Here is a 144,179-nt window from a genome sequence, read left to right on the forward strand (position 1 = left end):
ATAAGATCTATAAGGAAAGGAGCCAGTCTGGGGAACAAAGGGAATGATAAGACCAGGAAATGCCAACGGGTTCAGTAGATTCTGTTGGTGTTTTTACAGGGCCTGGGAAGGGCTGAATTTCTCCCACTTTATCTCATTCATGTTGACAGTCTAGTGGTCAGCCCCTTGGAAAGTGCTCTAACTTGAAAACAAGGTCTTTGCATATATAATGAAGCTGAGGTCCTATACGAGGCGGGTCGTGCCTTTACACAAATGGGGAAATTTGAATGCAGACATGATCATGCACATTGGAGGACATTGTGTGTGGATGGGGGCAGAGACCAGATGGAACCAAAGAACTGCTGGAAGCAAGAGCAGGAACTGCCGGAAGCAAGAACACATTGTCAGTGATCCTCCCCCCCACCCCCACCCCCACCCCTGGCAACTGTCAAGTCCCTGACCTTAGTTTGGGACCTCTGGCCACTAAAACTGTGGGAATAATTTCATTTTCCTGAACCATATGATGTATGATGCATGACACTTTCCTACCACAGCCCTTCCTACCAAACACAGTGTCCAGGTCTCCTGCTGGAGCTGTCTAGTTCTTTGCTATGCAGACCACTGCCAGAGAGAAGCAGGAGGGTCAACGGGAGAGCCAGTTGTCTACAACAGTATGGTGGGTGTTTGCCATTTCTATCTATTGGAGAACCCTGCTCTCAAGGTCGCAATGCCCCTTGACCGGATGGTTCTCTGACCTCAGTACAAAATGGAGGACTCCCATTCTCTGGAGGGTTCCCTTTTCTCTGCCTGACCTTGCCTGGAGAGTATCCCTGAGTACAGACGCCAGGCCTTATCTGAAGAATGACCTTGTGTAGAGCTGTTTAGCTCAGCTCACAAGTCCCGGTCTGGCTTCCCACTCACCCGCATGATAGTTAGGTACTGTATTGTGACCACCTACACCCCTAAAAGCCCTTGTACACTCTAATCCTGGAACAATCAAGTGCTGTTTGGCTGCAGTGGAAGTCCATTGGCCACACTCACAGCCATCTAAACCCTGCTCACTGCCTCCACTCCCTTTGTCCTCTCGGGCCAGTGGCCAGTGACCCCCAGGGAGAAGGGAGACCCACACTGTCCAACTGTTATCTCCTCTTTTGGAGAGAGACTTCTCTGCTACTTAATGTTGTGTTGGTGGGACCGAGACTTGTGGTTCCATCTTCCCCCAAGTGTGGATGGAATCTAGCCTCGGTAATGTTGCATTGGGTCCAAATTCTTACAGATCTTTGAGGAATTTCATGGCTCACTCCAGGCAGTATTCCTCAATAGGAGGCAATATTTTTTCCATTTGCCTCTGAGAGTTTGAGTTAGCACTCCACCAAAGGGATATAGTGTAAACAAAACCATGATATCAGATAATACAGCATATGTGGAATGGGAGCTGAGAGGAGAACAGAGCATGGGGACCCAGAGGACAAGAAAGGTGGCACCCTGGTACCCTGCAGAAGGCAAGGGAGAAGAGTGGCCTGTGACTCTGCAAGGGAACAGAGAACAAGAAAAGGGTGACATGAACACTCCAATTTTAGTTAAGCAGGGAGTGGAAACGAGGCCATTAGATCTGCTATCTGGGCGGCTATGTTAATGATACATGACTCTATCACCATTACCCCAGGACAGAGCAGCTCAAAACCTCACATGTCTGTAATTCTCACAGACATTGGGGGTCAGGCATCAGAAGCAGCTCCGGCTGAGGCCTCTCACGGGGGAGGGTGTGGGCGTGGTCCAGCTGTCACTCAAGTTAGGGTGCATTTCTAATAAGTCTAGTGGAGGAGACTTCAGTTCTCCCTCTGTGTGCTCCTTGGGAGAACTATTCAAGTCCTAACTCCATGCAAGTAAGCCAAGAAAGAGATGCAGTGTACTCTAACATAAGTAAAGATGGGAGGTGAGAACCCATCATGTGCGCCAAGCCGCACATGAAGAAGTGGGTCCCAGTGGGTCCCCACTTCCCTAGAAGTGGGTCACTAAGTATGTCCGACTCCCCGTGGGAATGTAAACCATCTCCTTAAAGAAGTATTAACATTTACAGAGATATATTCAGAACCGGCTCAAAATCTTGGGTAGTTTCTGCCAGAGCCGTGATAGAGGATGAAGTGAGGCACGCCCCCCTTTCTAGAACCGTGCCTTTGAAGAAAACGGGGAGGAAGAATAGAGACAGTTTTAAAATCTCCCATGACTTTCACTTGTTAACACAGGGCCTACACTGTATAGATTTACAGTTAGCTAACCGCTAACAGGTAGGAGACAGCGGGCCTAAAGGTGTTGAACTAGCCCTGCACATTCCTGCGGACACGGGAAGGGGTCAGACTACCTGATTCGCATTGTATCGACCGTAGAGGAGAGGGCTGCATTCACTGCGATTCCCTTGTGATCTAGGGCTCACTGTTGGGTGGGGTCTGCCACCAAGACGGCCCTGTTACCTACGAGGGGCTGCTGAGCAAACAGAGCCCTTTATAAGTGGAGCTGTGCATGGGGACCTCAATGGAAGAGGAATAAAGATTCACATGTGAGAGAGGGGAAGGGCTGTCGGGAGCGGGGCTGATGAAGATGAAGAGGCGCTAGGACCTGCACTTTGGTTCCACTATAAACGGGAGGAGTGGGCTTTACTTTACCAATTTTGAAACTGAAGAAACGAGCGTGCGTGTAAAATGCTGGCCAATTATAGATCTCTTCAGGAAAATTAATAATAAAGCCTAAGGGAAATATTTTAGGTAGTGGTGTGAGGGTGTCGGCTCAGTCCACCTTCTGGGAGCTGAGTCACTTCCCAACTCCGCTATCTGATGGTTTCACAAGGGTAGGCTGAACCTGACCATGGCAACCGTGTTTGCCATAGGAAAAAGCAACCCGCTTTAGTAGTTTTGCCGTATGGAGATAGCTTTATTTCTAAACACATTTAGCAGTGGACTAGTTGTTCCCGTGCAGATGTGGGGTGAAGTGTCCGTTAAAGCTATCTCTCACTGATGAGACAGTGGACGTCCAGATGCCGGGGAGTGGCACAGAGGGGATGGGCCGGAGTTCCAATGACCAGATAGTGAGTTCCTCTTCTGTAGATTCTAGGGGTATAATTTCCTCTTTCCTCCTGTCTTGTCTAATTGCCCCATATGCAGGCTAAGGTTGTGGTATGAGACTCGTGGGAGGGCTGAGGAAGGAGCTATTCAGGGAGAGAGCAAAAAAATCCAGTGTATTTTATACATTTATATTTCTAGACTTTGCCGATTTTTTTCCTTTTTCTTTGTTGCTTTGCCTATTTAAATTTTACAAGTGCTAAGACGATATTATCAGAACCAAGAGACCTTTATAACTACACTCAACTGTAAGGTTCCCTCACTTCTACCCCACCCATGGCGATCTTCATCCTGAATCCCATGATTTCAGCTCCTTGATTTCTTTTTTTTTATTGCAATTATTCCTAAAACATATGTCAGTTTTAATTGCAGCTGCCTGTGATATTACAGAAAGAGGGCTGGTAATGCTTTCCAGCTTTTTGTGTACTGAACTCTTGGTTTTGATCCAACCGCTTGACTCGTTCATTTCCCCTGCTGTCAAAATGTTTTTACCAAAGGTGTTTTGTACGTTTTAGTCACAACTTCTTTAAATGTTTAAAACAAAAATATAGAGCCAGGCATAGAAGTCCATATTCCTCTTTCCAGAGCTCACTGAAAGATAGGCCCGGCATGAAGACACACCCCCAGTCTGAGCCACACAGCTAATACTGTCTCAAAATAAAACTTCAATTTAATCTAGTCAGACAAAGGATACCAGGTTTATCTGCAGATTGCTAAAAGACAGTTTATATAGTACTTGTGTAGGGAGTAAGTTCCTTATCCTGTATCATCTTTATAGGTTTGTTTTTTTTTTCAGCGTCGGTACCTTAATGCACTTTCTCCTCTCTGACTTCTAATTCAGAAGTCAAACTTTACTTACCAAACATAGTTTGAAGGGCAATAAAACATTCTTCATGAAAGGCATAGAGTTTACATAGTAAGGTTAGCAAAGATTCCTTCAAGTTTCCACTTTGTAAATCTTTGCAAAGCATTATCTTAGAGCAACTGAACATTCAGTAATTTGTCTTTTATTTACAGAAGTCCCCCAAGCTCCAACCAAACCTAAGGTGGTAAATGGTTCTGGCTTTGGAAATTCCTCAAGTGTTGTAACCTTTTGATTTGTCAGGTACCATTTGTCTTTTGCTAAGGTAGCACAGGGATGTTCATCCTCATTTGGAATTCAAGCCAGCATTTGGCAAGGTTTATACAAACCATTGCTGAAGAAACAGTGTCTGGTAACTATGGCTGTGATGAGACTCTCTGGAAGAACTTTCTGGGGCCAAGGACTTTCCCCAACCCACTTAGTCTTGGCCAGAAGTCCTCATTACCTTCGCCAGGAAAGGCCTGTCCCTTCCCGGGGGTGAGGTGGGGGATTGGGGTGGGGAGGAACAGGTGAGACAGCAGAACCTGCCTTTAAAAAGGTGTAGAAGTTATTGAGAAAGACACTCTGCACGCACGAAGGCACGCAGGTGAACAGGCAGGTACAGACATGCATTCATGACTCTCAGCTGTGTTTTCAGCCTGCAGTCTGGAGCTTTGATCACTGCTCAGAGGACAGGCTCACTGTGATGCCCCCTGGAAGCCACTTCCATCTCTCTGTGACCTAGTGTTGGAACACATCCTGTGAGAGAGCGTTGAGGAAGAACAGAGAGACCAAGACGCTAAAAGGGGGGTGGGAGTGGTTTGGAGTTCTCTGCAATTTTGCTTTGGAGGCTTTGAGGCCAGCTTAGACAACCAGGTCAGAGGATACCCATGCTTTCATCTGGGACTGAAATGGCTGAAGCTGACCACAAATCACCATTGAGACCAGAGCAGACTAAGGCCCACAGCAAACTGGTTATGGTCTGATCAGGCCACTGCCTCTCAAGCAGACCATGTCTCCTTGTTCTCTGGGTTTATTTCCCTTTGGCTCTCTAATGTTCAGTAGTGTTTCCCCAAAGTTCCCCCAGCTTTAGCTTATCAAAGCAAAGCATAATGGTGTCCTGGGTCATTGATAGTGACAAGGGGACACAGAATGAACTAGGTTTACAGGTTCTGTGGGCCTCACCTGCCTGTGAGTGTTCTGGGCTCTGATTTTATTAGGGGTGAAGTTAGTCTACCTCCCATCTCCCAGCAAGCACTAGCTTTCACACCTCAGTGGTACAAGGGCCACCCAGAACATTCAGCTCAAGGAAATAGTGAGCAATAGTTTCTTTGTCCTCAAAGGTTTTGAGAGGAACTCCCATTTTAAAAATAGGTAGACACATGAAGGAGTGGAGTACAGCATACATGTGAATAGAACATACATGTGAACAGAACATACATGTGAATACAGTATACATATGAATACAGTATACATGTGAATACAGTATACATGTGAATGCTAAATGCCATGCAGAGCTAAAAGTAAATTTCTAGTTGGACATAAATTGTGCCTGTTATCCCAGCATTCAAGAGGATAAAGGAGGAGGATTAATAGTTTGAGGCCGCCGGGCGGTGGTGGCGCACGTCTTTAATCACAGCACTTGGGAGACAGGCAGGTGGATTTCTGAGTTCAAGGCCAGCCTGGTCTACAAAGTGAGTTCCAGGACAGCCAGGGCTACACAGAGAAACCCTGTCTCGAAAAAACAAACAAACAAAAACCAACACCCCCCCCCCCAAAAAAAAAAGAGTTTGAGACCAAATTCTGTCTACAAGAAATGCAGAGACAGGGATGGAACAGAGATTGAGGGAATAGCCAACCAATAACTGGTCTAACTTGAGACCTATTCCATGAGCAAGCACCAATCCCTGACACTATTAATGATACTCTGTCATGCTTGCAGACAGAAGCCCAGTATAACTGTCCTCTGAGAGGCTCCACCCAGCAGCTGACCAAAACAGATGCAGAGACCCACAGCTAAACATTGGACAGAGCTTGGGGGAAGGATTGAGGGCCCGGAATGGGGATAGGAAATCCACAGAAAGACCAACAGAGATAACTAACCCTCACCCTTGGGGATCTCAGAAACTTAACCATCAACCACAGAGCATTCATGGGCTGGACCTAGACCCCCTGCAGATGTGCAGCTCAATCTCCAAGTGGGTCATCAACAACTGGAAATGGGTCTATCCCTAAAGCTGTTGCCTGTCTGTAGAATACAGTCCTCTAGGCTTCCTTGTCTGGTCACAGGGGGAGAGGATGTGCCTAACTCTGCAGAGACTTGATGTGCCAGGGTTGGGGATACAGAGGGGGCCCCTCACACTCTCAGAGGAGAAGGGGATGAGGGTTGGGGGGACCATGTGAGGGGGTCATGTGGGGGTAGCGATCGGGATGTAAAGTGAATAAAAATTAAAGTTTGAGGCCAGCCTAGGCTACAGAGTGTCTCAGTAAACAAAACAAGCCCACCAATGACAAACATAAAATTTCAGTGACTTTCTGGCCCCTGAAGGCAGCTCTGGGGACCACTCAGTCTTTCTTAGAATAACTCATTGTTCCTTCTCTTCTTTGCAGAGGGTTTCAATAGAAGAAGAGTTAGAGGAAGTTCAAAGGCTTTTGCAAAACCAAATGAGGTTATTAGGTAGTGAGAACTGTGGAGAAGGAAGCTTGGACATCCAGCAGTGCTTGGATTGCTGGGGACAGCTGGCCTACAGACTCTGAGAACAGATGTTTCGCCTCAGAGCAAGGCAGGGATTTCAATGAGTAATTATACTCCAGGTTTCCCCCAGGACAGCAAGTAAGCCTGGAGTTACTGAGCAGAGACATTCATTTCTATCCCAGTTTCTTCCTCTTACTACTCAATGTGACTCGCTAGAGACTCGATCCTGGGGAGGCAGAGTCACACAGCTAAGCGCCAGCCTAAAACCAGGATTCAGGCCTCCTTATTCTCAGTGTCCTGATTGGCTGTAGCAAGCGAAGCTCGCTTTTTTATCCTATTTCCAGGCTTTGGGATAAACACATTCTTAGGTTTGTTTATATGTTTTACTTTCTCTAGGTTAAAATAAACCCTTTGAGACTAAATGTTTATTCTGAGTGCTATTGGGCAACATTTCACGCATATATAAAATGGGATCATTCATTCATTCATTCATTCAATAAGTACTGATAGGAACTACCAGATCTTGTGGATGGAAACATGGGATGCATTACTCCTTACTCTGGAGAGGAGGGAATGGAATGGAAGCAGAATCCAGCAAAGAAAACTGTGAGTGTGCAGGGTAGCCCTGTACAGTGCCTGTTAGAAAGTGCAAAAGGAATAATCCAGATAAAGTAAGGATGTACATGGGTTGCCTGGGGTGGCCCAGGGTGGCCCGGGGTGGCCTGGGATGGCCTGGGGTGGCCCAGGGTGGCATTAGGGCACAGTAGGGACACACTGACAGATTGGAACACACTTTGGATAATAAAGTTCACACTGTCAGATTTCTTCAAAAGTTTCTTTTTAGACGTATTTATTTAAATTTACCTGTGTGAGTGTTTTGCTTGCATGCATATATGTGTGCATCACATGTGTGCCTAGTGCCCACGGAGGCTGGAAAAAAGTTATTTTCAGAAACAGTGCTGCTTTATCAGAATAAGGGAGTTTCAGCTTCTTGTTACTCAAGGACTCTGGAAGAGAAACAGGGGTTGAGTCTATAAACTTAGCTTTGTTCAGACAGCTAGCCACCCAAGAAGACAGAGACCCGCCAGCAGGCTAAATACAGGGAGGGGAAGCAGAGGCAGGCAGACATGGGAGAGGTTAGTCTTGACTGTCAGGTCTTGCCTCTGACGGCGTTGGTACCTCTCTTCTCATTTCTCCTGAGCGTTCCCCTAATCATTGCCTCTCTCTAGCAGCTAGGTTTGCATACTCCCAAAGCCACCGAGCTCTGCAGTCCTTCCGTGGCGTCAACTGGTCTAGGGAACTATCCCAGAACAAACAAACCGTTATTACCACGTCCATGTTGAGCTATTTACAGTGTGTCCATGCAGATTATTTTTTCCAACATGATGCACAAATGTGCCCTTGAAATATGAATGTGGAACTGCGGGTCCACCTCTCCCACCCTCAGGCCACCTGCAGATATGATTATGTTATGGATGTCGAGGTCACGTTGAATTATGAGGATGGTCCCTGGGTGAAACGACAGCATCTTTATAAAAGAGATAGATGATGATGGAAGGGCCTTGTGAGGGTGGAGGAGAGGGGATGATGTCAGCCAGATGGTGTAGGCCCAGAAATGTTGACAGCCATTAGATGCGGAGGAGACAGAGATGTGGAGGGATCTCTTCTAGTGTCTCTGTATAGGGCATTATAGTGCCTCTAGCAGTTGATTTTAAACTCCTGGTGCCCAGATCTATGAGAAAATAAGCTTTTCTTTGGTTAAACCATGAAATATGTGATAATTTATTCACTCCCCAGGAAATTGATATACAACCTGTCCTGCCCCGTCCACCCCTTGGTCTCTACACTTCTTTGTTTGCACCTGGAAGATTTTTTAAAGCGTAGGAAGTATGACATTAACAGAGCAGAGGGCTTAGGATTCAGTGAGTGCGACCCGGGCTGACTCTCTTGTCTTTGACTCAGGCTCCTAAGAGTCACAGAGAAACTAGGAAGATTCTACAAAGTGCAGCCACAGTGATCCTTCATGTATCAGCTAGTCCATTCCCTAGGGACAGATGTTGCGAATCCTAGTGGATAGAAAGCTGTGTGACTCTATCTTGAGCAGTCAGCTTCTCAAGCATCTTTAACAGTCACCTTTGGACACCCTTTCTATAACCCCATCCTCCACCACACTTCATCCTTCTTTTCTTATCAGTTCTGGGGATTGGCTCCAGAGCTTTGTGTATGCCAGACAAATGCTCAACTGCCGAGCTACTTTCTCTGTCCTTGTTTTTTATTTTTTTTAATCAGCCTGGGATGGTAGTACATGCCTGTACCACGCTAACTTTTAGAAGTTTGGTCTTGAGCTCACTCTGTAGCCTAGGCTAGTCTTAAACGAATTTTTAAAATGATTCATTTACTTTACATGCACATGGGGCATGCCTGGAGCCAAGGTGAGCAGAAGAAGGCACTGGGTGTCCTGGAACTTCGTGGATGGGTGTGAGCCACATGTGGGTGTTAGGAAATGAACCTGGGTCCTCTGCAAGAACAGCAAGTTATCTTTACCACTGAGAGAACTCTCCAGGCCTCTGACATTAAACTCTTGTTCCTCAGGTCTCAGCCTCTCCAGAGCTGGGTTAGAAGGCATGAACGATTCCTAGCTGGACACCAGATCTTATCCTTGCTTCATCCCATTAGTCTGCTATGGACAGAAAGGTAGAGGACAGTTTCATACTGCAGCTTTGTGCTGCTTGCTGGCACCCATCAGTATTAGGGGGTAGGCTAGCTTCTCCTATCTTTATATGTTGTAGGACCAAAAACTTGTTTAAAAAAAAATCACATTTGGGGCTAGAGAGATGGCTCAGTGGTTAAGAGCACTGAATGCTCTTCCAGAGGTCCTGAGTTCAATTCCCAGCAACCACATGGTGGCTCACAACCATCTGTAATGGGATCTGTTGCACTCTTCTGGTGTGTCTGAAGGCAGCTACAGTGTACTCATATAAATAAAATAAATATTTTTTAAAAATCACATATGAATTAGGTAGGTGATGTATAATCTCAGCAAATTAGTAGGCTGAGACAGGAGGATTTCATGTATTCAAGCCAGTTTGGGCAACATAATCAGATCCGGTCTCAATATAAAAATTATAGATACATTGTAACTATTCCTACATGTAAACATATACACAACTACATAAAAACCATGCTGGCTAGAAACTCATGTAGCAGTACAAATGAGAGCACTCATTATTTCTAGATTCCTGGGTTGTAATTGTTTTCTTCATCTTCCAAGATGTAAACTGAAGCAGTTTCTGACTCATTTTTCTATTAAATAAAGTCCTAGGTTTGCCTTTAAGGTTTTATTCCTAGAACTAGTTCTGAGTACAAATGTTAACATGAGCTTCTGGACAATTGACTGGGTGCTTCCTCCAGGCTTGTGCTGAATTTATGGAAGCTGTGTTTGTTATTTATTTTTTCTCTTCTCTTCTCTTTTCCTTTCTGCCTTTTGGCTGGGTGTCATGTAGTCAAGGCCATCCTCAAATGTACTGTGTAGTCGAGGCTAGCCACGCGCTCCTGACCTCCCTGCCTCTGCTTCCTGAGGGCTGCAACTATTGCCATGGCTTCCTCTTCTCTTTTCACCAGACACACAGACACCAGACACACAGACACTAGGCTGTCACAGCAAAGAAGAGTAACAGGGACACTATTGTCTTCTGAGAATTTTAGGGATCTCCCTCAGCCTGCCTTCATCTTGGCCATGCAGCTGCTTCCTCTGATAAGGACATTCTTGTGGGGACTTATGAAAATTCAGTGTAAAACATCGATTCCTATCACACTTTCTAAACGTCCACTTAAAACACAGAACATCCAATCATTCCCAAGGAAAACCAGTTCTGTCCAATCACATTGCTAATTCACAAAGGGCATCAACTGTTTAAAATGGGCAAAGGTGTAGGCATCCAGTGGCTGTTTCCAAAAGCTGGTTCTCAGGGGAGTTTGAATCCGTATCTTACTCAGCTGTGTGAACTTGAACCACTTAAATGTAGATAAATGTGCAGATAAATTTGGTTTTGCATAAATTTAGAGCATTTGCAAAAAAAAAGAAAGAAAGAAAGAAAGAAAAAGAAAGGAAAAGAAACCTCTAACAGCATGTTCCACTCTAATTCCTTATTCAGTACTCACATATTTCCCTTTGAAGGTTAGAAAAGAAGGGATTTTAGCCACACACTGTAGCCAAATGTGTTGCATGTTTCCGTGTAGAGAGCACACACTTCTTGTTATGATGATGTTAATGATTCTTCTCATGTACTACATTTTATAACTTTTAGTCCTAATGAGAGAGAGAGAGAGAGAACCCTAAAATTAATCGTTCAAAGTCACAGAACCGGAGTGGCTAATCAGACTTGGAAGTGGGGCTAATGGCACTATAATCAGATTGATTGGCTGTTAAACATCTGGAGTGAAAGCCACATCATGCATTACTCAGGGAGAATCTGTGCAGAACTCCTCTTGAATCTGCCCCTGGCCTCTTATTTCAAGACGTAGCTCAAGGCCTGTTACCTTAACTTCAAAGTACAGCTCCAAGATATCTACCAGCTGACAACTTTTAGTTCATTTTAGTTTTGTTAAAACAAACAAACAAACAAACAAAACAAACCCCCAGCTTTTTCAAGTAAGACACAAAAGGAAGGGGGTGCTGACCACTCTTTACTGGGAAGATAAAGCTTATTATTTCTTTTGTTTGTTTATGTGAATGGATGACCCACAAGACTGATAGGATGCTGACTTGGGGGTTAAGTACCTTGCTGATTTGGATAGTTTGTTTATGTTTCAGGCTGTTTATGGCTAAAATGTTCCATGCACAGGCTGTGACAGGGGACAGAAAAAGTTTGGGCACCAGCTTTTCACAAAGGGTCAATTCCTCGAACATCCTTGCACTGAGAAAGGCTGAGCGCAAGTTGGTAGGCATCTGGACTATAAGGTTTTATGTAGGACAGAGCCTAAGTTTCTTCCTGTCATCCTTGCAGTGAGAAAGGGTGGCTGAGTGCAAGTTCGAGCAGGGCTTCTAGGTTTTATGTAATGCAGTGTATAAATCACTGACAGAAAGGGAAACTCCATGAAGTTATACCAGAGACCACTTGGACATAGAATGCTCCATTCCACTCTCTAACTCCACCTTGCCCTGCCAGGCTCATGTGTTTGAACAGTTAGACCACAGCCAGGAGTGCTGTTGTGGAAGGCTGTGGGATCTTGAGGTTAGGGGTTGGGGCACCGGTGGGTGTGGGTTGTGGAGGTAGAAGGCTGGGGAATGTTGCAGCCCAGCCATTTTCTGAGAACCCCAAAGACCCCTGAGCCCCTGGAAAGTGTGGTCAGTGCCATCTAGGTGATGACCAAGTGCTCACTGCCTCTGTCTTTGTACCAAACCAGGTTGTTGAAGTAGCAGGTGGTAACCTCAGGTTCAAGTTTTAAAAGGATATCAAGGAGGAAGAACGAGAAGCTGGACTTTATAAAAGTAAAATATTTCTGCTCTGAAAAGAGACCCTGTCAAATGAATAAGAAGACAAGAGAAAACACCCTGTGAGTTTGTGATGGAGGTCTGTATCCCAGGCACACCCAAACCTCTTAATCCTAAACAGCGAGGAAACAGTGAGAGACTAAAACTGGAGGGAAGATCTTGACGGACACTTGATAGGTGACTGGCAAATGAAAAGATGTGCAGAGTCTGAGCATGAGATTGCATGTCTGTAAGAGCAGAACTTGGGGACCAGAGGCAGGATTATAGCGAGTTTGAGTTCACAAGGTCATCCTGGTCCACACAGCAAGTTCAAGTTTAACCAGGGCTGCAATGTAAAACTCAGCCTGAGAAGAGGAGGGGGAGGGAGAGGAGGAGGAGGAGGAGGAGGAGGAGGAGGAGGAGGAGGAGGAGAAGGAGAAGGAGAAGGAGAAGGAGAAGGAGAAGGAGAAGGAGAAGGAGAAGGAGAAGGAGAAGGAGAAGAAGAAGAAGAAGAAGAAGAAGAAGAAGAAGAAGAAGAAGAAGAAGAAGAAGAAGAAGAAGAAGAAGAAGAAGAAGAAGAAGAAGAAGAAGAAGAAGAAAGAAGGAGGGAAGAAAGGAAGGAGGAGGAGGAAAAAATAGATAAAAAGAAAGAAAGTTGGGTGTGGTGGCGTATGCCTTTAATTCCAGCACTTGGGAGGGAGAGGCAGGTGGATTTCTGTGAATTCCAAGCCAGCCTGCTCTACATAGCGAGTTCCAGGACAGCCAGGGCTATATAGTGATATATAGTGAAACCATGTCAAAATGTAAACCACAGACACCATCACATGCTGGCAAAGGTATGCGGGAGCAGGAATTCATATTCAGGGCCAATAGGAATGCAGACCAGCACAGCCACTTTAAAAGACACCTTAGCACGTTCTTTCTTTCTTTTTTAAAGATTTATTTATTTATTATATGTAGGTATACTGCATCAGATCTCATTACAGATGGTTGTGAGGCACCATGTGGTTGCTGGGATTTGAACTCAATACCTTCAGAAGAGCAGTCAGTGATCTTTGCTGAGCCATCTCTCCAGCCCTAGCACTTTTTAAAAGAGTAAACATTATCTTACTTGTTTACCTGAAAGAATCAAAAACCCAGTCCTAGACCTTTACAGCAGCTTCATTCATAGTTGCTGAGTTGGAAATAGCAGAGTGTCTTTCCGCAGGTGAACTGATAAATAAACTGTGGTACATTAGACAGTGGGTGCTGAATAAAACACTAACGGGAAACAGGTTGTCACCCACCAACTGACAGTCTCATTACCAAGTCTAAGAGACCAATTTGAGAAGGTTACACGAATTCCAACAGTGTGACACTCCAGTAAAGACTATAAATGGAAATAGTAAAACAAAACAGAACAACAACAACAAAAAAGGATGGTTGTCAGGGGTTATGTGAGAGGCAGGGAAGAAGAAATAGGAAGAGAATAAGAGACTTATTAGGAGAGTGAAGCTATCCTGTACAGTGTTGCAATGCTGCAGAGCTACCATTATAGATCTGGCAAACAGAACAGGGTGTGACCCTGACGGTAAACTACTAGGAACATTGGTACCGATTTGGTAATGATGTGTCACTGTAAGCTCATCAGTTGAAGGATACTGGAAATGATGGAGGTGGAGCATATTCAAGGGTCAGGTAGAGTATGCGTCAGACAAACACAAGGAAACAAGAGAATTGGGAGGTCAGGGATTGGGTAAGGGACCCATTTTAGGTATTGGGTTTTAGGATTTGAGGTTAAAGCTGTGGAGGCAGTAGGAAGGAAGGAGGGATAAGCTCAGATAAGAAGTAAGACTGTCAAGGCAGCATAAGCATAGGAAAGCTTATCCAGGGTGTAAAATTCGGATTCTGAAGACACCCAAAGATGTTCAAATTGTGACAGCTGATGTTACTTAATTGGAGCCCTGGAGAAAGGGGTGGTTAAATTTTAGGTGGTGAAACCATTTCTTTCTGTCTGCCACCTTTTCAACATGTAGAAAAAAAAAAACTGGAAGAAAGGCACATTTCAATCCAGAATTTTCGAAAGAGGTTTGAAAATAATATCAGTGCACATTGGCTGGGCGATGGGGCCTGGAAGGATATTGGGGTCTTACGGAGAGATTTATTCTGTAATGTGCCCTCTGCAGTTATGGGAGGACAACGTACGCTCACACTGTGGAAAAGGCTGTTCCAGATGCACAGGGGACTAGGTGGCTGGAGTAGATGCGGTCCCTAAGGTTCTAGGCCCCAGCACTCCAGAACTGACACTGTTCAAAGTGTGGTATGGCCTCCTTGTGTATGTGTGTGTGTGTGTGTGTGTGTATGTGGGGTATGTGTATGTGATGGATTGGTTGGTGTATGGTGTATGTGATGGATTGGTTGGTGTGTGGTGTCTGTGGTGGATTGGTTGGTGTGGTGTGTGTGTGTGTGTGTGTGTGTATGTGGGGTATGTGTATGTTATGGATTGGTTGGTGTGTGTGTGTGTGTGTGTGTGTGTATGTATGTATGTGGGGTATGTGTATGTGATGGATTGGTGTGGTGTGTGTGTGTGTATGTATGTGGGGTATGTGTATGTGATGGATTGGTTGGTGTATGGTGTCTGTGGTGGATTGGTTGGTGTGGTGTGTGTGTGTGTGTGTGTGTGTGTGTGTGTGTGTGTAACTTACCATGTAACTCTGACTGTCCTATAACTCACCATGTGGACCAGGCTACCTGTCTCTGCCACCTTAATACTGGGGTATATATGTGTGTGTGTGTGGCTTTACAATTTTATTAGGAACGGACTAACAACTCAGTAGGAATAAAGGGGACACAGCACAGAAAGCTGAAGAGGCTGGGAGAAGAAATACAAATGATTTAAAAGCACAGAGATAGTGACCAAATGTGTGAGTAATTAAATAAACAAATTGGAACTCAACAATAACATTTTCACCTGTTTGATTCCAAAGGTTATAGACTTTTTTGGTTTTGTTTTGTTTTGTTTTGTTTTGTTTTGTTTTGTTTTGTTTTGTTTTGTTTTGTTTTGTTTTTCGAGACAGGGTTTCTCTGTGTAGTCCTGGCTGACCTGGAACTCACTCTGTAGACCAGGCTGGCCTTGAATTCAGAAATCCGCCTGCCTCTGCCTCCCAAGTGCTGGGATTAAAGGCTTTTGCCACCACAGCCCGACTGGTTATAGACTTTTAATCCTTATTTCTCTTTTATTTTTGGTGCATCAGGGCCTATTGAACACTCAAGGGTCTCATGATCCACGTCTGAAGTACATCTCTGTCCATTCAGAGATGTCAACACCGGTATAAGAACACACACTCTAGAATACAGGACCTCAGCATCAAACAGTCCACACAGCATGGTTTGTGGCTTGCAGAGAATGGAGAGATTACCCAGGTGTTCTTCAGTGGGGGAAGTAATTAAGTGTGCTGTTCTATGGATTAGAAACGTTTTAGAACCTTACTCGGATGTAATAGAAACGGATGACAGCAGCAGGCATTGCTCTCAGAAGGCCTTGTAGGGACACAGCTGTCTTGGGAAGAAATCCCAGGAAGACAGAAAGTCTGCCTCTGGGGTAGCAAGGACAGATCTTTCCACCTTGTGCTCAGAATCCCTGTGCTGATGATTTCCAATGTGGTGGTATAAGGAGCTGGGGTCTTGGGGAATGTGATTCCTAATCATGACCTCATGAGGACTTTCAACTCAACTTACTATACTCTCTGAACGCACCCCGAGGTCATTAGCCTTTATTCATTTTCTTCAAAGTGTTCATAACTTTGAAGTTCCGAACATTTGTTCTCTGGTTTGGTTTATTTTATTGCTTTAGTTGAGTGTGGGTCTCACAGAACAAAACCTTATTAGTCTGTTTACCCCTCCTGGCGTTATCCGATGCATGTGTGTTTAACTGAAACAAAGACTAAAAAGAATCGTCCCACTTTATAAAAATTAATATTAATAACAGAGAATGTAAGGATATAATAGGGAAAAGAAGTGTGGAAAATCTGGACCAAGTTGTCGACAGCAGTTGCCTGTAAGGAGGGAGCGTGTGACATCTTGTGTTCTGTTGTTTACATTTCTCTAGTATTTGAATTTCAAATAATGAACGTTTGATGTTTTCTTTTTATATTTATTTTAATAAGGAATACAGCTAGTGGTGGGGAGAAGAGTGTGACTCTGTGACAGAGCTTTCGCCTAGTTTGAGCCCCAGGTTTGCTCTCTAGCACCACAAACCACTACAGCAAACAGCACTGACTTTAACTCTAAGAGGTGGGTGGGGCTTGAGGACCCAGCTAAGTACAAGCCCTGGGCTTGCATCACCTGCCCACCCATTGTCCAGGCTGTCAGCTACTAGCCACATGTGACTGTTCAGCCAGGGAACTGTGACCACTGCAGCCAAGAGATCAACTCTTAAGTTATACTTAAATAATTTTATAATTAAAAATGAATATTTAAATGTTTGATTCAGTTACTGGAATAGTTTTGAGCATGTTTTGAACCTAGGAATGAGAATCTACTTTTTCCAGTATAAGACTCAAAACATCTGTGTTTAGATCAAGTTTTTAACAAAAAAATATCACATCCAAACTTGATATTCTAGAAAAACAAAATTAAATATTTGTTAAGGAAAAATCATTATTGATGTTTTTATTAACTATGTTTTGTAGTATTTTGGATGTATAATACTAAGTTAATTTATGAAATGATAAACTTTGTCTATTTGTGAAAATGTAGCTAGCTACTAGAAAAACTTTAAATTGAACAAATGATTCAAATTTCATTCCTGTTGGATCATTAATTTGAGGAGACTGGAGGAGGCAAAAGGCTTGAGGAAGTGGGAGCAGCGGGGGGGATGGGGAAGGGTTTGATTGGCTCATAGAATCTGCTCTAACTTGGGGTTGATCCACTAGAAAGAAGAACTGTATGTGCGAATGGCAAGGGTCAGTTTTCCTAAGCTATGGCCTCCCCAGCCATCCTCTGTTTCTGCATGTCTCTGGCTGCAAGTCCAGCCAGTCTCTGTTTCATATACACAAACCATACACAAAGACATCATACACACAAACTATATACATAGACATCATCCATACACACTTATACCATACACATAAACACACACCATACACAGACATCATATACATACACACCATACACATAGACACACACATCATATACACACATATCATACACACACATCATACACATTGACACACGCATATACACATACACACATACACCATACACAACACACAACATACACAGGCACACACATCATACACATAGACACACACACCATATACATAGACACACACTTGTGTCACTGTTCTACCTGGCTGCTGCCACCTGAGTCGGGGACACTCACCACTCTACTCTGACAGCCTCAGTTTCTCCATGTTTCATCCAGGCAGCCTGCACTCAGGTGTTTTTATATAGAATGTTCTAGAAGCAAGAGGAACCAGGACTCCTTCCTGAGAAGTGGCTGCCAGAGGCATTGTGCTGGCCTGTACCAGGAGTGTTGCTCTTTGACGGAGCCATGGAGCAAGGGTCTCTTCACAACAGTCACTTGGCTCCAATGCCCCTTAAAGCTCTTACAAATTATTGCAGGCATTAGAGAGCTTTAGTGTACATGGACTATACTTATTGATATCTACTATTCAAAATCAAAATGAGACAACAACAGAACAAGGAAAGCAAGCACACTCCAGCATTCATAAGCACTGTGAGAGCATCGTGTGCAAAACTGCAGTGCATACCAATGAGAAATGAAAAGTCAAACAAGGCTGGGAGGCAGCCCAGCTGGAAATGTGCTCGCTGTGCAAGCATGAGCATCCGAGGCTGTGGCCCTGCGCCTATGTGAAACACGTGAATGCAGCACTGTGTGCCTACACACAGTTCAGACTAGCTGAATAGCCGAGTTCCTGATTAGTGAGAAACTGGAGACAGGGCTGAGAGATGGCTCAGCAATTAAGAACACTTGCTGTGCTTTTAAAAGAAGACCCAGGTTCAATTCCCAGCCTCACATGATAACTCACAACCATCTTTAACTCCAGTTCCAGGAGATCTGATGTTCTCTTCTGGCCTCTGCTGGGACTAGGCACACACTTGGTGTATAGACATGCATGTGGGTAGACCACTCACATACTTAAAGTGAAATTAAAATTAAAAATAAAGTGATAAGCAATATAAGAAGACACCTGATGTTGCACACACACACACACACAGACATCATACAGATACACCATACACAAAGACTTCATAGACACACACACAAACACCATACATATAGATATCATACACACACCATATGTATAGACATCATACTCATACACCACACACACACACACACACACACACACACACACACACACACACACACACATGGGCTCTTGACACCACCCAGAGTGCTGTCTTTGAAACAGCCTAGTGGAAGGTTGAAGCTCAACGTCTCCTCCCCACACACACCACACCCCTGCCCCCACCTGCCTCTACCTGGGCTGCCAAGCCAGCGGGAGCTCAGAAGAATGCAGTCTCACCAGGCGCCTCTTTTCTTTGCCCTGAGGGAAGGCATGTGACTCCTGACTGGGGCCCCAAAGCTCCATTCCCGGTCCTCAGGCGGTGCTAATGTGTTTGTGGGAACTGCTTCGGAGAAGATGAGGCTCTTTGGAAATGGAATTTGGAGTGAGATCCTTTTAAAAGGCTCAGTTTCATAGAGCCAAGGGAAGGCCTTCCCGAGGGTTCGCAGGCCTCACAGGCCTCACAGGGGACGGACACTGGGAGCCCAGCACATTCCTGCACCTCTTCTCTGTTTCTGACTGAATCTTCCTCTTGGTACTTGGCATGCAGTAGGGGACTCACAGCATTCTGATCTGGGTTTTATGGATGAGGCAACCGAGGCTCAGAGAACTCTGCTCACAAACCGTGTCAACACAGCAGGAAACTGTGCAAGAACGCTCACTTCTGCCTCCTCTTCGGCGGCCACAGTTGAAACAGTTTGCAGTAACCACCCAGGAGCCCACAGCTAAAGGGCTCCTTTAACTTTCACTTCCAAAAACAGACAAACAAGCAAACAGCCCAAACCTAGATGGGCAGTGGTGGCATGTGCTTTTAATCCCAGCACTCTGGAGGCAAAGGCAAGCATATCTCTGTTAGTTCAAGGCCAGCCTGGTCCACAGAGCTAGCTCTAGGACAGCCAGGACTATACAGAGAAAACATGTCTCGATATAATAGTAAGATAAAATAAAAATAACCTTTACTTCTAACATTTTAGGAGATCTGACAGAAAAATTTGGTGGGCTAGAAACTGGGACGCATGACTTTTTTTTTTAGTTGTAAAAAATATTTACATTTATCTACTTGTTTATTGTGTATGTATGTGTGTGTGGTGTCTGTGTTGTGATGTGTATAGTGTATGTGTGTGTATAGTGTGTGTGTGTGTGTGTGTGTGTGTGTGTGTATGTGTGTATACTCCCCAGAGTGCTCAAGCACAGGTGTACTCACATGCGGGTTGATGCCACAGTATGCCTGTGAAAGTCACAGGGACAGCTTGCAGGACTAGGCTTTCTTCCTGCCCATGGGAGTTCCAGGGATGAAGCTCAGATCACCAGGCTTGTCTGCAAGCTCCTTTGTCCACTGGGCCACCTCACCAGTTGCCTTTATTTGAATTCTTTATGAAGGTTTACAATGCAAAATTAATCTAACCCACGTTCCCATTTCCATGATTCCTTAGAAGTGAATACTGTGTGTAGGTCAGAGCCGTGACCCAGGACATAAGCCCATACATAATCTTTCTGTGTCTCTGACTCTGTGTGTGTCTCTAACTTGCAAATCGTTGACTCTTTCAAGTTTCCTTAGTAAAAATGTTTGGACTAGTTTTTTCTCTTCTTTTCCGTTTAACCTCACACCCTCCCCTCCAACCTCCCCCCAAAACTCCCTGAAATGATTGCAGATTCCCCCCTAGACTCCATGCTAAGCAGGGGTGATGGTGTCTCCTCCTCCATCGTCTTTCCTGGTAGATCATTGCAATGGTTTTCTTCTCAATGCCATGGCAAAATACTTGCTAACAAAGCAACTCCAGGGAGCTGAGGTTTGTTTTACCTCGTGGTGAGGGATGGAGCCCCTCATGGCAGGCAGACCTGGTGGCAGGATCCTGCTGGTCAGTGACAGAGATAGCAGTGTTGGTTCACATTCTCCTTTTCTGTTTTATTCGGTTTAGGGCTCCTGACCCTGGAATGGGCTGTCCTTATTCAGGGTGGGTTGAAATCTCTGCTATACTCTCTGGAAATAGCCACAACCAAAGATGTATCCCACTAATGCCTTAAACATGTCTTAATCTGATCAAGATGACACACAAGCATCTGTCTATGGCTGTGATCAACCTGCTGGGTTCTTCTTCTTGTAGAGCTAAAACCTGCTACTCTCCTGGCAAAAGATGGGAGCGGCTGGATACAGAACATTTTGGAGGAGGGAACAGGCTAGGAGTAGGATGTTTGGGTTCCCCTTGAGAGTCAAAGCACAATGGAGAAACAAGACTTCTAGAGAGATGGAAGGGACCAAGGCCAGCCTGAGAGTGAAGTGAGGACTTAGGAGACTGTTTAGGCTGCCTCGGCAAGGCCTCTTCTCTTTCAAGTCAATGGGTAGGTGGTACTTGTTAATGGCCTTAATGATCAGCCCTCTTGAACTCATTCAGGGCTCACTGTCCTCAGGGAATCAGCTCGAGCACAGCACAGTTACAGGCACCTGTCAAGCAACAGACTCTGCCTCACCAGTGTGTCCTCTGGGCCTCGGTTTCCTTTCTTGGAAAACCAAGCCTTAATGATCTATGTGGTCATGCTGCTTCATCAAATGATAAACATGTCCCAGGAAGCTCTTAATGGCTGGGAGCCTGCTGCAAACTTATTCTCTTAAAACAAGGGTGTTATGGGCACTTCTATCTCAGGAGCCATTAGGAAAGTTTCAACAGGAGCCTTGTACTGAAAAGTTAAAACTTTCAGCTGTGTCTCCTATGGAGCTATGGATGCAACTTCATTTTTTTTTTTTTTCTGTCTTGAACCAAAGTTATTATCACATTCTTCCCTGATTGTTAGAGCAACCCAAGAGATGTTGGCTGGTGTGTATACATGTGTGTGCATATGTGTGTATGTGAGAGAGAAAGCCACCACCTGTGTGAGTATGTATGTGTGTGCAAGAGACAGCCACTCACTTATGTCCGTGTATGTGTGTGTGTGTGCATGAGAGAGCTGCTCGTGTGTGTGTGTGTGTGTGTGCGAGCGCACGCGCACGCGCGCGCGTGCACATGTGTGGAGGATAGAAGCTTGAGTTGGTATCTTCATCACTTTCTAAGTTACTTTTTTGAGGCAGTGTCTCTCATTAAACCTATTATAAGTCCCCTTTTTTGGCTAGGTGCTGAGGTCACAGTGCCAATGCCCCTGACCTTTTCTGAGGCTGCTAGGGCTCTCAATTCCTGATTGTGCTGCAAGCGCTTACCCACTAGACCACTCTCCAGTCCTGACAAGGACAGCTTTGTGTCCTTGTCATAATTGTTTCTTGACAGACCTGGATGGTGCTGTCATGTGGATGGTGCTGTCATGCGATCCTTCCCTTCATGTTTGGTTCCCACAGTACATACATGAACAAGATTATTTCTCTGCGAAAATACTTCAGGGTCCTTTTCTCAAGTCGTCCCCCCCGCCCCCCCAGGGCTTCAGCTCAGTCCTTTGATATTCAAATGATCTCCTTTGAAGCCCCTATCAGCATCACTCTGGGTATTCATTCTCTCCTAGCTATTAACAGGGTACCTTTCCTAGAGTCTCTTTGCTTCTGATTTTGGTAGTTGACTTCACATAAAATACAAGTGCCTTGTATTTTGCATTTTTATACATACACTGATGCAAAACAGCTAAAGAAAAGAACATAAGGTTCTGTTTGTTTACAGGGTCTACGTGTAGTCCCTGCCTCTTGAATGTTGGGATTAGTCCTTCACCATAGAGCCCAGCTTAATTTTTTTCTAATAGACTGTAACTTGTTATGACTTCAGGGTTGCTGACTAGCATAAATAGACAGAAGGATGGCTGAGGAAGGGCTGACACAAGAAAGCAGTCTCTGCAGTGAATCTTTTCCTGTCCTGATACCTGTTTTCTCTGTGCATTCTCTTAATGGAACTGTGTTCCTAGCTGGGAGGAAAACCAACCTAGGCGCTTAGATGAGGAGAGGAAGACACCTCTTACCTTAACTTGCTAGTCATCATCTCAGGTGTGCAGAGCAAAATATCCAGAGACTCTTTGGCCTTTGTAGGTCAGGGTCCCACGTTTGGTTAGTAGTGATGTGTTAGAATGGCGGGTCAAGTCTCAACAGCACACTAGGCCAAGGCAGTTCCACGTGGAAAAGGTTTTATTGGAAGGGAGAGACAAGGTAGTAGCAGAAAGAGAAGAGGAGGGGAGAGAAGGAGGGAGGGGCGTTCTCCTTATTTATATGGAAAATGAGGTAACACAGGTAAAGGTGGGAGGTGAGCCAAGTGAATGCTTGGAATATGGTGCCTGTTATGTTGGCAACCGGTCTGCAGGTCACAGGTCGCACTGTCACCTATGTGATGTCATAGGTCTGGAATGTCCTGATGCCAACAAGTAGTGTGCGATGAGATGTGGAAGAGGTCAGAGGTCACTTACCATGTTGCTAACGGAAGCCATAGTTCAGATGGGAAAGTGTTAGCTTTCCAGGGACTCCACATATAAAACCAGGTATTGTGGCATGCCCTTGTAATCTCAGCACTGAGAGGTGGAGACAGGAGGAGGCCAGGAGCTCACTAGCAAGCCAGCCTAGCCTAAAACAGTGAGGCCCAGGTCCCAGTGAGAGACCCTGTCTCAAAACCAGTGTGCACTGCCAAGAGTTGCATCCAAACTTGACTGTGGCTTCCATATGCATGTACATAAGTGCACCCCTCAGCAGATGCATGCACACACACACACACACACACACACACACACACACACACACAGAGAGAGAGAGAGAGAGAGAGAAAGAGAGAGAGCACAAGAGAGAGCACATTTCCAATCTAAGAGAAAATAAAAAGAAACCAGTATTAATAGAATATTCTGGTAGCCACTGCTTAGTCACTTGGGCAGTTAGATGGTCAAATGGAATTTAGTGGGCGCTGGGAATACACATAACCTGGACGTTCTGGTGATTTCTGCTTCCCGGTGCTGTCCAGTGTTGTGGAAATGTAGGTGTAAGACCAGGGGAATAAGGAAACATGTTTCTTCCTGTTATAGTTTTGCTTTAGAAGTCAGGCAAGTCCAGGTCAATTCCGGCTCAGAAATCACGTGTGCTATCAGCATTTACTAAATCTGTATGGATGTCATTTCCTTAGCAAAATAAACCTAATACAGGAACTGCCGCCGGTTGGAAAGCTCTGAGCACTGTGCTTGCCAGAGGCTTCTGCCTGAAATAGGGATGACACAGCTCTCTCCCAGGAAAGTGTTGCTATAGTGAAGCAAGCCTAGAACTGGCAGGGCACCTAACCCTGGGGGTCAGCCTGGTGTCACTTGAGCCTGAGGAGTAATTTGCACAAGCCAAAGAAGCTGGAGAGGTTTGGGAGGTGGGAGTGGGGAGGGGTGGTAACTCCAGGAGAGCCCTGGGAGGGGGGAGGGGGGGATGGTAATTCCAGGAGAGTCATGGGAGGAGGGGGTGGGGAATGGTAACTCCAGGAGAGCCCTGGGAGGGGGGACGGGGGGCGATGGTAACTCCAGGAGAGTCATGGGAGGAGGGGGCGGGGAATGGTAACTCCAGGAGAGTCATGGGAGGTGGGAGTTGGGGGTGTAACGCCAGGATTCGGGGCTCTGTGCTTCCTGTGTGTTTGCAGGAATGTGATTGTTTCTCCAGTAATCCTCCCAGGGCCACTGATTATCTTCAAGGCTAATCAGAAGACACCAGGAAATAAAGTTTTCTGTGTGTGCTTAACCTTTGACAAACTCTTTTAAATCCTTTTGTTTGCCAGAAATTTGTATCAATTCAAATCTGTTCACGTTTCCAGTTTCGGTCTTCTCTGTTTCACTGGAGCCTGCTGCCTGGGAGGGAGCCTGAAGCAGGGATGGGAAGGGGTAGGGAGGGGTGGGGAAGGAGAAGGCTGCTTCCAGTAGTCTCTGAGTCAATGGGATGTTCCTTTCGCCATCTCATTTCAAATATTTCTCTTTTTTTCATATTGACATAAAGAATTAGGTTTGGGGGGAATGGAAAGATGAAGTGATTCAGAAGAGGAGGAGAAAGAACGCCGAACAGGTCACAGTTTAAAATGTCTGCAGTGACTTCAGCAGCGTGAAGGGTTGATGAATGATGGGAACACTGGTTGCTCTCCTAACATAAACTCAGGTGGATAGTATTCTTGTGACTCACGTTCACTTGTAATCCTGTCTTAAATGAAAGGAGCACGGGCGAAGGTGTCAGATTTCATCTGGACTTTTCAGAGGGATAGGCGTGATACCTACCAGTCCAGGCTCTGTCAATCTCGGATTCTGGGGCATTGAGTCACATCTGTGTAAGCTTTAGTGTCATAGCTGGTAATGCAGAATTAACAATGACATCTTCATCAGTCAAGCACAGGTGAGTGCGGCTGCAATGCTTCCTCCCACTGATGCGTTATGGGTGATCGGTATTTTCTAGTTTATCATTATTTCAAGAGGTAGGCACTTTCTCAGGGTCACATGGAAAGTCAAGCTAGCCAGGACTTACACATAGCATGGTGTACCCCCAAATCTCCCTCTCCCTCTTGTTTGGGATATGCGGTGGACTTCAAAGGTGGGAATGATATGTGCCATGAACGATTGCTGCTCAGCCAGGTTGCTAGCCGAGCCGTTATCTTGGCTAATCTAGAACAGCCTCTTTGGAAATGTAAGCAGTAGAAAAGATATTCAAGTGGTATACACTACCAAGCAGTTTGTAGAAAGTGCCCTTTGCTCGTGGTTCATTGGAAAGACAAATCTTTCTTTTACACTACTATACTTTGCATAACCTATAACCGGGTAAGCTGGGCTGAGGATGCCCAACAGCACCTAGGAGGAAGGAGCACGGTCCTTTAAGTTCAGGAGAGAAGACCAGCCCTCTTCCTCCATGCCCCACCCCCATCCTTACTGTCCAAACCCTGTGACTGAGGGCCAAGACCTGTGCTTTCACTCAGGCTCTTACACTTTTTTTTTAAAAAAAGATTTATTTATTATTATAATCTAAGTACACTGTAGCTGTCTTCAGACACACCAGAAGAGGGTGTCAGATCTCATTACGGATGGTTGTGAGCCACCATGTGGTTGTCGGGATTTGAACTCAGGACCTTCGGAAGAGCAGTCAGTGATCGTAACCGCTGAGCCATCTCTCCAGCCCCCAGCTCTTACACTTCTAAACCCACTCAGCCAACCTTGCTTTTGTCCCGGTTGCGCTTGAGTCTTGCTTTTAAAACTTCAGCATGCACGCAAAACCTCCAGGGATCTGTTTCGGGTATAGGCTCTGATTCAGTAGGACTGGGTGGTGTGGCCATTCGAGGTTCTGCACGTCAATCATGCTCCTGGGCGGTGCCAACGCAGCCGGTCCTCAGACCACACCTTGATTACAAAATAAGCTTAGAACTCAAGGATCCTGACGCTTTCTTGTTCTAAAAGAGGTTTAAAAATCAAAAGCAAATCAGACAAACAAACAAACAAACAACAACAACAACAACAAAAAACCCCCAATAAATTAGTAACCTTGGCCAGCCGCGAACTAATAGTTTTTTGAAATGGTCTGTTATTAACGCCCACTCCCACCCCAACCCTGTTGTTTAGATAATGTATTTAGAGGCAACGACCAGGCCAGGATTCTCCAGCCTGTGTTTTATTTCTAAATGTGCTTGTGTTAGCTTCAGCCTAGTGCTTCACTCATAGGTCTCTTAGAGAGCAGTGCCTCTAATCTAATATTTCCAAAATAATGAGCAACTGCTGGCTGATGAGAACTAAGGTCGGCATAACGCTGTAAGATGAAGAGCTGGCCCTCTGTCTTGTGTCTCCCTGGGAGCTTCAGCGGTGCCAAGTGGAGGGAAGTTTGGCTCATAGGACCAAGGTTTCTCCGACTGTAATCTTCATAGCAGATCTGAGCCGCAGTCGGTCCGCTTTGGTCAGTCACAGTAGAGTCCCCTTGGAGGACGGACATGGGGAAGTTCAGTCGCCTTGAAGATAATGCCCTTTCCCTGCCTTCCCTTCCACTCCAGCTGTGAACAGTTGAAAAGACAACCAGGAAACAGCAGAGCCTCACGGAGTAAGGTGAAGTGTGGCTTTATGCACAGTTTCCAGGTAGCAGTTTTGACTGAGTCATAAAGCTGTCAGCTGTTTTCCCTACAGGGTTCTGAAGAGGCTTGTGGTGTGGTCTGTGATGCGATTCCACAGGAATGGGGAAGGGAGACTGTGAGAGGAGATAGCCCTTTGGTCTCCACACCCTTGGCATGAAGCAGATTGCCATGACAACCACTTGACTTTGGAGACCTGTCCACCAAGGACGCATCCATCTATATGTCATGAGCACCCAGACAGGCAGCTACAGGGACAAAACAACTCCAAAGCAATTTCCCATCGCCAAGCCCTGCCCTTTGAGTAAAACATTTATGTGTGAAGCTCTCTCCCTCATCCTTACCTGCCTGCTCCCACTTCTGCTTAGCCTTCCTCCCTTACACACATTGTGCCTGGAAGCCTCTGCCCCCTTAGAATATTCTAGAAGAAAATATACTCGAATTATTGATCCCCTTGTCCACTTAAAAACCTATAATAGTTTGGACTTGCCTTCAAGATCAAGGTCTAGCTAGATACTTCTGTCCACTCCAGGAAGCCATGTCACCTGCTGTTCTGGGGCATCAGTCTTGTTTCCCAACTTTCCACAGTGGGAGCTCACTTGGCCGGCTTTCCCACACTCTTCTAGCTGTTCTTGATATGTTTTCTCAAAGGAACTCACCCTTTCCAATGCCCTCCATGGCTGTCCTTAAACTATCAATTAAATAATTTTTTTGCTGTCTGTCCTCCTCAAAAGACTCGAATTGACTCAGTCATAGGCTAGGGGGCTGAACAGCAGAAACCATTTGTGCTGGGCAGTTCTATGTCAGTGGAGAGAGACACAAGCTAGAAAGGAGGGAAGAGGTTCAACTGAGAAAATGCTTCCCAAGAGCAGGCTGTAGGCTGATGGAGGATGGCCCAGCCCATTGTGGGTCATGCCATCCCTGGGCTGGGGGCCTTGGCTTCTTTAAGAGAGCAGGGCGAGCAAGCCATGATGAGCAGGCCCGTAAGCAGCATCCCTCCATGGCCTCTGTATCAGCTTCTGCCTCCAGGTCCCTGCCCACACAGCTTCTGGTGAGGAACTGTTCTATGGAACTGGGAGTGAAACCAACCCTTTCCTCCCCAGCTTACTTTTGGTCATGGTGTTTCAGCACAGCCATAGTGACTCTGACTAGGACACAGTCTTACAGGTCTACAGGCTGAAGGTCTAAGATCAAGGTGTGAAGACGTAGGTCTCTGTCCTGGCTCTGCCTCTCTGTGTATCCTCACATGATCTCTCCGCATGTACAGGGCCTGGAGTTTCTTCCTGTGTCCATATTTCTTCTCATAAGGTCACATTGTTAGGGTACATCCTTGTGGCCCCATTTTAGCTTATATGGTCCTCTCAAAGGTCTTTTTTAACTCTTCAAAGATCCTCTGTCCAAACCCTGCCAGTGTCTGAGGTGTGGGGGTTACGCCTTCAGCATATGAACTTTGAGGGACATGACTTAACCACAGTGGGTGCAGTTCTCTTGCTAGTGTTCCTGCCAGGGGGCACATGGGAGTCAGCAGAGAGTTGTTTGTGGCCCAGTGAAGTTGTTTCTCTCTGAGGTTTCCTACCACTCACCCACAAGCCATTTGAGGCCTATGCCCATCTCTGCCTGACAGGCTGCCCATGCCCCCACTGAATTTTTTTCTCTTCACACATGCATAGTTCACATTGCCAGTTCTTATAAAGCCATTAGGGTTGCCTCCTTGACAAGACTGGCTAGCTCATGGGGGTGGGCACCTCCCACAAACCAGAAACAACTCCCCTTCCCCAAACCAATGGTGGGTGATTTCTTCATCTGGAATAATCCGAAACCACTATTGCCTCTTGTCGTTTACCAAAGTCTCCATTTAGGAGATCCTTGAAGGACGCCCAGTCAGAGGTAGGAAACATCCCTCCTCCCTGATCACCTGCCTCTAGTTTAGAACTGGGATAGGGAAAACGTCATGCAATTAGGGCTCCTGATGAATAAAGCATGTCTATTTCATCCTGAAAACAATGACTGCCAAGATGGAAACCATCCAGGCCTCAGCCTTTTCCACGTGGTAGCTTGAAGACATCTCACTCCCTGAAGCATCACAGATCCATGTGGACACTGCTCTGCTTCCAGTTGTTATCTTTCACCGAGCTGGGGAGAATGTCTCCTGAGATTTAGCGTTAAGAGTAGTTGTGCAGTTGAACACATTCCCGGGTAAGTTAATTATTGACCTCGAGTGTGAATCACTCATGGCCTTTAGAAGTGGTATCTGAATACTTCCTCTGGCAGCAAATGTTATCCTGGCCTATTTATGGAACGGAGGCTGGGGTCAGGGACAGTATAAAGAATTAAGATACTTCCTTCCCCCTTCTGAACACTAACTGCCCCTTTAAATACTGCCTTTCTTTCTTGGCTACCTGCTCAGAGCACCTCACTTAACTAGAAGGCTCTTGAACACCATGCCATTTTCTACACGGCCATGGGAAGACACCAGATAACTTCTCTTTTGTCATGAATGGAATACTGAGGACCAGCCATCTTACTGGTGTGTCCCATTCGGTTTCAGCCCTGACAGTAGGAAAGTAACGTTTTAACATTCCGAGTAAGTCTTCTCATTATACCCCGAGATCTGGCTAAAAAGCAAAGGCTTTCAGCTGATCTGAGGCGTTTCTGAGGGTTTGTGGTTAACCAAGGCCACATACCCAGTAAGCAACAAGATGGGATTTAATGGAAGTGACATCTGGTGGGGGCTGGACTACTGTTGTATCTGGTATCAGCTCAGCTGGGCCTGCCTACTTTTACATGAGAGGAGAGAGGCCCAGTCAGGTCTCACTGGCTAAGGGGTTCAGGTTCAATGCCTGTGAAAACAGACACCAAAATAATCCAAGCTTCATTCCAGCGGCGTTAGGGCAGCTAATCCCCATTCCTTTGAAGGGACAGAAAGCACAGGTGGAGGCCAGCAAGTGCTGGAAGGACCAGGCCTCTGCTTTGTTTGATCTGAGTCCTGTAGTTTTTCTCGGAATGCCAAAGCCAGTTAAAGGTGTGTCAGTCCTTTATAGAAGAAGAAAAGGAGCTTTTTGGTTCTGCTTTTTTGAGACTGTGTCTGAGTCTGTTGCCCAGGTGGGTCTTGAACTCAGAGAATGCTCCCACCACCTCAGAGTCCCAAGCTTCAATCACCTTGATGGGCTTATTTTCTGGCTTGTTTCCTGTGGTGAATGAGGACCTATCAGGGTGTAGTCGACTGCTTTCCTGATACTGTACGGCAAGCTTTTATAATTATCAATAAACTTACAAAGTCGTCATTATAACAAGAATGTAAATTCATACAAATTGTTTCTCCATCCTAAAAAAAAATTAATGACAGCAAACTTTTTTACTGTTTTTTTTTTTTTTTTTAGTTTGTGTGCAAAACAGTAGGTATTAATTATCATGGCGTCTGCCCCCAGATAGATATCGTTGTACTTGGCCCATATCCATTCCCTGTCATCATGTCTCTGATCCTTCCTCATTCCTCTGGCTGCTCCTGTGTTTATTAAGACAGGGTCTCACTCTATTGCCGAGGTTAACCTGGAATGGATGATCATCCTGCTTCAGTGCTTCGCGCCGGGATTGCAGGCATGCTGGCAGGAGACATGCATGAGGTAAACAAGCGAATATTTCCATGGTTGAAAACTGGTGTGATTTACCAAAGCCAGCGGCAAATCTTTCTAAACTTGTGTAGTCAACGGTCTGGTTTGCAGTCCGGGCCAGTGGAGCAGAGCATGCCCAGAGGCAACTGCTCCCCCCTCCCGACCAGTCCCCAAACCAGACTGGCTGGTAATAAATACAGTTGCCTCTTTTTCTTAAGTTAGTAGCAGCTCCTCCGTGTAGGGTGGGAGGACCCCAAAGGAGATCTCCCGGGAATTTCAGTGAGCCCTTGGTGCCTTTAAGCCTCCCTGGAGACCATACTATAAGCAGTGGCATTTGGCTGCCAGTCTCTGTACAGAAGCGTCTAAGAGCCCGAGATTTCAACGTGAGGCTTGGCAGGCAGGCAGGCAGGTGCGCTCAAAGCCTGGCAACCGCTGTCTTTCTCCCCAGTTCCACTTTCTGCCGTTTGAGTCAAACTCATCCCTTTCCCACCGCGTATTCCTGCACGTCGGCACTTTGAGCCAGCTGCTTTTTCTATATGCTTTTATTTAATAATCATGGAAACCTAGCTTTATAATCTCCAACTTCCAGAAAAGAGGAAACTGAAGCGCCGAGCACATTGGTGACTTACACATATGGAGTTAATAGAAAAATCAGCAATGTGGGTAGTCTGTGACTGTTTCTTTAGTAAAAATAATAATAATAATAATAATAATAATAATAAACAGAAAACTTAACTCGGCCCCAGTGAAGATGCTTAGAGTAGCAGGTAACCAGGGAATGCTGCAGTGTCATAAGGATTCACACAATACCATTCTAGAGATATGTTTGGTATGACCATTATTTTCTCTCTGTTCACTCATAAGGGTATCACAAAGTTAAAAGCCTTGTCTGGTCAGTTGTGGTGCGTATCGGGAGGAGCTGATAACTAAAATCTAGTTCCCTAATTGTTTCTTGATTGGGTCAATAAAGATGGCAGAAGCCAATCACCAGAAGAAGGATAAGGCGGGATTTCCGGGATCGACAGGAAGAGAAGGGGACAGACGGGGAGAGGTTTGGGGATTTGGACCAGGCAGTGGAGCAGATAGGGAGGACAGACTTGTAGGTCTCGGGGACCAATAGTTTGTAGCCTCCGCAGGTGGAGGATGGGGCAGGATATTCTTAACCCAGCAGTTGTGTTATCTGACTGGTTTTAAAATATTAAGGCTGTCTGGTGTTTTTCACCAGAGACTTTTCTCCCACCGAGACTCAGGTGGGAGAAGAAAGCAGGACTCAGGGTTGGTCAATGGGTGGAACGCAAGCAGTAGCTCCAAGTGTTCTCAGGAGGGTGTTGGGTAATTTAGCAGAGCCAGCTGGAGGAATGGGCAGGATGGCATGATGTCCGAGCTAAGTTGTGAGGGGCCGCGGCACCAGGCAAGGAGACCAGGCAAGGAGCAAGCGTGCTTTTTAAAATTACGTGCAACAGTGGTGGCACACGCCTTTCATCCCAGCACTCAGGAGACAGAGGCAGGTGGATTTCTGACTTCCAGGACTACCTGGTCCTCAGAGCCAGTTCCAGGACAGATAAAGTTACATAGATAAACCTTATCTCCAAAAAAAGAAAAAAGAAAGGAGGAAGAGGAGGAGGAGAAGTCTGATTGGAGGCCCAGAGCAAAGATGTGGCAACTGCTTTGGAAGAAGCTAGGTGGGAAGGAAGAAAGGGGAGGGAGGAGAGGGTGTCTTCCTACAAATCTGCATCTTGCCTTCACTGGTTCACAGAAGATCATGTGGGCTTTAAGGGCTTTACAGAACAAATTTACAGGGCTTCCCAAATGTCCCCCAAGGAGTTCTCCTTCAGACCGCTAGCCTCCTAACACTCATTCTCTCCATGTTTTCGGTCATCTAACAACATCCAGGGGCTCTAATGCCTAGTCCCCACCAAACCTCTCTTGGGAAGTTCCCTGGAGACCAGTGCTTCCTTTCTCGGGGGTCCTGCCCCATCATGGCTGCCAGCTAAGTCTAAGGACAATTCCACCATGGAGGGAGTATACAAAAATGAAAATTTAGGGCTCAGTGGAGGTAAAGGTCCTTGCCATACAAGCCTGGTGACCTGAGTTTCATTCCTACGTAGTGGATGAAGAACCAGCTCCTCTAAAAGTTGTCCTCTGATATATACACACACATACATGCACACATACCCATGTCCACACATATACACATGCACACACATAAATATATAAACACAAGTATACACACACAAACATACATGCACACATACAACACACATATAAGACATATACATACATACACATGTATACACAAAATAATAAAATAAAATTTAAAAAATCTAAACAATTTTATTTACAGGCACAAATTTTATTTACTCTAAGGCACTTATTTATTTATTTAATAATGTGCTTAAAAGGAAGTTTTAGGGCCACACCTTTGATCCCAGTTCTCAGGAGGCAGTGGCCAGGGGATTCCTTGTCAGTTTGGCCTACAAAGTAAGTTCCAAGACAGACAGAGCTACATAATAGAGACTCTGTCTTTTAAAAAGAGAGGACGTTTTAAACGTGGCCTTAAAGATATTGGAGTAGTAGCACGGCCCTGAGAGCTGGCATAGTGCCCAAGATTTAGGAGGTAGATTACATGATGTTTTCCCATGCGAGGCTTTTATCTGCGAGGGAAGTTCTTTTATATGAGTCTCTTGCAGATGATCTAATGTGAAGTCTTCATTATTTACACCTACTTCACATTGCTAAAGTGAAGAAATGCACTTGTATAAATTATTAATAATTTATGAGTTTATTCCTATTTGTTAATTTTATTCAGGTTTTCTTTTTGCTGAATTTTGACTTAAAAGCTTGTGCTATTTAGCATGTTTATTCTCATCAACCAACAAAAGACGCTTGAAATGTGGGGGTCTGGGGAGTGTGTGGCCTCGGATTTATTTGTGCCTTAGAGTGAGACTTCCTGTTTCCCACTGTGGGTATGTACCAAGTTCCATTATCCTTACCAAATGGAGGGCATTCACTGTGCTAATGCCTTTAGTCATCTCTCTTTTCTTAGATAACCCAAATAATGCCAGAATGATCAGCCCAGTTGCCTCCCCTCTCCTCCTCCCAAGGAAGAAGTACTTTTAGTCCTTTATGAATCACGAGGATCAGTGACTAGAACAGAGAAAGTAAAAGGCAGAAAACACAGATGGAACTCAGCTTAGGAAAAAGTGGAGGGGGAGGAGAAGTCTAGGATAGACCGAGCAGAGCTATCTCAGCACACACACCCACACACACACACACACACACACACACACACACACACAGCAGGTAGAAGTGAAGACAAATGTGTATCGGGTGCCATGCACTATATGTTGGCCTTCTGGTCCTGTTGTCAATAGATCACCATTATGTAGCTCAAGCTGGCCTTGAACTCATGACTCCCCTACCTTAGCCTCCCCAGTGCCAGAATTATAAGTACATGACACCACACTCAGCTCCAAAAGAGAAATCGAGCCCGAAGGACTATGCCAAAGCCAGGCAAGGTACAGAAGGACTGAGGCTCATGTACAACTGTGTGTGGACAGCCATGGAATGCAGGGGGTATTTGAAGGCAGGGATCCGAGTCAAGGCCTCCAAATCAAGAACTTGGAGTTTGGGAGATAGGAGTGGAAAAAGTTGTGTAAAGGGAAGGAAAATGCCTAAGCAAAAGCCATACTGTGGGGCTGGGGCATTTCCAGGGAGTATTGACATGTGGGACAGTGCCTGGGCAGGAAGGGGGGTCCCCATCCTGAACATTTGTGGTTTCAACCGATGAGCTTGTTGTCTGAATGGAAGAGGGCTGGAGAGGGCATGAGTCCCTTTCTGAATGTGCATGACTGTTGCCATCATTCTCTGACATCTGACACCTGTGACAGCTTCCTCATCTTTCCCATGTGGAGTGAATGTCAGTGGCTCTCCAGAGAACGCTGGGGCCTCTAAAACCATAGGGAGACTGAAGCGTCCAGCTTCTCAGACTGAAGAGCTGCTCTCTCTGCCTCTCTAGATGTAGATGGCCATTCTTGAACTACCGAGTTCTGTTATGCAAAGCAAGCCAATAAATCCCTCCTTGTAATGCATACTTATGTTCTGTTGGTTCTGCTCCTTTAGAAAGTCCTGGCGTATACAGTGTATATCGTCTTGTAGCTAGAGGATAGTGTATAGAGTAGAGATATCTGAGGAAAACAACAATTGGTCAAATCAGCGCATAAGTAAGCATTTGTATGTTTGTAAAGATTCTTACTGCCAGGCATGGTGGCTCACGCCTTTGATCCCAGCACTCAGGAGGCAGAGGCGGATTTCTGAGTTCGAGGCCAGCCTGGTCTACAAAGTGAGTTCCAGGATAGCCAGGGCTACACAGAGAAACCTTGTTGTACTGGCTGGTTTTGTGTGTCAACTTGACACAGCTGGAGTTATCACAGAGAAAGGAGCTTCAGTTGAGGAAATGCCTCCATGAGATCCAACTGTAAGGCATTTTCTCAATTAGTGATCAAGGGGGAAAGGCCCCTTGTGGGTGGGACCATCTCTGGGCTGGTAGTCTTGGTTCTATAAGAGAGCAAGCTGAGCAAGCCAGAGGAGGCAAGCCAGTAAAGAACATCCCTCCGTGGCCTCTGCATCAGCTCCTGCTTTCTGACCTGCTTGAGTTCCAGTCCTGACATCCTTTGGTGATGAACAGCAGTGTGGAAGTGTAAGCCAAATAAACCCTTTCCTCCCCAACTTGCTTCTTGGTCATGATGTTTGTGCAGGAATAGAAACCCTGACTAAGACACTTGTCTTGAAAAAAACCAAAAAAAAAAAAAAAAATTCTTACTGAAGAACACACAGGATACTTGAACTTCAGAACTGTTAAATAGTGTTTGCTTTCTAAATTAGAAAAATCTGTATTTCCGTGTACCATCTCAAAGCGTTTTTACAAATTGCTCATCTTCTACTAGTCAGTCAACACACAGTTAAAACTTGATCTCCTTTTCAATCAACAAATGCCAGGTTCAGATGGTTATAGCTCTTCTGAAATGCAATCAATAAACATGTAATTTCATATTACCCAGAATTCAGTAAGATGCAGAACCTCTGTGAGGGACACCGAATCCAGGATGTGGGCATTTTGCCTGGGCTCTTGTGAAAGCTGATGGCTCTCGATAGAGCTCCTTGCCCCTGTGATGTTGAATGTTGAGTCTGAAGTCCTCTGGGTCAGCCAGCTGGAAAGTTGAGAAGGGGGCTTGAGTGTGGACAAAAACAAGAGAAGACCAACCGGTGAGCTCACTGGGAATACATGGCTGACCTAAGTGTCTCCCTCATCAACCCTGACCTCAGTTCTGCAGTGGCCACAGGAGATGCTGGAGTCTATTGATAGGGAGCTTCTCTTACACTTGGTCCAGGCTTCAGAGATCACTGGAGGAACTGTGGTAGGTGCTGGGGAAGCTATGCAACTGGGTGCTGCCCCACACCACTAGGCCAGCCCACCAGGCCGGCAAGTGTTCACTGGCTGCTGCATGTCCGTATTCTCACACCTTCTCCACACAGGCTGCTGTCATGCGGGCATCTGCACACTTCCTCCCGAGCATGGAGAGCATAGCTACTTTTTCAATCTCACCAGGTCTGATGGAAATACATCTTGTGGCCAAACCCTGACCTGGAAGTATCCAGAGAAGTCAGTCCTTGAAAACATAGTTCCTGTTTAGCTTGGTTGTCATGGTGCAAAGCCAACACTGCCTCTCCCTTGTCAATTTGGCATCCCTTGCTCTTCCATGAATCACGATTAATTGATGGATAAAGACAGCAGCCTACTGTGGATGCAGTGTTCCTGTCCTCTCCTGCCCCAGGTTGTGGACTGTAGGGGATGTTAGCTCCTTTTGAGCTATGTCGTAGTCTCATGACCATCCTTGGTTATCCTGTAGCTGAAATCGTTCCAAGCAAATGTACAATTCAGAGCAAGTTGAGCATCATGCACACATCTTGTGTTAGGCGATAGGGGAATGAGAGATGGTAATTACCTTCCTTAGATAACAAAGCCTTACCACTTAAGCTAAAATTGGCTATTTCATCTATTTTTGAAAGACTAACAAATGCCTTTTAAATAAGTGTCCCTCCCCTGCAAAGAGAGCCCAAACTGCGACTCCTGCAATCTGGTCATAAACATAAGGGTCATGAGTGCCTCAATCTTCCTTTACCTGTTTACTTAGGAAATCAAAGCCATGAAAAAGAACCTTGGACCAGAGGTCTCCTGGAGACAGGAGGAGAGCAATCAGGAGAAATAACAGTATCTAGGTCAGTTTCCCATGCCATGACAAGACTACCTGAGATTGGGTAATTAGTAAACAGAAATGTGTTGGCTTGGGGCTTTGCATGGCCAGGAGGGCGGAGGTGGGGGGCGGTGTTGAAGATTAAGGACTGTATAGTATAGTGGTATATGGTGAGAAAGTTTGGAGCCACGGAACAAGGGAGAGCTGACCTTGACTTCAAAAGAAGCCAGCCTGCAGGTGACTAGCCTGTTCCTGTGAGGCTAGCTCACTTGCTGTGCTATTAGGGGCAGAGCTCCCATGGCCTCATACCTCTCTCTATAGCCCCCACTTCCCCACACTGCTGTGCCGAGGAGTTAATTTCTAGTCTGTGAACTTTGGGAGACATACTCAAGATATAGGAGGAACATCTGCCCAGCCCAGCTCTGACCCAGGACCTCAATTTGAACTCCAAAGGCAAGGGAATGTAGTCAGCAGAGGTACAGGGTTATACAGTAGTCAGATGGGGAGCCTGTTATGCAACGCCTGTGGTAAGAATGTGACACTAAAATGTGACATGAACAGTCTCTGTATGTTATAGAACATTCTGTCTAAGTGATACACATTGTCGCTCCTTTTACCATATCTCTTTTTGGCTGCTGCTGTCTTACTCTGTAGCCCAGCCTGGCCTGAAACTCACAGCAATCCCCCTGCTTCAGCTTCCCATGGATCAGGTTTATTGTTGTTATTGTTGCCTTAAGTAAGGTTTCACTATGCCATCCAAAGCTTGCCTTGGATACTAGAGCCACTTGCTTCAGGCTCCCCATCCTCTGCTGGTCATATCTGGAGTTAATGGGCTTTGTAAATGCTGGGGGCAGAGTGCAGGCTTTGGGAACAGCACCCCAAGGAGGTAGCACTAGTCTTCCCTAGGGGGTTTGGTAGAAAGCAGCAGTGTGGGGGGTGGGGCTGGAATGGGGAAGCCTGTCTGAAACTTCACTATGCATCATCACCTTCTGACATCCGGTTTAGCTCAGGGTGAGTGCCAGGAGGGCGGAGGGGCCTCTGCCGTCTTCGGGAGACTTAGGTGCAGCTCTGTATGAAGAAGACTTCTCCCTGTGGCGGTCCTTGATGAAGGTGACAGTCCTCGATTGTCCAAACTGTTTATTCATAGCAGACAAGGATGCATACAATGTACTCGGGGTGAACCAGAGATAAGGATGCCCAGGAAGGGAAGCTCTTTGGCTAGACATCCGGGGTCTAGCTAGATGCCTCATTGTCATAGAGAAATCTGGGTTTCCACGCTATGCTGTCATGGTCCTCTTTGTGGGTTGTCATGGTCACGTGCTCCAGGATAGGAACCTGGTCGGGAGCTGATTGAGACCTATTATTCTCAATTATGAGATTTATTGGGTTAAGTCTGCTCGACCTTACCATTTTTCTGTCTGGTGGCATGGCTCCACTTTCCCCACATATAAGTACCAATCTTGTATCTTAAGGAACAATGAGATGTAAGTTTCTCATTATAAAATGTTATATTCAGGAATTCTTTGAGCAGCTGGGGATAGCATTCAGGGCTCCATACATGAGAGAGAGGTCCTCGGCCCCCAAGCTATATTTCTGGTCTAAAGTAATCTTACTTGAGAATTAAGTAATTTTATAAAAGACTATAGAGGTTGATAAATTAAAATGTTAATGGTAATCACCTCTAAATGGTGTGAGCACGGGTGATTTCTATTTCCTTTTCTACAGTTTTTTATTCTACAGTAGTCTACAATAAACAACTTGACATTTGTCATTATAGTTAAATATAATTAATCTTAAAATGTGCCAAGAACTGTTAACATATAAATATATACAGGCAGCTAATAATAATTGTAGTTGATTGCTTTTTGGTTTTGTTTTTTGTTTTTTGTTTTTTTTCAAGACAACGTTTTTCTGTATAGCCCTGGATGTTCTAGAACTCATTCTATAGACCAAGCTGGCCTCTAACTCAGAGGTCCTCCTGCCTCTGCATCTCAGGCGTGCACCACCACCACCCTGCTTAGTTGATTGTTTTTATGTAGTTATGCCTTCAAGTTATCAGTTCATTTAATAAATAGGTTATAGATTTTTAGCAGCACACCTTAAAATGTAAATCTATTCTGAAAATGCAGAAAATAGTCTGATGAGGTATATTCTTTCTTTTAAAATCCTTATACTTTTCTTTTGATAATTTTTTCTCTTAGATTTATCATATATGTCTGTGCACCACGTTCACACAGTTCCCTTGAAGGCCGGAAGAGGACCTCCCTGTAACTGGAGTTACAAATGATTCTGGGCTGCCATGTGGGTGCTGGGAATTAAACCTGGGTCCTCTGGAAAAGCAGCCAGTGCGCTTAGCTACAGAGCCATCCCTTGGGCTATTCTTGTATTATTATCTGTACATTATACTTAGCTTGAGGTATTTCTGTTATGGTTTCCAGAATCTGAGGGAAATAATCTATATCCATTAATCCAAGCAAAACAATAATAGTCAGTCATTTACACTGAGAGCTCTCTGTATGCTAATCGCCCCTCCATTTGGTCCTTATTACAGTCTATGAAGTTCAGGATAGAGACCCATACCTGCTGCCTGCAGTCAGCGCTTCTGAACACCCCAGTCCTCAAGGACAAAGTTAGATGGCAGGAATAGAGAATAAGTTAAGATCTAATTAGCTGGAAAGATTTCCCAGTGAGGCCTTCACAGCCATGAGCAGAAGTTGCTGGCAGAATGGGGTCCCACAAGAGAACAGCTCTCAGAACAGAGAGGGACAAACAGGCTGCGGTATGGCCCTGACTTGGTCGTAGATGGGGGTCCCCCTCTTACAAAGCTTGGCTTACTCATCTATGCAAAAGAAAAGAATCCCTTTATGGTATGGATGTTGGAATTGCAGGAGTTATTTGGACTGAAGATTAATGTCTGGTGCTTATAGAGCAGCTAACTCTCTACTATGCTGTATTTATTTATCTATTTAGCCACTACTGGGAATGGAACCTAGGACCTCGTATATGTGGTCAAGCCCTCTCCTACTGAGCTACACCTCCTAAGAGTTATTATGATTTTATGTAATATCCAAGTCACATAGCTCCACCCTCCATCCCAGGTTTCACGAGGAACTGAACCCCCTGCCACTGCCCCTGAGACTGCCAGTACATTTCCAAGGCTTTCTCTCCCCACAGTTCCTGCTGAGATCAAATTCTTGGTTGGTACCACGTCAACTTTCCACCCAAAGCAGTTTCCCGTTTAGCCTGCTTCCCTTGGGTAGACCCTACTCCTGTTTGTCCCTCAGACCACACTTAACTTCTGCTCATTAATGGCGTGGTGGGTGGTGTTAGCCTATCTGGCTTGCTTTCACCGAAAATTAGCAGAAGGGAACTAGAGTTCTCTCCCAGCCCTCAAATGTACCACCAGCTCACAACAGACAAGTTCTTAAGTTTTTAACATGTTGCCAACAGGTTCTGAGATTTCCTCCTGTTTCCCCTGGAAACTCCTTTCTGTGTCCCGAGGCCAGCCTCCTTTAGCGTTAGAGCTGACCTGACTCCATTTCTTTTAGTCTAGCTCTGGATCCGAAATCAATCTTATTTCTGCGTCCAGAGCGGGCCTGGGGCACCTTTTACCCGAGGCAATGAGAGGAAGACACTGTGAGCCACCCTCTCCCCACTGCAGGCTGTGTGACTACAGGTGAGCCTTGGTGTTGCTGTTCTGAGCTGAGGCTCTGCATGTGTGTGCTGGGATTGAGCCCAGCATCTCGCCCTTGAAAGGGAAGTTCGTTCTATGCTCCAGCTCTGTTCTTGTCTGTGCAGAAGCTGGGAGGGCAGTAGCTGCTAGCATAAGCCCCAGGGTTAATAGTGATGATCTGGTACCCAGAAGTCACATAGGATCGGGTCAGAGTTTAATGTGTCTCTATTAGTGGCCTTTCTCTGACTTCCTAACTTCTATGGGCATTCATCCTGTCCAGCAGGGATCCTTATAACCAATCTCCTCCTGGCCCACAAGGAGGTAAGAATTGTCCCTTCAGCCTCCCAAGTCACATTTGAAGGCTTCTTGTGGGTGACCTTTTCTCACTGTAATGCCAGTGAAGATGTCAAGTCATCAGAAACCAGCTATGCCTGGCCCTGCCAGGAGGAGCAGGTGGAACAGAAACCACAGCTCTGGTGCCTACCACCATTAGTTTGAACGGTCACATCAGTTCTGGTAGGGTTCACATCACAGGGGCGTCACAACACTGTGACCCGATTTCCCTTGAGAAGGCTGGGGGCGAGTGGGTGGGAAGGAAGGAGCCCGCTAGATTTAAATAAGTACTGGGGTGTGTTACAGCTGGTGTGTGATGCATGTGGATAAGTACAGAGAGATGTTGGGCAGGGCTTTTAGGGATGGAGGCGGAGCCGTGGGTAAGGGAAAGCTTGTAAGCCTTGAGGAGGCGACCATCTGGTACCTGAACCCAGAGTCAAGGGCAACATCTGTCAGAGTTCTTTCACAGTCAGTAGGAGGATTCTCCAAAGTCTCTCACCCACCAGTGTTCCATCCACACCTGGAGGCTTTGGCACAAACTTCTTCCTAACCTCAGGACCCGCTCATCTTGGCTATCTGCCCTAGAACAGGCATGGAGATTGTAATGTTCAACCTGTTTCTGCATCTCTCCTGCTCCATGAAGACTGCATTCCTCAGATGCAGGTGACCTGTATCCAGAGGTGCTTTTGTAGCATGTGTGGGGAAAGTGCCCTGCCTGCACGGAACAGAGGAAGGCAAAGGCTTCTAGGCACCCCAGGCATCCAGGAAGACATGCAACCAGAGTCCTTTTCAGAGATGGGGCATCTACAGGTACCTGTGTAGAAATGGGCCTAGGGACAAAAACAGAGCTGCTCTGCTGGGCAGTCTCTAACAGAGGATGGAAATGCCCGTTTTCTTGTGTATGGGTAGTCTAGGGTAGCATGTGCTAATCCTGGGTGGCTTGTGGAAGAAGAAAAGATGCTGTAGAGAGGACAACCCCTTTCCCCTTGTCCCCTGGCCCTATGTTATCTACAGACGGGAAGAGGGAGAGGGACAGGGACAGGGGCAAAGAGGACTATTGAATACCAGCCCTGAGCCAAGCAGCCCTCTGGGCTCTAAGGTGTATTTGCACTGAATGGCTCCCTCAGGGTCCCACAGTTGTTACTACAGTGCTGCCCAGTCCTCACAGCTCTGTAAGGGGTGCCTTTTTACTCTCCACTAATGGATGGCAAAACTGAGTTTCAGCCAAGAGAAATAATTAGTGGAGGTGAAGTAAAAATGTAACACAGCCTACCTTGTACCAAAACCTGCACGCCTAACCCCTGTGTAAGGCAGATCTTTCCCAGGACCAAAACAGTAGATGCTGATAAAGGGTCACACCAGGGCAGGGTGAAGGTGGGGAGAAAGCAGTGGCTATGGAGGGAAAAAGGCTTCTTCCCTGGTGACATTTCCCAGGACCAGGCTGCCGCTGCTGCTGCCCCCAGAGTGGCTTTCCCTCTTAGAGCAGGGGACCAGGAGATGCTGGTGGTTTCTTAGGCTTAGAGCTAGAAAGTAGGTGCTGGGTGAGAGACAGGGTTGGGGGAGGGTGGAGGGAGGTTGAGGGGTAGGTAATGGGATTGAGGAGTGGGTGGGGGTTGGGTGGGTGGGGTTGAGGAGTAGATTGGAGGGTTGGGGGGCTGGGGAGTAGGTGGGGGATGGAGGGTGGAGGGATGGGACACATACTTAAATCCCTGGCCATGCCTGGGGTAGACTTAGGTGAGCACAGCTTCAGAGAGTCTGTCTTATGTACAGCAGTACTATGGCTGGGTGCCCTGCTAGTGAGTCTATGCATATTTATGTGCCCTTGTTGTTGCCAGTATTACAACCACATTCTCTGACTCCTGTGCCTTTAGGGGAAAAGCAATGCAGAAGAGCACCTAATTCAGAACAAGTCAGTTCCTGTTTCCAGGTCAGAGTTGAAAGTATCAAACTCCCCCAGGCTCCGCTGGCTCGCCAGTGACTGTGACCACAGGCGTCTATTGAAATTCTCTGCAAGCAAAGTAACCCGTGTTGCTTTTCCTAGCAGGGGAAGTCTGAAAGACTCACTTTAGAAACTTTGGCCATGCCACTAATTTGCTGATAAATGATTACCTATGAGCTGAGGTAGCGATCCAGGAACCGAACTGCAGAAGTGAAGATCCCTCTTTATGCAGACGATTGTACTTTATGCAGACGACCATTGTACTGTATGAAACAAGGCGTGTAAGTGTTCCCTGTACCAGGGAGTTTATAATTCAAAGCCAGGAGGAAGCGTCATGCACGCCTAGAACTACAAGAGACAAGGTCTGTGCTACCCACATAAGCCATACAAGATCAGAATACATCACAAACATGAGGGTGACCTCTTGATGGAAGTACTCAAGCCAAATTTGGGGAACAGAATCCCAGATCTGATGGGGGAAATGAGTCAGATAATCTGGAGATGTTCGGTGAGAGCCAGCCAGTGTTGAAACTGCCCACATTATTATCATGATTTTAATTAACTTTTGTTTAGACAAAGTCTCACTATGTAGCCCAGACTTGGTTAGCTTATGATCCTCTTGTCTCTGCCTCTCAGATCCTGTGATTCCAGGTGTGCACAGTCTCCCCGGCTCCTTATCATCATCTTTAGTGTTGCTCTTATTATTAGCTGGCTCAGAACAGTCATTAGAGCAAGAGATAAGAATAATTCATTTAAGGAATGGAACAGGACTTTAAAATTTGGTTAGAGGTTGTTATTGTTGTTTTGTTATTAATTTTAGAGTAGAGGTCTGAGCTAGGTTTTAGAAATGCTTTCAAAATTGTGGGTATTGTTCCCAGGAGCTAAGGCTTCCATGGCTGACTATTCCATACATAATTTCTTCACCTACACAAACAGTAAAGCTCTCAGCCAAATATTCTCTCTGGTCCTAGCATGTCATGTCTCCCATGGAAACAATTCTTATACCAGCATTGAAGACAATGTAGAATCCATGGATGACTGTATTCATCACTCATCTCTGTAGTTTAGAAAGACAATTCCATAGACAGCCTGTGTGAAAACATCTTAGATTCTGTTACTATTGTATTTAGGTATTTTTTTTTATTTTACTCTCCCCATCCCTCAAGCCAGGGTTTCTCTGTTCACCCTGGATGTTTAAGAACTCTTTCTGTAGGTCAGGCTGGGTTTGAACTCGCAGAGATATGCTTGCTTCTACCTCCTGAATGCTAGAGTCAAAGGTGTGTGCCACCACTACCACCTGGCTCATTTAAAAATCCTTGCTAGTGTTTCTTCTATTACGTTTCTTTCTTAATCTTCTCTTCCACTTCTCAACTCACTACATCGAGCCTCTGCTCTGCTCCTGTGTGAATGGTGGATAAACACCATTTGAGTTTCTAAAGGCCAGTGGGTGAAAGGTTATGACTTACACAAGAATTTAGGACACTACATTATGTCCCATTTGCAGTTCCTGTCTCTAGTCTCTGGGATAGAACAGAGAGAAGATGATAACTCCACACAGTCCTTAGGGGACTCTTCAGTCTGTTGGACTTTCTGAGACAGTCTAAGTGATCCAAGAGTTCTCAAACTCATTAGGGCTGAGAGTGCAGGTATGCACCACCACACCCAGCTTTCAAAGTCTTCTTAAAGGCAGGGTCTATGTTTCAGATGAATGCCCTGAAAGCAGGAGCAATAAATAGCAGTTGGTTAATGGGCTTACAGTGGGGTGGCTCAGCCATCACCTGTCAATGAGGCAATGTGACAATGACGTCAATGGTGACGTCATCCGGTATCATTTCAATGTGGACAAATGGCTGCCTCAAACACACCTTAGATCTATTGCCCTGCACAAAGAAATGAGTCTAGTAGGATCTAGATAAAAATCTAACTCTGTTGGTGAAATAAAGACTGAAATTCAGAGGGGATATAGAAAGATATTTAATATAGACCTTGACTGAGAACCAATCTCTCTAGTGTTAAAGGTTTGTTTACTTGTTAGGCCATTTGCCAGGAGTTCTAATAGTCTTTAAAGACTTTTGAATAATACTCCTAGATTATTTCTGTGTGGTATGTGTGTGTGTGTGGGGGGTGTGGGTGTTCTTACTTTCGTAGTCCTGGATAGTTTCGAACTTGGAGCATTCCTCTGGTCTCTGCCTCCTGAATGCTAGAATTATGGGATTTATGTCCCGCCCCCTGAACCCAGAGATTTTTATTTTATGTCACAAGATCTTATTCTGACCCTGCCTTGGGGCTCAGTGCCGCACTGCCACCTCTCCTGGGATGCCAGAAGACAATGATTATTCCATCTCAAGTTTACAGGAAGAGTAAAGAGCTGGAAAACCAGCACATGGCTGTCAGGGCCGGGCCAGGCCCATCCTCGGAAAGCCCCTACACGAGTGTCAGTTGAAAGTTCTCAGGTCTCGTAACACGAGAGCAGATAAAGAGGGATTGTTTAGCATGCAGAACTGGCACTGAGTAAGAGAAAGATTAGATAAATATTGTGCCATTAAGTATCTTGGAACCCCAAACTTGGACACAGGCCTGGGGCAAGTGGCTTGCTGAGTGGAGAATGTTTATCTAGCCAAGAGGTGGGGACTGTGCCTGTAACCCCAGCTCTCAGATGGTGGCAGGAGGAGCCTGAACTTAAGGCTAGTTTGAGCTACACAGTGAAGGGAAGAGAGGCAATGGGGTGGGACCAGGGAGTCAGAGAGGATAAGGTGGGTGGAGATATATCTCAGTTGGCAGAGTGCTTGCCTATTATACAGGCAGCCCCAAGTTCTATCCTCAGTACCATGTAAACTAGGCATAATGGGGATCACACCTGTAACTCTAGCACAGGGAGGCAGGAAGGCTAGAAGTTCAAGATTGGCCTAGGCTACCTCGAAAGTGCAAGGTCAGCCTTGGCTGCCTGAGACCTGGTCTCAAAAGGAAGAAAAAGGAAATGAAGGGAAGAATGAAAACATGAACAGAAGGAAGGGGAAACAAAATAAGGATTGCCTGGCCCCTAACTGCTCTAGGGGCCTTCATGGCCCCTGGTTCTGGTACCTGGGGCACAATTACCATGCTTCCTACTTCCAGTTTAGGAGCAAAGAGAGGCCCTGGGGGTTGATGTTGTGCTGTGTCTATACTTTCATTTCTCTAGCATGGAATTGTGAAACATGTGAGCAATGACTCAGCCTATTCTCTTTTGCATGTGTATGTGTACGGTGTGCATGCATAGGTGTATTCACACACCACGTGTGGGTGCATGCATGCCTGTATGCATGCATTTATGCATGTATGTATGTATGCAGGTATGTATGCATGCCCAAGGTTGATATTAGGTGTCTCCTTGCATTGTTTTCCACCTTAGTAAGGTAGGGTCCCTTGCTGAACCAGGAACTTCCCGTTTCAGCTACTCTGGCTAGTCAGCTTGCTTGGGAATCATGTCTCAGCCTCTGTGTGCTGGAATGTCCATTTGATGTTTACATAGGTTGTGGGGATCTCAGGCTTTGCACAGAATGCTCTTTCATTAACCACTAAGCCATGTCTCCAGGACCCCGACCATCTACTCCTACTCTCTAGAGCAAGTTAACAGCTAAAATACACAAGTCAGTTCTTCTTCATGTCAATAGTTTACGTTGTTTATTTTGCATTTAAAGTAGTAGAAGCAATTAATGATTTAGTAGAACCTATGCGTAACTGGGGGAAGAGTCATACATCCCATAGGACTAATTTCCATCTAAGGATAAAATTACTAGTTATGTTCTCCGTTAGTGTGATCAAATACTCCATCAAAAGCAACCGGAAGGAAGGATTTATTTTGGCTCATAGTTTTAGGGAATACAGTCAGTCTACCACGGTGGGAAGGTACGGCAGCTAGGTGCATGGTTACTGGTCACACTGTAGACTCTGTCAGGAAGCAAAGAGGGGAGATTGGTGGAGCTTCCCTTCTTTCCTTTTTACAGCCCATGTTATGGTGCTACCTGCCTCCAGAATGTGTCTTCCCTCATTAACTGAACTTTTTAGCAACCATCTCATAGACACATCTTAGGGTTATATGTTGCTGTGAGGAAACACCTTGACCAAAAGCAACTTGAGGAGTAAGAGTCTATTTCATGTTACATTTCCAGTAACTGTCCATCAGTGAAGGACGTTAAGGCAGGAACCTGGAGGCAGGAGCTGATGCAGGGGCCATACTTACTGGCTCACTCTTCATGGCTTGCTGAACCTGGTTTCTCCAAGGTGATTCTAAAAAACCAGTCAAGTGAATGATGAAGATTAACCAACACAGTAAAAAGTAAAGTTGGCATGCAAGCTGGGTGTGCAAGTTCAAGACCTGCTTCAGCTGCAAAGCAAGACTGTCTTTTAAAAGAAGTTAGCATTCTCAATAATTATGTCATCAGACTGGGCAGTGGTGGTGGCACATGCCTTTAATCTCAGCACTCAGGAGACAGAGGCAGGTGGATCTCTGTGAGTTCGAGGCCAGCCTGGTCTACAAAGTGAGATCCAGGACAGCCAGGACTACAAAGAGAAACACTGTCTTGAACCCTGCTCCCCCCCCCCAAATTATGTTATTAATGCAGGTTTACAAGAGCTGGAGATCTCTGATGAGGTGTCATCAAGTATAAGGCCACCTCCTGCTTGTTGCGTGCCCTCTAGTCATAGGAATTCATGTCTATATATATATTTGCTTCAGAAAGCCTGTCCAACATTTGCAGGCTGAAGTAAGAGTGCAAATGGAGGCTTGCACACCATATGTCTACATTTTTAAAAAGCTCTCCATCTAGCTAAGAAGCTGTAATATAAAATATGTTATGTCCCATTGCCTTGGAAAAATATCTCTTCAGGAAAATCCAGAATAGCAAGTTTGAATATAGAATTATTTGACTCTTTAAGTTCTGTCTACTTTCCCCAGAGGGCCCTTCTCTGCTTTGTGAGATTTTAGTTGTAGTGAAACATACCTGAGGAAGTCAACTGAAAGGAGCAGAGACTGATGTTGGCTCAGGGCTTCAGAGGCTTCAATTGATGGTCACTCGGCTCCCTTGGCTCATCTCATGCCCAAGCAGAACACTGGTGTAGACATATGGTGGAACAATATTGCCAGCGTCAGAGACAGACAGAGTAAGACAGAGACAGGCAGAGAGATGGACAGACATCAGATCGAGACCAGAAGGAGACTGAGACCAAGGCAGGGAGAGTCAGGTGTAATTTCAATTTTAATTTTTTCAAAACCTATTTTTAATGATGGTTCTTAAATCCTTTAACTTCCCTTTTAACCAATCACCCACAAAAGGTAGTGTGAAAGAATGGATACAGAGGAAGTGGACCTGTTTAGAAAGGTTCTCTGGAGAAACTCCCACCTGTGTTGTCTGGAAATCAGCAGTTCAGTGCACAGGTCAGTAGTTCATTTGATCCACTCACAAGCACTACATGGATATACCAGCAGTCCAGCTTGGTAAAGTCCAAATAGCAAACACAAATCACCAGTGATGGCACTACCTATCAGAAGACAACCAGGTCTCAGCCTTGGCATAAGTCAGCAGGAAGAACCAGGAAGAATGCCAGGAGAAGTTCTCGGCTGTGCTTCTTGAAGTGAAGATCAGTAAAGATTGGAGACCAACAAGCATTGCACACCTAGCTCTATAGGCAAGCCTTGGTCACTGTGCATCGAGTCTTTTTATACTCTTTCCAAACATCATGTGTCCTCCATGTGCCTAGCCTTTGCACATGCACCTTTCTCAGCTGATATCACTCTGCCAATCAGCCCAAGACTGTGGAAGCGGCAGGAAACTGCAGCACACCACCAAAAGTTTTTTCGTGTCTTTCTCTCTATAGAGTCCTGACAAATGCAGCTCAACTACACAATGTAAGGCAGGCCAATACATGTGTGTCATTAGCAAAGAATCCTTCATCACATGTCCTTTCATGTGCTTTAGCAGAACATCCTCTCTCCTGTGTTTGCTTCAGTGAAACATTCCTTCATGAGTCGGCCTTAGCCTTTCACACCTGTGTCCACTTCAACGAAACGTTCCTTGATGTGTTTGCCCCAGCAAACTACCATCCAACTGACTTTCCAAAAGAATCCTTAAGTTTCCACTTCAAGGGAGACCGAGACTGAGACAGAAACAGAGACAGAGTGAGAGTAATAACCTTCAAGGGTCCACTGCAAAGACTTGCTTTCCTCAGCTAGTTCTGCCTCCCTGTCTCCTGACAGCCCACAAATCTATGAATTCATCAGTGAATTAGGCGCCTCATAATGCAACCATCCCCAGAGGCTCTACCTCTGGACACGGTCCATCGGGGCCCAACCTTTTGGGGAACATTTTAAATCCAAGCCACTGTATCTGCTCTCCCCTCAAACTGTCCCATGTACTGAAACACCCTCATTTGAATATTTCATTCTGTATTTACAACGGTCTGCTGGTCATGTCTCGGGCCTAGGATTGAACACAGCCAGGGACAATCCATCTTTGGAGCTCAGTAATGAGAAAATCCCTGAAGAGGGTTCAGGGCACAGGGAGTTCAGGGTCCTGGGTATTAAGGAGAGGTCTGGAATGCGGTGAAGGGCACTGAGCAGACACATTTCCTGGCCTTTGTGATGGGTTCCACTGTGGGAAAATGATGCCCACAGAGGGCAGAGGGAGATCTCCTAAATCATGGGGGGGGGGGTCTAGGGAAGCAGCCCCCTTTCTTGGGTATTTCTGCTGTTTTAGCTTAAGAGCACCGAATCTGTAGGAAGAAGAGACAAAGAACAATTTCTTCTAAATCCTGGAGTTGTTTTCAGACTTAACTTTACTAAACAAGGGCCTTGGTATTTGAAGAAATTTGGTGTGAGGAGAAACTTGCTCTGTGAGGCAAGGGTGAACCACAGGGTCCAGCTATGCAGCCGTGGCTGTCCTTGACTCCTGCCTTTGTCTCCCTAGTACAGGGACTAGACGTATGCACCATCATGCTTGCCCTGAAACAGGCTTTTACTGTAATGAATCCATTTGATAGCAGCATTCTCCGGGTGGGGATGTATAGCCCTCTCTGTGATCAACCACAGGGGGGTACTTATCTTTTCTATTCTAGCAAACGTTCTCAACCTGTGGCTCATGACGCTGCTGACGGTCACACATCAGACACCCTGCCTATCATGTTTCCGTTAAAATTCATAACAAGAGCAAAATTACATTTATGAAGTGGCCACAAAATAATGTTATGGTTGGAGGTCGGGAGAAAAAGAGAAACTGCATTAAAGGATTGCAGCATCAGGAAGGTTGAGGGCCACGTCCTGTGTAAAACCAAGTATAGTTCTAGACTTCATTTGCACTGGCCCCTGTGCCTGCTGGGCTCACCATGTGCTGAGTGAATGATTAGTTAGGTCCATTGACAGCTTCTATTTCTTCCACAGGCTCAGAAATGGAGTTCTTATGCAGGTAAACCCTCCATAAGGATTCTGATGCCCCTTGATTTTAAGTCCTAGGAAGATGGAAGGGTTGACCGAAAGCCTCCTCATCTTAGCAGCTGTAAGACCCCCGAAACTGGGGAGACCTCCGCTCAAGTCCTGGGATGAGCTGGCCGGCACCTCAAAAACCACACCTGATGCAAACTGCAAGAGGTTTTATTGTCAGCTAGCTGAACTCCTGTTGCCATACAGGGCAGGGGAGTTCGACCCCCAGTGGTATAACAGTAGGGGGCTTTTAAAGGAAAAGTGAGGAATTGGGAGGAATTGGGAGGAGTTGGGAGGAGAGTTGGCTACAGCTCCTCTCTGGTGAGGGTGGGGAGTGAGCTGTAGCCCCTCTCCTGCGTCTATCTCCATCTCCGTGTCCTTGGCACAGGGAGCCAGGCAAGTGGCTGGCTAGGTCTTCCTACAATTATTGCATCTCTGGCTGTAAGGCACAGAAACAAAAAGGCTTTTTGCTGGCTATAGAGAACAAAGAGCTTCTTTCTGGATGGATTTTTAGAGCTCAGGGAAAACAAGCTTGGGGGAAACACTTTAAGTCGGGGTCTCACACAGGTGAGCTAAGAAGTAAGGCTAGGTGACCAGGAACCTGAATAATTCAAAGGCTTTTAGAAAACTGCAGTGAGCCAGAATAACAAACAACCAAACAACACCAACACCCAAACATCATGTTCTCTACATGCATGGAGGTGGCAGAGGGAAGGCAGCAGGAGGAAAGGCTGGGAAGGCAGTTAGATGCTTGGCTCAGTGGTGCCAAGAGTTTATAAGGCATTATGGTTTAGAAATGAAGTCTCCCAATGACCCATGAACTGGTGCCTGGTCTTAGTTTGGGTTGCATTGCTGTAAAGAGACTAAGGTAACTCAAGGGGCAACATTTAATTGGAGCTGGCATACAGTTTAGTCTATTATTATTGTGGTGAGAAGCATAGCAGCATCCAGCAGACATGGTGATCTAGAAAAAGTTGAGTGTTCTGCATCTTGATCAAAATGCAGGCAGAAGACTGGGCTCTGCAGGCAGCCAGGAAGAGGCTCTCTTCCTCACTGGATAGAACATGAGCATAGGACCTCAAAGCCCACCCCCACAGTGACACACTTCCTCCAACAAGGTCACTTGTCCTAGTAATATCACTTCCTGTGGGTCAAGCATTCAAACACACGAGTCTATGGGGGACCAAACCTTTTCAAACCACCAGTCTTCAGTGTAGTGTGGGGTGGGCCCTGAGAGATGGTTAGATCAGGCGGCCACTCATTCTTCAATAGATGAAACCAGGGGTTCTCAACTTGTGGGTCGTAACCTCTTTGAGGGTCGAAGGACCCTTTCACGGGGGTCATATATCAGATAGCCTGTTTATCAGATGCTTACATTATGATTCATAACAGGCACATAAGTACAGTTATGAAGTAGCAACAAAAATACTTTTATGGTATGGGGGTCACCACAACAGGAGGAACTATATGAAAGATCTCAGCATTAGGAAGGTTGGGAGTCATTGGATTAAACCATTAGTGACAGCCTAATTCCAGGAAGTAGATCCCCGGGGGAAGTTGTTTTTAAAGGATAATTTGGGACATGGCCCCTTCCTCTGACTCTCACATCTTGGCTGCCATGGTATAAGTGCCATGGTATAAGTTTCCACCTTTGGGACTAGCCAACACCGGCTTTTAGAACCATGAACCAATTTTTCTTTTGATACTTTGCTATAAAAAAAGAATTTTTAAAAATCCTATTCCTTTCTTGACACAAACTTCGTTATCTTGTCTCATGTTGGGGAGATGACTCAGTCTGTACAATGCTTGCCATATATGAAAGAGGACTTCAGGGCTCCGTATAAAAGGCCAGGTGTAATCTGTCCACAATTACAATCTCACTGCTGAGGAGGCATAAGTAGGAAGACCCCTGGGATTTGCTACTCAGCTAGTCTTGCTAAAGCAGTGGGCCCCAGGGTCAGTGAGAGACTACAAGGTGGAGATTGAAGATGACATCTCATGTCAACCTCTGGCTTTAACATGCATGCCCACACAAGTGTGCACACATACACACACCTATATGATATGTAAACAAAACAATTTAAAAACAGTAAAATCATGAGTATGAATTAAATGATCTGAATTCCCTTTTACTGCCCAAATTCTTAGGTTGTATGGCTCTGGTTGGTCATTAAGACCTCTGATGGCAACAAGACTAAGTCCCTCCTTTCCTCTCATGTATAAATGGACCTTATTCTCCAGGTAAACAGAGAGCCTTTGTCCTGAGTCCTTTTGTCCTGAATCACCAGTGACAAGAGTCTTTCCACGCATTCCCAGTAGCCAGCCTGAATGGCCCTGCTCACCTGAGCAGCATGCCTGCAGGGTTTGGTGTCACTGAACATTTCCTTAACTCCACACTAGTTTATCTGAGCATTCACTTTTGTGTACACAGGTCCAGGGATACTCAGAGGGTTGTGTGGTTTACACATGTTTGGCATAATTCAAGGCAGGAACCTGTTTCCTCTGGCCTCTCGTATGTGCTCCCTCCAGCCCCTACACCTCCCCTTTCAGGAAAAACAATTAAGGGGTAACCAGCTTCCATGTATTGTACATGTCTGTTCCACCCCTGCTTTGGGAAATCGTTCCATGCTATAGAACACTCAATGCACCCAGAGGTGAATATAGCCCGGGCAGTGGCTAGACAGAAAGTTCCTCCACCTGCCTGCTCTGTCACAAGCTGGCCCAGGAACCCGAGAATTGAAGCTGTTGGGAGGGGACAAAGCTCAACCCTGTGTGTGTATCTCAGACCCAGAGTCCCGATAACTTGGTATCTTAGTTAGGGTTTCCATTGCTCTGAACAGACACCATGACTAAGACAACTCTTAAAAGGAAAACATTTAATTGGGGCTGGCTTACAGTTTCAGAGGTTCAGTCCATTATCACCATAGCAAGAAGCATGGTGGTGTGCAGGCAGCACCATGTCTATGGTGCTGGAGGAGCCAAGAGTTCCATATCTTGATCTAAAGACATCCAGAAGAAGACTGTCTTCTGCAGGCATCCTGGAGGAGAGTCTGTACCACACTGGGTGGAGCTTGAGCACTAAGAGCCCTCAAAGCCTGTCTACACAGCAACACACTTCCTCCGACAATGCCATGCCTCCTAACAGTGCTACTTCCCATGGGCCAAGCATATTCAAACCACCACACTTGGTGAGTTTCAGAGTGAGGAGGAGGTGACTTTGCTGAGTAAAAATGACAGAAGGAAGCCTTACCCTGTGATGGCTCCTTCCCAGGGGTTCCCTTCACCTTCGTTTCTCATTTCCAAGGGTCCACTCTGGTTCCTCTATTCGACCCTCCCCCCTCCTCCTCCAGCCACTGTGGCCAGCTCATGTCCCACAGATGTTACTCCCCATGACTATTCTGTCTGGTACCCACTCCTACTTTCCTACTTCTCTGAGTGAATGTGTGAGGAAACTGCTCTCATAAGGCCTCAGGAAGGTGAGCGCCTGAGGGCCTCTCAGTTGATTATAAGAGATGAACAGCATTCTACTTCTATAGTCAAACGCTGGATGCGGAATAGTGGATAAGCAATGAAAACTTACTTCTCATCATTCCGATGCCTGGGAAATCCGAAACCAAGCTATGATAGGTTTGATGTTTGAACGAGAGAGGACACTTGGGACAGTGGTCATATGGGAAAGTGGCAGGGTTGAGAGTAATACTTCTCTTGTAAGACCCTTAATCCTATTCATGATAGGGGCGATGGTCTAGTCACTCCCTTAAAGGCATGACCTTTTAATACATTGACCTTGAAGATTAAGAACCAGCATGAGTGTTAGAGGGGCACAAACATTCAATCCGAAGAATAAAGGAACGGGAAAGGACCCTGTGTCCGGGAAGGCAGTTTGGTGGTCTTGTTTGAGTTAGTCTTGGGAGTCTCTTTTTGGACAAAGTTAAAAAGCAGGGCAAGCTTCATCCTCAGCTTACCTTTCCAGAGCATCCGTCTTCATCTCTGTCCCAGCCCTGACCACAGCTCTTTCCTATCAACTCTCTCCACCAATGGCACCCTTACCTTCTCCTTATCACACCAGGGTACAAGCAATGGCTTTGCTCCTTCTCAGGGTGTTGTCACATTATACAGTGAATAAAAGGGTCTATCTGTTGCTAAAGGAATATCAGGGCTATGGCAGCCAATGGGGTTGAATAACATGAAAATGAGAGGCAGGAGTAAAGAAATGTAGAGAGACCATTAAACTTCCCGTGTCACTGATAGGTCAAATTCAAAGGTTGTCCAATGGTCAAAATGGCTTGTTATTTGTTTACCTTCCTGTTATTAGTTTGTTATCTCGGCTATTTTGTTTTGTTTTGGCTCCTTTTAATAGTGTACTTAGAATGAGCACAGGCACTAAGTAAAAAGCCCTACCTGGTTCCTCACTTGGGCCACCAGGCTGAGTAAAACAAGGTGGACAAAAAGCTGGCATTCCTGCTTTCCATTGGTATCCGCCTCCTTTCCCTTAAAACCTGGGTCAAACGCCTCCTTCCCTGAGCATGCGCAGGGTAAGCACTCAGGGCGTCTGGAAACCAGTGACATAATACATCTGCCTGCCTTCAAGGCTGAGGAGTAACATAGGTATGCTTCTGCCGGCATTTCCGGCACCCCTAAAGGTGCCTGAAAGTCTCCCAGTCTCAGTCCTGAACACTGATCTGCTGTCTGTCACCTTAGAATCCAGAGAAAGCAGAGCTTGTCAGGCAGATCAGGCTGTGGTGAGCTCATCCGACGCCACGCCTCAACAACCGTCTCCTTGGAATCAGATGGCCCCCTCAAACAATACAGACTGTTTCAAGCTGTCTTGCAGAACCAGACCTGAGATAATGATCAATCGGACCTCATTCTGACCAATGCTTAGTTATGCATAGCTCTTGCCTCCTGTCTGGTTCCTCTATTTAACCTAAAGCTCACTTCGATCCACTAAAAGGGGCTGAAACGTTTTCCTTATCTTTCCCAAATGGCCACTTTGCTTAAATTCCTTCCCTGTCTTTTCATCCTTACTTATATTAGCATTTGGGGGGTGAGTGTCTGGACTTGACAAGTTGGAACCCCTGAGGTAGGCCTCAGGCCTAGGACTCTGGTTACCCAGAATTAAAATATAGATTATTTTTTTAATTGCCTAAAATTGATAACTAAGATGCTATACTTTAGCATGTTGACTTAACTCAGCAAGGTTACCCTACACAGACAGAGTCAGGCTTTCTTTTTTAACAGGTCACCCTAATCAGTATAACTTGGTAGCAGTTGTTACTCAGGGATATTTAGGTGAATGAGACCTTACAAATCTTCATTCCCTGCTGTGGAGAACGTGGTTCCTAGGCCAACATTGTTGGCATCGTTTGAGTTTGTTAGAATATGCTGACTCCCAGATACCACTTTCACCCTGGAAATCAAACCTTCATATTCTAGTGGTCCCAGGTGATCTGTAAGCAGCCGGCATCCTGAGGTCTATAAGACACACTTGCTGATCTATAAGAACGCCCACTGTACTCTAAGCTCTATGGTACCTGGCTGGTTCCCAGGCTCAGAATCTTTGAACTTGTTTGGAGTAGGTAAGTCCATTGAGTTGTATATTAAGAAAGAAAGAAAGAAAGAAAGAAAGAGAGAGAGAGAGAGAGAGAGAGAGAGAGAGAGAGAGAGAGAGAGAGAGAGAAAGACACCCCCCTCTCCCAACACCCAAGTTTGGGAACCATCAAAAGAGTTCATCTCTTTCTACTGGAAGTGAAAAAATGGCCTATCCAAACTGTGGCCAGGGTAACACCAAGGTTCCATCAAACCAGTCACACTGTTATTTATTAACTGTGATTAAGTAAACTATACTTACAAGATTTGTTCGGAGAAATTCACATTGTTTTAGTCTGTCTAAACAACAACACAACAACATAGACACGTGATTTAGGAAGAAACCCCTCTCACAGCTGTGCCCCCAACACCCCTAGCTTTGGACACTGAGTCAAGGGCCTCTCTCCTTTCAGGCTCTTTATCACTTAGTGTGTCCTCAGATCTCTTCACCTTTCCTTTTAAGGCCTCACCAAGTTACCCAATCTAGGCTTAAACTCACTCTGCCCTCCACATTTATCCTGGATTTGTGATCCTTCTGCCTCAGCCTCCAAGGTAGCTAGAGTTACAGGCATACACCACCAGGCCTGGCTCACACCTCTGGTTTTAAAAAGCAGACATCGGGCTTAGTTGTGGTGGCACACGCCTTTAATCACAGCACTCGGGAGGCAGAGGCAGGAGGATCTCTGATTTCGAGGCCATCCTGGTATACAGAGTAAGTTCTAGGGCAGCCAGGGCTACACATCTGAAAGCTGGAAGAAAGTCTTTGAGAGACACTAAATTTTATGGCACCTTTCTTTATGTTGCCCCCGTAGTCCCAGCTTTTAGGGCTGTGAGCAGCCTTAACAGACAAGGCACCATGCATGACACTGAGCTAAAGTGCAGGCAGAATTCCAAGCTGGTTGTTAGTCATTTAAGAAGAGGGACACGAAACTGAAAAACTGTTTCCATAAGATTGGCCTGTAGAAAGTCTGTGGAGTGTTTTCATGATTAACGATTAAGGGGAGAGGGTCTACCCCACTAGAGCAGTGGCTCCCTGGACAGATGGCCCTGGGTTCTATAAAAAGCAAGCCCACTGAGCCACAGGGAGCAAGCCAGGAAACAGCATTGTTCCACAGCCTCTCCTTCAGCACCTGCCTTGACTTTTCTCAAGGGGAGACTGGCCAGGATGCATAGAGCAAACGACGAACCTTTTCTCCCCAACTTCATTCTGGCCACAGTTTCTATGGTAACAACAGGATGAGCTAGAACTAAGTAGGACAGACACCAGGCTTATCACACACAGACCACCAACAGGACATTTGTAATCTTGTGCAGAAGAGGACAGAGGCATGGTCTCCTAGAAATACAGTCAGCATAACAAGACACTTCGTCATAAGGGCCACGTTAAGTAAGTAGAGTCCAGAAGCCGAGCGAGTACCATTAGACCAGTGTCTGTGATGGATACTGTGAGCTCTCATCTTGATAGGCTCTAGACTCACCCAGATATACCTATGAGGGAACTTACTGAGGTGGGAAGACCTATGTATCCTAAAGGTGGGGGGCACCACTTCCTGGCTGATCACATGCATTTTATACTGTCTGGAGTTCTCCTACCTCCTTTTCCGGCTCTGGATGTGATGTGACCAGCTGCATCTGGCTCTTATCTCTTCAACTACCCTGCTACAACAGACTAGACCCTTGAACATCAAGCTGCAATAAACCCTTCCTTGCTTGCTTTGCTTTTGTCTAGGTGTCTTATCACAGCAACAGGGAACAAGAAACTAAGACACCTCTTTCTGGAACAGTTGGAATGTCCCTTGGGTTTCTCGAATCATGAATAATTAACTTGAAACTGATATAATAAATTCCTAAACTCAAATGCAAAGAAAATATAAACATAATTTGTTATTTAAACGAACAGAAGTTTTACTGTATAGATGCTCTTTAACATTTGCAATGAGGACTCATAAAAAAATACCATGAAAGTCACTGTTACTGGGGGGCTGGGGTCATGGGTCATTGTTTAGTATATTTAAGTCAATCCCTAGCACCACCAGAGGGGGGAAATTCACATTTATTGGGGCATCTTACAGATACAGACCAATACAGATGTAACATTGACCTGCAAACTCCACTTTGAGCTAACAAAAGTAAGTTCTGACCCTAACAAAGGGCTGGTTTTCCTGAATTTTCATGAGGTTGCATTTCTAGAAGGCTTCGTGTATATTAAAATTGTACAAACAAGGCTTTGTTTCTGTGTATGAAAAGAAATTAGGTTCCAGGCTCAGGATTAAGCATAGGCTTTTCACCTGCCTGAGAGTTCAGCCACATTTCCAGTTGTGTGACTTATGCGCTGCTTTCTTCTGCAAGCTGTCCAGTATCATTGCTGTCACTGAACCAGCAGGGCTCCATCCCAGCATTGTGACAGCCAGCAAAGTTCATACACACGTGGAGTGGGTAACAAGGCTCCTTATGAGAAGTACAGGTGAAATAGATAAGTGAGGGTGGGGTGAGGGGGAGGTAGGGGTGGGGTAGGAGGTGGGTAAGGAGTGGAAGGTGGGGGGTGGGGGTGGTGCAGAGCAAACTTCCGCCAGCACAGGATCCCCCCCATCCCGGGGGGATTTGCTGAAATGTAGATCAGGAGGTGTGGGGCAGGCTTTAGAATCTCATCATCTCTACAAAGTCCCCAGACTGAGGTTGCCGCTTTCAGAGGAAGAAGAAAGAGGCAAGAAGCTTGGGTAGAGGAAGCAGACTTCACAAAGAAGAGAATACAAACAGATCTTTGAAGAAAGAATGGCCTGGAGCTGTCAACCTCCCGGACGCCTAGCTGTGGGGAGACAGGGGGTGGGGTGTCCATAGCCCACCCTGCCGAAGCCAGTGAGCGGCCTGGAGCCAATAGCCTCAGTCCCGCTCAGCCTCGCCGTAGGGGTTCAGTCTGGCAGACCCCAGCCAAGTTCATTTCCTTCAATAAATCCAGCAGCTTCCCCTTTGATAAATACTGTCAGAGCTGGAACATGTGGTGCTAACAAAATATGGTTTTAATTTGGGACCCGCTGCACTCACGGTTAAATACTTGTGTATACAATAGCAGCTTCACAGCCAGACAAGTTAATATGCCCGGGCTGAAAATGGCTAAGCCCATGAGGATTCAGTTATACACATTTTTGCTGCTCTGAAAAGCAACCTAATCACCATCATCAATTTTAATACTCCAGGACTTCTCGAGAACGTGGAGGCTTTTAAAGGGCAGCCAGTTTTGCCTCTGCATCCAGTGCAGAAGCCACACATTTGTTTCGCCAATATTTTATATCCACTTATTGTCATATGTTGTTTGACCTTCAGAAAACGGCATGCTGTTTTAATCAACAACTCAACGCGGCATTCAAACTCAACGGTGCATAGCCTCGTGGCAAACCCAGGAGGTGTTGGGGAGAGAAGACGGGGTTGGGGGAGGAAACCAGACTCGGGGCTTAACAACAGCCAGGCTTGTTGTGGCGGGTCTCGGTCCTGGGAACAGAAACTCTCAGTGTTTTTGCCAGGCTTGAGTGTGTCTGCCTTGGAACAGTCCAGGGAGAGGAGAAAACTGGTTAGACCAGTTTCCGCTGTGGCCCTGGCAGTGAGTGGACAATGCTGGTAACTGGACCTCCAGGAGAGCGTGGATAATGAGCAAGCCCGCGGCTTCCAGACAGTGGGTCACAGGAACGGTGTGAGGCCATTTCCCGGCACACCAAGGATCCCAGCACTCAGCTTCCACCATCCTGGGAGACAGAACTAAGAAAGGTCGGCAGCAGGTGTCCTGCGGGCGGTGGGCAGAAGAGAAAGCCAAAAGTTTTGGTTCCTGGAGTCGGGGTTTGCTCAAAAGACCGCAGCTTCCAGGAATAGGGAGGGAAGTGAGCTGGGTCAAGCCCCGTAAACAAAACGAAAACAAAACCACCCAGGAATCAATGAATAGTAAAGGACTGGAGGTTTATTCTTCAGGCATAAAGGGAGCTGATAGGAATTCTTTAACCATCCTGGAGACATCTGTATGCTGCACTTAAGCACATTTTCCCCATTAATTAATTGATTAACTAATTTTAAATCCCAATCGCAGCTCTCCCTACACCTCCTCCCACCTGGCCCTTCCCCCACACTCCATTTTTAAAAGTGTCTTTTCCAGGCCAGTAGTGAATTTCAGTACTAGAGAGCTTGCTTAGCATTCTCCAGGTCCCACACTGTACCCGGGACTGAAAAAAAAAGTATTTTTCCTTTTATTATGTACTTATTTTGAGAGAACAAGACTACCATCCCTTGAGCAACAATTTCCCAGTTAATTATTCTCCATCAAATCCTTTGAAGGAGTCATTAAACTCTGGTATGAACTCCTTTCTTTTTGGTGCTGGGGACTGAATCCAGGGCCTATTGAGAGACACCTGTGACCCTTCAACTCTGGGTGCTTGTGCACAAGTATGTGTATCATTGTAAAATATTATGATACCTGAAAGGCACTGATGGAGAGAGATGGTTTTAATTAATTCATTTTTCTTCATTTTTTTCTTTCTTTTTTTTCTTTTCGTTTTGTTTTGTTTTGTATGAGGATGGGGTTTCCCTGTGTAGCCCTGGCTGTCCTGGAACTCACTCTGTAGACTGAGCTGGCCTTGAACTCAGAGACCTGCTTGTCTTTGACGCCTGAGTCCATGTGCTGCTGGCAAGCTCTGTTTTTGTTTTTGTTTTGTTTTGTTTTGTTTTTTGTTTTTTTCCCCTAAAACAGGGTCTTGCTCTGGGGCCGTTCTGGCTGCCCCAGAACTCATCATGTAACCCAAGCCAGCCTTGTAACTCAAACACGGCAATTCTCCTGTTTCAGTCTCCTAAATTCTGGGATTACAGGTATGCACACCACATCCAGCAATGGACATTCCTCTTTATGATGAAGGCAAGTTTTTTCTGGTCTACTAATCTGTTTTAGTTGAAAGTGTTTAGGCACAACCAATAGGACTGAGTGGATAGGGAGGTTCCCAGGACACCTTACTCTGTGTAAGTCTCTGTGTCCTGTTTTCTCTCATTTGTTGGATGGGGAGAGAGAGGTAATATCCTTGCCCACCTCAAATGTGTTGGTTAGGAACCATGGAGACAGCCACATGAACATTCATTCAGCCTGTTGCTGCCTTTGCCATTGGCTTCTCTTTTTTCTTTGGATTGCTTCCTCACTAATGGAAGGATCAGGAGGGTGCATAGTTTATCTGAGAAAGAATGAATGCAGACTTCTAATGGTATAGAGATTGTGTGCCATTAGTGGGGGAAGGGTTCCCACATATTCATCCCAGCAATGAAATGCTATAGGGACAAGGGGTCAGTGGGCATTTAATACAAACCAAATTGAGCAAGTAGAACAAGCCTCTAATTGGAAGCCTGGATTCCACATTAAAAGCCATTCTGCACCTGATACCTTTGAAAGATACCGCTGTGGCATCTACATTTCATGGATTTACTCCTAGCAGGCCCCCAAGCACGCTATCCATAAAGCACTGATCCAGCCTGGCACCTGCTTCCTGCAGCCCGAGCCCAGGGACTGATTGGGCAAACTCAGCCTTCCTTTTGTAGGCTTTGGGGCTCTGATATGTGCACATTTTACTCCCTCCTGGTACCTCAGCTCCATTCTCCTCCAGTATCCCTTTTAGTGAGCTGTTGGCCTTTCTGCATTAACGGACTTCAGCCCTTCTTAGTAACTAAGAGCCAAGATTGTCATCAGAGAATGCCCCTTTACCCACAGTTCCAGAGGGGCAGATGTAACTGAACTCCTATGAATGTGGGTGGAGCATCTGGGCGCTGCCTGGGCCAATCATTTCATCCCATTTCATGGCCATATGATTGGTCTAGACAAGAGCCTATGAGAGATGGTGATGTTTTTTTTCTCCCTCATTTCTGTTTTGGGTATCTGGGAGGATGTAAGCATCTCTTGTCCGTTAAGGGCCATAGGAAGCCAACACTAATTCTAACAGTGTAGTAGCCAGAGCTGAAAGTTGAAATGAAAACAACAAAATCTCTGCACCAGCTAGGGACAGCTGTACACACCTTCGATCCCTGCACTCTAGAGGGGAGAGGCAGAAGACCCTGTGAGGTCAAGACCAGCCTGGGTTATATAGTGAGTTCCAGGCCAGTTGGTACTGTGCAATGAGACACTCTCTCCAACATGAATAAAATAAACTTGTGCATGTATGAAAATATCACAATAAAACCCATTATTTTCTAATGTCTATATCTATCTGTATACATGTACATACATATACACATACACACACATACAAACAGACTCACACACATACCATACACATATATATACTTATACCTATATGTATGCCTATGCATATACCTATATAGATATATGTGTATATGCATACATATGTGTTCTGATAATACTATCTGAGCCCAATTATTCCATGGAGCCAGCCCTATCACAAATCTTCACCTAGGTCCTTCTATAAATTCTGTTTTTAGCTAAAATTCATGGTAGGTTTTCTATTGATTGCAATAAGAAGACAGACACACCCAACTTTCCTTTTTTTTTTTCTTCTCATTAACCCACATTAAAGAAACATTTCCAGAAAGGTCATCCATTCTCAGTTATGCAGCTGATGGTGCATGCCTGGGATACCAGCTACTCGGGAAACTGAACCTGGAAGATTATATGATCAAGGAATGCCTGGGTTATGGTATGAAGCCAAGGCCGGCCTAGGTGATTTAGTAATACATGAAAATAATTTTTATTGATAAAACAATAAGTAAATAAGCCCCCAAATAAAAAGTAAATGGGATTAGAGATATAGCTTGGGGGTTTGTTCAGTTACCACCACTTGAGGACACAACAAACAGGACTGGGGAACAGGAAGTAGAACCCCACAAGCAGACAGAACAGTTCAAGGATGAGTCCTTAAGCAAGATTTTAGCTTCAACTATTCATCCAGTAAATATTAAGTCCCTGAAATATGTTGTTGCAAAGAAACATGGGGAAACATGCTAGAGCAGACTTTTCCCATAATTATGGAAAATAAAGGCTTCACTTTAATCTTTTGTGCTAAACTAGTTTGAGCTATCCAGAAAAAAAACAGACAAACAAACAAAAGATCGCAGATGCTAGCAAAACTATTCTAGATCTAGTATGAGTGGAAGACCTTAAGTCAGTGTATCTACCTAGCTCTAAAATGAGTCTGTGATGGTGGGGGCATTGGTCAGGGATTCCTTATTTCTGTAGTTGAGAAAGAAACCCCCGTCAGTAACTGAGTTATATTACCATTTATTTTGTCACTAAGTGTACATGGGCCAGTCCATGCAGCCACTCTTGAGACTCTCTGCACCCTGGGGCTTTCTCTATCTACTACTGGATAGTTTCTTGTAACAAGTTGAGATCTTCCAGGTAGCAATCTGTGTGCTGAGGCAGCTCATCAGCAGTTTAGGGTGACATTAAACGTGGTGTCTGTAGCTGGACATAGCGGCACACATTGACACAACCAATTATAGGGAGAACCAAACGTTCTAAGCCATCAGCCTGGACTAGATGGCCAGTTTCTGTCCAACCTAGACTACATGGTGAATTTCTGGCCAGCCTGGACTATGTGGTGAGACCAAGTCTTTAAAAATCTATGATTTAAAAACAGATAAGTATGTAGGTAGATAGATAGCTAGGTGATAGCTAGATAGGTAAATAGATGACAGATGATAGAAAAATAGATAGATAGACAGACAGATAGACAGAGTGATAGATATTGACTAGATAGATAAAACATGGACTTATTGTACCCACAGCACCACCTATGAAATACCCAGGGCTCTAACAACAAAATTCAAAGCAACTTGCAGGATGAGACCCTGATTTTGACAAGCTGGGAATGATGGGACGAATACTGGTTGAATGGTCTCCAGATGGCGATGACTTCTTACACAACTAATCTAGACCAACCTGTTTCTGCTAGAGGAAACAGTTCTGAGATGCATTCTAAGAGAGCTAATCTGCTCTGCAGCGTAACCACACTTCCTGGAGAACGAGGGAAACCGAACAGTGACAGACACTCGCTAGTTGTTCAAGGACAGGTCCCAGCTCACAGTCTAAGAATTAGCAATCATGTTATGGGGAGACATAAAAGACTTTGGAGGGAGGTAAAGGAAGAGTTGGTGAATTCATCTTACCATTTAAATGCCAGCTTGTTTCTCTTTTCCTTTATATACATACCAACATGTCTCTTTTTCTGAGGCATGGTCTTATTATGCTTTTGTTTTTCTTACTGTTAGCTGCAGAGTTTGTTTAATTGGTCTAATTGGAAGTCTTGGAAGCTCTGTGCCATCAGTTTTATTAGTAACAGATGTCAGTTACCCTGCACGTACCTGGTGACCTTGGAGATACCCCAGCTGTTTATCAAGTCCATTCATTGCCCAGATGTGCTTAGCATGGGTGGAAGAAAGAGTGGAAATCCCCAGAAAAGTGAGGAGAAGGTGGAAGGGCACAGAGAAAACTACTGGGGGACAGTAATACTAACTTCAATATCAAATGACATTGACAATCTCTGGTGGTGTGGTGGTGGTTTGTGGCGGTAATGGTGTGAATGGTGGTGGTGGTAATGGTGGTCTTGGTAGTGTGGTTGTGGTGGTGGTGGTGGTACTGGTGGTAGGTGGTGGTGGTGTCAGTGGTAGGGATTCTTTTCAAACCACAGTGTTTGCCAAACTAAGAAATAAAAGAGGCAAAAGTAAATATCATGCCAGGTTTAGCAAACAGTAGCTGAAAGAAAGCCAAGGTCAGCCCTGAGTGTGGAGAAAATACTGCTGGTTAGGCATTGTTCTTTGGAGCCAGACTGCATAGTGTCACCACAGCATGTGAAGGACACTTATCTTTGTGAAGCAGGAACCGTGCCTTCTGGACACAGACATTGATTCTAAAACCATTCAATTAGTGTTCCTTTCCACAACCCGTGGCCCGCACACACTCTGGCTGACGGTTTTGCTGTCTCTGCTCACATCAGGAGCCCTGATAGCTCACCCTTTGCAATTTTCTCTTTGGTACCTTTGTTTCCTTGTCTGTGTTAGAGCTGTCCTTACCTATCAGACGTCATCTTTCTTGCAGCCCCAGTGTTGTGTACCAAGATCAGGAAGCAAAGGTGTTGTCTCTTAGGGTGTTGGTGCAGCTTCAGAACATTGCTGTCACCTGGCCAAGCATCATTGTCCTTGCTCACTGGCCTGGTTACTCTCTCTCCTTGCCAGAGAAAAGCCTGCTGCTACTGGGCTACAGAGAGTCACGACCTCAGGACACAACCCCACCCAGCTCAGCTGCAACCTTGTGAAAGGGAATTAAGAAAAAGCTTAAGAAGGGAAGGCAACAATCAGAAACAGAAAGTTGATGAAAATGTATTGAAGGAGGGGGCCAGCAAGCAGTAGAACTTGGCAGCTTTGACCATATGGAATCTCCCTCCATGGCTAAGGAAAGCTGTTGAGGTCAGATATATGTCATGGTGTCCCTGCGTGGATACCTAGAGAGGCCATTGTGTGAAGCTGTGAAAGTGAAGCCTGGATTTATTGGAGGTCCCAGGATGTTAGAGTTGCCAGAGACATGGAGTATCTGTTGAGAAAAGCTGCTAACAGGCAGTGGAACCAGCCCGAGAGAGAGAAGTGTGTTGCAGTCAACACAGCTGAAAGGAGTTGGAGCTCTGAAGAGTGATTTGACATCAGACGTGGAGATGCAGACTTTGAAGTTTGCCCCACTGGTTTTCAGTCTGGCTTTGGTCCAGTATTTCCTTACCATTCTCCCTTTCCTTCCCTTTGGGATGGTAACGTATTATCAGTGCTAGTGGTATGTTGGAAGTATGTGATCTACTTTATGATTTTTATTTTATAGAAGTTACAGTTAAGTGATTGGAACATGCCCCCCTTTTTCTATTACACGATCATCAGCTTTCTGTTTCCAGTGGTTTCCTTCACTGCCTAAGCTTGGCTGTCCTGGAACTTGCTCTGTAGACTGACCTTGAACTCAGAGATCTGCATGTCTCTGTCTCCTAAGTGCTGGGATTAGATGTATGTTCCATCACACCTTGGCCTCAGCCTTTCTTTTCCTTTTCACAAGATCTCTAAATTCTGGGTTGTAGTTCATTCCAGATGTAGTCAAGTTGACAACGGAGAACAGCCATCATAATCCATCCTTTGACAATTTGACACATAATCATATCTAATTATGTCCGAATGAAAACAACAACCAGGTCATAATAATGCCTAGATATAATTACTCCTTGTTCAACTTTGAACACATAAACAATACGCTTAGCTGGGTGGGATCTTGCCCTGAGGTCACCAGTCCCACAATCTGTCTACCTCCTTCAACATGGGATTCAGCTCCTTTGTACTTCCTGGTGCACCTTTAACACTTGAACCATACATTTTGGGTTTTTTCCTTTCTAAGTTTGCTATGCTTGATCAAAACACTCCTCATAAGAGTGAACTACAGGGCAGAATCTAAACTTGGTTGATTTGAGATTCCTTTGCCAATGTAATTAATCTGAATTTCTTCACTTTACCTTCAGGCAGACTCTTCAGACAAGGGCAAAAAAATCCACTCTTCAAATATCACAAGAAAAGTCTCTAGGCCACATAGTAAAATTCTTCTCCTCTGAAACATCTAGCCAGGCTGACCGGACAAGCCAGGCACAGCCAAGGCTTGCCTTGATTTAACAGCTCCTCCAGCTGGCTGGCTTTGTCTCTTACTCCATCATTAATATTGTCTCTTTCCAAGTACTCATTGACCTCCACGGCCCCAAATCTCATGGTAGCCCTTGTTCTCCCCATTTTGAGGTTTCTTAACAGACTCTAGCAGTGTTGATTATCTCTTCTTTGGGGTAGCAGTGATGGGATACTTTTCTTTGTGTGTGTGTGTGTGTGTGTGTGTGTGTGTAGCAAGTTCATATGAAGACTAGAGGTTAAAGCTGGATGTCATTTCTTAGGACCCATCTATATTTAAATTTTTTTAAAAAGATGTTATTTATTCTATTTTATGTGTATGAATATTTTAGTTGTGTATATGTCTGTGAACCATGTGTATGTGCCTGGTGCCTGCAGAGCCAAATGAGGCCATTGGATCCCTTGAAACTGGAGTTAAGGATGGTTGTGACCTGCCATGTGCGTTCTGGGAACAGACGGGCTAGGTCCTCTAGAAGAAATCCAGTGCTCTTAGGCACTAAGTTCTCTCTCTGGCCTGTCCATCTTTTTTTTTTTTTTTTAAAGATATCTCACTAGGAGCTGCGGGCCCTCAGTTAGAGTATGCTAGGGGTATGCTAGGGTAGGCTGGCAGTCCACTGAGCCCAGGGATCATTGGTCTATCTGTACCTCCCAGCTCCAGGATTACAAGATCAAGCCACGTCTGTTTTTCACAAGAGGATCAAACTCAGATCCTTTTGCCAGCCCTTTCTTGACTAAGCTAGCTCCCCAGCCCCAAATCTAGTTTTTTCTTTTCTTTTCTTTTCTTTTCTTTTCTTTTCTTTTCTTTTCTTTTCTTTTCTTCTTTTTTTTCTTTTGGAACCCAAGCTATCATCCCCTCCTGGGGTTCTCCCTTCTTCCTGTTTTTTTTTTTTTGTATGTGTTGTTTGTTGCAGGATACTTGGTCACTATGAACCCTGAGACTGTGTTATTTAATGGAAAACACTGTGTTTAGTTGTGGTGTGGCTCAGCCTTGTACATACCTTAAATCCAAGGGCTTTCTGTGTGAATATTGCGGACAGGATCAAATAAGGTCAACCATAGGTCAAGAGGAGGAACAAGTAACTAGTTAACAGGAAGTGAACACAAGATTATTAAGAAAAAAGAGAGTAAGAGGGAGTCAAGAGGACAGAGAGGAGGCACAGGAAGTAGAAGGGAGGGACATTCAGTTTGAAGGAGTTTTTTTGAGACTATGATTCTCAGTGGGGTGTCTGTTGAGGAGGAAGGTCATCTGGGAACTGCTCAGGCAGATTTCTAATTTTAGGCTATAACAAAGAAGTAGGCTTCAGGCATGAATTGACTTTGGGCTAGGACGGGGAAGTAGGCTCAGATACCTTGGCCATCCTAATAAGCCCTTAGAAACAGTGATCTTGGAACTCTGTTTATAGCTTTGCTTGTTCCTTGACTATTTGTGTTTATTTTCTTGCTTGTGGCTTAACCTAGAACTGACCTTATTATTTGAATGTAATTAAAATGGTCTAAAAACAGATTGAGAAAAAATAAACCTGCCTTCAGTCTCAGAATTGACTGAGGTCATGCTACAATGTTGTCTAATTGTCTTTTTTTCTACTTAATCCTCACTCCTGCACTGGAGAACCTGTTGACTGACTGAGCGGGCTTGGTCAACCGTAGATTCAGTTTCAGCAGAGTCTTCAGCGGGAGTAAACCATATTTGCCTGACAGTGGTGGGCATCTCATATAGCTCACATGGGAAGATGGCGCTGTGCAGTATTTTAGGAGACTAAGCCGACAGAACTGCCACCTTTAAAAAAGCATTGTTTATGATACCTACATTATAGCAAATGTATATTTTCTAAGAAGTCTGTGTAACCTGGGTGTTCTTAGCAGAATTATTTGTGCTAGGGGAAAAAAGTTAAACAAACAAATATATATGGCACTATATTCTGGTTCCTTTTATTTCTTCTGTTTGTCCCTCAGGTGAAAACTGTCACGGTGCTTTCATTTGATACTGCTACAAGAATCTAAGCCCTGCATTTTTCCTCCAGAGAGGTTCTTGGTGTTTTTGTGTTTCTTTTGTTGGCCCTGTTGAGCGGTTGGTCTCTTATGGACTTGGAGGCAAGTTATAGATGGTAACTTTTTATCTGTTGGAAGCAAGTTATAGCTGGTTAACTTTTTATCTGTTGGTCTGCTGCTTGGATTTTGAGCAGGGGAACATTAAAAGGTTGTTTTTTTTTTTTTTTTTGTTTTTTTTTTAGAAAAACCTTTTAAATCTGTACTCCTTTAATTCTTCTTGTGTTGTCTGGGAAGGATTTTCATCCTTCTGCCTTGGTCTCTTTCTTATTTTATAGTGTTATGTCACACATCCTTTTTATGTATCCAGCCTATCATGACTCTTGTAAGCCTTGCTGTGCCAAATGCATTCTCACTTGAGAGTGGAAAGAGTAATTACGCCATGACTTTAAAAGATTTCTAACACCGAGCGAGGCATTTAATGACGTGTTTGTGCGTTATCAAACTGCTCAGGTTATGTTTGAGTGGACTAGCAGCTTGACTTGCCCCGGCTTTCTCTGAGAAAGACACTGAAGGGGAGGTCACAGTTTTTATTTTTGACTGGGACACTGGTGAGACAAGGACCACATTTGGCCAGCTATGGGTAGGATGAGGTTGCCATCCCTCTGTCTGTAGTGGATGGCAGCTGTGGTGGCTAACGGAAGGGATGCAAAATGACGCAAAGTGTTTGCTCAGAATATAAGCGCAGCAATCACTTAGTAAAATCATTTGGCCTCAGCAACAAGAAAATGAAGTCATTTTGAAGAAACAAAAATAAAACAAAGAAACAAAAATGGAGATTAGGTCCACGTGGGGGCTGATGTCTCCTTGGAAGGAGTGGTCACAAATTTTTGATCCTCAAAAGCAACCACATATTAAACCCATTTAACTAATTTAGACATGTTTGCCATTTACCACAAAGAAAATAAATTATAGTGGGCTGCGGATGGGTGACCAGAAAGCCAGTCCCCCTACAGTGGAGGGGGCTTGTCTTATGTAATCCGTGCGGTATGCCAGTCCCCGAGGTCTCCTTAGCCTTGTGAAGCTCTTGTTTCAAATGAATACCCATTTTGTGAAATTTTGTATAATTTTTTTCCCTAGAACTACCCTGCTCAATTATGGCAGAGTAGATTCTGCTAATCACAGGCTGCATAGTTTGAACACTGAGAACAGTCATTTGGATGAGTTTTTTTTTTTTTTTTAAACATGCCCTGGGGTTCAGTAGAGCATTAGGGAAGCTGTGCTGGGGAGGCTGACATGAGCCCCTTCTTTCCTGCTGATATGTATGAATCTCCAGGAGAATGGCATCACAAAATGGACCAGGTTTCTGGGTTCACCCAGACAACTCCCTTCATTTTATAGATGGAGAAATAAGGATTAGGGGTTGTGACTTGCCTGAGGTCATAATAATATATTCATGACAACCCCAGACCAGTTTTCTTCCCATCAGACAAAAACGCATGCCCCCACCCCCACCCCAAGGCAGGCTGGCCCATTTCAGCTGACTCAGACATTTTTTATCAACTCTTCTGGATCTACCCCGTGCACCACGCTTGTCCCCGGACTTACCTTCTTGCTTGCTTGCTCATGATCTCTCTCGGTTTTTCCTGATGACTTGGCTTTGGGAACAGTGGGGTAAAGGTTCACAGACTTGTTAGCTGGAGACAGGGTTGCCGCCAAAGAGTGAGAAAAGGGTGTCTCCATATTGAATTGACCACTTAAAAAAAATCCCCCAGCCTTAAACAGTGTCATCGGCCTTTGAGAAGCTCCTAGGTTCTAGGCACAGTGCTCCCTGTGTTTAGCTGGGGGGTGGGGACAGGAGATCGGGGACGGGATGGGACAGGATGGGACAACACAGCGGTGGACAGGCAGACAGACATTTGAGCAGGAATGGCATGCTTGGTTATGATTTTCTTCCCTCTGAAGTTCCCGTCCTCTACTACCTCTACCCTGGACTTCCTGGGACAGGTGTCACTAGACTGTGAGGCGATCCTGGAGTAGTGAGGACTTACTAAGAATGACAAACTAGAAAACTTTAGGCACAGGATCTGTCCCCCACCCGAAACACCCTGTCATTGGGCCACACCCTCAGCATTATATAATCTCGATATTGAAGTCCATTTGAAGTAGGCTCAGGTCAGTTTTCTTTCCTTTCTCCTGTTGCTAATGATATGTTAGTGTGAGCTCGCAGGTGTCACACCCAGGGCCATCATGCACATGTGACAATTGTCAATGTTTGTTCCCCCTTCCTGACATTACTGACTTTACTTTAGAGATTTCCTTTTCCTTTGTAGGTTACATGGTGTTGGCTCAGGTACCTGCTCCTCCCTCTAGGAGTTCTGCCTCATCTAGATCTGAGGTTTGCTGAGGTTTTCTGGACCCTTTAGACACGAGCAGGTAACAGAGGACCTCAGGGGCGGGGGTGGTTGTCAGGAAGGCTCCTGGAATGCTAGTTTCTTCCTGGGTCCTGCTCATTGCTAGGTCTGGAGCTTTATTCTCTAAAGTCTGTCAGTAACTACATACCTTTCAACACATCATTTTTCCATTCTGTCACTTGCAACCAAGAGTCTTCATAGGAGATCTTTTTCCTGCAGGACCATCAGATGTCAGATTACAGTGTTGTCTACAAATGTACACACCGCTGTGATGGTTTGCATATGCTTGGCCCAGGGAGTGGCATTATTAAGTGGCGTGGCCTTGTTGGAGGTGTGTCACTGTGGGTGTGGGCTTAAGACCCTCACCCTAGCTGCCTGGAAGTCAGTATTCTGGTAGCAGCTTTCAGATGAAGATGTAGAACTCTCAGCTCTGCCTACACCATGTCTGCCTAGACACTGCCATGCTCCTGCATTGATGATGATGGATTAAAAAACTCTGAACCTGTAAGCTAGCCCCAATGAAATGTTGTCCATATAAGACTTGCATTGGTCATGGTGTCTACCCAGAGTAGTGAAATCCTAACTAAGACAACCAGAGTATTCCAGAATTAGCCTAGGTTAGCTCCTTCCCCCTAGTGGTATAGTTCTGAACACTGGCTTTCTTTTAGTTGAAACTTACATTAAGTATTTCTATAGTTTTCTAAACTCCAGCTTATTGTTAGGGCAAAAGACTTTGTTAGCACTCCAATGTCTCAGTTGCCACTCATAAGAAGGGGGCCTCCATTCTCCTACCATAACCCCTGGCTTGGTAATCCACTCCTCTGAGAAGATTAATGTATTACAAAATGTTTGTCTACTAGGAGAGCTAAAATTGAAAACACTAAAAACACGCACTGTTTCTAAGGATATGAAAATGTCTGATATTCACACATTTGCTAGAAGAGGTAATGTAAAAACAAGCACCCAGGAAGGAAGCTAAGGCAGCTGGGTGACTGCTTCAAAGTTAGCCTTGTTTCAGTAAGCAACAAACAGTATCATCATTTTGGATCTCTGGCAGATTTTAGGAAAATTAAATGTGTTTATATAATTTAATAATCATATTTTTAAGGTATATAACCCAAGGGGGGGAAATTAGTGTATAGATACATAAAATCTTATACTAGAACATTCATGGATGCTTTAGTTAAAATATTCCAAAACTAAAAATGGCCCAAATGTCTATCAGTAAAAGAAGAATGATAAAGAAATTGTAGTTCATTCATATAATTCTCTGCAGCATAGAAATGGACAGGTTACTGGTACACATGTACATGTATAACACACACACACATGTATGTGTGAATCCACAGAGAATTTTATTAAGCCAAAGCAGTTAGGACCCCACACAACACCATTTGTATGAAACTGAAGAACAGACAAATTCATCTCTGGCAGCAGAAGTGAGGGTTCCCTGGGAACTATATCATTGACTCTACATGGCTACAGGACTTTCAGGGTGCCCTGCCCATAGAAAAAGTCATTAGGGATGCGAACATGGCTCGGCAGTTAAGAGCCCATGGCTGTTCATCCAGAGGATCCCGGTTCCCAGCACCCAAATCGCAGCTCACAATCATCTCTAATTCTAGTCCCAGGGCATCTAACGCCCCCTTCTGACCTCTGAGGGTATCAGGCTCATGCTGATATACATGAAGACAAAATACCCATTCATATAGAACGAGTAAACATTTTTAAAAGTGTGAAGGAAAAAGAAAAAGTTATTAAAATGTATCCTCTTCAGGTCTATAAAAATTAGAAAAGATGAAATAAGAAAATAATTACATTGATAACCGCATTCCTTTTTTTTTCTCTTATACTGTTAATTCTGTAGCCTGCCAAAATTAGTCTCATTGGGAGAGTTTGAAAGTTTTCTGTGCCTCCCCTCCATTCTTTGTTTAGAAAGCCAAAGAGCTTTTCATCCTTTCTGGGAGCATTTTGATGTCCAAAGGGGGGGATCATTAGGCGAAAGTAATGATTAACGCACAGAAATGACTAGCTTAATGGGTGGGCTTTCAGGCACCAGTAGAGGAGTCATTTTAGGTTAAAAGAGGGTCAAGAAAAGCTTCCAGACTATTGCAGACTGAATGTGGGAGATGGGTTATAAACTCATATAGACACTTCTGTTGAGCCCTAGGTAGAGTCAGAAGCCTTTGGTCTTCCGTTTCTGTGATGGCAGAATCTGTCTACTTCTTTCCAAAAGACAGGACGAAGACTTCCAATTCTTGGGCTACTCCTTCCTCTTGAAACTGGTAGTGGAAGTTTCTTGGGGGCAAAACAAGAGGCTCCCCAACCTTGCAGCAAGCTAGAGTGGGAATCGGGAAAAGAAGAGCGGAGGATACAGTGCAGGGGAAGCTGTACAACAAGAGACATGGTGTGTGTAGGTCTCTATGCCCTAGAAAGAGGGGAGACAGCAGAGGAGAAGAGAAGTCAGCAGGAAGTAAGGGAAGAGTAGGTGGTGTGGGTGGAGGGACCCAGAAGCAGGCCCTGAACACCTGTGAGACTTCTGGCCCCTTGTCTTCCTCTTCTGTTGCTGTAACAGAATGCCCCAGACAGGGCACTTCATAGACAACAGACATTAATATAATAGCTAATGGTTCCGGAGGCTGAGAGATCTGAAGAGCATTTCACCAGCCTGACCCTGGTGAGGGTCTTCATGTTGTGTCATCCGCGGCAGAATGCAGGAGGGCAAGAGTCCATAGCAAGAATCCAAGAGGTGCTGGTGTGTCAGTGTAACCCTTTAATCCCTGCACTCGGGAAGGAAAGGCAGGCAGATCTGTGTGAATTCAAGGCCAACTACGCAGTGAGTTCTGGGACAGCCAGGGCTAGGTAGAGGGACCCTGTCTCAAAAATAAGTAAATAAATAAAATAATAAAGGAAATACAAGAGAATCGAATTTACTTCTGTAAGCCTACTTTCAACATAACCAACCTACTCCTAGGATAGCATTAGCCAACTCACAGAGGCAGAAACGCCATGACCTAATCACCTTAGAAAACAAACCAAAACCTAAGCAACAACAAAACAATTCTTCTATAATGTGGGTGTAACCAGGGATGACTTCAGGATGTCAGGACTCTTGGCAGGCACCAAGAGTTGCCTTCACTCCACTTAACCATCTCACCAACTACAAATATATAGTCCCAAGTTGTCTCCCAACTTGTGATCCTCCTGCCTCCGCCTCTTCAGCACTCACTACAGGGACCAGCCTAATCAGCTTTTATTGAGTGCCAACTCTTGATTCTTGAATCGATTTTTTAATATTTGGATGCCTTCAAACCAGTGTTTCTCACGGAGTTTCTGAGCAGTGTAGCCTCTTGGCCCATTTGGTCTCTGAGCCCTTCCTCCTCTGGGCCTTCAACGGCACAGTGGTTTTCTTAAAGTCCCATCTGATTACGTCCTGCCTCTACTTAAAACTGTTCATCAGCTCAACATCACCTTTTCTTTAAAAGTCCCAAGCTCCTCCAAGAGCTTGTCATGTCTCATCTCTGTGTGCTCCTCCCGCCTTGTTTATTTTGCAAATAATGACTATGTTTAGTAAATGTTAGTTTTAATCTTTTCTCTTTAAGAACCTTAGGAGGGTATTGGTTGTATTTACACAACCCAGCTTCAGGAGGATCTGGTGTGCAAACCTAGTGGGCTAGTGGCCCAGGTGGCCCAGAGAGAACTCATTTGCTCAGCCAGGATGGCCTGTACCATTGCCTGACGAGTGGGGATGAATAGCTGGGGCAACCTTACTGATGTCTGAATAAGGCGAAAGATTTTAGCCTCCTATGCCCTGGTCTTGACGATGTACTTTCTTCTCCACATTGGATAGCTCTAAGACCCATTTCAGATGCTGATGTTATAGCCCACTTGGGCTTGGGAAGGAGGTAGGTTTGGATTTCTGTGTTTTGGAAGCATCTTTAGTCTACGAGAATGCTGCTCAAGGCTGACAGGCCTTTAGGGAGAGTCACACGTAAGAGATGCTGGTAGCGTAAGGTCCTGTCTTCAGGGGCCCACACAAACAGACAACAATCATTCGAGGAAGCTAGAGGGCCCAGTTTCCTACTGGGGCAGGAAGACAGTACAAGAGCTGCAAACTGGCTGCAACTAAGTCAGGTGTGCTAGGAGAGTGGTTCCCTCAGTGGTTTCTGGAGAACAGGAATGCTTCTGGGGTCACGAAACTGTGACAAAGGCAGATGCATGGAATGAACAAAGGCCAAGTCTGGACCTGGGAAGTGGGTCAGATCCCAGTCATGCAGGTCTAGTTGACCCTCCACTGAGAGATGGAAACTCCAGGTGTAAGAGCCTGGTAATTGCTGCATCTGTGAACTGTCAACAGACTGTTGATTCAGTCTGACCTGCTGTGAATGTACAATGCTACCTAACATCACCCAGCAGAACAGCAAGGATTAAGCGTGCCTGAGCCTGGGAATAAGGGTGAAGCTGGCTGTGAGTCACAGCTGCCCCCAACTCTGGGGTCAGGACTGAACCCCCTCTGGACTCCTGCTTTGTCCCCATCCTGCCCTCTCTGTGATATTTGTGACACCTCTCTTCAGTCTGCATTCTCCTGCTGAAAATAACCTCTGCAGTGTGTGTGTGGCGTAGGTGCAGCACTCACAGTGTCACTCACTCACAGTGAGTGACAGTTAAGCAGGACGCCACTGCACACAGCCGCTTGGCAGCACAGGCCTTGGTGTGCCCCATGCTCCCTAACCCTACTTCTTCTCATCATTCATTCATTCATCAGCCAAGAAAGATGTCTCTTCCTCTCCATGACTAGTAAAACTGCTGTTTCCCACTCTCATGGGGAAAAAAAGCCCGGAGCTCATCAAAAAACGGAGGGCAATGTCTGGAACCCTTCCCCCTGACAGCTCAGGGTTCAGGCCCCCTAACAAAACCCGTCAATTTCTTCTCCTTTTCTGTCCCAACATCTCTGGAAAAACTTGATCTGGTTGCCGTGGAGACGTCACTGCCTTCAGAGAGGCTGTTTGTGGTAGATGAAAGCCATATATGCCTGGCGGAGCTGAGCAGCTGTCAGAGTCGGCTGTTAACAGAGGAAGTCACTAATTTCAGGCCGTGATCACTTAGGAGTGCAGACTGGAGGCGAGCTAAGGTCTGCTCCAAGGGAGCAAGAGTGAGCAGTCCTTGTTCGGGTTTTCTGTTTATTTCACGACCGTCACAATTACTTCTTTCTCTGTTCATTTCCTTCAGAAAACCCATAGCTTCTCAGTGGTGTGCTGGGTTAATTAGGCTGTGCCAGCAGCCCCGGGAAGCCCAAAGCCTCTTATGACGTCATTTCCTTTGGAAAGTATACTCAGGATTGCCAGCCACCAAATTACCAACGAGGCTTTCGTCAACAGTCTCCACCAGGTGCACAAGAGGAAAGCAGAGATGTGTGTGTCTGGAAAAGTGGGGGAGAAGCCGCTACCTCTAAAAGGACATTCATGGTCTTCAGAAAACTGATCCACGCAGGGGTTTTGTTTGCTTGCCAGTTTGTTTGTTTGTTTTTAATTCTATTTGTCCAATGGGAATCTTAAAAAGAAAAACTGAATTTTGGGACTTTACATGTTTGATTATACAAGTTTGTTTATTTTTCTAAAACGGGCTAAGCCAACAGGGCCTTGAGAATACATTTTCCACCAAGCACGGGGTTCACAGAACGCTTCTCCTGGGAGACGCGGACAAACATCTACTCCTTTCTGGAGCACCGGGGATAAACCAGAAGGACCAGTCCACCCAGGGGGCCCAATGTGGGGAGCCCATGAGTTTATTTGGCTTATTTACAGAGCAGGGTTGAGGGGTTACTTACAGGAGCAGGGGACTCCAAGGCAGCTGTCTTGCCCCAGCGTAGATAGCAACTCCTCCACAGCAGGGATGGAGTTCCTTAGGCCTTCCACCATCCGTGTGTGCTGCAGCTCTCCAGATCACAACTTCACACACAGTAGGGCAGGTTACAGGGGCGGGCTTGAAAGTGTAGGAGGGAGTGGTCAAGAATCCCGGGTGATGGTCCAGTGACCCTCCCCACATCTCCTTCCATGGAGGGTTAATCAGCCTGACCTCTATCTAGGTCCCTTACAAGTAGTCACAGCTGTTATATTGGGAGGGTACAATTCTTAACTGGGGACTGTACTGTGAAAGAACCAGCTGGGGGGCCCAGGGACAAAGTTATGGCCCGATCCTCAGTCCCAGCCTTTCTTCTTGAAGTCCAGTCACATGTCTGCCACTTTTCACCTCTGCTGATCGTTTGAGATAGCCTTTTGTTCTCCATAGGGAGCGCCAGTGCATATTCCACAAAGGATTCTCAGCCTGATAGCTGGGTCAGTGTGGGGGAGGCACAGCCTTCTCCTGTGATTAGAGATGGCTTGGGCAGAGGCAGGGACGCATTCCAGTCTGTCTCTCTGCATCGATGGCATCCGGCATCTGCTCACCAGCTGAGCTGGAGCTCCTTCCTGACTTGAGCTGCCTGGCACTAGGGGACAGTGACAAAGAGAGTACAGCTTCAGGAACCAGGAGCAGGAGGTCAGCCATGCATCCAGGGCACGCTACATCCAGAGCTCTGAGGCTCCAGAAGAGAAAGCTTAGGACAGAAGGCCTCAAATCCTCCCTCGTCGACTCTCCGCCCATAGGCATTCAGCCCTCACCCCCATGCATGGCAAGTTCAGCTGTTGTCACCTGTCCATGTGATGGCTCTTCCTTTCCCTGAGTTATCTTGAAAGCATCTTCCCCTACAGATGAACTCAGGTTTGTATGTGCCATTGGAGAAAGTCCTGTACCGATTTTGAAAAAAAAAAAAAAAAAAAGATAACGCCAGTTATGCAAAACATTACGAGAAAGGGAATAATCGTCACTCATTTAACAGTTATCTACTGCATCCATTTATGAGTCAATATTAAATATTTAATCTACCTTTAAGGAACATTTCTAAATTTCCTTAAAACTACCTTTCTTGAGGTGTTCTTCCTACGTAGTAGGAAGTCCCACCCATTTTATTTAGTTATTTGGTGGTGGAGGGGGGTAGACACATGCATGGCTCTGTGAGAGAATGGAGGACAGAGAGTAACATATGAGAGTCAGTTCCCTCTCTGTCGTTTGGGTCCTTGGGATTGGATCCTTGGGCTTGGTGGCAAGAGCTTTTACCTGCTGAGCCATCCCACCAGCCCCCAGTTTACTGGTCTTAAGTGTACAGGCTATGTTTGACAGCAGCATAAGGTAATATAACCTTCACCCAAATCGAGACACAGAACATTTTGTCACTCTGAGTTGCTCCACACAGTACCCTGACCTTTTCCCCCTCCCCCAAGCCATGGGCAACAACGGATCTGGTTTCTGTCGCTATCCTTTTGCTTTTCTGTAAAATAATGAGGAACATACATCTCAGTAGGAGCTACAGCCAAATAATGAAATAGGAATTTTCACTGTCACATAGACGAGGGCTCGGAAAAAGACACAGCTATGCTATGGAGCACGTAAGAGGAGACAGAGCTTCCGAGCTGAGGTCTCGGGGGTGGGGGTGGGGTGTCAGCAGTCGGTCACATGACTGACTCAACCAGGCCACACCGTCTCATAGCTCAAGGGTGAGGAGTGGCAGGGGAAACAGTGGCAGGGGGAGTGCAGGCAAGGGGGCTCTTTGTGAGCTTCCTTTGGCCTTTGTTCCCGCAGAGCCACTTAGGGACTCTCTGCCTGAGGCAGGCACGTGACAGGGTCCAATTTGCATTTTGGAAGGATTATTCCACACTCTCGAAGAAACAGAGGCAAGGAAGAATTGGAGGCCTGAAGTGAGGCTGGCAGCCTCAGCCATGGCTGTGGTGAGCAGGGGGAGGAGTGGACAAAGACAGTAAGTGGATCTTTAGGAGGCAGGGTACAGGATAGAAGGATGGTGGGGGCGGGGTGGGGATGGAAAAGGGGTGGGGGATGGGGGGAGTGAAAGAGAATGTTTCCCTTGGGCTAGAGAGATGGCTTGGTGGTTAAGAGCACTTGACTGTTCTGAGTTCAGTTCCCAGCAACCACATGGGAACCATTTATAATGGGATCTGATGCCCTCTTCTGGTATGTCTGAAGAGAGCAACGGTGTACGCATATACATAAAATTAATAAATCTTTAAAAAAGGAAGACAACAAGAATTAAAAAAAAAAAGAAAAGAATGCTTCTCTTGTTTCTAGAGTGGATGTTTGCTTGAAAATAAAAATGGTAGCATCAATTGAAGGGACACTGGCTGAAGCAGGTTGGTAGCATGGCAGTGGAGACATGGGTTCTGAGAATGCAGCTAAGAGGCAATGTCCAGAGGACACTAGATGTGCCAGTCTAGAGCTCAGAGAAGAGATTCCATTCTCTGTAAACTTCTAGGTTCTCCTACAGCCTGATAGAAAGCCAAAGAATTTGTCCCATCAAAAGGAACTTTTCTCCTTTCTCTCTCACTCTCTCTCTCTCTCTCTCCATTTTTTTTTTTTTTTTTTTTTTTTTGAGAAAAGGTTTCTCTGTTTAGCCCTGGCTGTAGAACACTTTGGCTTCAAAGTCAGAAATCTGCCATTCTCCTCTGCCCTACAAGTTCTGGGATCAAAGGTGTGTGCCACCACACCTGGCCAAGAGGAACTTTCTTTCATTAAGTAGAATTTTCTTCCTAAATAGTTTGTTCTAGAAAGCCGATTCATGTTACAAATCTTTTGAAACACTGGGAAAGGGCTCTGGGCTTTTGGCACATTTCTTCTCAGTCCATCCAGTAACCACGTGTTAGGTGAGAAAGGAGCTCACCAAGGCGGGCAGCTTTCTAGTTGCAAGTTGCTTAGGGGCGCTGATGTTCCATGTTTTGTGATACTGATAGTGTGCTTTGTGCATTTATAAAACCAAGGCTGGAGGAGGTTTCAGCACATAGTCTACAAGTAGATTAAATGATCAACGAATAATCTTTCCTTCACCAGGGTCCCTTTCTCTTTGAAGCTGAAAGATATTAAGGGAGCTGTGTTAGCCTGTGCTCTCCAGAGAGGCAGACTAACATAGCACATGTGGAACTTTATTAGAGACTACGTCATCAATGTGGAGGCCAAGCAGCCCTCCAGTCTGCCATCTGCAGGATAAAGAACAAGGAAGACCAGGAGGTGTGAACCCCAGTGTAAGCCTGAGGGCTCTCATGTCAGGACTGATGTGCAAAGACAGGGAGAGGGGGGCTCCCCAGCTCAAAGAAGTGGTAAAGCTCACCCTTTCTCCACCTCTTCTGTGCTGTTTGTTCCTTCAAGGGATTATTAGATCATGTCCAACTACGCTACAGACACCCCTATTCTTCATTCAGTCTACAAATGTAAGTGTTAAGGTCTTCCAGAAACATCGGTAGCAAATGCAGAAATAGGATTTTTCTCTGTCTATCTGAATATTCTGCTCCCTAGTCAAAGTGACAAAGGAAACCATCACAAACCATCTAGGCTTTGTTTTATTAAAGAATAACTGGAGAGACCTAGTCCAGGCTGTGCCTGGCCATGGGGAAGAGGACAGGGAAGCAGATGACACGGTCCATGCTGCATGGAATGAAAGACCACATTATCACTCTCTAGGGCCAAGGAAGCCTCAGTTTTTTTTTAGAAATACCACCTGGAAGAAGATAGATGTGCAATTTTGCAGGCAATGTCATTCTTTTCAGGGATCCTCAATGTGAAATTTAATAGCCTATTCCTTTGTCACTCCTAAGGATGTTGGTGAGAGGGGTATTTAAATCGCCTTTCTGTCACGACAACAAAATGCATGAGATAATCAACTTACAAAGAGGAAAGGTTGTCCAGCTCATGGTTTTAAAGGTTCTACTCCATAACCAAGAAGACCAATTTCTGGCAAGCCTTTGGTGAGGTTGCCGGAGGCAAAGTCTATCTTTAAGCATGTTTGAGCAAACTCCTCATACCATGGCCAGAAGAAGCAAAAGAGAGAAGAGTGGGTATCACAAGAAGATTTGTGCCTCTTCTGGGGGCACACATCCAGTGATCTAGGACTTCTCTACTAGATCCCACCTCTCCCCACAATAGCATTGACTGGGGACCATGCCTTCAACACACGGAGGTACACCAAATCCAAACTATAGCAAGGACTAGGTAGACTCACAACATACAGGCCATGTTGTCTTTGCCACCTGGTGAAGTGAATCACAGAACATCTTTTGAATAGGAACTTTCACCTTTTGTTATATCAGCAGGAATCCAGGCAGCCAGGCTTAAGCCATACCTCTCAGAATGGGGCTGTGGCTCTGTTACCACAAGTCCTTGCCTCTAACAGGATTGAGACCCTGGGTTCCATCCCCAGCCCGTCCTGCATGTCACTAACAGTAATAACCCAGTGAAAACAAGTCTCTCCCACACCCCTCCATGACTAATGACACAGGACACTCAAATATAAAAGGCATGAGTTGCTGACAGTCATTTCAACTATTCTAGAACCCTAAGCTAGTGCACACGTGACTTTTCCTCTGTTCTCCGTTAGGTTGACACTCAGCCAGCCCTCCTGTTTACTAGTTCTCTGAGAGAAATTTAGAAAAAACAAACAAACAAACAAACAAACAAACAATGTTTTTAGTACAACCCAGGTCACATTCTTCTCATGTTGGTTGCTGCATAGTCTGAAGGGGTTATGTCAAGGGAAATTCGACACCTACCCTTCTCATTTGCTCTTTGATTTGCACACTCATCAGAAGACTAGAGCCATTTGATACTTCACAAGATGATTCCCCTTAGCAGACACTGAGGGAAGGGGGAGTCACCTGGCCCCAGCATCTGGTAACTGTTCCCATTTCAACTGTTGACTCAATAAACGTCCTTGGGCAAGTCACTGAACCTCTCCACATTTAGTCTCTGGGGAATGAAATCTGCCAACTGTATTATGTGGGTTTGAACCTCACTGCCCTCTGGGATAAAAATAGGAGAGGACCAGGTGTCAGCTGGTCCCAAACTGATGTAAGGATGGCGGCCATGGGATCTCAAAGATGTCCTTGAGCTATAAATTCTGTATTAGGGTCACGGGACACAGAGGCCCTCCGGCATTTGGCTTATGTGATAAATTCCAGCCCTTGAAATTTTTCCAGCCACTCTTGAATGCTCTGCCTGGCCCCACCCCCACTCCTCAGTATTTCTCCCGCCATAATACTCAACTCTGATTGCTATTGCTTTGTCACAAAACTCTTGGACCGTAAACTTCCCAAGGGAGGAGATCACGTCAGCACAAGCTTCATTGTCAAGTACACACCAGGCAAGTGGGCATACTACGTGAATTGTTTGCCATATGGACGAGTGAATGAAGACTTCCCAGGCTCCAGAGAACATTCTACTCCTCTGTCTCTGGGATCATCCATCCCTGGCCAAGATAAGGTAGGATCTGATCCCATTTCCCCACGATACTTACCATCAGTAGTGATGATCACTGTCATCCTTACTGGATTTACAATCACCTAGAAACATGCCTGTGGGTGTATTGGGGAGGATGTTTCAACTGATGACTAAGAAAGAGAAAGCTAGCTGAACACCATGAGACACTGTCTCAAGCTCCAGTCTTCATTACTACTACCTGCTCTCACAGCCATCCATGAGGAGGGCGTCCTCACTGGGGGGTAGGCTATCCCTCAAACAGTGTGCTGAAGTGAGTCTTTTTTTTTTAATGGTTTTTTGAGACAGGGTTTCTCTATATAGCTGTGGCTGTCCTGGAACTCACTTTGTAGACCAGGCTGGCCTCGAACTCAGACATCCGCCTGCCTCTGCCTCCCAAGTGCTGGGATTAAAGGCGTGTGCCACCAGTGCCCAGCTGAAGTGAGTCTTCTAGCAGGTATTTTGTTATCACAATGAGAAAAGTAAGCAGTAACCAAAATGTACAATTATTGTGAAGGTCTTAACCCAAATGAATGGTTGTTATCAGCGAGGAGATGGTAAGCATTCGTTCATCTGGTTCTGATATCTAGATCAGGGTGGCCTCAAACTGGTAGAGATCCCCCTGCCTCTACCTTTGTTGCTGGGATCGAAGGCCTATGCCATCATGGCCGGCTCCCTCTATTCATTCTTTAAGGAAGGTTCTCTTTACAGATGTAGAAGAACAGTCTCAAGAGCAGATGTCAACACCATAACCAGAATTGTCCGGATTTTTGACTGAATGTAGGACTCATTTAGAGTCACATGTCTGATGTTATGTGTAAAGACTGGCCAAAATCTTATCCCTAGCTTACATACGAGCACAGGCAGCCTGAGAAGAGGTATAGCCAATCCATTTGCCGTAAATACTGCTCAACAGTTGAAGCCCATTTCACAGACCGCAAATTTTTACCAATAAAAAGTCCTTCCTAGCATTCATTTAGATAATTAGCCAAACTTCTTCTCTTGACTCTGGCTAAAGGTATCTAGGAAGTAAGGGACAACCATATAAATAACTTTCACGCTGAACTCGGAGACAACGGAAGCAGTTCAGACATCTAAAAACTCAGTGTAAGAGACTCCTAGTGCCACTGTTTGACACAGAAGGGAGACTCAGCCCTAGAAGGCCTATGCTTCAGGAGAGGGCTTGACTCTCTGGGTTTCCCTATGCCCTCCTCCCTGAACAGATAGTTTCAGATTCCAGTAGAAGTCATCCAACAGACCAAGATCCCTCACTTTCCTCCCAGCATTCCTGCCAAATACAGCATCCAGGTCAACTGGAGTCATCCACAAGAGCTCTCTCTGGTGCTCTCTTCCCACCTCTTAACTGGGCGTGGGTGTCCTGCACTGCTGACTTTCCCATAGTGCTCAGGTGAGAAGCATGTTGTGGGCGGGGCAGTCTCAAGATGTCTGTACCACTGTGGATTTACTGCTCCTGACTCTTTCTGCTGACGTTGATGTTGTCCCTAGAATTCTCTCTCTCTCTCTCTCTCTCTCTCTCTCTCTCTCTCTCTCTCTCTCCCCCCACCCCATTTTGGTCCTTTAGTTCCCCACTGGTATTAGTGTTTTCTCTTCAATTTGGAGAACTTGACTAGCTATAATTGCTCTGCTTTGTAGGTCTCTAACATATTTCCCAGGGAGGAGACACGTACTCCCTGGTTCTTGGTATATTACGTATGTACCACCTGTTTTCCTGCCTGCCTGGCTTCCATGAAATCCCTGGATATAACACATAGCCTACTGCTGCTGACTTCTGTAGCCATATTGCCTTCATGGCTACCGCTGCAAAAAACAGTCCTGCTAACAACAGGTTCCCTTGACTCTTTCCTTCCTTCCTTCCTTCCTTCCTTCCTTCCTTCCTTCCTTCCTTCCTTCCTTCCTTCCTTCCTTCCTTCCTTCCTTTCTGGTGAGCAGGTGGAGGTAATACTGGAGGTTGGAACTAGGAACTCAAGCTAGCCAAGGGTTTCACTAGCAAGCTACAGCAGCAGCCCTGGCTCTCTTAACTCTAATGCTACTTACTATTCATGGGTTCATGGGCTCTTCCTCTTTTTTTCTCCCATCTTTGCTCTCAAGCTTGACCAGTGAATTTATGCATAGTATTAATTTTACATGCATCTCTGCATAGTAAGCAAATTATTCTCGTTTCCTGCCATTTCCACACCCTACTGGGGGAAGCCCAAAGGACAGCTTCGGGATATACTCTGCCCTGTGTGACCCTGCCCGTTCAGAAGTCAGTCATGTGCTTAACTCATAACCCAACGGACTTAGATGCAAAAGACAGTTAGTTCCATTTCTTTCTGGGAAATTTTAGCAAGTAATAAAAAGATTTGCTAGGATGCCCAGAGATAGGGACATTGATAGTTGGGACCAAATAGTGAGACATGGCAAAGCCATGAGGGGATTATTTTTAAAGGAGTTTAAATTATTTCTTCTGTGTCGTGAAATAATCATAACTACATAATTTCCCCCTTCCTTTTCTTCAAGCCCTCCTATAAACCTACCCCTTGCTATTTTTCAAATTCATGGTCTCTTCATTAATTGTTGTTATGTAGGTACACGTAGGAATATATATGCATTCCTAACTGAGTGTTAAATTTCAAAGCTCTGGACAAGTAGTCACAAGAAAGGAGAAAACAGTTCCAGGTCTAGAGAAAAGAGAAGCCAAGGAGACTGAGTTAGATCAGAGTTGAAAACCAATGGTCCAACTCTGCAGATTGCTTGGCTCCTGGTAGCAGTTGCTCCAGTTACTCTTCCCCACTATTCTGAATGGCACACCTTTGAGACACAGACCCATCGGGCCAGCGAGGGCTTAACCTGGGTCAGAGGTTAGTCAACAACCTTTTACTGCAGAAGGCAAGACAATAAAAATTTTCAGTTTTGTAGGCTTCAAGTCTCTTGGAACCATAGAAGCATTAAGATCAGTCAAAGGAACACATATGACTATGTTCTCACAGACCCTTATGGACACGGAAAATTGAACTTTACAAAAAAGAAATATTTTATTTGATACATTTGAGAGTTTGCCCGCATGTATGACTGCTGCAATGCCTGCAGAGGCTAGAAGAGGAAGTCAGATCCAAGGGACAGTGGTGAGCTGCCACATGGTGCTGGGAACTGAACCTGGTCCAGTGTAAGAGTGGTCAGTGCTCTTATCTGTTAAGCTATCTCTCCAATCCTTTACTTTTTGTGTGCCCCCCAGATTATTTTTATTTTTATTTCTTCTCAGTCGTTTATAAATGTAGAAATCACTCCTGCCTTGTGATCCCGGGAATCAGAGCAAATATAGCCTGGGGATGTAGCCTTGTACCCCAAATCAGTACTGGGAGATCAACACAGGGTTTACCGTTCAGAGTACTGGGCTGTTTGTGAGTCTTCTGCAGTTTCCTATTCCCCTTGGCAATGGAACACCAGAATAACAATGGCCAAATGGTACAGAGAGTAGGGCCACCAGTTGAACAAATACTGAGACAAACGCTACGAACGATGTGGCCAAAACTTGTGCATACCACAAGAAGGTAGTTCAAAGAGGCTTGTGGCAAGTCTGCAAATTAGGAGAAGGCTTGGTTGGAGACTTGCCTAGATCCAATGCCCAGAGGCCAGGATGGGACAGAGTCCTTTAGCAAGTAGAACAGGGTCACACAGAAGTACCAACTGACAGCACCATGAGGCCCTCAGAGCAGAACTGCCTACCTCTAGGTTGGCTATAGCTTTCAGAGACTGAGAGAGGACTACTAGTGCTATGCCGACTGGGAGTTACAGAAAGCTCCTGCTGGACCAAGAATGGAATGTAGCCTTTTGGGAGCAGATTCTGCCTTTCCTTAGAGGATTTTTAAAAAATTATTTATTTATTTATTTATTGAGATTGGATTTCTACCATGTGTCTAGGATCTCAATCCTCTTGCCTCTATCATAGCTATATACATACTGTAAGCATCCTGATAGAAACATTTGCCTACCAGATATTCAAGCAAGGATCCCCAAGGAATTGCAATTTCCCCAGAAACCATTCTGGGAAAAAAAAAGGCTGAAGCCAGGTGCCTGTCAGGAGACAAGCTTGGTTTCCAGGGAAAACTTTCACACAGTTCTGCACTGTTAGCAGACTGCTTTGCAAGAGGGACCCATCAAGATAACCGTGGGTCAGGGATGGGGGAACCACAGCTGTTTTGGGGCTGCTGAGCTGTGCACGCTTGCTGTCCTCTTTGGAAACTAAACTATGCCGGCGCATCTGAAGATGGACGCAGGGGTCCCTCGTTATTTATTCTTCTCCCCCATGTGCCCATATTGAGCAACGCTCTCCCCCCTCCCTGTTTTCGATTAATGTCACTTGTGTATTTAGTTGGTGTATGTGAACAGCCTAGCTTGTTAGAACTGCAAAGGCTCAAAGACTAAAACTTCTGGCAACAGTATCACCATGCCTGTCTCAGAACGTCTTTTTACCTACAAAGAGGGCAGGGCATAGGAAAGCTCCACTGTCTCTTCCGACTCACTGAGAAGGTCTCAGGTCCATCGCACAAAAGCTGGTCACTCTGTCTGACACAGAGCAGCGATCAGGCTCCAGGCCACTGTTGGTGTGTTATGCATTTCCTGTATAGTCATGGGGTCACCCTGGGAAGTTCTCTGTTAGTGGTTCAGCTTCGGTGATCCAGAAGAGCCCTAGAAGCAGGGCTGTGATCTCAGGAGGGTTGTTCCGGAACACTCTTAGAATCTCGGATCTCATTCCGAGCCAGAGGTCACCCAGCAGTCCTCAGCTGCCTGCCTTTCACTCTCTTCGAGGGAAGCAAAACTTGATGTCGTTAGGTTTCAATTTCTTACCTGCCCGAGTGTGCTACATCGTGTGTACTGGTGCAGCACACCAAGAATCCTCAGATTTTTTCCTTTTGAAATATTTAAATCCAGTCTTCAGAAGCTAAACATTTCATAATAGATATGAAATGTATATAATACTGTACATATTATCTCAGGTAAAATAAACTGCAATCATTTATTATCACAAGATACCTATCAGTTCAATGTAATGATTGTCTTAGCACTTACTCTTTCCCGAAATGAGCATGGCAGCACATACATTTAAATCCCAGAGCTTGGGAGGCAGAGAGGCAGGGGCAGGGGCAGGGGCAGGGGCAGGGGCAGGGGCAGGGGCAGGGGCAGGGGCAGGGGCAGGGGCAGGGGCAGGGGCAGGGGCAGGGGCAGGGGCAGGGGCAGGGGCAGGGGCAGGGGCAGGGGCAGGGGCAGGGGCAGGGGCAGGGGCAGGGGCAGGGGCAGGGGCAGGGGCAGGGGCAGGGGCAGGGGCAGGGGCAGGGGCAGGGGCAGGGGCAGGGGCAGGGGCAGGGGCAGGGGCAGGGGCAGGGGCAGGGGCAGGGGCAGGGGCAGGGGCAGGGGCAGGGGCAGGGGCAGGGGCAGGGGCAGGGGCAGGGGCAGGGGCAGGGGCAGGGGCAGGGGCAGGGGCAGGGGCAGGGGCAGGGGCAGGGGCAGGGGCAGGGGCAGGGGCAGGGGCAGGGGCAGGGGCAGGGGCAGGGGCAGGGGCAGGGGCAAACCAGCAGATTTCTATATATTTGAGGCTACCCTGGTCTACGTAGCAAGCTCTAGGCTAGCCAAGGCTACATGGTGAAACTTAGTCTCAGATGACAAAAAACAAACAAAACAAAATGAACAACAAAACAAACTAACAACCCCAAACTGAATTTCTGTATTTTCCTCTCTCCCTGATTGTCTCTCTGGGGGGTCATCTTGGTCCCTATGGGTGGATAATGGGCACAGCAGCACCAAGGCCTTGGGAGACAGAACTTTTGGCTCTCAACTCTCATCTGCTTTCCAACTTATCATGCTCTGTCGTCTTCACAGTGATTTGCCAGCGTCTGCCACTCCTGACCCCAGTCACCCCATGGCTTCCAGTCACCAAGCCCACAGAGCCCCCTTCTCTCAGCCCAACCTCAGTTCCTTGGGCTCTTCATTGTCTAGAAGGCTAGCCACTTGAGGATGCTTGGCTGCCTTCTGGGCCCCCTGCTGTGATGGAACTTTCTGTGAGGCATTATCCAAGTCCCTTAGGCCAGCCCTTTGCTGGTGCCTTGCCTAGTGAAAGGTCTCTTCTATGTTTGTAGAGCCCATGGCCGGCTGCCAGGGATGTGAACCATGACAGCCGCTGCTCTGTTTCCTCTTTAGCCAGCCTGGGTTTTCATCGCCTCACCTCCCCAGACCAAAGCAAAGCTGACCCCTCCTTGTCTGCCTGTCACTGTCTGCCTGTCTCCCTTCAACACTAGGCTTGCAGGCATCTTTCCTGTGGATGCTGGGGATCCAAGCACAGGTCCCTGTGCCTGTACAGCAAGTGCTCTCTACCACAAGCCATCTCTTCAGCCTCGATATGCTTTTCTAGATACTCCTAAGAAAAGGTTAACCTCGAAACTGTAGGATAAGAAAGAGGAAGTGTCCAGATAGTGAAGCTCTGCACAGAAGTGTCTCTCGTACGGCATTGGGGTAGATTAGTCTGCATTTAACTGTGGCTATATTCTGGATCTAGAATGTTCCCTAACGGTCTACATGGTTAAGGATTAGGCCAGCAGCTTGCTCTGCTACTGGGAGGCAGTAGACTCTGTAAAAGATGGAATTTAGTAATGGGGGGATATTAGGTTAAGGGGAATGTGCCCTTGAGACTTTGGCCCCTTCTTTGAGACCCTGGCCACCAGCTCTCCTCCCCCTCCCCCTTCCCCTCCTCCCCCCTCCTCCTCCTCCTCCTCGATCCTGACCACCATGAGGACAGAAGGCTTTCCCTGCATGCCTACACCATGATCTACCATGCCAGTATAGGCCCAAAGCAATAGCACCAACCAAGTGACCACAGATTGATAGATATAACACAGCAAACTAAAGTTTCTTCTTCTTCTTTTCCCTTTAAGTTTTATTGCATTATGATGAGAAAAGATATATAATTTCAATTTATTTGAATTTGTTAACATTTAAAAACATATTTTGAGTAGATAGACTTACATCACATTCTTCTTTCCCTTTTGTACCCCAACTCCTCCTGGAGAGCCCCCCTTCAAAACCTACAATACCTTTAGTTTTTTATCATATTCTTTAAAATTTATAAAATATTGTAACAATAAAAATGAGTATTATAAAAGTTGTTTGATAAAAAACAACAATCAATTGAACAGTCTTATGTAGATGCTTGTCTACAGCAATGCTGAAAATACATATATTTTTCTCAATATAAATTTCAAATAACTCCAAATATATTAATTGTATGATATTTTAAAATAATATATCACTATTAGTTTTTTAAATGAACATAAATAAAGTCTTTGTTTATTTTGTTTTTAGTAGAGCTTAAAATCTTGGCTCTTACTGTGGTACAAACACAAAATAAGAACAGTTTTTGGAGATTGGAGTTCATTGTAATAAGGCTGTACTTGAATGTCCCTCATATCACCAAAGGATTTTACCTTCATAGTAGATAAACTAAGAGTTGACAGTTCTGCTGGGCCAAGGAATGAATTGTAGGCATGATTTTTGGATACAGATTTCCTGCTATGGTCAAAGCTATTTGATGTGAGTGATTGTCATCGTTTTCAGCCCGCAGGCAACAGCTTTACATTCATTTAAGAAATGGTGTGTATATTAAGATGGTCTTTCCATGAAGTCATTCATCAACTGTTTCAATGAACAATGGTTCTGCTTGGAGGGTGGCACTGTCGTTAGGTGAGGGTAAGATTCTGGTTTATTGGCTGTGATGACTTTGAAAAGCATTCATCTCAGAATAAGAGTAACTTATAAAGTCCTCTTCTTCAAAATTGATACAATAATTGTAAATATCAAGCAAAGCCTTCTGTCTCACTGTTTGCTGTTCTCTTACAAGCCGCCTCCCAAATTAAATGTCTACATTTCTTTTGGTTGTATAAATAATTTTGAAATATGTACGCTGTTCTGAAAACCATAATATAGTGTGAAAACATCAAATAAACAATCCTACTAATAGAGAGGCGGAGATAGAAGAAGCATGATTTCAAGGCCATTATGTGGCACAGAGCAAGACCCTGTCACGTACAAACAAGCAGAAAGTGTATATGGATTGTACAATATTGGACCTATTTCTCCCATTACCAAATTAGAGAGACCACGGGATAACAGCCGACAAATTTCTAATTCCTCATATTTTTGAATGTCAACCGATTAGGATATTTTGGTAATATTAATTTTCATATTAAGAGATATTAAGGAAAAGTGATTGTTACTTCCTGTTAATTTTCTTGTTAGAGGTGGAGTTATTTTTGTGTGGGTTTGTTGAAAGATTACTTTCTTGCTTCTTCTAGGGTGTAGTTTCCCTCTTTGTGTTGATGTTTTCCATCTGTTATCCTTTGTAGGGATGGATTTGTGGAAAGATATTGTATAAATTTGGTTTTGTCCTGGAATATCTTGGTTTCTCCATCTATGGTAATTGAGAGTTTTGCTGGGTATAGTAGTCTGGGCTTGCATTTGTGTTCTCTTAGGTTCTGTATGAGATTTGCCCAGGATCTTCTAGCTTTCATAGTCTCTGGGGAGAAGCCTGGTGTAATTCTGATAGGTCTGCTTTATATGTTACTTGACCTTTTTCCCTTACTGCTTTTAATATTCTTTCTTTGTTTAGTGCATGTGTTATTTTGACTATTATGTGAAGGGAGAGATTTCTTTTCTGGTCGAGTCTATTTGGAGTTCTGTAGGCTTCTTGTATGGTCATGGGCATCCTGTCTTTAGGTTAGGGAAGTTTTCTTCTATAATTTTGTTGAAGATATTTACTGGCCCTTTAAGTTGGGAATCTTCACTCTCTTCTATACCTATTATCCTTAGGTTCGGTCTTCTCATTGTGTCCTGGATTTCCTGGATGTTTTGGGTTAGGAGCTTTTTGCTTTTTGTGTATTCTTTCACTGTTGTGTCAATGTTTTCTCTGGTATCTTCTGCACCTGAGATTCTCTCTTCTATCTCTTGTATTCTGTTGGTGATGCTTGCATCTATGACTCTTCATCTCTTTTCCAGGTTTTCTAACTCCAGGGTTGTCTCCCTTTGTTATTTCTTTATTGTTTCTACTTCTGTTTTTAGATCCTGAATGGTTTTGTTCCTTTCCTTCGTTTGTTTGATTGTGTTTTCCTGTAACTCTTTAAGAGATTTTTGTGTTTCCTCTTTAAGGACTTCTAACTGTTTACCTGTGTTCTCCTGTATTTCTTTAAGGGAGTTATTTATGTTCTTTTTTAAAGTCCTCTATCATCATTATGAGAAGTGATTTTAGATCTGAATCTTGCTTTTCTGGTGTGTTGGGGTATCCAGGACTTACTATAGTGGGAGAATTGGGTTCTAATGATGCCAGGTAACCTTGGTTTCTGTTGCTTCTGTTCTTACACTTGCCTCCTGGGAGCCTGAGATCCTGGGTGTGTCCGAAGTCCTGGGAGTCAAGCTGCCTTTGGGACCTTTCGATCCTGGTGTGACCAAGCTCCTGGGATCCTGGGATCCTATGATCCTGGGTATGTTAGAGTGCTTGGGAGTGGAGCTGCCTCTGAGGCTTTGGCTGAGGGGTTGGCTGTGGAGTTTGCACCCAAGGTCTGCTCAGGGCACTGGCCCAGATAAACTAGAAGGAACCTGTACCACTGGTCTGGTGGAGTTCCTGAGTGCCTGGGTCCTAACGGTCCCAGTTTCTCCTGGTGTTGGGGACAGATGTTGTGTCCTCCTCACCTCTGATCCTCTAACTTTCTTCTTTTTAAGTTGACTATTTTGGGTATTTTTGTCATAGTAAGAAAAGTTGCTTAATATACCTACAACTTCATATAATACAGAGTCAGCACTTTGGGTTATTAAAAGGTGATGCGTTATTTATAATGGGAAAAGAGGAGAGAAAGAAAGGATGAAGAAAAATAAGACTGGATCCTTCCTTAATCGTGCATCCAAAGTGAGGCAGCAAAGGCAGGAGGGAGAGCCCAAAGACCCAAGACACATCCTCTGGGGGGAAAATGTCTTTCTGCTCCTTTCCATTAGGACAACAACCAGCAACCCCCAATCCACATCTATGTTCAGAAACATTCAGATAGAAGATGAGATTTGAAAAGAGAAAAAAAGCCAGTTTAGACTGGTTTGGGGCACAAGTACAGTGAAGTGCAATGTGTCCCTGATGTGACCCGTGGGGTGGAGGACATTTCAAGCCTATGAACAACCACACAGACAGACAGACAGACAGACACACACACACACACACACACACAGACACTTAAAGATATGAGATGAATTCCTCAATTGCCCAAACTTAGATCACCTAGAGATCACCCATCCCTGCTGTGGATCAATCTCAGTCTCCTTACATTCCCGCCCCTGCAGACCAGCTGCTCTTCTGCCTAGCCTGAGCTAAAGAATCCCCCTCAAAAGAATTCAGGGATCTTAAGTCATTCGCTTGCTCAAGCCCTACTCTCTCCTGTGGACTATGCTCTGTGCTTTCGCTCTCACTTTCAATAACTCTATAATTAATCCTCTTGGGGTGAATTGGGGCTCCCTCTGGGGTTCTTAGTCTCATTAATAATTTTAAAATGGACTTGGAAAGAAATTTGAGGACAATTTAATTAGAGAGGAGGGAGAGGGAGAGGGAGAGGGAGAGGGAGAGGGAGAGGGAGAGGGAGAGGGAGAGGGAGAGGGAGAGGGAGAGGGAGAGGGAGAGGGAGAGGGAGAGGGAGAGGGAGAGGGAGAGGGAGACATGGCAGGCAGGCAGTAAAGTCTTCAATCAGAGGCAAGGGGGCAGGTAGGGAGACACTTCAGAGAAAGAGTAAGGAAGCGCTCTGTGCCAGGAGAAGCCCAAGTAGGCTTTGGTTCTGTCTGAAAGAAAAGGACACAAGCAGAAAAAGAGCTAGCTATGTTCTCCTGAGGAGGAATTCAGAGAAGTGGGCAGGTGCTACTGGCTTCATGATGGGAGCTTGTAAGTTTCTACACTGGGGAAGGGGTTTCTGGTTAGGCCAAGTGCATGGCCTCTTTAAGGGGATAATCACTGTTCCCCTCTCCTAGCATGGCTTCTGGTGTAGCAGCTTTCCTGGGCTGTGGAATGCTGGCTAAGCCTAAGAGATTGATAAGCCCAGCTGGATTAACCCTGAAAATGAAGAGATGATAGTGTGTAATATTTGGAGCAGTTTTTTTTTTTAATGTCAGGTCTACATCCAAGGCTTGAGGCAGAATTGAGAAGTTTACTCTTACGACAAGGAGGAAGTAGCTTGCCTCCATCAGACGCCTGACCTTTCCTCAAGTCATTGAAACCAACAGGAAGCACTTGCCTCCAGGCCACAAGGGAGGATTCATCCTCAGCGACCTTCCAGCCACCCGCCCAGCCACCCAAGTCGGTCTTGCTATCTCTCTCACTGCCGCCGCTTCTCACTTGTTATCCAACTCATTGCTCGAGAGAACCTTGTGCTGAGACCAAGAACCCTCAGGTTCCCCCTTAGTAGCAAGAGAATTATTTCCAACAAATTTTAGACCTAACTGGAACAGATAAAAATTATAAAGTTAATATAAAAGAAAAGAAAGAAAACAAAAACATTGTAACCCAGGATAGATAGAAAAAAAACCTTAAAATAAAACCAAGCCCTGGAGAGTTGTCAGTAGTGGGGTGCTTGCCTGGACTACGTGAGAACCTGGGTTTCATCTCAACATAGAAAGAAAGGAAGAAAACAAGAAAGAGAAAATCAAATGATGAATGGAAGGCTCTGTGAGTACCAAATCAAGGGGTTTCTGCTGTTAGGCGGAATGGGTTGGAAGAAATGGCATATGCGCATAGCACCTGAATGAAGTCAGCCTCCACTCAGTGTATGAGATAGAAGGCAGTTTGGGTCATGTAGAAGTGAGTTAATTCCTGGAGTATACAATAAACTTGTGACACTCAAGAAAGGACAAACAATACTCCAGGGGCATAATATAGCTGAAGACTCAGGAAACAGGAAACTCACAAGCCTAGCAATGATCTGAAAGAAAATGCAGATTCACAATCAAAGAAAGGGCCACAGTCAAACTAAGTCATGGTGAGAGTTCGCCTATGACATAAGGCTGGTAACCAGGGGAAGCTAGAAAGCCAGATGGTATCTGGTCCTGGGGGTGGGGGTGGGGGGGGGAGAATAGGGGAGGGAGAATCTCAGGGTGTGGAGGTGTGGAGGAATGAGAGATTTTTATCTGCTATTGCAGCTCAGGTGGAACAATAAGCCACCACCAGGTCACCAGGAAGCAGGAACCTGGACTGCTTCCAGAAGCTTTCTTCAGAGTACAGGACTCTTAAACTTCCTCACAAAGACTGTTAAAGAGATATACGGAAGTTGGGGGTCAACGCAGGATATTTGGAGATCAGACTTAAAATAACTTAGGGGATCCTATATGGTATTGTGCTATAATATGAAATGTATTTTTGGTTTCGGCTACTAGTTTCTGGCACATAGGTCCCGTTCTCAATTCTCTGACTGAAGCAATTTAGGAGAAAAGAGGACTTATGTGGCTTATACTTGGAGTTCACGTCCACCATTGAGAGACGTCAGGGCAGGAACTAAAGCAGGAACCTGAACCAAAACCCACAGAGGGATGCTGCTTACCACTCCCCCACCCCTTGTTCCCTAGCTTTCTCATATAGCCCAGGCCCATCTGCCTAGGGATGGTGCATTGTGGTTCCGTGAACTGTGGGCTGGGCCATCCTTGGCGCTTTGGCTCTCCCTGTGTATTTTGTCCCATCCATGTTTATTGCTGGATATTTGATCACATTGTGAACCCCAAGATTTTGAACTGGAAAAACCTTGTTGTGGTGTGGCTCAGTCCTAGCAAACACCTAACAGTCCAACAGCTAAATAAAGTCAACCATGGGTCAAGGGGCAGAGCAAGCAGTCAATGACAGGGAGTGAATGAAAGTAAACAGGAAGGAGGGTCTTTGAATTGAAGGATATTTAAGACAGTGTGAAGGAGAAAAGGCTTTTTCCTTCTGGGATGTCTGTGGAGTAGGAAGGTCAGCTGGGGGTTTGTCTGCCCCTCTCAGCATCTGACTCCTGAGTCTTGATTTGGTAGATCGAACATTTGGGATTTTGTTTTTCAAAGAACACATGTTTTCTACAATTATACAGTTATAAGCTACGTGCTTTCATGAGTTCCTAGAACCACTTTGGCAAAATAACTAAACCTGTGGAGGTGGCCACGGCTGGCTGACCAGTCTGGCTTGGAGTTGGCATCTGAACGGGAGGGAATCCTGTGGGACTGCGCCCGTAGCCATCAGTGGGAGCTGATGCTATCTATCACTGAATGAGCAGTGTTGGGACTGAGCCGAAGCAGAGCATGCCCAGCTGGCATCTGCTGGAGCGCGCATGGTAAGCGGGGAGACAACCTCCACACAGCTGCTGCTTTTATTGTAAGAATGTGGAGGAGGAAAGCAAATTTTGTTAACGTGAGACCTGTGTAAGAAAAAGAATACAAATTGTAAAAGCTAAATTAGGCACAGAGCCTTAGAAAGGAGGTTGTAGAAGGGAGGGGTCCTGGAAACTTGAACTTTCTCAGTCTTTTGGTGACTTTGCTTCCCAAGTGGGGACGCCCGTGGTCGTGTCATGTTTGTAAAGTTGAGAGTTGGACATTTCCAAGATAACTCAGGTATCACATCTCTTCAGCTCTTTGTGGGTAGATAGTGGGTGGTATTATCTTAGCAGTCCCTTGAGTAGCAAGGCATCCACTTAAAGTTGAAAGAAAGAAAGAAAGAAAGAAAGAAAGAAAGAAAGAAAGAAAGAAAGAGAGAGAGAAAGAAAGAGATAAGAGATAAGATAAGAAAGATAAGAAAGAGAAAGAGATAAGAGAGATAAGAGGGAGGGAGGGGAAGAAAGGAAGGTGAAGCACAATCTTATCATGGGCAAGACTGGATTTGATCCCCAGCACTTGGAGGAGGTGGGGAGAACCTCACTCTATAGAGCCTCCTGTCATCCACAGGGAGGCTATGAGAGAAACATGCAAACAGGGCCATAAAGAAAGAAGCAAGGAGTTTCCAGCCTCTGGCATGGCAGGAAGGTACTGAGAAAGAATACTTTGTAATCCTTGGGAGTTCATTTTTATCCCTGCCTGTCTGCTGTGAAGGGCGCTTTGGACTAAGATGCTCTATGATGCTCTAAGCTGCTTTTGCTGGGATGTGCTGGAGCTTGCCCTGATCTGAGAAGAGGATCTGGAAGTGCACTCTCGGGCAGCAGACGGAGTTTATTTGCCCCAGCCAGTTTTCCAAGAGATCTTCAAACTGTTTCTGTGAGGGACAGTGGAGATGGGAGACATTTTCTCCCTAGGAAGTACAGAGGAGAGGAAGATGATAGATGAACCCCAGTCTTCCTGAACTGGCTTAGATCTAGCGGTGCCTTTCACAGGGAACAGGCTACCACCTCTCAGTCGCCACAATGCTGCCTGTCTCGCCAGCCATTTTATGCTGCTATTACTGTTACAAGGAAACTTTCTTATGTGCTGTTACTAGGAAACTTTCTCATGTTCTAGTTGATTGCACATTGTTATGTTCTGTGCTTTGGTGCTCTTGGAAACCATTCACAATAGAGGTCAGTCAGAACTGCTTTGTAGAGTTAGCCACAGTAAACTTGGGCCCAAACCAACCACCAGGCAGCATTTCCTGTACCTTTGTATGAGTTTTTATGGTTTTTTGCAGGTAGACCCAGGTGATGCATATGTGACCTTGCCCCCCACGTTATCCTTGATTGGCAAATAAAGAAAGATACCAATGCCAATAGCTGGGCAGAAGAGACATAGGTGAAGTTTAGGGTTCCCAGGTTTGGCCTCAGAGGAGAACCATGAGGGGGAAAAAGAAGGCGGAGAGAGAAGTACCTGGGCATAGGAATCTTAAAATAATGACCATGTGGGTTGGCTACGTGGAGTTAAGAGCATCCCAAACAAAACATGGCAAATTATATAATAGGATTATTGGCTGGTAAATAGACATAATAATATAGAGGATAGATATCTGTCCAGCTCTTGTGTTGATTGAAGTTTATTATAAATATAAATGTTGTGTGTCTTTTATCCAAGAACTAGATGGTCAAAGGTGAGGTAGAAACCCCAGATAGAGATTAAATATTTTCTACAACACTCAAATGTTGATTCTTACCAATGAAGACTGGGGAGTCAGATGCTTCTAACTCAGAAAGGCAGAGAAAGCACCCAGTTGACCTTACTCGATGTCCCTCCCTTCTACTTCCTATGCATCTCTCGATCCGTCCTCCTGACTTCCTCTGATTCTTTATGTTTTTTTTTTCTTAATAATCCTTTGTTCACTTCTTGTCAAACGGTTGGTTGCTCTACCTCTTGACCTACGGTTGACTTTTTTTGATCCTGTCTACAATATTCAAGCAGAAAGCCCTTAGATTAAAGGTGTGTGCTAAGGCTGAGCCACACCACTACTAACCACAGGTTTTGTTTCCTCCAGTAAATAATACAATCTCAGAGTTCACAGTGTGATCAAATATCCTGCAACAGAGAATCACATGTATTCCAGGTTAGCCTGGAACTTGCTATGTGTCTGGGAATGATACTGAACTTAATTCTCATCCTCCTGCATCCACTCCCAAATTCTGATTGCAGATATAAATCGTGCCCGGTTCTCGTCAGTTCTCCACCCCTCCCCTCCCCTCTTCTCTTCTCCTCCCACCCTTCCTCTCTCCCTCTTTCCTTTTCTCCTTCCCCAAGGCAGGGGAATGGAGTTTGAGGAGAGCATCACCTACACAATGAGACCCTGCCTCGTGGAAAACAAGAGCAAAACAAAACAAGAAACCAGGGCATGCATGGTGGCAAACACTAAAATCCAAGTACTAGGGAGATGGAAGCAGGGGGATCAAGAATGTAAAGCCAGAAGGTTGAGGCTGCATGAGATTCTGCTCAAAGGTAAATGAGTAAATAACAATCAAAGAGAGAGAATAGCTATAACTACAGTGCTAAGTTGAGATTAAAAAGGCATCAAATGTGTATGTATATATGTATGTATGTATGTATGTATGTATAAGGAATAAAAAACGTGGTATACACAATATTAAACAATTTGTGGTTTCAGGCTCCCACAGGGTTCTTATCCCCACACAAAAGGGAAGTGTGCATCTCCGCATCACCCTACTGCACCGGGATAGCCTTAGAAAACACCATGTAGTGGGTATCTCAGCCATGTAGTGAACATCTCTACTACCCACTGCACAGGCACTGGCTTGACACCACGCTGAGAGAAAAGAGGGGCAAATGCTGGGTTTTCAGAGTCAGCTCAGAAAGGTGTTAGTGAGTCCCATTCCAGAAGGGAGCATCCATTTAGGCTGTCTACACTGGGTCCAGTGTTGTCTACACCCTGGGGGCTGGATAGAGTGTATGCTAGAGTGTGTCCCAGAGTGTCAAAGAGACACCTCTGTCCTTGCTAAATGCGTTTGGGACAAAGACCTAGTGACAAGGAGGAGTGGAGTCCCTGGCTCCTGACTGGGACAGAAGCTACTTTTTTGGGAAAGGTTATCATAATGTCTTATGGCTCGGTGTTGCTTGTGCCTGTGTGTGCATTCATCTGTGGGAACTAAAAAGGGGCCTGGGGAAGAAGGGGGAGGGAGGATAGCTCACGTCCGGCCGGAGTTCCACCTATGCTCTGGACAGGCGGATACGGGAGGGCTGCCAGTCGCTTTCCACTCAGCCCCGGGTGGATATCCAAGCCTCTGACCCACTTGATGTGGGGGTGGACAAGGGGCAGCCCCTGAAACCAAAAGGGACCCCCAAGGTTATACCCTGTAGCCCCGGGTTATGAGAGAGGACTAAGGGAAGAGAGGTTTCCACACAGGCGAGAGTCTGCGCAGCTGAACAGAGACAGTCTATGGTTTTAGAGCTTTATTGTAGAATTGCAGAGGGAAAGAGAAAAGGGAGAGAGAGAGAGAGAGAGAGAGAGAGAGAGAGAGAGAGAGAGAGAGAGAGAGAGAAGGCTAGAGAGAAAGAGAGTAAGGGGGAGAGGAGAGGAGAGTAAGAGCAAGAGAACAAAGGAGTGAGAGAGCAAGGAGGGGTCAAACAGCCCCTCTTATGGTGTGGGCTATCTTTTCTGTTGCTAGGTAACTGGGGAGGCATTTAGCCTGAAGGTCAGAAGCTTGGGACATTGCCTATGTGACTTCTAACCTTGCTTCTCTTGTGGGGGCTGTGGGGGGCGGTAACTTAGGCAGGAGCCAGAGTTCCAGGAGCATGAGGGAACTCCTTCCGTCCCATGTAGGTAAATTATCATCACTGGGTCCAGGGGTTCAATATCTCAGCTCGACTGGAGACCAGCCTGTCTGTGTATAACCCAGTGCTCCACACTCATCCATGCCTGTGACGTGTTGGGGTGGCCATTGCTACTTCAATTTCCTTGCCATAGGCTCAGCACACAGGTCAGAGCCAACTTGGGAAGTTTTAGCCTCAGTCTAGTGGGACAGATGGAGCCGGAAGTGCAGTCGTTGGCAATGAAGGAACCTTTGAAGAGGATGGAATCGAAGCTCGTTATCCCCAGAGGAGTACAGATGGTGCCTGCGTCTGAGAGAGGGATCTTGGATGCCCAGGTGCCTAGGTACTCACTAACTGCATAGAGGTGCCACACAGAACTCCATATACACAGCCTCCCATATACTTTAGATTACTTAGCATTTTTGTCTAAATGTCTTTGATCTCTGATTGGTTGAATTCAAGGCCATGAAACCAGCAATCTTGGAAGACCAACTAAGATTAATTATGATTTATGGAGCAGGAAACTGTGAGCCAATAAGAAGAGACTGTGGTTCCTTTGGGGAAACTTATTTTTTCAGACCAAAATTTTTTTTTTCGAGACAGGGTTTCTCTGTGTAGCCCTGGCTGTCCTGGAACTCACTCTGTAGACCAGGCTGGCCTCGAACTCAGAAATCCACCTGCCTCTGCCTCCCAAGTACTGGGATTAAAGGCGTGCGCCACCAACGCCTGGCCAGACCAAATTTTTGTAGTTCTGGTAGGCCTAGAGCTCAGTCTATCAGCCAGACTGGACTTAAACTTATGGTGATTCTCTTGCCTTGGCCTCCAAACTGCTAGAATTGCTGGTGTACCATGAGAATTTGAGAAATTCTTAACTGAGGCAGAGAGGTTTACCTGTCTTGAAATGGTGAGTGTGGGACAAAAAGACACATTTGGATTGGGCTGTCAAGGGCCATATTCCAGGACATGGACTGGAAAATGGAGCACAATGGGAGATCAAACAAACAAACACTTCAATATTAAAAATAACAGCGTTGACTCAGGGCTGGAGAGATGGCTCAGTGGTTAAGAGCACTGACTGCTCTTCAATTCCCAGCAACCACATGGTGGCTCACAACTGTGTGTAATGGGATCTGATGCCCTCTTCTGGTGTGTTTGATGACAGCTACAGTGTACTCACATATGTAAAATAAATAAATAATTTTCTAAAATTTAAGAGATGGCTCTGAACTTAAGAGTACTGGCTGTTCTTCAAGAGGACTCAGGTTTGAGTCCTAGCATCTACATGGTGGCTCACAGCTGCAATTCCAGCTCCAGGGGTTTTGACTATGCCTTCCGGGGCCACCATGCACACTCTTGGTGCACAGATATACCTGCAGGCAAAACATCCTTCACATAGAAAACAAAACAAAAACCTGAGTCCTTCTCAGAAGCTATCAACTGCCCCATAGCTCTTCAGCTGGGAGCAGGGGCTTGTGAGCTGTGCCCTCCACTCCCCAAGCTGAACCGTTGATGCTTCCTTTATCCGTACTCCAGCCCTCTGCTGGGACTGACTCACCGATGACTTGGAACCCCCTACCAGCTCGATGGGAACAGGAAGGAGCCATTGCTGTCTACAGCTCATAACAGCACTAGGGCAGAAGAGGCAAACTGGAGGATTACTGTAAGAATATGTGTTTCCAACAGCTGGTGAGAACTCCAGATTGCTTCTCTTTCTGCTATGTTCTTCTGGCTTCTTTGAACGTGGTATCACTAGGCAGTCTAGGCTGACCTGGAACTTGCTATCTACCCCAGGCTGGTCTCCAATTTGTTATCATCTTGTTTTAGTCTCTAAAATTCTGGAATTATAGGCTGGTCCCACCATACCTGGCCTCTCTGCTCTGTATCTCATGCAGCAATTGAATTATTGGTGAACCCACACCCAACCCACTTGCCACCGTACAGTCTAGGTAAATCCTTAATATATGTGTTTTTGCATCTACGAAATTGGTACAATTGCTTTCAAATGAGGCTTCTGCCCTGGAAGACCCATCCCAGAGGGTGGCAGGATGTGGGGAATTTAGCCCTACATTGAATCCTAGTGGGCTAATGGGCCATAAACTAAAACTGAAGAGGAAGGAACTGAGAGAGGCCCAGGGCATCTGTGCTTCCCATGGGGCTTAGCAGTTCTCTGGGTTGCCTGGAGGCCAAAAGGTCCTGCCAGGGACAGATTGTGATAAAGCAGTTTAAAAAGCAAGAGGAAAGGGAGGGCCAGGGCGCACTTCCTGAAGTGAGCTACAGTGAGCTTTGGGAACCTTATTTGTGCTGGGTGGGGAAAATTATTTGTTTTTTTCCCTGGTCCTTTGGAAACTCAGACTCACCAGAAAGGAAAAAAAAATATTTCACATTGCTTTAGCAAAATTCAAATAGACTCTATGTTCCACTGGAATAATCTAGAATGTATGTGCTAATTCTCTATTGCAGGTCCTTGTCCTGGATAGGCCAGCCTTCCTTAATACAGATTTAAAGAAAAAACTGATTCCCTCCAGGTTCTGTGCCTTAGGCTTGCCATCAAAATAAAGAGCATTTACGTGAATTTGAACTTTCTGAACTATTATCATTGCTGGATCAATTCGGCCAAGCCTTTTTCCCAATACTGCTCTTCCTCCACACGTCCCTATCAAGAACCCACAGAGGCAGCCAGGTTTCCTTTGGTTTGAGGAACTCCCCTTTGCTCAGCAAGGCTCTTCATAAGCTGTCTTTCCTCTTTTATCCAACACAACTGTGTGCTTCACTTCTAAATTCTAGACCAGGCTAATCTCATGGTGACCTGCAGACATCAGATACTGTGAAGTTTTTGGCTTTGCAACATAAAGACAAGCCAAGGCCAATAGAGCACATTACACATTTTCATTCTTACATTATATTTTGCATCCTTGTTTATGAAGCTTATCCTAATGGCTTCCCTCCAGCCCTTCTGGAGCTGACTCTGCTAGTGGCCTTCCTAAGGGATCCCCTACTTGTGACATGGGTAATGTGATCCCAGCTCAATGTAAAGTCCAATGGATGAGGCCAATCACTGAGGTTCCACCCACTGCCCACGACTGGTAGGAGTGACCATTGGTTGTGGAGGAAAAGGATCTGCACCGAGACTCTCAGCAGGGCCGCTTGCTCCTAAGAAACTGTCCTTTTCCTGTCACAGATGGACATTGCCATACTTGCTGGCTTTGCTTGGAACCTGTGTAGCAGCCTGTGAGGCAGGTGAGAGGCTGACAGACAGTCAGGAATAGCTACATGACAGAAGGAAAGAACTAGTTAACCCTAGTAGCTGCCTATTTCTGTACTGCCACACCACCTCCAGTAGGATCTGTGTGACAAGTTCCACAGACTGAGGCAACTGACCTCAAAAGGGGGAGGTCTCCTGGAACTGATTGTGGAATTCTTCACTGGAGAAAAATTATTGAGCCATAGTTCTCATGACAATCGATTTCTTTTGTTTTCTCATATTCCTTTTCTTATTTTCATGTTCCAGGTAGCCTAGACCAAGATCTTAAGCAAAACTAATGGGTAAGAAACCATCCCTAGAGATGGGGCCACTAACATGACTTTATCCCCAGGGAAACCAACGCTTTACTTTCTAAATCATTTACAAAACTATGATGATAAAAACTTTCCCAACAATAAAATTTCATATGGCTACACATGTGTCATCAGAGGTGAGTTTTGGCATGGTAAAGAAAGCCTTAATTAGGAAGAATTAAAATAGTTTAAATCTATGAATTGAAGATTTATTAAAAAAATCAGGCGTTAGATATTAAATAATAATTGACCATATGGGGCTGGAGAGTTAGCTCAGCAGTTAAGAGCACTGACCATAAAGATTAATTAACCTGTTCCTGTAAATATGCCACTAGCCTTGGACAATTGCCCCAATTGAATACATCCTTTTAGAATTGTTATATTTTGATGACTTATATTAATAATGATGTTACCTGTTTTGTTTGTGATCTGAATACATAGTTTCAGAGTTGTAATGCTTGGATGATTTTTGTGCTTTACTGTGCCAAATGAATTTTATTGGTATTTGTGATTGTTTCACTGGATATAGTTTCTAAGAGATGTAATGTTTGGTTTTTTAATGTGTAAAATCCTCTGCTTGAGAGCTGCAAAATACACTCAGATTCAAATTGCGTCTGTGTTTGTTTCTGTTTGTCACTGCCGATTGCTTACCCACCTGGCCTCGAGAACCCACATTCCAGGGACCCCCATACCCAGCTGGGGTGGTCCATGGCACTGTACTCATCTGTAGGCTTAGATTTTTTCAAAACCCACTTTTAATAATGGTTCTCAAATGCTTCGACATGCCCCCCCCTCCCCTTCTAGCCCACCATCCGAAGGTAGGGGGGAAAAGATGGTAAATAGGACAGGGGATGTGGACCTGTTTATAAGTAGTTCTTTGGGGGCAATTCCAATTTCTGTCTGTCAGGGTACTAGCAGTTCAGTTCAGTAGTGTCAGGAGACCAAGAGTCCAATTCAGAAGTGCCACGAAACATAACAACTGTGGCATGATCCAGCAGAAACCACCAGGCCTCCGCTGAATTGGCATGAGTCATCGAGAGTGACCAAGACCAGGAGTTCTCTGCCATGCCTCTCTCAACAAAGTGAAGATTAGTGAAGATGTGAGGCCAATGAAGAGCTACACAGCCAGCCATGCAAGCCTCCACCCCGTCACTGTCCGTTGTCTTATTTATACTCCCTCTAAACATTAACATCATGTGTTCTCTTGGGTCTTGCCTCAGCAATACATCACGTGAGTCTGCATCACATGACACAACCAGAAACTTCTACTTCACATGCCACAAGTTTCTCACTGAGTTAGAATTTTCTGATAAATGGCAGACTAAAGTTTCCCAAGTGTGCCGGGAATTCCTAACATGAGCTAAACAGACTTGAGAAGTCTGAGGTCTGAAATAGAAACCCATGAGCACTGCTTGTTAACAGCCATTTAGTACTCCCATCCATTATGAATATAGACAACAAGCCTTTCAAAATTAGTGAATTCGTGGCTCACAGAACATCACAGACAGAACACAAGGATACCTCCAAATAACAATTTGGTCATCCTAAGGTTCATACGCCGTGTTTGCTCTCTCTATGAAGAATGTCTTCTGTTTTATTATTTGCACAAATTGAGTCTCCTCTTCCTCTAAGCTCTTTGGCCATCTGGCATCTCTGTTCCCGTACCTAGTCATACCTGCACCCAGCATATCCTTAATAAATGTTTGTTGACCTATGTTGCCTCTGGGAAATGATATGGAAGAGGGTGGCTGTCTCTTGTGATATCAATCAGCAAAGACCACAGACATTCTAGCTTTCTTTAATCTGATTTACCGTCTCCAGAGCCTTGTGAATTGCCGTACCTCTGATGAGTTGAACAAAAGTTCAATGCTTGTGATTATGCCTGACATGGAGAAGGATAAGATGAGGAGGGAAGCAAAGGAAGAACTATCACTTCGGGGAGGGAAGGAGCACATATCTATTTAACCGTCTCTGTTTCAGGTATTTGCTGCTGGGGTCAGGGTACCCAGGCCTAGGTCAGACTCCATCCATTTTTAAATGCCAGCCTCCAGCCAGAAGAACAAGGGGAAGCCTAGGAGAAGCTGAGTATCAAGCAGAGGAAAGGGAGCTTTCCTTGTCACCTCGGCTCCGTACATCCACCGCGATCGTGACGGCACCACCAAGTGAGGACAGGCTACCTCACTTTAGCTTCACCAAAGCCAGTGAAATCACGATTGCATTCCAGATTTACAGGAAAGGAAACCTTTATCCACCGTGCAAACCAAAAATATCCTTGACAGAATTAGAACCAGAAAAGCAGTCAGCTTTGCATCTATCAGATCCGAAGAAAATCCCATTTCCTCCCCACTTCTGGCAGAAAGACAAAACCCAGCATTTCCTGGGAATTTGTGACACTAGATCTCTAAGAGAAGGAGCCATTTCTCTTACTACCGTTAGAAGGGCTATCTGTGGTGCCTGCTAGCATACAAACACTCATGCTAACCTCCAGGCTCCCTCAGTATCGGATCACAAGCACCTGTTACTCATGGCGGGAGTCCATGCCACTCATTCTGCTCATAGCCCTGCTACTGTGACTGTGCTCCCTCCCCCTTCGGCCTGCCCTTGTAAGACCAGAAAAACCTTTTGTCAGGGATGTCCCACTCACAGAGACGCAGAGATGGAGATCCATGCAAAACGCAAGAGGTTTATTGATCCAGCACAAATCCTACAGGATGCCTCTGCCCTCCTAGGAGCATCTCAGCCTTTGATGGTACCCTTGAGATTTCTCCAGTTGTATAAATGACAAGGTGTAAGAGATCATTATCATAGAGGCTATTCTAAAAAGATAAAGGTTTCCTAATTTTCAGGATTGAAATACCTTAGTTATGAAAAGTCCAAATAATGATAATACTAGTAATAATACCAAGAGTGGTAGTAGCGGTAGGTATTAGTTTTAGATTAAAGAAGACCATTCAAAGCCACATCACAACTAAATGCTGAATCATTTGTTGTTGTTGTTGTTAGTGTAGTGTTAGAGTACTTGCTTAAGACATGCAAGGCACTGGCTTCAATTTCCAACACTACACATTTAAATGTAAACAATTTAAAAATTACAATTTAAACAAGGGACAAAGATATTACATTTGCTCTGTACTCTCCTGTCAGCCTGGCTCCACTTCTGTACTGATCTCATCAATAAATGTTAATGATTACAAACAAAAGGCAAGGGAGGAAGGAAAGGAAGGAGCAAGGAAACTCCTCCTTCCTCCACCTTTGTTCTCCCTGGGACTTTTGAGGTTTATGGGATGCCCACCCCCGGACAGGCTGCTTTCTGGAGTCAGGTGATCTCATTTCTTTTTATCCTGTGTCAGAATACCTGTGGCAACCAAGTGAAGGAATGGTGGGCTTATTTTGCTTTCAGGTTCAGAGGCTCCATCCATCATAATGGGAGAATGTGGCAGAGAGGGAGTGGGAAGGCAGGCAGGAGGTGGGGGAAGAGGTGGAAGGAGACAGGCTACACAAGCTGGGTCTCTCTAAAACCCTATTTGTTTACACCATCTGGACCCCTCTGTGAAAGGGTCCTGCCCACATGCAGGGGAACTCTTGCCCCATTACTTCTCTAGAAGCACCCCACAGATTCAAGGTGTGCCTCTCTCTAATTTCCTTTGAACTCTCAACCCAATCACACTGACGAGATTAAACATCACATCCTCACATGTTCATCTGTAAATAGTGTTTAAAGTGGGAACTTCATGGCCAGTTAAGATGACATTATCCATAATACTTGACTTCTTCAGTACTGCGAAGAGATCCATAGCTTATCACACCCGTAACAATGGTACAAATCAGTAACTTGTTACCTCTGAAAGATGAGTACTGATAAAATGGTATTATCTAATACACAGTTCAAGTTCAAATTCTCTCAGCCGTCCTAACAATGTTAGTAGAACAATGTTCTACTAATACATACATGTTGTGGGAAATATTAAAAAGACCGAAGTTGTGGGAAATATTAAAAAGACCGGCAGGCTTCCTATGCTACCGCCGGCAACTCTGTGCCCTAGTGGGCTGGCCGGCTATGCACTGGGTGGCCTGTTCTTATCTCCTGGAGACTCTCTGACTCAGAGCTCCAAAATCTCTCCACCCAGATCACTAAGTTCCCACTGGTGGGTTGCTACCACACCAGCCCCATGCTTCAAAGCCCCCACGGCCTTTGTGGTGCACATCTGGCAAACCCACACTTTCTCTCTGGAACCCAATTGAGCCATCGCATGAAGAAAAGCACTACACAAACTAGGTTCAGAAACAATGGTCACTCAGTCTCTGGGCGTAACAATTAGAATCCTAATTGTAAGAATCCTAATCTTGCAAGCCATATTAAACCTAAACCCTCCAGTGGTGAATCTGCTAGGATTCTCCATAAGTGGGGAGACACTAGTAGCTACATCTTGACCTCTCACTATCCGCATCCCAAAGGAACCTCTCTCTCTCCTGCTTCCTCTCTTCCCATATTCAACCCAGAAGTCTCTCCTACTCGCCCAGTGATTGGCTCCTTTATTCATTAGGGGATGGTTTACAAGAAGACACCTGAGGACGTGACTCATTCCTCTTCTGCAACCCCTCCCAGGAGAGTGAAATTAACATTAAAATACAAACAGCACCAGGCCTACCACAACACATACATTCACATACACACATATATACATACACACTTACAGGCATACATACATACATGCACACATAGATGCATGCAAGTACCTTGGGCCAGGGTCTCATCACAGTCTTTGGTTATTTTGTATTTAGTTGTTCTGAAGTTAGTACACTTCTTAGCACCGTGATTGCCACTGCTGTTGTGACTACTACAGTTTCTGTTGTTCACTACAATATCCTGGAGGTTACCACTTTGGGAGATCATCCTTCAGATTGAGTTTGCCTAATTGTTTCTTTATGATTTGACTCAACTCAAGCAAAGCAGTCTTGAATGGACATATGGGTGGTCCCCCCTTTATAACAGAAAAGGCACTGTTATTTTTTGTTTTGGATCCTTTTAGGCATGTCCACAGTTTCAACTTGCATGTTCTTGGGGTGTCTTGTTAGGAGTGAGTTTCTCAAATATGCACCAGTATTGGGGATTTTTTTTTTGGTGCTTCTTGTCCAAATTAGAGAAGCCTTTATTTCTCCAGCTCTTGACAGCCCTGTACCATGCAGACAGCACCTGAATCCAGCCTTGCAACTGGGCTTACAAGTGCCAGGAAATTGCTGTGGGTAGAGGCAGCAAGAGGCTATCAAATGCCTGTTCTATTATCACAACTCAGAGTACAAGACTATCCAGGGACCCCTTTTACAGCCTCAGAGGCTCTCTGGCTCTGTCTCTTTTCTACTCTCAGTCCTTTCCCTTGAAAGGCTAAAAGGAGTGGAACAAACCAGGCCAGGCACCTTTGCAGGTGGTCACATGGACATGGGATCAGCCAAATGGGCTTTCATGGGAATTGACCAGTCCCTGTTCAGATCAATTCTAATTGATATGAAGAAGATTAATCCACTTCTTTATACTTTATCGTCCTGCTCACCAGTGTTTTGGAGTGTCTGACAAAATTGCAAAGGAGATAATATCATGCTTTGATGCCTCCAAGTCTTCCCCCAGGATCCTCAGAATTACCTGTCCTTAAACTCCAAGAGCTCAGAATTGCTCCTGTCAGAACTCTTTGTTTCTTTGTTCATTCTAAAGACCAAATGGCCAATAGCCAGTGGACAGCGCACAGCTCAGATGGTTTACATCTGTCCTATGGGAAAAGTATGTGAGTTTTTGTAGATAGACCCTAAAATAATGATTTGTTCAATAAAAATTTATTGAGGTTCACTAGAAAGCCTTAGGGGAAAAATAAGAATTATATGGAAGTGCACAAGAGAATTCACATGAAAGGATTGAAGCGGGGCATAGAACACTGACTATCTTGCCTGACATTAATAAATTGACTTCTCCCCATCAGTCTCAGCTTACTAGAGGGTTGTTAACCACTTTAAGATGTACTGCTCACTATACAAAGGTCCAACCACCAGAAGGACTGGCGAGATGTAACTCTGGTATGATTACCTGAAGTTGCAATTAGGCAGTTGTTATGGACTGACTGTGTGTACATGAAGCTTTAGACAGTTGTTATGGACTGACTGTGTGTACATGAAGCATTAGACAGTTGTTATGGACTGACTGTGTGTACATGAAGCATTAGACAGTTGTTATGGACTGACTGTGTGTACATGAAGCATTAGACAGTTGTTATGGACTGACTGTGTGTACATGAAGCTTTAGACAGTTGTTATGGACTGACTGTGTGTACATGAAGCATTAGACAGTTGTTATGGACTGACTGTGTGTACATGAAGCATTAGACAGTTGTTATGGACTGACTGTGTGTACATGAAGCATTAGGCAGTTGTTATGGACTGACTGTGTGTATATGAAGCACTAGGCAGTTGTTATGGACTGACTGTGTGTATTCTCTTCAAACCTCTAAGTTAGAACCCTAACCCCTCCTGTGATGGCATTTGGACCAGGGGCCTTTGGGAGGTAATTAAGCTTAGATGAGATCATAAGAGTTTTCACGATGAGATTAGCACCTTTATAAGAAGAAACCAGAGAGCTCATTTTCAGCTCCCTGAAAAAACCTCTGAGTGCATGCCACAATGGTGCTTGTCTAGAAACCAAGAAAAGAAATCTCAGAAGGAAGCCTACCGTGCTTGTGCCTTGATTTTGGACGCCCCAGCCTTCAGAGCTGTGAGGAACGGACTGGTTGCTGTTTAAACACCCACTGTTGTGTAACAGCAGCCTGGATTAACTAATATACTAATAAGGCAAAATAGTACGTCAGATATATTAAATCCTATGATGTTATTGCTTTGTTTTTGAAAAGAAGCTTCAGTATGGAAGAAAAATGGGGCTAGGTGTGGACATCTACTCAGCTCTGACCGCATGCTACATGTTGGCTTGTTTGGGGGTTTGGAGTTGGACACACATATTTTGAATTAAAAAAAAAATACAAAGACTGTTTTCTGAGTCCTCCTGTGCATCATCCAGACTTTCAAAATGTTAGCAGCTTTTCACATGTGGGTTTTATATAAAGCAAGGGCGCCTCTCAAAGCTGAGATGCTCTGTGCTCCACCGTACACCTCACCACAAAAGCTTCTTTGGCTGACACCGTCCGTGTGAAATTCCCCAGTGCCAAGCGAGGACAGTGGTGACTTGTTTTCTTGGACAAACATTCATTTTATTTTATGACTCAACCAACTTTGTTTTTCGTTCTGTGGCTGATGGACAAGTGAGCTCTTTTCTAATTTTTAACCTTTGCAGGCAGCGCCGCTGAGGCATTCCTGTGCATGGCTTTGAGCAAGTAAAGGAACTCATTTCTGTCAAGAATAGGCTTCGACGTGAAAGCACCCTGGCAGCGTGTCAGGGTGTGTTTTGCTAAATAGACACTGACGGGGGCCTTTTACCAATTGCTGCGCATTTGTGCAGAGACTCGGCATCGCACATTCTGTCAGTGCCTTCTCTTGTTGCTATGGCAGCGTACCGACAGAAGCAACCTAAGAGAGAAAGGGTTTGCTCGTGGTTTGGGGGGCAGGGGGGAGGACAAAGCCCTATGGTGAGGAACTGTGGTGGCTGGGAGCTTGTAACATGCGTGTTACATCTTGGTACACCAGAAAGCAGACACTTGGGCCAGAAGTGAGGCCTGACCATGATGCTCAGTACTCACCCTGCTGTGATTCATTTCTCCAGCCAGGCCTCACCTCTTAATTCCACCATGTTTCAAAACACACTGGGTAGGGACCAAGGGTTCACACATGAGCCTGTGGGGACATTCCACACTTGACCTATAAAGTATTAATCTTTTGGCAGATATATAAAAATACCTCATTTGGTTTTAATTTTCTGATAAAATAGTTCAACAATGTCCACATAACAACAGTCATTTAAGATTGCTTTAGTGATCTGTCTGCTCAGGTCTTTTGTCCAGTTTCCTTCTGTGTCAGTTTTTTTTAATTCACTCCTCTGTAAGACTTTATGTAAACTGAATGTAAGAGCTTCCTTATAAATGTCATGAGTGGTTTCTCCCTCTCTGCAGTTTCTTTTCTTAATGTGTCTTTTATGAACAAAATTTCCAACTTTCAGGTTGTCAACCAATTTGGTCAATCTTACTTTAAAGTTAGAGCTTTGTAGTTAATGATGAAGAAATCTTTGGCTAGCTGGGTGTGAAGTCACACATCTATAGTCTTAGAGCTTGGAAGTTGGAGGCAAAAAATGTTGTTAGTTCAAGGCCAGCCTGAACTAAACACAAACAAGCGAGGAAACAAATGAAATCTTTGCCTACCCCTAAGATATAAGATTGTCCTGCATTTTTTGTCTAGATCTTCATTGATTGTCTTTTTAAATTTGCATTTACAATTCACCAGACTTGGTTGTGTATGTAGCGTAAGATACAGGCAAAGCTTTGCTGTTTCCATATAAATGTCTTGTTAACATCACGTATTGAAGTAGCCACTTGCCCCTATTCATCTTTCCTGTCTTATTTATCAGAGTCAAGTGTGCATTCAAATGTGCCTGTGTTGTTCCGGTACTCTTTCTTGGGTTATTTTGTCATCCTTGTCCTTGGGCCTGTACTGCATACTTAAGGTATAACCCCTAAGAGCTGTGGATCTGGGGTACTTGTCCATTCAGTTCACTCTCAGTTATAGGGCTGAGACATTCAGTTGTGGGTTGATTGTTTGCCAGACATGATCCTCAATACCTATGGGATACTGCTCTTTGCCACTTTGGATTACTGACAGGGTCGGCTCCACAGCAGTGACTTCCCAGGCATGACTGACTGTATCCTCGAGGTATGAGCCAAAAATGTGTCTTTCTGCGGTAGGTTGAATGAGAGCGGCACCCAGAGCTTACACATCTGAGTAGGTGGCCCTTTGTTGGTGGAAGTGTTTGGGAAGAGTTAGGAGGTGTGGGTTTGTAGGAGGGACTGTGTCACTGGAGATTTTGAGATTTCAAAAGCCCATGCCAGCCCCCCTGCCCCTCCCCATGGATAAGATGCAAGCTCTCAGCTATTGCCCTCCAGCAGTATGCTGTGTCCCCAGCCATGATGGTAATGAGTTCCTACCTCTCTGAAGCTGTGAGCCTCAAATCAACTCTTCTTTCTACAAGTTGCCTTGGTCATGGTGAGGTTTTTGTCTTTGTTTTTGTTTTAATCACAGCAGTAGAAAACTAACTAGCACACTGTCCTCCTGAGCTTTCTCTTGCCATGTATCTTGTCACAGCAGTGAGGAAGGGAAAAATCAGTGTCCTGTGGAGCTGTGACAAACCTAACTATGTTTATCTCAAGGCCTTGGAATTGGCTTGTGGGAGGAATGTGGAAGAGCTTGGAGCTGCAGGCTAGAGAGGCCATTGGGACATGATAAGCAGAATCTAATAGGCCATTTTGATAGGTGTATAAAAAACCAGAATGTTGAGAATTGGGGACACTAGAGGCCTCATCAGAGTTCAGAGGGGAACAAGAATTATATCAGGAGCTAGGCTAGAAGCTACTAATGAAATATTCTGGCAAGAAGTCTGGCTTTAGTTTGTCCATGTCCTGAGTACCCAAATGAGGCTGAATTAAAAAATAATTTTTTTGGTAGAGAATTTTTAAGATTAAAAAAATTATTTATTTATGCACGTGTGTGTGTGTGTGTGTGTGTGTGTGAGAGAGAGAGAGAGAGAGAGAGAGAGAGAGAGAGAGAGAGAGAAGAGTGTAACATGTATAGGTGCCTGTGGAGGCCAAAGAGGCATTGGGATTAGATGAGGATGTGAGCCAACTGACAGGGGTGCTAGAATGGAACTCAGGTCCTCTGAAAGAGCAGCAAGTGACGAGCCATCTCTCCAGCATTGATGCAGGATATTTAAGACAGAAAAACTGTCCACAAAATTGTTCCTTGGCCTCCACACTTGTGCATGTCCCCCACACACATATGCATGTCCCACAATAACAGGGGAAAGTAGCACCCACAATAACAATACATTTGACTTTTTAAAGTTATGAATAAGGAGAGCACAAAGGCATCTGTAATCACTAAATGGATTTGCCCCATGAAGAGAAATGTTATTCTTTGTTTTGAGACAACAGGAAAGGTGACTTGAAGGAATGGACTTAAGTCCGTGGAAAGCTCTAACTTGTAACTAAGCAAGCTTTCATTTGGAAGGAGAGATCCTGAACTGAGGAGGTCAACTGGTCAAGGGCAACACTTCTTCAGCACAGAGCTAGTGCTGCCCAGGGTCAGGCTACCCTCTGGTCTGGCAGCAGAATTCTGCAGCCTTGCTCATGTGTGCTCTCTCACAGATGTGAATAAGCAAGAATGTGCGACTTATGTAGACTGGCACCTAGGCTCCAGAAAAGCTGCTCACACCAGGCACGTAGCAGGGTCAGATTCCCTGGAAAGATGCCTTGAGAGGCCTTTGTGTGAGGCTATGGAGGAGAAGCCCAAGTAGCAGTATGCTGGGGATGCCAGAACTGTGGCATGTCCAGCAAGGTTTCCCTTCAGGCATGGAGTAAAACATGGGCAGCAGCGTCCCAAACTGAATAAGGAGAAAGTAAGTGGAGTGCCAGTATCCTGGGCCTCTTCTTCTTGACTGCAGATGCAATGTAATCCATGCTTCATGCTCAGGCCACCATGACTTCTCTGCCTTACATTGCTCTTGTCAGGCATATGTTTTCAACAAGAAAAGTTAACAATACAGTCAGCAAGGGAAAGGAAGAATGTAACAAGAAGGGCACTCCAGCTTTACACAACATATTATAATCACATGCATGAAATCACATGTAGTTTCATGTGATTCATGAAACTTGTGTTTCATGCCTATTCACACCACAGTCACATTCCCTCCCCCGCAACCTAGATGTGAGGTGCATCACACAAGAGCAAGAATGCCAGAAACCAAAAATGATGGGAGCTACCTTAAGCATCCATCTATCACAACACAAGTGGGATTTATCTGATGGTAACTGTAGGGTATGCCAAGATCAGTCTGTCTGCAAGAGTCCTCCAGGCCTAGTGCCAGACTGGACCAGCTGAAGTATCCACCCTTGTGTGCTGAGAAGCTACCAGATTCTGGGATTCTCCAGTGTGTAAGCAGCCATTGTTGGACTACCTAGCTAATCTAATAAATGGAATAAATGCCCTGTACAATATCTATTTATTCCACCAGGTCTGTTCCTCTAGGGAGCCTGACCAGTATAGGTGACTAATAGAGGCTTCCTCTTAGGATATCACAAGCTTTATGTATTATGCACTCATTATTTCTCTTCCCACACTAGACTACAGGTTCCATGAGGTGGGAGACTTTATTCCCTGTTGCACACTATGGATAATGGCCAAGAGCATGGAGATGCTCTGTAAGTAACTGTGCTCTTTGTTTTTGTTTTGTTTTTTGAAGGTTTGTGCCAGGATATTGAAATAAAAATTTCTGGTTTCTTTGGAGACTCAGTTGTGTCATGTGATGTTTTTCTGGAAACTGTCTCATGAGAGGATGTTTTTGATGAAGCAGACACAAGGGAGAATGTTTTGCGGAGGACAATCACATGGTGATTTTCTGGAAGCTAAAAAAAGGTGGGACATGCGATGTTTTGCTGGAGCAGACACTTGAGAGAACACATGATGTTTGGAAAGGGTATAAGTATAACCCAACAGACATGGACAACACTGTGTGGTATTGGTTCGCCTTGCCACTCTTTGCTGGTCATTGTTTTTCATGGCTTCAAAAAGAGAAATGCACCAAAGAACTTCTTGTGATATTGCAGGAGCTTCTTGCCACTTGCACAGACTTGGACCCATTGACAGAACCTCTTGGTTACTTCTGGATCAAACTGCCATTGCTGATTCTGGAAATGGTGTTTGTGAGTGGATCAAGCTGCCTCTGCTGATTCGTGTAAACTGAACTGCTAATATCCTGACAATGCAGATTGGATTTGCTCCAAAAAACTATTTCTAAACAGGTCCACATCCACCTTTGCCCTGTTAACCTTTCCTTTCCACTACCTTTGGTGGGTGGTAGGCTAAAAGGGAGGTTAAAGCATTTAAGCACACTTCTTAAGGTAGGTTTTGAGAAATTTAAGCCTACAGGGAATCATGTAAATCAGACTGACCTTCAATTTGCTTTGTAGCTGGCAATGACCCTGAACTCCTGAGACTCTGAGATTACTGGCATGTATCATCAGTCCTTGATGTGAATAATTGTTAAAGGGATGACTGCTACCAAAGACATGTTAGAGGTCACCTGGTTTCATTACAACTTGACAATCAGACCAGGCTCTATAAGTCTATGAGGTCAGTACAGGAACCTGGATTTCTTTTTTATGATTCATTGCTCAGCCCCTTCCACTTCCTTCTGTACAGAGATGAAAGTTTAACACTGTCAGCGGACAATGCAATAGGATGACAGGCTATAGTGGAGAAGGTGTTGCTGCAGGTTTTGCCACATGAAACAACACTGCCTTTCTAATCTGCTCAGTTAATCATCCAGAGTAAATGTCAACAGTGAGTAGAAGGAACAAACCATGAGTTATTATAAGGAAGAGGAGTATTGATCCAGTGAGTCATTGTTCTGCTCCCAGGGAACAATGGCCTGAATTGTCTGCAAATGGAAAGGTAAGAAATCAGTTTGAAAGAACACACACACACACACACACACACACACACATTGAGCCCAATGAGAGATTGTAACAATGACTATTAATGAAATAGAACAGTCTTTAAAAAAATAAAAGGAAACACTCAGTCTCTTTGTGACTGGTGGGGGGTGAAGCCCATTTTGCTGACCACCCTTTTCACTCAGTTCTTTACCCAGTCACACTCCCAGACACTGCTTTCAACAGTGAATGTGATCTACAGAGCTTGTAACGGGAAACTCTGCATTAGCCAGAGAATCTACAGAGAGAATGCACCTCAAAGAAGATGCCCCTGCCACTCTGCTCCCAACCCGTCCCCTGCTTCCTAAATGTCTCCTCTCTCATTGTTCTGTTTAGAACTCTGCTTTACTAAAATAATTTGAGTGAAAAAGCTTCTAGGCTTTGGAAACTGTCCCAAGACTAGCTTTAGGCCTAGTAATGAACTACCTAGGATCAAAAGATTGTAGACAGTAATGAAGTCTCAACTCTCCTTTGCTTTAGGTATCAGTATTTGGAGCAGGAACTTGATCCTTACTGAGCAGTCAGATTGGCTTCGATCAATCTGCAACTCATAGTTTTAGGCGTATCTTGTTTTTATTGCACAAAGGGCCTAGTGGTTCCTGGAGAATAACATGAGGAGAATATCCCTCAAATTCGTCCTTTGACCTAGTTATTGATTCTGAATATCTGGATTTCTTAGTGACTTTCAGAATGATGGACTTCAGGTTCTAGGTTAATAACTGCTGTTTGTTATGATGGTGGCTGTGGTGGTTTGAATGAGAATGGCTCCCATCGGTTCATGAATTTGAATGCTTGATCACCAGGGAGTGTGGCACCATTTGAAAGGATCAGGAGGTGGGGAGTTCTTGGATTCTTGTGTCACTGGGGTTGGGTTTTGCGGTTTCAAAAAGCCCATTCCAAAACTCAAGTCTCTCTCTTTCTGCTGCCTGCAGGTCCAGATGTAGAACTCATAGCTACTTCTCCAGCAATATGTCTTCCTGCATGCCACCATGCTTCTCGCCATGATGATAATGGATGAAACCTCTGAAACTGTAAGCCAGCCCCAGTTAAAGGCTTTCTTTTAAAGAGTTGTCATGGTCATGGTGTCTCTTACACTCACTAAAACAATGGCAGTTTTTAGGACTGAAACAAGAGACTTGGCATGCTTAGCAAAATTCACCATGAGCTAGATCTCTAGCCCCTCGGTTCATTTTGATTTTATTAACATGTGTTTATTTTTATTATGTATATGTGTAAGTGCTTTCCTGAGTTGAGTGTACCGTGTACTGGGGCCCCTAGAGGCGAAGAGTACACTGGGTCCCCTAGGACTGAAGTTACAAGCAGTTGTGAGCCTGGTGCCAGGAACCAAACCTGATTCCTCCCCAAGAGCATCAAGAGCTGCTAACTACTGAGATGCCTCTCCAGTCCTAATTCCTTTTTTCATTTGGAGATAAGATCTCACTAAGCTACTGGGGCTGGCTATGAATTTACAATCTTCCTGCCTTGATCTCAGTAGCTTGGATTACAGGTATGTATCAAGAAACCCAGCAGTAACTGCTACTTAATAAAAAAGTGTTCTCTTAGCAGTCAATGAGAAGACATGAGGCAGGATTTTCCCTGTCCAATTTGTTAAAATATTAGTGCAGCAGGAGGCCTGTGATTGGATAGGGAAAAGGGAGGCAGAGCGAAGAGTTGGAGAGACAGAGGCATCTTAGGAGAGAGGGAAGAAGGCCAAGATGAAGGCAGATGAATGGGAAGAAGAACCTAAACCAGCGTGGCTTTAAATAGCCACAGGTAGTTATTATATCATAAAAGTTAGAATAATTGGGATTTTGTCTAATCTAGGTGGACAGCTTTTATCATTATCAATTGGTTCTGAAATTATTGTATTGACATCTTGTGAATTGAGAATTTACTGGTACATAAATCTGTTTGGTTAATTATAAGCTTCTAGAGTTTTGTTTCTACCAGGTAACTGGGTGTTGTGGCAGTTGACCGCGGGGTGGATGGTAGTTTTTGTGGGGCTGGCATGGCAGTGAAGGGAACTCAGGAGCTCCAGTCCTGTTGGAGAAATGGCGGCAGAAAGTAGTCCAGCGGGACCGTGCTGAGACAGAGAGTGACCAGCAGAAGCACAGGAAGCCTGCTGGTCTTATTTAATATTTCCTGCAACAAAGGCCGAACTAGAGGATTTAGGCCAATGAACCAGAGTAGTGGTGTGGTTTTAGCAGAGAGGCCATTGGTACCTCCAGCAAAGACAGGTATTAGAGAAGCGACAGAAAGGATACTTTACCAGAAGTGCATCTCCAGGTCAAGTCACCCTCGGGGAAGATGGCGGAAACATCCTCTTGCATGTTTGGCTTGGGCTGATGAGGTGTCCCTCCCAGAAAGTAAATGATGACTTGTTAGAAGAGATCAAGTTTCTGGGAGCTAAATGTGGTAGGGAAACTCCTTACATTGTTACAAAAAAATATGAAAGCATCCACCATTTGAGGCTTTGTAGGTGTTGGTCTGGTTCCTCCTATGTACTCAAATACTAAATGCCGGCCCCCAAGATCTGGCTGCCTGTACCCCCTCCAGGAGATCCTCAGGGACAAGGAGAGCCTCAAGCACACTGGCTTTTGTTGCACAAAATTTGCCCCCAAATCATCTCTGATTGGTTAAAGATGCTACAGCCAGGGCTGGACAGAAGAGATAGGGTTAGAGCAAAGGTTCCTGGACTTGGAGTCTCAGGCAGAGACCATGTGATAGAGAGGAGAAAGGAAGGAAGAAGGAAGTTGCCATGGGGTAGGTGAATCATGAGCATATGGCCTCGAGGGCCGGGCCTGTCAGAGTAGGAGCAGCCGAGGTGGAACATGGCAAGTGATATCTCAGGGAAGTAGATGAAACAGCACAGAGGGTTGATGTGTGCCCAGCTCTAGTGCTTTTAAGCTTATTACAAATTTAAAGTTTTTTTTGGGGGGGGGGGAGGAACTATATAGCTTAAGTGAGGGGAAACCCACCAAAATAATACCACAACAGGGCTTAACTGAATTTCTATTTTTAATCTTTTATTCTGATCATTATCAATCAGTTTCGTTCCATATATTGACTCAAGCCCAGTTACAGGATTGAGGACAGGATTCATGCAAGATTTGTATTTTTATTCTGAGTGAGCTCTAAAATACAAAGAAATGCTTTCTTTGTTCTCATACTCCTGACCTCAAGAGTCTAGCACTCAGCCTGCCCCACCATCTCTGTCCAGGGTCTTGCGTGCAAGCAGAAAGGCAGCTTCAAGCAGGCCTTCTTTTCAGTTGGAAATGTTTGGAGTCAGATGAATTGGCACAAAACAAACGTAATTGTGTTAACTTCAAAGATGGAAACCATCATGCATGTTAAATTCTATAACCTGTCATGAAGGAAATAATTTGTTTGGCTCTAATTATATTCTGCATCTATTTACTGTTGCTTAGAATAAAGACGGTGCCAGTTGACTTTATGATTCAACATTTATTGGGCCAAAACAATTTTAGGTTGGAGAATTCTACTACTCTATGTATGGTAGTAAAAATATGTGTAGTGTTCTCTTCTATACTGAGGCATCTCCATAGGCATCCAATTCAGCCTTCTTAACTTGAAGATGAAGATATTGGTGTTGACAAAATTGATCACTTATCCAAGGTGATAATCTGGCCAGATCCAGTGCAGATACATTTAAAATCCCAACTCTCACAAACAAGCATTGTCCTGATTGCATATTTGAAAAGTGATATCTATAGACAGCCATTGTGGTGAAGAGAATTTTAAATCTGTTAAGAAAAACTAGAATATCTGCTGTTTCTGTCTTCACTAAGTGTCTTGAACTTGTATTCCAATCGTAATTATTTGTTGGTTACATTACCTTCTTGCATTGACTCAATGTATTTTTGTCTTTAAACTTTAGTATAAATGCAGAATTATCTTCATGTTTCTGTTGCATTAAAGAAGACAAAGAAGAACATGGGTCAAAGGAATTTTAATGATCATTCACTCTTGCCTTCCATCTTACAGAGGAAGCCAGGACCAGAGGTGTGCTGGAGTGTCAGTGCAGGTTCCTGAGTTTGAGGACAGCCTAGGTTATACAGTAGGCCTCTGTGACAAAAGAAAAAAAAGAAGGAAGGAAGGAAGGAAGGAAGGAAGGAAGGAAGGAAGGAAAGAAAGAAAGAAAGAAAGAAAGAAAGAAAGAAAGAAAGAAAGAAAGAAAGGAAAGAAAGGAAGGAAGGAAGGAAGGAAGGAAAGAAAAGAAGGAGGAAAGAAAGAAAGAAAGAAAGAAAGAAAGAAAGAAGAGAGAAAGAAAGAAAGAAAGAAAGAAAGGAAGGGAAAGAAGGAGAAAGGAAAGAAAGAAAGAAAGAAGAGAGAGAGAGAAAGAAAGAAAGAAAGGAAGGACGAAAGGAAGAAAAGAAAGAAAGGAAAGAAAGGAAGGAAGGAAGGAAAGGAAAAAAGAGAGAGAAAAAGAAAGAAAGAAAGAAAGAAAGAAAGAAAGAAAGAAAGAAAGAAAGAAAGAAAGAAAGAAAGAAAGGAAGGAAGGAAGGAAGGAAGGGGAGAGAGAGAGAGAGAGAGAGAGAGAGAGAGAGAGAGATGAAGAAAGCAGCATCAGGAAAAATGACCACTTGGCCAAGGGGGCTTAGTCTGTTAGCAGCAAAGGATTTAGAACTGAAGTCTCCAGGCTTAGCAAGCTTCTCCATTTCCATACTGTCCCCAGTTTTCCTGCATGTTGCTTGTATTAAAAGTTTGAAGCTGGAAAGAACCCAAATGTCCCCCAATAGAGGAATGGATATAGAAAATGTGGTACATTTACACAATGGAGTACCACTCAGCTATTAAAAACAATGAATTTATGAAATTCATAGGCAAATGGATGGACCTGGAGGGCATCATCCTGAGTGAGGTAACCCAATTACAAAAAAGAACACATGATATGCACTCACTGATAAGTGGATATTAGCCCAGAATCTCAGAATACCCAAAATACAGCTCTCAAACCACATGAAACTCAAGAAGAAGGAAGACCATAGTGTGGATACTTCTATCCATCTTAGAAGGGGAGAACAAAACACCATGGAAGGAGTTACAGAGACAAAGTGTGGAGTAGAGACTGAAGAAATGGCCATCTAGAGACTGACTCACCTGGGGATCCATTCCATTTACAATCACCAAACCCAGATTCTGTTGTGGATGCCAACAAGTGCTTGCTGACAGGAGCCTGAGATAGCTCTCTCCTGAGAGGCTCTGCCAGTACCTCACAAATACAGAGGTGGATGCTCACAATCATCCATTGGACTGAGCACAGGGTCCCCAATGAAGGAGCTAGAGAAAGGACCCAAGGAGCTGAAGGTGTTTGCAGCCCCATAGGAGGAACAACAATATGAACCAACCAGTACCTCCAGAGCTCCCAGGGAATAAACCATCAGCCAAAGAACACACATGGTGGGACTCATGGCTCCAGCTGCATATGCAGCAGAGAATAGCCTAGTCTTTCAGCAATGGGAGGAGAGACCTTTGTCCTATGAAGGCTCTATCCCCCAGTGTTGGGAAATGCCAGGGCCAGGAAGCAGGAGTGGGTGGGTTGGTGAGCAGGGAGAGGGGCGAGGGGATAAGGGGAGGGTTTTGGAGGGTGTACTGGCTAGTTTGTGTCAACTTGACACAGCTGGAGTTATCACAGAAAAAGGAGCTTCAGTTGAGGAAATGCCTCCATGAGATCCAACTGTAAGGCATTTTCTCAATTAGTGATCAAGGGGGAAAGGCCCTTTGTGGGTGGGACCATCTCTGGGCTGGTAGTCTTGGTTTTATAAGAGAGCAGGCTAAGCAAGCCAGTAAAGAACATCCCTCCATGGCCTCTGCATCAGCTCCTGCTTCCTGACCTGCTTGAGTTCCAGTCCTGACTTCTTTCAGTGATGAACAGCAATGTGGAAATGTAAGCCGAATAAACCCTTTCCCCCCCCCAACTGCTTCTTGGTCATGATGTTTGTGCAGGAATAGAAACCCTGACTAAGACAGAGGGGAAACCAGGAAAGGGGATAACATTTAAAATGTAAATAAAGAAAATAGCCAATAATAAAAAAAAGTTTGACTGCCCTTTCCTTTTGAGTGAATATAGATGGTTTGAGTTTTTCTGAGTCAAAGTGAAATTTTCCAGATCCCTAACCCTAAATGTTTCCCCTTCTCTCATATCTTGAGCAGACTTGGTCAGAGTTAAAAGGAGACTAAAGAGGAATGAATATATTAACAGGTAGCTTAGGGAGAGGGTCAGCATAAGCTCCAGAGAGTTTGTAGATCACCATAGCAATGGCACAATCCGAGGAGGGAGCCACTGAGTAGGGCCCATGTGAAATGGAGGAATTTCGACAGCATCCATTGGGACCTGGGTCACTGGCCCAGCATACGTATTTCTTGTTAGGTAACAAACTCTGTGTATTGTTATAGCCTGATTACAGTATGTCAAATTTAGGAATTACAGGAAACCGTTGTTTTCTTCCAAGCCCCTGAACAGGCCACAGCATAGAGTCATACGCATTAAAGATCTAGTCATCAAGCCACAGCTAAGGTACGTATCTGGCCTTCCCAGAAACCAGAATTTGAAATTACAGTCAAATCTCCCAATTGACCTGACTATTAAAATACCCTGGTTTTAATTTTTACACAAAAGAAGTAACTTGGAATAACCTGTTATTAATTGATCCTTGAAAAAAAAATTGTCCCGAATCCCTGTCCCTACCATATGTGGGAATTAACCTCTTGCCTCTCCCGAGTCCATCAGACCACTTAATGTATTTTATGGAATAAATATTGTTCACACTACCACTGAAAATCAGATCTTTGAAAGAAATTGTTAGCTGGGCATAGTGGCACGTCCCTTTGATCCCATCATTGGGGAGGCAGAGGCAGGTGCATCTCTGTGGCTATGAAGCCAGCCTGGTCTACACAGTGTGTTTCAGGACAGTCCCAGTTACAAAGTAAGATCATCTCTCAAAACAACAAACAAACAAACAAACAACAAGAAAGAAATTGTAACTTTATCCTCTGGCAACAGCTACAGTGAGAATTTGTAAGTGTTGTTAGGGTCCGTGAATTGCAGAAGAATGATACCCCAGACTCAAATAAATCACTTTGCAAAAGCAAAGACCATTTATTCCTGCATGCAGGGGCCTAATGCCATCGAGATGGAAGGGCACTGAATTCGCAGATTCAGTTTTAAAGCCAAAAAGAGGAACGTTAGGGAGGGGTAGGTGATCTATATCTTGATTGGTGGGTTCTATTTCTGAGGATCTGGGTGATGATGCTACGATTCTGACTAAGTGTTCTTGCTTCATGCCAAAGAGGGGTAGCTCTTGACCTCTTGGCTGCAAGCTTGGCTAACTGTCCTTTTGCAAGCTGGGGACGGGTAGGCTCTTGACATAAGCCTGCAGTTGTTCCAGTAACTGACTTGCCCAGTTCTGGGAAGTAGAAACTCAGGCTCGGTCTCCTAAACTGCTAGTTTGCAGCCTGGCTCAGGCCAATCCACTCCTTTCAGTGTTTGCTACATTGGACTTCCCTGAAGCTGGTGCTCATTCTGCTGGTCTGAGCATCCCTGGGCAGCTTTACTGCTGACTCACCTAGATGTCTCACGGAGCATCACCCTAGTCAAGGTTCAGTGACCTACATGGAATACAAGTGTCTGTGCAAATGTGGTATGCCATTTATTCCCCCTCAAACCATTTTTACCTGTACAAGGTCAGTCTGCTGCTTCCTCTCAGCCCCATGCTCCCAGAAATAAGACTCAGATTCGAAACATATTTACAAATACCTTGGCCATATAGCAAGAGTCTTCTCTGACTAGATCATAACTTAAAATGACCCAGTTATTTTAACCTCCGTTCTGCCATATGGCTGGTTACCTGTGCTCAGGTACCCTACATCTGCTTCACCTCACCTTCCCAGGTGGATCTCCCAAGCCTGGGTCTATCCCAGAATTCTTTCTGCTTCACAGAGGTCCCCCATTCTATTTTATCCTTTCCTATAAGCCATAGGTTTTTTTTTTTTAATTGACAGGTGGTGCATCCATACAATACAGAAGATATTCTCTCTACACATACCAGCCAACTTCTAGGCTGACAGAGGGTAAAAGTCTCTCTCTCTCTCTCTCTCTCTCTCTCTCTCTCTCTCTCTGCACATACTGTATGGATGAGTGTGCATATATTCATGGGCATGTGTTTGTAGAGGCCAAACATAGACATGTCTTTCTCAATCATTATCCACCTCACTTTGGAGACAAGGTCTCTCACTGAACCTGGAACTCCAGCTACGCCGGCCAGACAACCCCCAGGCACCGGCCTGTCTCTGCCTCCCTGGCACAGGCATTACAGGTGATGCTTCTACGACCCAAAAGAAACTCAAAAGTAATAGGAAGAGAGTTATAAAGGAATAAAGGACTTACTAAGACACTTCCTTAGGAGACATCAAATTACACAAAGTAACTTGGCTAAGGAAGTGCTGCCCACAAATACCCCAAAGATAAGTAACCTGCTAGCCAGGCCTGTTAAAGATAAGGAAAATGATGATGTACATGGCTGCTCATCAGAGCTAGCCAGCTGTTAGGCCCATCCCTAAAGAACACACCTCTAACAGGCAGCTCAAGGGCTAGCACTGGATCACAACACAAGTATGTTAAGTCCTAGCCGGACATAAAGCGTTCAGTCCTCTTCTTGGGAAAAGCCTAATTCTGCCAGATGGGCAAGATACTTCAGAAATAATGCTAGCAATAACTCGGCTGTGTAAACCTCCCATCTGCACTGGCCAGACTTGGAGTCTCCAGTCTTTGTTTAAATTGTTCAAAGTATAACGTGAGGCCAGAACCTAAAGGAGATTTAAAGACAACAGTATATGTACGCGTGAGATGTACACCCAATTTTTTGTATGAGGCTTAGAGATCTGGATTAAGATCTTCATGCTTGTATAACAAGGGCTTTATGGGCAAAGTCATCTCCCCAAGCTCTCAAACTTCTTTAGTGATACAAGTGTAAGTGTTATTGATGTTTTAGAGCAAAGACCCAGCTCTAAAAGTCCTGACAAACTAGGCTTCACTGTTTGTTTCAATATTCCAGGTACAGAAGTGAGTAGCGTCAAGGGGCAGAAAAAGGAGCGTTGGCAGACCAGACACCTGGGGAGAGGAAGTCTGAGGTTTGGGTTTGAACAGAGGAAGAACTGGAGCAAGAACTGGTCAGTCAAGTCCAGTCCATCACAATTCTGGGTTTGCATGGTGACACAAAGGGATCCTTACTGCTTGGGACAGTCGGTCTCTATGAGATGACAGCTTCTGTTTAGGGGGTGGTCTAATCGTCAGGTGACCTATCTGCCAAATTCGACTTTTCCTGGATCCCACAGCGACTGTAGAGTCAGGATGACTGCAGACTTCCATGTCCCTTTGGGAGCATCTGTGTATAGAGTAGGACAGTGTGAGAGCTGACAGGGGGACGACTCAGGCACGCTCATGTATCGTGTGTGTGTGTGTGCGTGTGCGTGTGTGTGTGTGGGCATACACATAGGAGTCAGATACAAAATGCAGGCAGGGTGCCAGGCTTTTCTCCACACTTAGTTCAGCCTAAGTAAGAGGCAGTGATTACCATGCCTCTTGTCTGTGCCCTGCATTTTGTTCTTTCTTGCAAACAGGTGGGAAAGCACAGTAGGGCAGCCACTTGACCTCCCTGTTCCCAACTCCTTGACATGAAATACAGGCTTAAAACCACGAGGTTAGGTACCCAGGATTCCCAAGGCAGTGAGGATCAGAAGGGTAGCCTTCTGATGAGGATGCCAATTGGATTCTACTTTGAAGTAGTGAGTCAGGCGAGGGAAGTGAGAAGCTGCTGCATGCAAAATAAGAAACCAGGGGCCTGGGAAAACATTTGCCTACTTAACAAAGTCAGTTACTACTCTGTTCTGCCAGGAGTCAGAGTGAGCAAATTTGAGCCCAGGATGGCCCATAATCTTTCTTTTTCTTCCTTCCTTCCTTCCTTCCTTCCTTCCTTCCTTCCTTCCTTCCTTCCTTCCTTCCTTCCTCCCCACCAACCCCTGTCGTATCTTCCTCATCATTATTATCATTTAGAAAATGGAGAGTTTTAAGCTAGCTTTTAAGCGTTGATGGTGAGGGCTGATAGTGTTATGAAATATAATGTGGCAGCGGCAGAGATAAGAGGTACCTGGTGAGGCCATGCCAGGGTGTCCTCCTGAAACACACCCATTCGGCAGATCTAGTATAAGGAAGGTTTACTGTGGGGGAAGGAAGGGGAGTGAAGACCTGAAGAAGGGGAGAGGCAAACAGAGCCAGGATAGGGGAGGAAGTGAGGATAGAGAACAGAAAGAAGGAGAGAAAGAGGGAGAGGGGAGAGGGGAGAGGGGAGAGGGGAGAGGGGAGAGGGGAGAGGGGAGAGGGGAGAGGGGAGAGGGGAGAGGGGAGAGGGGAGAGGGGAGAGGGGAGAGGGGAGAGGGGAGAGGGGAGAGGGGAGAGGGGAGAGGGGAGGAAGAGGGAGAGGGGAGGAAGAGGGAGAGGAAGAGAGGCCAGTGGGGGAGAGAGGGGGTGGGCTGAAGTAACGAGCTGTTCTCTTATACATTGCCTGGTCACCCACCCCTGGCATGGCACAGGTAGTAATGGTGGCAGATAATGATGCAAGCTGTTGCTAGGTCGCAGTTGGGAAGAGCCAAGCCGAATATTCTTTAAGCCAACAGATGATACCTGAAGCCCATAGGCTGTGAGTGTCCAAGGTCTTTCCTAGGTCTTCCAAAAGAGAAGACTTGAACTCTTCATTAATGACACTTGAATTTGGGACATGCCCCACTGTGGCAAGCCCTGGTGGTTTCTGCTCAAAAGAGAGGACAATGCTGATTTGCCCTCTGTGATGGGCACAGTTTGAATGCAAGGTTGTAACCTTCCTTACAAATCAGTATAGAGTTAAGCTCTCTTGTCTCTGCGATGTTATGGATCAAACCCAGGGTCTCATGCGTGTAAGGCAGGCGCTCCACCAACTGAACTATGTTCTCAGCCACAATTTCACAGAAAAATAGAAAGGCATCCAGCAAGTCACACAGTGATGTGAAAACAGCCTTCATAATTAGTTGATTAATCATTGTCAGCCTCTTGTCTTGTGCTGATATCTGAGTAAGGTGCACTCAGGGTATTGATTGCATCCAAGCCAGGATTCCTTTGTAGTCGTAACCCGAAGGTCACAGTGACCAGAAGCCCACCTCGAGTTACTCCCTTTTGCAAAGTGATAACCTGGTTGCAGGCAGCTGTAACCCAAGCTCATCTTCCTATGGGCGGCAGGGTAGTTACTCTTGCTCCGCTGTAGCTGGATTGCTTTTAGTCTTAATGGGAATCTTTCTGAGGCAGAAACCTAATTCCACTTAGGAAATAATATGCCCACTCAACCTTTCTTCCCAGAGCCAGCCTGAACTTCAAACTTTCAGGGGGTTGGGAAGAATGGGCAGAGATTGCTCTCTGAATGTAGATAGTTCCAGACAAAGCAGGGCTAGGAAAGACTTGCATCTTTAAGCCATTCTGGAGATGTTTTCATAGTGAACGGCAGCGTTGTACTTGGCATTTGTCTTTGCATAAGCCTGAAACTTGGGAATTGGTAAAGCTTATATGCCAGTCTTAAACCAAGACTGTTGCCATTGCTCCAACTTCCATTTTTCTTTTCTTTTCTTTTCTTTTCTTTTCTTTTCTTTTCTTTTCTTTTCTTTTCTTTTCTTTTCTTTTCTCTCTTCTCTTCTTTCTTTCTTTCTTTCTTTCTTTCTTTCTTTCTTTCTTTTTTCTTTCTTAATCTGAACCCTCGGAGCTCCCAGAGACTAAGCCACCAACAAAGAGCATACTTGGGCTGGTCAGAGACCCCCTACACATATGTATCAGAGGGCTGCCACATCTAGCCTCAGTGGGAAAGGATGCACCTGATCCTGCAGAGACTTGATGCCCCAGGCATCAAGGATGGGGGTGGGGAGCTGCCCTCTCAGAGGCAAGGGGGAGGAGGGAGGAACTCTGTGAGGGGGGACACAGGGGGGCAACACTTGGGATGTAAACAAATGAATAGATAGATAGATAGATAGATAGATAGATAGATAGATAGATAAATGTAAGCCTGTGCCACAGAGCTCCATATGCAAATACTGCTGGGAGAGAGCAGGTCTTCCAGTAGTGCTGACAAGCCTGCAAGCACAGGTAAGACCACCACCTCTGCTCAGAGGGACCCGCCCAGGGCCCTCAAGACACAGGAACCTAGGAGCTGCCTAGGACAGGATCCTTCAGGTTTCAGTCTGCCCAAGGAGCATATCTTGTGCCACAGTGCTCCATCCTGTGCCACAGTGCTCCATACACAAATACCATTGGGAGAGAGCTGGTCTCCCAGGAGTGCCAACACACCTATGAGCACAGGTAAGATCAACACTTCTGCTCAACTTCCTGACTCGAGGGACCCACCCAGAACCATCAGGACACAGGAACCAAGGAACAGCTGGGACAGAATCCTTCCATTTCCATCTGCACCTAGGAGCTGACTCCATGCCACAGTTCTCCATACCCAAATTCATCTCAGAGAGAAATGGTCTCCTAGGAGTACTGACACACACAGGCTTGCAGGAGGGACAAGCCACAGTCAGAGACAGCAAGACCAGCTAACACCAAAGAAAACAAGGTGGCTAGAGGCAAGGGCAAGAATATAAGCAACAGAAACCAAGGCTACTTGACATCATCAGAACCCAGTTCTCCCACCACAGCGAGTCCTGGATACCCCAACACACCAGAAAAACAAGACTCTGATTTAAAATCACATCTCGTGATGATGATAGAGGACTTTAAGAAAGACATAAATAACCTGCTTAGAGAAATACAGGAGAACACAGGTAAGCAGCTAGTAGTCCTTAAAGAGGAAACACAAAAATCCCTTAAAGAATTACAGGAAAACACAAACAGGTGAAAGGACTGAACAATACCACCCAGAATCTAAAAATGGAAATAGAAACAATAAAGAAATAACAAAGGGAGACAATCCTAGAGTTAGAAAACCTAGAAAAGAGACCAGGAGTCATAGATGCAAGCATCGCCAACAGAATACAAGAGATAGAAGAGAGAATCTCAGGTGCAGAATATACCAGAGAAAACATTGATACAACACTGAAAGAAAACACAAAAAGCAAAAAACTCCTAACCCAAAATATCCAGGAAATCCAGAACACAATGAGAAGACTAAACCTAAGGATAATAGGTATAGAAGAGAGTGAAGATTCCCAACTTTAAGGGCCAGTAAATATCTTCAACAAAATTATAGAAGAAAACTTCCCTAACCTTAAGAAAGAGATGTCCATAACCATACAAGAAGCCTACAGAACTCCAAATAGACTGGACCAGAAAAGAAATTCTGAAGTTTGAGTTATAAGTGGTTGTGAGCTACCTGTTGTAGGTGGTGTACACCAAACTCCAGTCCTCTGCAGAAGCAGCAAGCTCTCTTAAATGCTGAGCCAACACTGCTATAGAAATAATTTAAGGGGACCAAAACCAAATGGGTTCTAAGCCCATGACAATCATTTTTCCTTCTGCCAGCTCACAAAGTCCTATCTCTCTAAAGTCAAATGGGCACTAACTCTCCCTTTTCTGTGATTGGCTGGATACTGGTGAAACCTGGGGCTTTGATGGTGTGTTAGCTTTTGTAACCGCAAGAAACTGTCTGGGCTAGCCAATCACCTTAAAAAGAGGAAAGTTTCTCTGAGTCCACAGTTTTCTAGTCCAGGGTCATTTGGACCTGTGGATTTAGGTGTGTGGTGAGACACAACAAGAATACATGGTGGGGAAGCTGATGACTTCGTGGTGACTGAGAAACAAAACAGAGAGAAAGGAGAGTCAGGTCCTGACATCCCCTTCTGGGGGCGTCCTGCAAGCCTCACTTCTGGCAGTGAAACAACCCAAGGAGAGTCAATAATGAATCTCAGTTCAATACGACTTAGGTAGCTGCTGGCACTGATTCAGACGCCTGGAGTCTGATGCCAGGTGGTTTATTGTAGCCATATTTAAGCACAGCACAACTTCAGAAAAAAAGGTTTCCTAGTGACAATTAACTCAGTCCTGTGTGCACAACAAAGCTTAAGGCGTGTTTACATTGAAACTCTTTACAAAGTACATAGGCTTCCTCCATAAAGGTGAGTTCTGTTGTCTTAGAAACAGTGTTTAAGGTAAGGGTCTAGGGAGAATGACAGAGGTAAACACAATGTCTGTGGGAGTCAGGATTGGCCTGGCCCTAAGATAACACAGGAGTCACTCAGGCTGTTGTAAGTCTAAGTAACATCCCTCCTGAGGGTGGGTTTTATGGACTGTGAAGCAATGGTCGAGGTTTTGAGGGGGAAGGGGGTTGGTATGAAGTCTTAGATAAAGAAACAAAATATTCTGGGGTATTCAGGTGAAGCCTGGCCAATGGAGAGTAAAAGATCAGCAGGTTGTAAACTACAACCTTTTCCATCACTCTGGTGGAAGACAAGTAGACATCGTCCATTCAAGAGACAAATGTGTCTTTAAGCATCTGGGTTTTCCTGGCGCTTATCTGCACACAAACCTCTTACCCTGTACACACTTCAAAAGCATGCCTTATCTGACCTAAGTTCTACCAGCAGGCTACAGCCCCTGAAGGTTCCAGTATTTCCCCAAGTGCCACAGACTGGGAAACAAACCTTCATAGCAAGAGCTGTGGTGGTGGGAAGAAACACTCCTTATCCACACTAGAGCAATTGGCTTCCTGGATGAGAGAATTTCGAGGCTCCTCTTCCAGCGGGCTGAGCAAGTTCCTAGAGAATAGTGTGAAAGGTGAAGCATGAGAGGCAACAGAGTTCCAGTGTGGCTGATTGGGTTTTCTTACCAAAGCCACAAAACAGCTGAATGTGGGACTCGGTTCTCTACCTTAAAGTTGGGTGGTATAAGAGATGTAAGGGACGGTAGGTTTCTACACGTGCTAGGCAGATACTGGCAGCTTCTACAGTTCAGTCTGTGGGGCTGAAATTTCTTCACCACTTAGAACACACAAACACTGTACGCAAGACCTAATGAGTTTACCAGCATCCCATTCACAGAGTGTTTGCAGTCAGAGAGAGGATAATCAGAAAATAAAACATGCCCCAGCAGGCTAGTGCTGAGAGAGGAATGTCTGAGGGGAGGGGGACAAGAACCCCAAAGAAAAAGTGTGACACTTCCACTGAAGAGGGGTAAATAGACAAGATTCCAAGGGTCCAAGAAAGGGAGGAGAAAACACAGGAGCTCAGAGCTGTGGCTTGCTGGGGAAGCCTGGGAAGAGGAGGAAGAGGAGGAGGAGGAGGAGGAGGAGGAGGAGGAGGAGGAGGAGGAGGAGGAGAAGGAGGAGAAGGATAGAGCATCGCAGTGGGAGGAACCAGACTTCTTGATGATGTGATGTGAGTATCCCTTGTCTGACATGGTTGGAACCAGAAATGTATCAGATTTCAAATCTAAACAAGAAATTCATTTATGTTCCAGAAACACCTGTATACATGGCCTGGGGTGATTTTAAGACATTTTTGGTTAAGCGTGGAGGGGTTTTCCCCCAACTTGTATCATTTTAGCACTCAAAAAGTTTCAGATTTTGACATATTAGATTGTCAGCTCAAGTAGTTTTCAATCTGCTTTAGAAATTTTAATCCTATCCTGGGGTTTCTACCCCACATTTGACCATTTAGTTCCTGGATAAAACACACACACACACACACACACACACCTTATATTTACAATAAGCCTTAAGTGGCACAAGAGTGCAGCAGATATCTACCATCTATGCTATTAGAATCTACTTTTGTATTGATAACCCCAAGTTATTACTTACTATGATTTATCTGGTATTCTCTTAAGTCCAATTGGCCAGCCCTCAGGGCCATGTTTTCTTGGAATCAACCCAAGGCAACTTCTCCCTCCTTCTCCTATACCTTCTTCTTCCTCCTCATGGTCACCTCTGATCCCAAGCTCGGGAAACCTAAGCCCTACCTATGTCTCTTCTGCCCAGTTATTGGGTTTTGGCATCTTTATTTACCAATGAGAAATAGCTTGGGTGCAAGGTCACACATGTCACTCGGATCTACAGGCAGACTCCAGTTCTTGAAGGCCGCACTTAGCATTCCAATAGACAGCAAGACCAAGCCTCAACATCACTCTGCAAGTATGTTATATTTAAACGCTAGCAGATTTGTTGTGAATGTTGCAGCTGTAACCTCAACACCCGGGAGACTGAGGCAGTGGGTCATGAATTCAAGAGTAGGCTAGATTGCACAGTGTCTTAGTCAGAGCTTTATTGCTGTGAAAAGACAACATGCTCAAGGTCAATACAGTTCAGAGGCTCAGTCCATCATCATCATGGTGGTAAGCATGGCAGTGTGCAGCCAGATATGGTGCTGGAGGAGTGGTGAATTCTGCATGGAGGTCCAAAGCCAGCAAGGAGAAGACTAGATTCGGCACTGGGCAGAGCTTGAGCATAGAAGACCTCAAACACTGCCTCCACAGTGATGCACTTCCTCTAACAAGTCCACACCTCCTCTAACAAGGCCTCACCTCCTCCAATAAGGTCATAGCTCCTAATAGTGCCACTGCCTATGACCAAGCATTCAAACACATGAATCTATGGGGGCCAAATCCATCCAAACCACCGCACATAGTGAGACTTTATTTTAAAGAAATGAAACAATAAAGTTTGTAGAGAGTGAATGAGATGGGTCAGCAGGAAAAGGTGTTAGCTTCAAAATTTGAGAGCCTGGATTCTACCACTGGAGTACATACAATGAAAAGAGAAAACTCTGTCCTCTTTACCGCCATATATCTGTTATGACCTGCATGTTTTCATGCACATGCAAACAAAAAAACTGAAAAAATAATTTAAGTTAGTAGAAAAATCTGTTCCATGGAACAAGAAAGAATTACTTTCTATAAAACAGTTAAAACTCATGTCTGTAATCCCTGTATTCAGTAGGTTACTGTGAACGTATATTAGATTCTAGGCTAGCCTGGGCTACATAATGAGACCTTGTTTTGAAACAAAAATAAAAAAGAAAGACAACTATACTGAGGACCAAGTCTTTTCAATTGGCCATTTGGCTCTGGCCTTTGGCATGCAGGTCTTCTCTTCCATCGGTGACCCAGGGTCTGAGCTGGGTAACCGGGAGTAGACAGGCCAGTCGTGGTGGTAGTAGGACTCTTCCCCCACCTTGGTTCCCTTGCAGGTATGGACCTGGGTCATCCATGGTTTTATGTCATGTTATAGCAGAGTGACTGTGGTATTTACTTTGTTCACTTTATATTTTCTTGGACACCAAGCATTTGTTCTTCATGTGCAATGGGTGTGCCTGGAGCCAGGGAGGATGTGCATACCATTGGTCCCCAGTGATTGCTCCTTGTTGTCACTGTGGTGCTTGGCTCTGATCCCCACTCCTTCATCTCTACATCATAATTCATCTCTACAGGGAGCCATGGCTGCTGACTCTGATAGGGCTGCCTTACAGACAACCAGAGTGTGTGTGGATATGGGGAGTGGGGTGTGACTGATCCCTCACATTCCTCCTTGTCCTCTCCTAGGACATTATGAAGTTATCCAAGTTCAAAGCTGTGCACCTGTGGACACCGGATAAATATCCACCAGTGACAAGAAAGAAAAAAAAAACAGGAAAAATTTTGTAAAGAAATAAAATTATAGCTGGGCATGGCAGTGCATGCCTTTAATCCCAGCTCTTGGAAGGCAGAGACAGGCAGATCTCTGTGAGTTCAAGGCCAGCCTGGTCTACATAGTGAGTTTCAGGACAGCCAGAATTACATAAAGAAACCCTGTCTTGAAAAAAAAAATCAATCGACCAATCAATCAAATTATTACACATGTTAGTCACACAAGTGCCTACTGAGCCATCTCATTGACTTTTGTTTCTTTCTTTAAAAAACAGCCTATTCTGTTGTGTTAAAAACAAAATCTGGTTGTTGTGTCAGTGAAACATTTAAAACAAAAACAAACCTTCAACAACAAAAACATCCGATCCCAGGACTCAAAGATGGCTCAATAGGTAATAGTACTTGCCATGCAAGGATGAGTCCCTGAGTTTAGCATGAGGATCTAAGTCTGGATCCCCAGCACACACACGAAGAACTGAGAGAGATGCAATGCACCCAGCCATCTGGCATGACCCATTCATGATGGCCTGTGTGGAGATCCTCACATCCCTCTACTCACCAACAGCAAGCAGACTTACGTCTCCTTGGACACCGTCAGACACCTAGAGGTAGAGAGTTCCAGGTAATCTGTGATAGTTTGAAATAAGAATGGCCCCCATAGATTTCAGACATTTGTATGTTTGGTCTCCAAGGAGGTGTGGCCTTGTTGGAGGAGATGTGTCACTCACTGGAGGTGGACTTTAGGTGGTACAAGGAGTGGGGTTGGGCTTTGAGATCAAACGCCAATGCCAGGGCCAGTCTCACACTCTCTCTGCCTGCTGCCTGCAGATGAGGATGTAGCTCTCAGCTACTCCTCGATCTCCAAGTCTGCTTGCCTGCCGCCATGCTCCCCACCATGATGATACTGAACTAACCTTCTGAAGCTATAAGCAAGCCTCTGAAATGAACTTAAATGCTTCCTTCTATAAGTTGCCTTAGTCATGGTGTCTCTTTACAACAATATAGCAGTAACTAAGATACACTCGAACACCCCAACACCCCATGATGGCACGGCAGCAGATTGGAAGACCCTCCTTTCAACATATTAGAAAAAGCAACAGTGAAAATAAAGGAAAGGAAATTAGGAAAAAGAAAATTTTACACAGAAAACAATCCATTAAGAAATGCATCTATAGCCAGGCGATGGTGGTGCATGCCTTTAATCCCAGCACTTGGGAGGTAGAGGCAGGTGGATTTCTGAATTCAAGGCCAGTCTGGTCTACAGAGTGAGTTCTAGGATAGCCAGGGCTATACAGAGAAACCCTGTTTCAAAAAAAAAAAAAAAAAAAAAAAAAAGAAAAAGAAAAGAAAAAAGAAATGCGCATCTATAAGGGATAGTAAGATGTAGCTCTTCCAACAGATTACTATGACAAATGCTACAAGAGCTTAAAAGTGAGGGTGGGATGGCGTGAGAAGAAAATAACATTACAATTATTTCTCAGAATGAGAAAGGGAGCAGAGCTCAAATATTGGTTAAAAAAATTATATGAGAACACAGCATAAAACTTGAAGTAGCAAACGTTTAATGAAGATGGGGTGGATTTTCACAAAGTAAAAAGTAATGAAATAGATGCAAGAAAGAGTAGAAACCAGAACAGATCAATTACCACAGGAGAGACTGGAAAAGCAAGAACAAAAGGAAAAACAGACCCGCCACCTCCCAGCAGTCAGGGTTGTAGGCCTGTAGTTCCAGTGCTCAGGGGGTAGGCAGGAGAATTCTGAGTAAGAGGCTAGCCTGGACTTCATGGTGACGTCCCATCTACCCCTGGCCCCTGAAAAACAAACAAACAAACAAACAAACAAACAAACAAACAAAGGTCTAACATTGAGAAAATAATTGAATCTAAAACTTGGGAATCAAACCCAGGGCCAAGAGCATGTTAGACAAGTGCTATGCTACTGAGCCACGCCCCAAGCCCCATCTAAATGTCTACACAGGAAATTACTGTTACTAACATTATTCGAGCTAGAAAGAAAGAAGGAAAGAAAGAAAGAAAGAAAGAGAGAGAGAGAGAGAGAGAGAGAGAGAGAGAGAGAGAGAGAGAGAGAGGGAGGGAGGGAGGGAGGGAGGGAGGGAGGGAGGGAGGGAGGGAGGGAGGGAGAGAGGGAGAAAGAGGCAACCATTTTGTTAGTCAGCAAACTAAACTGCCAAAACTTGATTGAAGATATTAGAAGATAATTATAAAGTAATCTTACAATTATCTGAACTAACATCACGATCTAGTTCAACCTCACAAGTTGACAACAATGTTTGCTACTATTCTTTCCCCCAGAGAAGCACAAAACTGGAGGACAATAACAACAAGAGAGACAGGGTTGAGGTGTGGCTTGGCAGCTTGGTGGTAGAGCATATATATTGGGCACACTTGAGGTCCCAGATTCAATCCCCAGCACTCTCCTCCCCTGCCCAGATGATCCCAGTGTGCCAGAGGAGGTGACAATTGCCATACAATTTGGACCATTTGAAAATGGATGAGCCAATGGAAATTGACTTGGAGTACTATAGAAAGCTAAACCCTAAGCCAGAAGTGTATTCCACCTCAGGAGTATCCAGGACCTGAACAACTCAGGGAGGCAAATTCCTCTACAAATAGGGAGAAGGATATGATTATATTGGGGCAGTTAGGTTCCCAGGCCCCTGCTTGTCTTCTGAAGGATGTGCGGCCTTCATCCATGCCTGGATGAAGGCTTTCTGGACTCAGAGCCACCAGGCACACTACAGCAAAGAGACTCTGCTGCCAGTGAAGATTAGAGGAGGATGGGTTACAGAAAGCTGTTTCCCTGGGCCTGGGTCTCTTCTGTACCATCTCCCCAAACACTGAGAGTTACATTTAACCTCAGAAGGACAATGAGGGGCTTCATCTTTGGGGCCCGATTGCCCAGGGAAAAGGGCCCAAAGATGCAGTCTTAGTTATTTTTCTGTTGCACAGCTAAGATACCATGACCAAGGCAATGTATAGAAGAAAGAGAGTACTTGGTGCTTAGGGTTTCAGAGGGTTAGAGTCTATGACCATCATGGAAGGAAGCATGGAAGCAGGCAAGCAGCCAGGCATGGCACTGAAGCAGTAGCTGACAGCCCAGATCTTGAGATAAAAATCCATGGGGCGAGGGACAAAGAGAGACAGAGACAGAGAGAGACATATACAGAGAGAGACATACACAGAGAGACATAGAGACAGAGAGAGAAAGACAGAGAGACTGAGACACATGGAGAGAGAGAGAGAGAGAGAGAGAGAGAGAGAGAGAGAGAGAGAGAGAGAGAGAGAGAGAGAGTGAGTGAGAGAGAAACTAACTGATAATAGCACAAGTTTTCAAACCTCAAAGCTTACCCCAAATAACAAACTCTGCCAACATGGCCACATTTCCGTTTTGTTGTTGTTGTTTTTGGTTTTTCGAGACAGGGTTTTTCTGTGTAGCCCTGTCTGTCCTGGAACTCACTCTGTAGACCAGGCTGGCCTTGAACTCAGAAATCCACCTGCCTCTGCCTCCCAAGTGCTGGGATTAAAGGAATGTGCCACCACTGCCTGGTCAGACTTTCTAATCCTTCCCAAATAGTTTCAATATCTGGGGACCAAGCAGTGAATCATGTGAGTCTGAGCCTATAGTGGCCATTCTCATTCAAACCATCACAGATACCGACAGGAGCTCCCAGTAAAGCAGAGAGAAGCACAGGAAGGTCCAGGTCCTACCCACGTTCACCAAACTCATAGTCACTATACTAGTGCATCATTCTTCAGAGTGAGCAGTTAGCTACAACCCCTTTTAGTTCAATTATGCCCCTGCACAATATTTATTGTGTCTGCAATTAAAATCCTTCTGCATAGCTTTGTGTTTTTATCCAGTAACCCAAGGTCAAGATGAAGTCCAGGATGAAATTTCCTTTAAAACTCAAAAGGAGGCAGAAGGATGGATGAAACTTAAAGGTGAATTGAGGAAGACCTTCAATTGAGATGGATCGATTGAATAGGAATTACAGAAAAGAAGAACAGAGAGAATAAGTTACTAAGGAAACTTGAGTGGAGTCTAATCAGAGCCAAGTTCCAGAGATGAACCCTCATCCCTCAGCACTGAAGGGACTCGGAGAAAATAGAGAATAGGAAAACAGATATAGAAATATAGAGATAGGGATAATGTGAAAATATACCTCCATGTTTTATATATATTTATGTAACCATATATATTTATCCATGTTATATATATGGAGGGGGGAGGTTTGAATGGGAAATATTCCCCTTGGGTTCATGTATTTGAACACTTGTTGGTGGCCCTGTTTAAAGAGGTTGTGCCCTGCTAATTAATGTCGAAGTCTACCATTGTCCAGATAGCCTTTTGAGCTCAGAACAAAATGGGGGACTGTCTTTACTGTCAGGGCTTCTTCTTCTCTAATGTAGTCTGGGGAGCCTGACTCCTTCCTACATGTGGAATGTCAGGTAGCCTTGGTGAAATTGTTTCAGCTTCCTTTCTCCCAATAAGAAATCCATTCAGCGAACACCTGCGATTCCTGGGATGCTTCCCCATGCTAATGAGGCAGGCATCTCAGTACCTTAGCCTTCAGCCCACCTGGATATTCCTACCTACTTCCCTAAAATTATGTAACCCCTGATGTACCCTGAATAAAACTGATCTGTCTCCCTAAAGCTAGCTAATCCCAGAGTGTCGTCATTTCTGTCTCATTTATGGAAAACCCTGTTGTGAGAGAAGGCAGACTCACAGTTGTGGAACCTTCAGACCTCCCTAATGCTGTGACCCTTAAATATACTTCCCCATGTTCTGGTGACCTCCCACAACCATATAATTATTTCACTGCTACTTTGTACCTGTAATCTTGCTACTGTTATGAATAATAATGTAAATATCTGATATGCAGGATATCTGACATATGACTCCCCAAAGGGGTCACGACCCACAGGTTAAGAAGTGGTGTATGCGTGTATACGACTGTGTTTGCATGGCTGTGGAGCCATAGTGTGGTGTATGAGTGTATATGCATGTGTTTGCATGGCTGTGGAGCCACAGTGTGTTGTATGAGTGTATATGCATGTGTTTGCATGGCTGTGGAGCCGCAGTGTGAGTCGGAGCATTGGGAAGCCCAAAAGTTGATGCTGAATTTCTTCCTCACATCTCCACTTTGTTTGTTGAGTCTAAATCTCTCTCTGAACCCAGAGCTTCCTGATCCCAGCTTCTTTACCTAGCTAGCTTTCCCTGTGGTCCTCCAGTTCTTCGCCTCTGCCATTCAAATGCTGGGATTACAAGTAGCCACCGTGCCTGTCTGACTTTCACGTGGGTTCTGGAGATCTTAACCCTAGTCCTCTCACTGGAAGGGCAAGCACTTTAGCCACTCAGCCATCTGCAAAACCCCATAAAACACTCCTCTTGAGGCCAGGGAATATACTTGGGTTTCCCTGGCCAGATAATACGTGTGGTTGCTCCCCCACCCCCTTTTCCTTCTATATAAAACTCATGGTCCTCCTGTCTCAGCTTCCCAAGCCCTGAGCTTACACCTCACAGATACTGTCATTATAGTCTCCTGCTATGATGCAAATCTGGCCTGTGTCATCTCCCTCAAACTCCAGACTCATGAAGGAGTTTGGTCCCCAAAGTCAGGTGTTAAAGATATCAAGAGGGTAGGACAATCTGCTTAGAGCTGAGGCCTTTGAGGGTGTTTAGGATCAAATAATGTCATCAGAGTAGGGCTCTCAAGATTGGTTCCTGGTATCTTTATAAGAGGGAAATGGGCCAGGTACATAGACAGAGATAATCTCTTCCCTATCTCTTGCTTTATGATGTTCTATGCCAACTTGAGATTTCTATCAGCCAGAAGGACATTACCAGGCCTAGACCTTTCACCTTCAGAACTACGAACTAAAATAAACTTCTATTCTTTTTAAAGACACCTTCCTCAAGCAATTTGTTATAGTAGCAAAAAACTGACAGACACACTACTCTTAGAGCTGTCTAAACACCAGGCACTTCAGGAGTACTTAAACGTTCACAGCACCCTTATGCTAGCTTTATGAAGCATATTCCCACCTCAGGGCCTTGAGATAAACTTCCCTCTTGTCTATATAAGGAAAGAATTTTATCCTTCCACCTCACCCACCCCTGCCCTTAGGATCATGACTGAGGGCCAAAGAACAGAGAGATTGAAGTCATACAAGTGTGTAATATAAATTACATGGCACGGGAAGCATCATCCAGATATGAAGATATAAGAAAAAGGTTGATGTGTGGCATTTTAGTCTTGTCTTGATGAAGAAGTAGACTGTGTGAGGTATTATTGGACCATGACTACGGAGTCTGTGGTGATGGCCTGAGCTGAATTTGGTTAAGTGGCTAGTATCTACACTCAGGTGTATGGTGCTCCCGTTCCTCTTAGACGAGAGTGTTAGGACCATCTGGACAAGATCAGAAAGTTCTTCTAGGTTTTGGACTGCTTTTGGGGAGAAGCGGGAGTGAGGTAAGAATGAGCTTCCTGCTTCTGCTGTTTGTGTTTGGGGTGACACAACATGAGTTCTACCACCTGGAGCTGACTTCTCCCAGTTTTCCTAGTCTCTCATTCCTCAGAGAACTGTACCTGCTTTCCCCCTACCCCAATGTGAGACCCTGAGCCCTACCTGCCTCACTTGTTCCACCACAGGGTCCCTCCTTTATTATCTCTCTTGTGTATTTATAACTTCCTTCATTGTTTTATTTATGATCTCCCTCATTAGCACATAAGCCAGGATTGTGTTGTTGTTCATCTGGTACCAGAACTTTCTGCTATGTAGTTACGGTCCATACTTTTGGCAAAATAAACAAACAAAATCTTTTGAGAGGGAAATCTCACTTTGGAGGGAATTGCGAAATTTGGTCAGCTGGCAGATAGAGCTATTTGATTCTTCAATGTGCCTGGCAGTATCCATAAAATGCAGGAGAAAGGAGGCAGAAATGTAAAGAGGCGGAAGTTGGGAACTGCAGGAAGGAGATGGAGGGGACCGGAACCGGAAGTACCTGGGCTATGGCAACACTTCCTTCATCCATGGAGACAGTCCACTGACGAGGGTAACTCTGAAAGATGGCGAGTCTCCTTGGCACCACTGGAGATAGATTCTGCCAACTCCGAAGGCCTCGGCACTAGAAAGCTGGATTCATTGCTAAAATGAATAGTGTTCCTTGAAAAGAGAACTTCAAAGAACCCAAACCCAGATGACTTCCGGACAGAACTACAGGGCTTCCGGAAGAACAGGGGTTTCACATAAGAGAGGGAGTGCCAAAATGGCAAGACTGCTGTCCAGATGCAGGGCCAAGGAGGACTGTGGGTAATAGTCGGGTGCAAACCAGTACCCAGACAGACCCCAGGGCAAAAGAAGACACAAAAAACATGTCTTGTTTTACTCCATAAGCAGACACAGTTTGGTTGAAACCACTGTCTGCCAGAGCATTTGCCTCCTGGAGAAATTAAACATTTCCTCTTGGACACCTGTTTCTAACAGACAGACTGGAGTGTTGGCTGGGTTGCAACGATATATCATTTCAGTTAGTTAATGACCTCAAGAGTCCACAAGCCCTGGCCAGTGGGGCTTATCTCTTATTTAAACATGGAAAGAAAGCGGCTGAATGGTTGAGTTAGTGAGGCTGTGCAAACACAGACAGGTGCTCTGTCACGGTTTGCAGCACAGAGCCCACAAGAAGAAAGAAAAGGGAACACAAATCAGTTTTTAAACCAATAAGCAGATTTTACTCAGTGAGCAACTGACCAGATGCTGGACTTCGTTCAACTTATTTCCACAACCAGGAGTTGCTGAAGTTACCCTAGAATAAGGCTTGGATGTCTGCTTAGGACGTCCCTGTTGGATGCCATCAAGTCAGATGAAGCTGTGCAGCCTTTGGTATAGCCACAGCTGTGGGGACCAAAGAGAGGATAGCAGCTGAGGACTGGGCCAAGGGTAGTGAAACTGTTAATGGTTTTTAGCAAAGGGCTTCAGGGCCAAGTATGTTTGGGATCTATGAATCAAAATCTCTCTCTCTCTCTCTCTCTCTCTCTCTCTCTCTCTCTCTCTCTCTTTCTCTCTCTCTCTCTCTCTCTCTCTCTCTCTCTCTCTCATTGAAGACATCTGCTGCCAGGACCAGTTCAGAAGCCAGTCTCTTGCATGTATTCTATAGTGGGAATCTATAAGAGACAGCCAAATAGAGTGTTTCTCACATATTTGACTATTGTCACACTTTTGACTATATTTACGTCTTTTCCCAAGCACCTGTATTAGGAAAACTGCCCCCAGCCCATGTATCCATTTGCATGTGCATCAAGAAGGCTGTGGTCCTGGTATATTAGTTTTTTGTTTTTGTTTTTGTTTTGTTTTGTTTTGTTTTTAGGATATTTTCTTTATTTACATTTCAAATGCTATCCCGAAAGTTCCCTATACCCTCCTCCCGCCCTGCTCCCCTACCCACCCACTCCCACTTCTTGGCCCTGGTGTTCCCCTGTACTGGGGTATATAAAGTTTGCAAGACCAAGGGGCCTCTCTTCTCAATGATGGCCGACTAGGCCATCTTCTGCTACATATGCAGCTAGAGACTCGAGCTCCAGGGGTACTGGTTAGTTCATATTGTTGTTCCACCTATAGGGTTACAGATCCCTTCAGCTCCTTGGGTGCTATCTCTAGCTCCTCCATTGGGGGCCCTGTGTTCTATCCTATAGATGACTGTGTGCATCCACTTCTGCATTTGCCAGGCACTGGCATAGCCTCACTCGAGACAGCTATATCAGGGTCCTTTCAGCAAAATCTTGCTGCCATATGCAATAGTGTCTGCGTTTGGTTGCTGATTATGGGATGGGTCTCCGGGTGTAATAGTTCTAAACAGATGAATTAGGCCAATAGGGAAAGGCTTAGTCACTAGATCAGGGAGATTGGCTTTGCTGGTTTATGTGTCTGTCTGTTTTGAGACCGAGTCCCACTTTGTAGCCCAAGCTGACCTCCAAGACACCATCATCACTTCAGTCTTTAGAGTGCTGAGATCACGGGCATGCACCAGCACCACCCCAACTGGATTAGTTAGATCTTGAACTAAAACATAACGTGAGCTGCCCCTCCTGGCAGGAGTCAAGGGCGAATTTCCCTGGATACACCACATGGCTTGTTTGTTTATGACTTTGAAATACAGTTTGTATCCTACCAAACTGATTTTACTAACTTCTAAAGGGTTGCAGTTTCTAGTTTGAAAATCACCAAATTCTATCTAAGGTAAAGGCATTAAAATTCTTATTCTCCTGTACCCAGAGATCTCCTCTCTGTATTTTACATGGTCTGCATAGCGCAAAGTGGAGCTGACCCAGGGTCAGGCTGTCTGTCTTCCGGGGAACATTACTACCTGGTGCTGTGGTACATCATGAAGTATTCGAGCTGCAGTTAGTTTCCTATTGTGAATCCCATGTCATAGTTGAATCTTATTCCTCTGCAGTCATGCTGTCCTGTATTAGACCTGGTCAAGATCACACATGAGGGCTGGCGAGTTGTCTCAGAGGCTAAGAGCACTGACTGCTCTTGCAAAGGTCCTGAGTTCAAATCCCAGCAGCCACATGGTGGCTCACAACCATCTGTAATGGAATCCAATGTACTCTTCTGGTGTGTCTGAAGACAGCTACAGTGTACTTACATATAATAATAAATAAATCTTTTTAAAAAAATCACACGTGAGCTCGCAGAGAGTTGGGTAGCTGTGACTTGACATTGCATTACAGGTGAAAAGGAGAAAAAAAGCAATTTTTCTATTCTATCCTGGGCCCATAGCTGGGGACCTAGAACCAGGGGCGGATCAGTAAGAGAAGGGAAACCAGCTTAACGATAGGAGTTTCATGTGCATGGCCTCCTTCAGAAATAAAGACCCAGTGGGGGAGGGGGAAGGCAAATGAAGTTCTGATATTTGAAACAGTGCCTCACTGTTTAATCCAGCTGTCCTCAAACTTGCCATCCTCCTGCCTCTGCTTGGCAAGTGCTGGGATCATAGGTTTGTGTCGCCATGCAGTCTTTTATGCTAAGTGTGATGGGGGGGGGGCATCGTGGAGAAGGGAGGAGGACAAGATGTACTGGCAATGAAGTTAGGAATTAGCAAGCCTTGTATGTTCCAATCGTCCCTGTGTCTTGAGAGGTGACATTTCTTCCCTGAGGTACAGGAATGCACTTCGTGAATAAGAGGTTTAGAACCTTCTTCAGGGAACAAAGCAAACAGAGAGGTGAGGCCCCCTTCCTGCCCATCTGGTCTCACAAATGCCAGGGTGCCATATTTTAGGGTAATGAGTTCTGACCATGAGAAAAACAGTCAGGGGCTGTGTCATTGGGGACGCCCCAACTCCCCGCTGCTACTCTACACTGTGGCCTCATGATTAGTATAGGATATGCAGATATAGCAACTTGGGAGGGCTGACCGAGGAGGGAGGGTCACTTGTGACCACAAGTTTGAGACCATCTGGGGCAATGTGGAGAGATTGCCATTTGAAAAATTCTCTTGGTACCAGACCCTGAGCCTAAAAGTCTTAGCCCTGAGCTCAGGCCAGTCAGGGCCTTCTCTTCCTCTTCCAGAGGCACATCCAGAGATTTTTCTTTTAAACTAGCAGTCCCACGTGGTAGTTTACAAGGCACCGTGACTTTTCAAAGGGTCTAGAAGATGCCTGCATTTTCGTCTCTTCTTTCCCACCTTGCTTCTCTCCTTGACTCACTTGATTTCCTCCTGAGCATTTTGGCTGCGGAGGTCCTCATTGTTGTTCTTCTGAGTAATATCTGAAACGTAAAATACAATCTTGTTTGGGAAATTAAAAAGGAAATCTAAGGGCAGGTAATGGGGCTTGGGAAGCCACAGGGGGTGGGGGTAGGATGATGGGTGCCAGGTGCTGGAAGGACTGGAGTCCACTCACAGTAGCAAATGATTTGAAGTAATTTCAAGACTGAAAAAAAAAGTAGCTTTCACTTCCCTAAATCAATTTAACTGTTCCGATGATTGTTACTCCCCGGTGTTTATAGAAATATGAAATGAGAGTGAGCGGCTTATGCAGGCTCTCAAAGTTTCCAAAAGCCATTAAACCCACAAAGCCTGCTTGGGTTTTATCTGAGGTAATGAGTCCTGACCCGATAATGTTATTATCTTCAAAAGAGTGGCAGAGGGGGTTTGCCAGTCAAGATAATGTGGCTCTCATGTCACTTGTGTATTCCTTGCTGTCTGCTGACTGTCTGGGGAGCCACTGGTCTCCGTTTCTCCTTATGTGGGGTAATGCATCCATGTACGGACTCCATGCTGCTACTGTTAGGAGTTACTGAAAGAGTGTATGTAAGCATTTGCTAAGATATGCCATCAATTTGTAGGTTGTA

The sequence above is a fragment of the Mus caroli genome, unplaced genomic scaffold (genome assembly GCF_978045245.1).
Source record: "Mus caroli unplaced genomic scaffold, Mus_caroli_1 scaffold_9, whole genome shotgun sequence".
NCBI classification, from domain to species: domain Eukaryota; kingdom Metazoa; phylum Chordata; class Mammalia; order Rodentia; family Muridae; genus Mus; species Mus caroli.